This window comes from Akebia trifoliata, chromosome 12, assembly GCF_017979445.1.
Source record: "Akebia trifoliata isolate Shusen 1 chromosome 12, ASM1797944v1, whole genome shotgun sequence".
Classification (NCBI taxonomy): domain Eukaryota; kingdom Viridiplantae; phylum Streptophyta; class Magnoliopsida; order Ranunculales; family Lardizabalaceae; genus Akebia; species Akebia trifoliata.
This window is the reverse complement of record NC_141386.1, coordinates 32,875,767-32,996,566: the sequence shown is the minus strand read 5'-3', so window position 1 is coordinate 32,996,566 and position 120,800 is coordinate 32,875,767. Positions and strand designations below refer to the sequence as shown.

Below are 120,800 nucleotides of genomic sequence, written 5' to 3'. Positions count from 1 at the left end.
CCCCCCACGGATGCCACTTTGTATCGACAGGTTATTGGAAGTCTTCAGTACCTCCTTGTCACGCGCCCAGACATTGCCTTCGCAGTTAATAAACTCTCACAATTTATGCATGCACCGTCTGAACGTCATTGGGGTGCTGCCAAGCGTCTGCTCCGCTATTTAAATGGTACTCGTGATCTTGGACTTCGACTTCGTGCAAGCTCTTCTCTGTCTCTTCACTGCTTCACCGATGCTGACTGGGCCGGAAACTCTGATGATCGCACCTCTACAGGGGCCTATGTTCTTTTTCTTGGTCATAATCCCATCTCTTGGAGCTCGAAGAAACAACGCTCTGTGGCCCGTTCCTCTACTGAAGCTGAGTACAGAGCGATTGCCTCTGCTGCATCAGAAGTTCAGTGGGTTAGGTCTCTACTTACTGAACTTGGGGTCTCACTCCCCTCACCACCAGTTATTTACAGTGATAACATTGGCGCAACGTATCTTTGTGCTAATCCCGTTTTTCACTCTCGCATGAAGCACATCTCCATTGATTATCATTTTGTCCGGGATCTTGTTCAACGCTCTATGCTTCGCGTGTCCCACGTTTCTTCCACTGATCAGCTTGCCGACGTTCTTACAAAGCCTCTTTCTCGGACTCGACTGCGTGACTTAGTTTTCAAGATTGGTGTCTCCTCTGGATCACCATCTTGAGGGGGCCTAATAGGATATCTCCGGATTATTCTTGATTATTCTTTATTATTCTTGTAATATTCTAGATTATGATAGTTGGGACTTTCTAGATTATTCTTACAAACTTTTAGATTAGGATAGTTAAGACTTTCTAGATTATTCTTACAATCTTCTAGAATATGATAACTAAGACTTTCTAGATTATTCTTGTAATGCCTATAAATACCCTATTTGGGCATTTGTAACAACAATCTAAGAATTCTAAATCAAATAAGATCTTTACAAAGTAAAGATACATATAACTGCAATTAATTTCAATATGTTTGGTACGAGCACAATATATGAGGTTTTCTATTAGATAGGTAGGAATGATGCATGTCAGGGCCAAAGCAGTAAAAACACCAATGTCAGCTAAACAAAAATTGAATCAAAGTGGCATCCACGGTAGTTAGAGATAAAGATAGGTTCTCTTCCTCAACACCAAGAGGGGGAAACTTTTGTTTGCTTCTTGGATGACTCAGAAATCGAATTTGTGCCCAAAAAGGTGCAACCGAGAGACGTTCATTTGGGTATCCATCCCAATCAGAGTCAAAAGATACACAAGCAAGAAATCTCTACTATGCCAAAAAAACAAGACCGATAATTCATAGTGATTCATAGTAAGATATAATGCTTCAACAAGATGCTTATAATCAAAATGCAAACAAACGATTACTGAGTGCAAACATGTCAAGGAAAATGTTAACCAAGAAAGCCCAATAGTTGCTAAGTACAACAGTTTTGACGTCAACAGTTTCCTAACAGAGCCATCTTCTATTGAAAGCAGCAACAAACTTATAAAAGCATTGGAGAAATCCAAATAAAGATATATGCCCATTGATGATTCAAACATTAAAGCTTAAAAACTATCCTCACCAACCTTTCTAGATTCTTCTCATAGTTTGAGAATTACATAGGTTGTACCAAGAAACAACAAGTTGTAAGTAACACCCACCTTATAATTTATCCCCTGTCCAAGGTCATTTGTAAGTGTTTCTCCAAGTGATTGGAGCTTGACAACCCTGTTATAATAGTGCATCAAAATATATCATACCACGCACCAATAATAATAGGAAGCAATTATCAATCAAAAAAGAAAAATAATAGGAAGCAATTGTCTTACCTCTGTAGCCTTTTCATAGTGGATAGAAGCAACATTTAAAATCTTGTCTCGGGGTAATGTTTAGTTTAGGAGAAAACCCGAAATATTTCGAGACAATTTGAAATTAGGCTCCTATCAGACATCAGTCATCATCACTAAAATCGCAAATAAAATGCTCAAGCTCGTTATCTCACTCGAATAAGGAAATTAAAGACTTGACCTGATTGGTTTAGTACAAAAAAAAAAAAAAGGGAACAAATTTTAAAATCAATTACGATGATTGAAAAGTAGAACTAGGGATACAAGACTCTTCTAAGATAAAAACACAGAAATTAATTCAAAAACACCCATGTGCAGTTAGCAAGAATTTTTAGTTTCAGAATCTAGATTGACGATGCAAGTGCAAAGAAAAGGATCATCACTTCTGACTACTTTGCTTCATAAAGACAATGAAACAAATGTCACACAAGAACAAACATTCCACTAAAGAAAGAGGAAACTTGTGAATCTCCTCCCTCCACTACTTTCTGCTGAACAAACTTCTCAATTTCCCTCTCTCCAATCGCTCAAGAAGCTTCTTCGCAGATGGGATTTCAATCTCCGACAACTTCTTGAGATACCCAATCGCTCCATACGAGATCATAAGTTTCTTGCATTTTTTGCTGTAAGACAAAGACCAAAGGCAGGACACAGCATACTTTCTCGCAGTGTTTTGAGGGCTCAAATCAAGCAATTGGACGAGATTCGGCACACTCTTCTCATCCCTCTTAACTTCTCTTCGGTTCTGTGAAACAGTCACCAAGCTTGACAGTGCTTGGGCCGCAACTTCTCTTGCACCATTGGTTTTAGCGTCTAACATCTTTATAAGCAGAGGAATACAACCGGCTTCACCAACCAATTTCTTCGTGTCTGTTGAATTGCAAACCTTACAAATTACTGATGTGGCGGCTTGTTGTGCACCCAAGGATCCATGTTTGAGCACATGGACTAAGCGGGGAAGGAAACCAAGCGAAACCAAAACTTCCATAGAAACCAAACCGACTAGATTCCGTAATGCACCGACTGCAGATTCTTGTGGCAATGGGCTGTCGAGGTAAGACAAAAGGCAATGAATTCCACCTTCGGAGATAACAGATCTTCGAAGATTGTCATTGCTAGAAGTGAGATTCTTCAAGCACTCAGCAGCGTACTCTTTAGAACCAAGCAATATCCCACAGTCAAGGATATCGATCATTACTTTGATGATCCCTTCTTCAGCAAGATTCTGCCTCATCTCTGGCATAGCCGACAAATTTTTCAACGTTCCTGCTGCTGCAGCCTGTGAAACCGATTCCCCGGTTTTACAGATCTCAATCAATGAACCAATGCCACCATGCCCAACAACCAAATGGGCCATTTCCATCAACATTGACAACTTTTGGAGTGAAATTGCTGCCTTCTGTTTAGAAACTGGGCTCCCGGATGCAATGAGCTTGATCAAAGGTGGAAGCACACCTTCAGAAATAAGCCAATTCTCACAACTCCCCGACTCCGCAATCAAGAGGATTACAGTGATGGTCTTCTCCTGAATCCTAGGAGATGTTGAAGTAAGCAATTGGACTAAAGATGATATATTGCTGCGTTGCAACACAGCTAACACATTCTTCTCATCGTCTTCCATGGCTTCAACAAGGCTGTCTAGTGTTCGATGCTTCGCTTCCAACTGCCCAATCTGAAGCCGAGCCAGCAATTCTCGTATATTCCAATGAGAATGTGAGACGACCAAAGGCATGGCGGACTCACCGAGCACACCGGTCTTGATCAAGAGACCGCAGTCCCTTAAATTCAAATCCAACTTGGCAGACAATGCATCAAGATCACTTTGCATCCTAAGCTTCCCCCTGTATTTCTCTTCCATGCATAGCTCTGCCAATTCGATCGACTCATTCAATGTCTTCAACACAACCTCCAATTGTTCCTTGCAGAGAGCATTGTTTGAGAAGAAAGGATGGGTGGATAAATCCGATAGGCGGGATGGGATCTGCTCTAATTTGGAAATTATCATCCTCCATCGACCCGGGAACCCCTTTGCTTCACTCGCTCTTTTTAGTGCGATCGGAACAAGGGCTTGAGCATGCGATAGCCAGTCTTCGGCCAATTGGGCATCGACCAAACCCTCTTCCCCTCCACATTCAACCATAATTTTAATTTGGGTATTGATCTACAAATTAAGAGAACCCAAGGTATGAACAATGAGACCCAAATTGAAAAGAAAGGCTATTTTTTTTTTCTCATAAATAAATAAAAGAGATTTGTATTATACAAAATTAGGAGCAGAAGTTGCAATCATCAAAACTAAATTAAATTAAAAAATAATAATAATAATAATTGAAAGAAGAGACAGAGAGCAACAAACTGAAAGTACCTATAAAAAATGTAAATAAATAAAAGACCCCACAAGGAACATTGAAATGACTAAGGAGTAGAGAGAGAGAGGTTAAAGTAACGGTTTTCAACTGCTTCCACTTCAAATGCTCAGCTAAAACCCTTTGTTTTCAGAGAAAAGTAGAAGTGGACTTATGGATGAAATTACTGAAACCCCCAAGTAGAGATCTAACCCAAAGGCCTAGTTTTTCTATAATAGATCGGCTGAAGCTAAATTCTACCTGAAGTAAATTATATAATCTGCAACATTTGAACAAATTCTTACTGAGAGAGAGAGAGAGACTTGGCTTTGAAGGCTAGAGACAACAGTGGTCTTTCCTTACAGCTGTATAGTGTATTAAAAATTATACCAACCCCACAAGGAAATTAGTGAAAATATACCTTTAAAAAACTTTATCTTCGCAAACAATCCAAACAGTTATTGTTTTCTCTCTCTCTCTAATATCCAAAGAGATCTACTTTTAACAAGCAAAATAGCATTAAAGACCAACCTTGAGAGATACCCAGATTACAGAAACTCGATATCTTCCCAGAAAAGTATCTTAATAGCTTAATCTTCAACCCTATTGATCATAAAATAGATAACTTTGGTTTCTGTTCAACCTGAGAATAAAAAACCCACAAGAGAGTTCTTTCGTCACCTTAAAGAGAAAAAAGCTTGGCTGGACCACAAAGAGAGAAAGTGCTTCAACTTTATCGGAAGAATACAGATTCAAAATTAAGATACCCCACATTCAAAAATCTCAACTTCAAATATCTTCTCTGATGAAAGAAGTTTTCAAATCCCATCACCCATGGATGGTTAGACCACTCTCTGCCACGGATTCTGTAGCTAAGCTGTATTATTTACTTATGAAAAACACTTTTCCTTACTAACTTAGTAAGTTTTCAATTCTTACTAAAGGTCCACATTTCCAACCCAACACCACAGCCACTGGATCTTGGAAAAACTCAGATTCAGCAAATTAAAAAATATATATATGTTTTGAGCTTCATCCCAGGGTTTGAAACTGAACTTCTAAATTTAAAGTTAAAATTCAACCATGAAATTTTTTTTTAAATTATTTTTCAAAGTTCTTGAAATTTTGTCCTTTATGTCCCTGTGGCATCGGATCTTATTTTTAAATGTCACATTGTGATCTTATGACCCTGAGTAAGATTTGAAATGTTACTGAGTTAGTCAGGCTAGCCTGACTCTTTACTTATTATGACAGAGAACTCTAGTTTCAGAGTGAGGAATTATGATTTTAGATCCTGCGGCTGAAATAAAGCGCGTACGGACGAGATCGAAATTTGAAGTTGGTTTTTTGAAAAAATTTACGCTAGTGACGGGCGGATTTACAGTGGGGGCAATTGCCCCACAAGAATTTCTAAAATCAATAGGGAGGTACTAATAATTTTTAATTTTTCTTTAACATTCTACTGTTTTACCCGTGCAGAAATTTTGAAAATTTTTCTATTTGTAATTTGACCCACAAAAATTTTTAACATTCAACTACTTTGCCCTCATAGAAAATCAGAAAATTTTTCTATTTGTAATTTGCCCCCACGAATACAAATTCCTGGCTCCGCCCCTGGTTAGTGATGTGCCATGGGGGACATGGAGAGAGGTGAATGATTTTTGGAAAGTCGCCTTGTTGAGTTGCACGTGTTTGATCATCAGCTCTAGGGGCAAAATTGAAGACTTTTGGCATAGATCACCTATAGCCACATCAATCTTCTTTTATAAAACACCAATTGAATATTTGTATCACATGCAACATGGAGAAATCTCACTCTCCAAGATACGAGTAAAATGCACCTAAGAACATGGAGAAATCTCACTCTCCAAAATACGAGTAAAACGCATCTATGAACATGCACGGCACCTCGTCAAGGTGTCCCCATGTGTTTTCGCTGAGGTCACTCCAACATGACGCTTCTCAAGCCATGTTCTTTTGAATTTTTTTTTTTTTAGCCGTGATGCGCGCATGTCCATAAATGCATTTTACTCGTATCTCAGAGAAAATGCATCTACGGGCATACACGCACCTCTCCCTATGTGTCCCCCACTGATGTCACTCCAGCATTAATGTAACTATGAGTGTATTTTCAATAACATAAGATGTGGATATAAACAAAATAAAATGTATATACAAGACTCATGTAGCCTTCAACTTATGGAATGTTGATGATTATGGTGGACTGAAGCCTTAGGACACAACAATAATGGTAGTGGAAATTGATATTTATGGCAACAAGAACACCAAACCAACCACAGTCGACATTCATGATGATGGTTTTTTTTTACGACAACATCACTTTCTATCCCATTGTCCCTTTCACAACAACTTTATGACAGGTGATAACAAAGGAAAAAACTTACCAGCTTTAATCCTTATGGTACACTTACCAACTTTCTCTTCATTTTTGTTACAATACTCCCCAAAGGCTATGTTTGTTAACACTTCAGAATTCTAAAGTCTGGAAACTAGAAATCAGACTTCAAAGTTTCATTCCCCCCTCCCCATATCAATTCTGAAATCTGAAACCTGAAATGAAACAAACAGAAATAAAACTTCTTAAGTCTGAATTTGAAAGGTGGTGGACCACCTCCATTCAGACTTCAGAAGTGTTACCAAACAGACTCTTACATTATCCTAATTTTTTTTTTCTCTAAAAAGTTTGTATTGCAACACTAGAACCAATTTACCACACCTTGAAAATTGTTTAATTCTGAGATTGATGAGTTATGAGAAAATTCTCTTTCACTTGAGGTAAATGAATCAAGAAAAGAAAGAGAGGGGAGAGAGTATTTAGGGGATATTTCCTCTACTAGGATACAGAGAATGGGTCGGTTTTGACCCTGAGCCCAATTCCAACCCTTATAAGCATTTAGTGACCCAAGTTGAATGTGGGCCCTCGCAACAGAACTATTACAAAATAGGATCAACCACCAATTTATTCATTCAAAAAATCCAGGTAATCCTACCTTGTATGCTATTTATTTGGCAGTCCTTGTTGAGAATTTTCCAATTATAACGCTTGATGATATAATTATAAGCGTTCCCATAAACCAATAGAAAGAATCTCTACGAGACGTCAACAATTCAAGAATTGAAATCCCTCGAATACAGCCAAACAGGCCCCATCACAAGTATAACTCAATTGAAATAGAATCGATCGTAGTTGCCAATAAACATATTAAACATAGGCCAATTACAGTCTCCTAAGCCGAAATATTCAATTTGAAAGTCATAAAATAATAGGAAAAATCAAAAAGAACTTTGACAGGGACAAACGGAAGGCACATGTGAACTCAATCTCAACAAGGTAAGATGCTTTGGGACAATGCTCTGTTGTTGTTTTAATAATAAACATACACCCAAAAATATAGAATTAGATGTTTGGATGCAGTTGCTCCAAGGCTAGGGGTTTTTATGAGGCGAGGTCCACAAAATTACCAACCACCATTTGTCATTATCTAAATATCAAAATAGAAAATTACACCACCCCCCTCCCATTCTTTTAAATTCTGTCCAAAGTAACAAATTCAGTCGCAGTTCTAACAGTTTAATTCCACAACAGTTATAATAATAAAGAAAACACAAATACAAAGTTGATTAATTGAGCTCCACGAGCGAGAGAATACTAAAGATAAAAATCTTTAAGAATTCCTCTAATAATCTGTTTAGTGCTTACTTCTCAATATCAAGATCTTTCCTCCGGACTGCATCATCAATGATATCGAATGCAAAAAATTCAAAATTCCATGTAGAGAATGATAAATAAATAAATGATGTTGACTGAGATAACACAGAAGAATAACTTACCTGCGACTTCTATGCTTCTTGTAGACTGGACTTTCAGCTCTGTCATAATTGGGACTGTCCTTTGATTCAGGCCTGGTGTTTGGGCTTGGTCCACGGCCGTAATCAGGGCTACCCCTGTCTTGTTGGTAAGGACTAGGTGATCGCCCACGATCACGGCTTCTCCTCTCAGGGCTTGGGCGACGGCCATAATCAGGACTACCCCTCTCTCGTCGATAAGGACTGGGTGATCCCCCACGATCACGGCTTCTCTTATTAGGGCTTGGGCCATGACCATAATCAGGGCTATCCCTATCCCGTCGATGAGGACTAGGTGATCCCCCACGATCACGGTTTCTATCGGGGGATCTGCCACGACCCCTCCGGTCAGGGTTGGGCCCACTTCTTTCGTCATCATCTCGTACGGCGTATTCCACCGAAAGAACTCGATCCATCAACTTACTGAACATTCAAATTATAAAATTAAAAATAAAAACACATCAGTGATTCAAACAAACAATATTTTTTAAACAAGGTTAGTCATAAATAAAAATCAAACAAACAATTGACCTCATGTTTGTAGCGTCCAATGCTTTGGTGGCATCCTCCTGTAATTCATACTGAATGAACGCAAAATTCCTTCGAATTCTTATATTCGATATTTTCCCATATTGATCAAAGTGCCTCTCCAAATCCCTCGTCCTAGTATGAATTGGATCAAAATTTATAACAAACAAGGTCTTTGTGGGCCTCAAATTAGCTGAAGATCTTTTTGAACCCTCAGATCTCCTGGTACCACGCTCTTGCTGTGAGAAAGAATTTGGAGGGATTATAAGAAATGCATCATCAATAACAGGTGAGACCATCAAAATGCGAAATCTCCAACACCATTAAAACACTTGTGCACAATACCTTTGTCCACTCAACACGAAGTCGGCGTCCCTGTCTACCAAATTCCCTTCGATCAAGTTCTCGAATTGCATCTTCAGCATCTCTCTCATCATCCATATAGACAAAAGCAAATCCTATATAAGCCAGATTGGTAAAGGAATCAGAACCAAGGGAAACCATTCTTCAAAAAAATCAAACAGGGTATGAAGTCCACTCCAGAATCTTCCCTTAAAAGGATTCTACGATAACAGATGCCACACGCCTTAGACAACACTGTTAAAGCTAGAAACTATGTGACCATAAAAAAATCAGAAACAGACCTTGGTTGACGAACTAAATGAAGTCAAGGAACAAGAATCCAAAAGTGGGTGTGTCTCATGTTGGGTCACCGAACAGTGTGCCTTCCCAATCTATTCTGCTGCCTCTCTGGATGTGTGATCGGCATGGGTTTTACCCTGAAACATGTCTGAAATTGAAGACTTGGGCGAAGGTCATGAGGATTGAAAGGCAATGGTGCCTTGGGAAAGAGTAAGATGGTATTCCATTGCAGATCAGATCAGATCGGCCCTTGTGAAAAAACACAAGAGGATGAAGCTCGGGCACGGGCAGGAAATGAAATGCAGAAGAGCCATCCATGGATATGCCAAGGTATTCCTGCGCCAAAGAAACTGTTGAGTATTGGGGGGCTTGCACTTCAAAAAACAGACTTGCTTTTCTTAAAAATATCTGAGCCCCCACTAAAACTCAACAAGAGAGGATTGCCGTCGTCATTTCATGTGGTCTTGGATGATGTTGCAGCCATGCAACCAAAGAATTAATGCCCCCTTACAAGGTATCATTGAGCTGATTTGCCTTGTTGTGGAACCACAACATGTTGAAAGGTTGGAAATAATTATTGTGAATGAATTCTCATCGATCAAGGACCATTGCAAATTAGTTGTATTTATAATAAGAAATTTTCGTTTCAGTCTTGCAACGTAGTTATTTATTTTATTTTAAAAAAATAACAGCCTACAATTAGCAAATATTTCCAATAGCGTGGCTTCTGTGAGAAAAATAGATTCAACTTCCAAGCCACAATGAGAAGACAAAAATGAAGCTAAAAGCAGGGTAACAGAAAGAAACCAATTCAAATGACAAATAAAATGATAGATATACCAAAATAAAAATAAAAAAATATCAAGGAAAAATCAACTGACCAGACTTCATATCTACCCTGTCAACCTTCCCATATTTGCCAAAAAGTCGCTCAAGATCAGATTGGCGTGCATCATACTCGAAGTTGCCACAGAAAATAGGCTTCATTTTCCCAATGTACAAGATGAGAGCAGTCTTACTTGAACCTTCAACGTAGAAGGACCCAAAAAAAAAAAAAAAAATTTTGAATCAGTCAACTAAAGTTCAATAAATTAAGGAAACAAACATAGAGGACTAAAAGAACAGTCTGTACATTTCAAATTTCAGTTAATAATCAGATTGATCCAGTCATCAAAAAGATTGCTTATGAAGGTGGTTATTAGTGTCAAGGGGTATCGATACAATACAACCATATAATTTTTGTATCATTTTGGTATCACCAAAATAAATCATAAACCGTTTGAAATGTTTTGTTATATTATTATGCATCCCCCACCCCCTCTTTTTTTTTTTTTGCATAAATAAATATTCTTTGTAAGAACCAAACAAATTCTTACAAATAAACTGAATCAACAGATAAGAAGCTCTTCTCTTAGTTCATTTATCTTTGGGATAATTACTGAAAGAGTGTTAATTTTTTAAGTAATTATAAACAAAAAAGTAATAATTTTATTGAAATTACCAAAACCAATTTAATACACTGGACTGTCCAGCGTTTTACATTTTCCAAACATTTTACATAACAACGTGAGGGGTACGAGCATTGTAGAAAAATATTTCCTTTATTAATTTAGTAAGATTTGAAATCTTACTAAGGGTAGTTGAGCTCAAAAGAAATATCAAATTGGCAATCCAACACGACAAATTTCTAGATTTCATAGAAAATCTCAGATTCAGGGGGAAAAAAAATAATTTGGATTGGATCCAAGGTTTTGAAAATGGATGGATGCCGGACTCCCAAATTTAAAATTATAGTTTACTGATAAAAAATAACCATTTTTAATTTCAATTTTCTTTTAAGTTCGTATAATTTTGTCCTCTACATTCCTATGGAATCTGATCGTGTTTTTGGACGACACAAGGTGAGCTTCAACGTAAGATTTGAAATCAAGTTAGTAAAGCTAGCCTTACTATTTTAGTATTTAAATATGAAAAGAATCCTCAAATGCTGGACAGTCCAGCGATTTGACAAAACGCGGAACAGTTCCACGTCTGTCATCATTTTTGCTAATTTTTTAAAAAAATACTATTTTTTCATAATGAATTAAAAAATTAACTCTCTTTTAGTAATTTTCCCTTTATCTTGCTAATCTGTTTTATTCACAACTGTCAGCTAGTATTCACATCACGCCAATCAGGGGTGGAGACAGGATTTTATCCACATAGGGGCGACGTAAAAGGGGAAAAAATATGGGAGCAACTAATGAGTGTAAAAAAAAATTGTGGGGGCAATAGCAGCAGATTTTTTTATCCGCCGCTATTGTCTGATGCAATAACTCATTAATCCTTAGTAGATTTGAAAATTCTTATGGGGGAAAGTGCCCCCATTGCCCCCACTCTAAATCCACCCTGACGCCAATCACATACAAACTGCTAGGCTTTTTACAGTAAATTGACATTGTAGTTTGAACTTCCATTCTCATATCTTATAAAATTAACTCCAACTACCCGACCTTCCAAACACCCCCTTTTCCAAAATTTTGTTTAAAAAATAAAAGAAAAGAATAGAAAAAACAATGGATCACAATTACAGTCTAATATCTAATACTTGTAACAAAACAATAGAACGATAATCATCCCCACATACACATGTTATTTAAAAATTGACCGAGACCAAGATGACTCTCTCAAGACACCTCAATATTTGGGCCTTTAGACCTGATCAGTTCGTTTGACACATTGCAAAGCAATTTTGAGGTCATGGGTTCAGGTCCAGCACTCCAGCTTACTTGTCAAAAAAAAAAAGACACCTCAATATCTTTCCCAAACGAGAAGAGATGTCAAAATCGAGATTTTAACTTTTTTCTACATCTGGTTCATAGATCTGAAATTTGTTTTAAAAATCGTCCAACATGAAACCCCCTCAAGTCATCTCAGTATCATTTGTGAATGACATGAGATTGATACCCGCGATACTATCGACATATGCAAACTTACAGACTACACACAACGTAATAAGGACGCTTAAATCATAATTTCAATGAAGAACAAGATATTAGAAGTTCATGTGAGCTGTAAAAAAAATAATTCAAGTAAAATCAGCTTATGTGTTGTGGATGAAATCTAAATCTAAACATCTAATACAGCCGTTTCAAGCCACGATACTCACCAGAAAACACTTCAATTTCGCCCTAAATAAATAAAAAAACATTTCTAAAACAAATCAAATCTCAGACCAAAAATGAAGCTGCAGATCTATAAACTAGAAGGGGAAAAAAACCATCCACATGTAAGGATCTGAGAATAAAAACTTGATGTGTTATACAGAGAACAATAACCATTAGATTGGGAAATGGAACAGATCTGCAGTTGAAATGAACTAAAGTCCTCGAATTGAAGATCAAATACTTAAGATGGCTTCGGAGTTCTTACCTTTGAAACCTTCGATCAAAGAAACGAAGGGTCTGAAAACCCTAATTCCAGATATCCAAAGGATAAAGATCTGACTAAATACGGAGCTCGTGACCGTGTTATAATATTACTAAACGAATGAGAAAATGACGCGTGGCATTTTTAACTCGTTTGTTCTGATTAGAATGCATTTGTTCTCACCAAAAAGCCGGCATTAGAGATCTTCCATTGCCAGACCAACTTTTACTAACGCCACCCCTAGATGTGTGCTAACTATTTAGTATTTACATATGAAATGGGATGGTGTCATTGTAGCAATAAAATCTCTCTAATAAATATACATTTTTTATCCATCAACATGAGGATTAGGATTTGAGGAAAAACATAAATTTCCTGAATGACAGTTTTGATTTTTTAAGAGCAACTCTAATGCATTAGATTTGGATTTTGTATTTTCTCCCAACTATCATTTTACAGAGTCAAAACCCTCCGAAATCACTTCAACGCGTTCAAACTTTGACTTTCTAAATTAAAATATTTTGGACAGAGAGAGAAAGTGGGAGAGGCAAAAGAAAAGAGTAAATTTCTCTTACTAAACAATGGCAGTTGTGAAACATTTTACGATCGTTAAATTTGTGGAAAATCATTTTGACTAATACGATTGGAGTGAAGAGCCCTTGAATAGCCAAAAACACTTTTCACAATAAAATGCCTAGCAGATATGCCTATTAGCGTTGGAGTTACTCTAAGAATTAATGCATTTTTATCATACGTAGACCATTTTTCTTGGGAATCCCTAACATCCCAACAATCATATTGATGGTGATTGAGAATAGAATTTCCCTTTGAGAATCATTAACTTGTATAATATTTCTAATGGACAATGTCATCATTACTCATTGTTGTCAACAACGAATTTTACATCCTTCCTTACGAGTTCTAGAGTTTGATTTATTTTTATTTTTTTTTCACATGCATATATAAGATTAAATAGGGATGCATTTCTCAATTACACTCACTCTTCGAAATATTATTTTCTAATTAAACATTGAACTTTGATGAGAGAGAGAAAAAAAGAGTGTTGATTAGTTTGTTTCTTTGTCTTTGAGAGATTATACACGTGGCTTCTTCTCTGCGTGCTTTACTCTTGATCAGCTAAGAAGAATGTTTTATCTCCCGAAAAAAAGATTTACGTCCTCGATCTTCTCTAGAGGCTTGGTTTACATCTTCTTTTCTCTAAACTTTATATTTGTTTAACTGAGAATGACAATCACTAAAGAAGAGTATGCGTTTGATCTTCTCTGTATGCTACATTTGGTCACATACTTTTGGTGCCAAAATGGATTCAAAATGGACACCAAGGATACCATCATCATCAAAAGTATTACCCAAGTATATCATCAATAAAGCACAATTCCTAGACATGGGCCCATAAGACTCTCACTCTATTAGGTGGTTAACCATGGCCCACTTAGAACCAGGCCCAGACCTGACCGCGCCCATCTTGTATCAGACTATCAGGTTTGGGTAGTGTTACTATTCCTCATTAGTCATTTGGCTGGGTCAAGTAGGCGTGATTCATATTTATGCCGGATTTGGGCTTGGGAGCTAGGAAAATTTGACAATGGACCTGAATACTTGTACGATGGGCTTGGACATTTGTGCATTTATTTGGTCCAGTACGACCATTAGAGGGACCGAGCTTGAACTACAACTTTGAGGATTCATTAGCACTGGACCATTTAGGCCCACTTGTAACTAATCAAATCTTATTTGCCAAGGTCTATTCTAGTATTTCTTCCTCCCCAAAAGACTGAGTTATTTAAAAATATTTGAGTTTTTATTTTTATTTTTTATGATGGGGGTTTCCAGATCTGTAGGCCCAACCAAGAGGGACAAGGCAACTGACCTCTTAAATCACCATATCTCGTCACCCAAATCTTCGGAGTACGTACAATACCCCACAAACCACACATATCGAGTAAGTCGGGGAAAAAATCTGCAAGTGACTAAGGAGGAGGCATTTTTTTTTTTCTCAACAAATCAAGGATCTTTATTGATAGCATAGCTGAGAAGACCATGAAGCTGAGAACAAGCAAGGAAAAGAAAGAAAAGACACAAAAATAACAAAGAGACCAAGTCACACCAAGAATAATAACCCGCTAAACAACAATGCTACACACCCAATCCTACTTGATTATGAAGTCTTCAAAATAAACCCCCTTGGACTCGTCAAAAATCTTGCTCCACAAAAAAAATCACACCATCGAGGGAGCTTAAACTCAAGACAACTCCCTTTTTGGAGGGAGGCATTGGCCACTGAGCCCAACGCTGGTTGGTTAAATATTTGAGATATAATGAGTGTGTTCTAGAAAATTTAGAACATTAAAGGAAATAGAAAAAGTTTTTTCTACATTCATACTTCTTCGGTATGGTCATTAACATGTAAATATTTGCATAAATATGTGGGTCATGTCTCACCATATACAAAGTTGGTCTGTCTTCAAAATGACATAAATTCTTGGGAGTGCCCTTTTCATGGGTCGATGGATGCTTCAATTTTCTTCTTTTATATAAGAACAAAATAAACAGTAACAAATACGAGATGGGAAATTAGGCATTTTTTGGTTCCAATTCTGATATCACATGTTTTATGGCAAAATTGACATCGCTAGGACTTAGAACTAAGTATAATAATTTACAATTCAGAATACAACTAATCTAAGCCAGAATTAACTAATTGACACCACTATAAGATATAACATTACATACATGTTTTTAATAGAGATATAAAAGAGATTCAACTACAGAAGAAAGAATCTACAAACATTTTTGAGGTCAAGACCGGGAGACGGATCCTCTGTAGTGCCCTATATATCACTTGATGATTAAGAGAATATCACATCAACCATAAACTTAAACTACACCGTTAAAAAGTGTTTGAAAATTAGAGGTTCAGTGACCGTCTATTTTCATTGTCTTGGATGTTTTAATTTTCTTATTTTTTTAAAAAGCGATGTTTTGTGGATTGTAGAAGAAGAGCTACAGGGCACTACAGAGGATCCATTCCCATCAAGACCTACCAAAGCAACAGAAGGATGAACCACACAACAATTTCTGCTCCAAACTTACAAGTTCTCTTTGAAAATATGATTCAAGTGGGTAACCAATGAAACAAGATATACCATAATATCATGGAAGCCATCTTTAAGGTCTTAAAATTTCTCTCTTTCCATATACCCCAATAATGAAGAAATAGACCATTCTACATAATACATAATCTCTCAAAAAATAGATAGAAATTTACGAAACAATCATCTATAATACAATCTAATATTGTCTTATAAGGCACATTAAATTTAGAAAACATTGAGCACTAGATCTTGTGAGACAAAGAAAAAAAAACTTATAATTCATTGATTTTACATTATTTTTACCAAGGAAATAATTGTCTAACATAACGAGCTTTATACATACAAAGGAAACATGGTAGTAACTACTAACTAGTATGACAAGTTCTCTATCTCTCAGTCATTAAATTTTCTTCTAAAATCAAAATTCCACTATAGATCATCACCATTTCACATAGTAATATTGTGAGAGAGAAGAACCTTCTTATCCAAATAGAGCAACACAACTAAGGAAGAACATCTCTAAGGGATCTTTGTCACATAAAGCACAAACTTATAGTGGACTATACATCTATTAGCCTACAAATTGACTTAGAGGAGACTTCCAGGATTAGAGATGGGATCTTCTATTGCCACACCAACCCCAACCCCAACCCCAAGATGTGTGCCAATTCTTCGGTGATTTACATATGAATTGGGGTGGCGTTAGCAAAAGTTGGTGTGTCAATATAATCTCTTTTTTAAAAATTAACTCCAAAATCTTTGAAAATCTCCTCTCTCTCTCTCTCTTTTTCTTTTTTTTCTGAGATTCCTAAACGAAAGAGAAGAATCATTGAAGATCATAGATATTCGGGTCGGCAGAGTAGGAACCCAAGATCCTAACAAACACAGGAAACTCAGATAACTCACTTATAGCATCCCTTACCTTCACATCATCCATTGAACCTTCAAAATCCACGAACAAAACACTTGGAAATTCCTTGACTACGCCTTCACGAGCATCCAATATCATGACAAGCCCATCATCCTTCAAAACTGGGTTCACTTCAAGCTTAGTAAGACTAATATCTCTGGACGAGAAAGCCGAGAGAATCTTAAAAAGTACATCTAGACCTCCGCTATGGTGCGCCACAACCATACTAGTCTTAACCCCGAACCGGCTCGTACGACGGACACGTGGATCCTTCGATAGAATCAAGAACCGGGTCACGTTCCACGACTCGTCCTGCAACCCATGAGCCAGAACATCTAGACCGTACAACATAGCAGCTCGAGAACTAGCAATCGCAGCCGTATCCAGCATTCTATGAGACAGAAGAAGCTCAACCGCCCCAGCTGTGTCTTCAACAGGCTCATGATCGAGCCCAAGCTGTGCCAAGGTTCGACCGCAGTGAGCCAAAGCCATTGGATGGCTAATCACCCTCTTAAGCTCCCCTTTTCTTACACCTGGCATGGCTAAGAGACAATATTGAACGAAAATGTTGATTTCTTGTACAATTTGTAGATCACGTTGTAATAAGATGTCGTAGTTTCTTAGGGTAGTCCCTTCCATGGTACTCTCGACGGGGAGGACGGCTAGATCTGCTCGGCCAACCTCAATTGCTGAGAGGGCTTCTGCAAAGGCCCTACAGGGAAGTGTGGCGCAGTCGGGGAAAGCTGTTTTGGCTGCAAATTCGCTGTATGCGCCCGGTACACCTTGGTACGCCACCCTAAGTTTCTTGGAAAGTTTGGGAGTTGGGACAGATCCGTTAAGAGAGTTTAAAATTAGAGTCCTCTGTTGATGATGGTTTCTTAGAGAGATGGGGATTGATGGCAATTTTGAAGAAATTGATCCAATTGATGATGAAAAGGCCGCCATGATTGATCTTTAGGAGAAGAAGCAGAGAAACAAGGTTCGAAGTTTGGGGAGAGATGGTGGTGGTGGTTTTCTAGGGTTTGCGGGTTTTGAGGAGCATGGGTTGAGTTTTTATCGGATGAGATTGGGAGTAGCGTTTATTTCAGTAGGTTAGCTGTTTGCCTACGGGTGCACATGGTTCGGATTGGTTCGGATTTTGGTAAAATTGGAATCGAACCAAACATGATCGGTTTTACAAATTTGGAATCGATCCAATCCAATTATCCTATGGAACCAAACCAATCCAATCCAATCTTGGTTCGGATCGATTCTCGATTCTCATACTTATTATTTTCAATAGTAATAAAAATCATGAAAAAATAATGAACCAATCTAATAGTAATAAAAATCATAAAAAAATCATGAGATCGCTAATTCTTAATTTCAATGCTCACAACCTTCTCACCTAATATATTTTTCCTAAAAATAAAATTCAATGAAAAATGTTAACAATAAAAGGAAATTATTTAGATATATCTAAGTTAAAAATGGGCCAAATAACCATCAATCAACATGATTTTCTAGATGAGAAATTACAATAGGATTATAAAAAATAAAAAAATTCGTAAAAGAGGGAACCTAATCGACTAATCTTATTGAATATAAATTATGAAAAAAGAACAAACAAGTATATTCAAGATCCATCCTTTTCAAAGTCTACAATAGAATTCGAGAAGGAAGATCTTCGTTAATTACTTTACTAGACCTAAAATTGCACAAGATTTTCGTTAAAATTGTTAATTTTTATAATTGAGGGACAAAAGAAGAGCAAGAATTCAGATGCAACTGTAACCCTAATATCAGTAAGATAATAAGAAAGAAAGAAAGAAAAACTTTAATTGTAGGAGATTTGAAATCCTAGAAAATCAAAAGATTTAAAGAGAGAGAGAGAGAGAGATGGATTTGGTACCTTTGCGATTGGAGAATGAAGATCAATGACGTCGCTCCATCCAAACAAGAATACTTCTTCGTTTTCCGATGAGCTGCCGAGGTGGCGAGGCGACGAGGCGAGGTGAGTAAAGGAGACGAATGAGAAAAACGACTAGGTTTTCTATTTTCAGTTCTTCTAACAGAAAGAAGAAGAGAGAAAATGAGAAATAAAACGAAAATTTATTTTTAAATAATTCAATATATATATATATATTATATATATATATATATATATATATATATATATATATATATATATATATATATATATACTTGATTCGATTTTCGGATTGGTTCGATTCTATATATCTCTAATTCGGAATCGAACCAAATTAATCGGATTTGTTTATTTATGATCCATACCCGAACCGTGAGTGTGTTCAATCCGAACCAATCCAATCCAAAAACTTTGGATTGGTTCGATTCTCGGATTTACCCGATCCAATGTGCACCCCAATGTTTGCCCATGCAGGCATTGTGATGTTGAGTTGTTGAGACATGAAAGGGACACGGTTTTATCGATAAATAGTTCTTGTGACGTTAAATAGATCAATTAGTGTGGGCCCCACATATTTTAGCCAATCGATGCACGCCACCGTGATTTGCGTGATACGAAATGGTTCATATTTGGTAAGACGATTTATAGCTTTGTCCGAAGGATATTTTGGGAACTTTTCTAATCTCAAATGACGTTGGACATAATCCGTTAAACAAACGGTTGATAGATGAGTAAAAAACATGGATTTCCTAGAGATTTGAATTTATGTTATAGTGATACAGTAATCTTGGGAAATTATAGAGTGATCTCTTATCTCGACCGTTTGTTTAACGGAGATAATTTGAGGTTGGTTATTTTCCATTCTTGTACGGGTTCAATGGTCCAGATTTCTAATGGTTACGAAAGCTTTACACGTCATCATCTAATATAAAATATAAATGTTCCAATCTGAATTATTGGGGGGTGGTGACTCAGGCCCCAATGATTTTTTTTTTTATAAAGTTGATAAGTTATAATATTAGGTCGATAGCTTGATATTTGGGGAGATCCATTGTCTTGTCCGACAAAACAAATAAAAAATAAAGTTACTATTGCTACACCAACTTTTCCTAATGCCATGCCAATTCCAATATAAATCATGCAAAGAATTGCACACAATTTGGTGGCGGTAGTAAAACTTGTTGTGGCAATAGCAACTCTCGTAAATAAATAAAAAATGATATGTTTTATGTTTGATTGCACATGAAAAATAAGGTAAAAAATGATATTTTTCAAGTGTTTGATTGCAAATATCCATGAAAAGTCATTTTCCACCCCAATTAAAAAGTCTACAAAGACATGAATTTCATGGAAAGTCATTCTCCACCCCAATCAAAAAGTCTACTAAAACATGGATTTCATTTTCCCACCCATATGGGTGGGAAAGTGAAATCCACTCATATTTTTCATCCTCAATTATATTCCATTCATATCTTCTTTTTCACTACCACTACCATCACATTAACTTCGTCGTCGTCGTCATCACTGTCACTGTCATCACCATCTCCGGTCACGTTCTCTCTATCTCTCTTCTTATTTATCTCCTTCTCCATCCCTCACCTCCACTGCCATTACCACCATATTCTCCCCTCTTCTTCCTCACTTACCTCCATCACCGCCACCACCACATCTTCCCCCCTCCCTCTTCCTCCTCATCTTATTCTTCCTCTCCCCTTCCTCTTATCTTCGTTCTCTTCCTCCTCCTCTCCTTCTTCTTCTTTTTTCTCGTATATTTTTCTCATGATTTTATCTAAATAAAATCAAACAATGAAATTTGATTTTCCAACCCTACTTATTTTTCATCACTATTTTTTCTTGAATTTCAAATTCTATGAAAAGTCAATTTCCATGCAATCAAACATAGAAAATGATAGGAAATTGACATTAGGGTCTGTTTGATTGTAAGGAATTTGTGTTTTTACGAATCCAAATTCTTTGAAATAATTAGTATTGAAGAATTTATTGTGGTAATTAGATTTTGTCATTTTATTGCAAGTGAGAGAATGTAAAAGAAGAATTGATTTTAGCAAGTTTAAAAACTTGACAAGTCAACTTCAAATTCGATCTACACAACTCTTATCGATTTGATAAAACTAACTCTCAAGACAACTTGATATCAGCTCAACTCGATCAAATCAACTAAAAAATGCACCTAATCATGTCAAGAACTAATTGACCAAAAAAAAAAAATTTCTCTCAAGATGGAAAATCATGTTGATTGGGAATTTGAATTTCAAGAAAAAATATGTAATCAAACACCTAAAAATTACATTTTCCAAGGACAATCATTTTCTCTCACGTTTTCATATGCAATCAAACACATATTAAATTTAATTTATTAAAGGAATGTAGGTCTACTTTATTATATGACAAAGACAAGACTTTAGGTTAAGAAAATAGTTTACCCACTATTTGAAGACTTATCATCTTATAGGGATGATTGTTAGAGACAAAATACTTTTTAAAAGAAAGTAAAGTTTACTTTATTATTTATACAACAAAAAACGACACTTTAGAGTGATGAAATAGTTTATCCACTAATCGAACACGTATCATCTCCCTATTAGGATGATTGTTAAAGACAAAACAAGTTTTCTATTATTATTATTTTTTACTTTAAAATAAAATCGTGATAATCTAATGCCCCCCTCTGACATACACCCCCATCTACGGTTCTGTGATGGGGGCGTATGGGGGGACGTCAGAAAATCATTATTATTTTAAATAATGTCTATTTTATTATATAGCAAAGATCAAGACTTTAGGGTAAGAAAAATAATTTTCCACTAAATGAACATTATGATCTCACTATTAGGGTGATTATTAACAAGAAAATAGTTTAATTAAATCAATATTAGAAATCATAAACTTCAAAGTGGCTGAATTGGATGACATGGGCCAATTTAAGCACTAGAGCTTCTTTCACAAGCACCACACCGATGCTCGAAAACAACGATTGGGTCAATCACATAAGAAATCTTGAAGTATCAGATTGATTGAAAAATAACCCATTTTAAGATTAATAGTCTAAAAAAATGATGACAAGTATATATTTCCTATTAATTATGTATAAATTCAAAATATCTTCAATATTTGTAAACCTAATTAATTATTATACCAAAAAAATGTCAAACAAGTTTGACCACGATTTAATTGTTGTTCATTTGTTAAATGGGTTAAAATGTTTAATTTATTTTGTTTGTTAATTATCTTTATTTGTCATTCCATAAAGGGATAATACTTCAAAATTTCAATGCTAAGAAAAGTCATTGGAGACAACACTGCCATCAACGTGTTTAGAAATCATGATCATGACAGTTTCAAAAAATACTAATGGAAGTCTAATTCTTCCATCCCTTGGTGACTATTTTTTTAGCATAATTTTCTCTCTATTTTCGTAATTTTATTACTTTCATAATAATCAATCGATGTTGAATTTTCTTAGGATGAGACTTTGAAGATGGTAAGGACAGTATCACTTTCATCATTACATCAACAAAAGTGATAAGACAAGGCTCGTTCAAATGGTAATAATAAGAATAATAATATGGGTGACTTAAACGTACCCCGCCACGTTTTAGGGTATATTTGAGATACCCCCAATGGAGTTTTCAAAAGTTTCGTGATAACCTAACACCCCCCTCTAACACATGCTCCCATCACAAATTCGTAGATCATTTGTCTTGATATACATAAGAAAAAAAATTTGTGATTCTATGTATCCCGAGACAAATGATCTAGGATTTTGTAATGGGGGCCATATGTCAAAGGGGGCATCCAAAAATCATTAATCTTTTCCAAATGATGACGTAAATCCTTTGACCTGATTTTTTTTACTTCTAAAAAATGAGTAGAAAAATACCTAAATGCTCTCATCTACGATCTTGATAAAGATTCGTAAACTTCAATCTCAAGGATGATATTTTCTTGGAACTTTAAGAACTGCTATTAGCACCCTAACTTCTACTTATTACACCCTAATATTTTTAATTATTTATCACATTCCAATTAAAGATTAAAAGGTACTCTTAAACATTGTCAAGGTTTTGTTCAAATTATAATCCCAACTTAAGGTAACATTGTAACACTCTTCAAACAATTTCAGTAATTGTTTACAAGTATGATTAGGCTCAAATAAAATCATATATATATATATATATATATATATATTGGCATCTCAATTCATCCTCAATCGTTCATTTATGTTCTGTATTTTTTATTGGAGTGTAATAAGTAAAAGTTGGAGTGCCAAAGACAGCTCTCTAAATTTTGAAGAAGTAGAAGATGAAGAATTTTCAGTAAAAAAAATTAATAATTCGGTTTAAGATGAAGTTAAATGGGTTAAAATGTTTCACCTGAATATATCATATTTCTAAAAGAAAAACACAAAAGAAGTTTTTGGCATATGAAGGCAGGGTGGACCATGGAGCGAGGGAGCGACTAATAGGGGCAGTTGCCCCCCATTCAATGCTTTGAGTTATGCGGATACCCCTGTGTTTTGGAGATTATTGGAGGAGACCCTTATGATTTAGACCGTGTTTCTCCCACCCCACATCTTCCTCCAATTTTTTCCCAACCCCTAAATATAAAGGTAAATATTTGAAATACCCCACCTGTGTTTTCAATCTGATGGAATGCCCCCTTGACCTCCTCCCTTAATTTCTAGGGTGATTTATCACTTGCTCTTTTGATCTTGATCGTTTCTTTTATGTCAACAATATAATTACCTAAGTACCATTTTTTTCAATCGTCTTTTACCTTTATAACATATTAATTCTAATCTTCAATCCATTGTTTTGAACATTGTCCTAATCTATTGCAGAAAATCCTTGAATTTTTTTTTAGATTTGAAAATTAAAGTAAATTAATGTTAATGTTGAAAAATAAGGTAAAATTTTTACCCAAACATAGACGTTGAAGATAAATGACTTTCAGAAAAGAAACTAAGGGTGTGTTTGGAAATAAGAGTTGGAGTTACAACTCCCACCTATGTGGTTGAGATTTACAACTTCAGGCAAAAATCATTAATCCCAATAATCGAATTGACTCATTTGAGTCATCTAGTATATAAATTAGGGTTGTCAATGGATCGGGTTTTAATGGGCCGGGCTTTTTAGGCTAAAAGATCAAGCCTTAACCCAAACCATCTAAATATCGGCCCGAGCCCGGCTTAATAAATAAAACCTTAGTCAAGCCCGGTTTACTAAGACTGTCAATGGATCGGGTCCAAATCTGATTAGGGTTGATTTGGTTCCGATCAAATAAGGATCAGATCGGACCAAATCCAATTTTATATACAAAATATAAATCAACTTCACACATCTCAATAAATATAAAATATAATTTATATACTTTCTAACTTGTTATCAGATCGGATCCTTACTGGATCGAAACATGGTTGATCTAGATCCTATCCAATAAGATATAAGATCCTTATCGAAATTCAAAACATTGATCTAGACCCAAAGTTATTGGATTGGATTTCGGGTCTGATTGGATCCATTGATAGCACTACGGTCCACTTCCATTAACATTCAGGTCATTTGCAAGTCGGGCTAGGCCAAACCTATTTTCGAAGATATCATGAAGGTAAGGGGATCATTATTAATTTATAATATGATTATTATTTATTTTATTTAATATAGTGTAGTAGGCCGGGCCACCCACCGGGCCTACATTCAAAACTCAATTTTGGCACGATCATAAAATGGGCTTAGATTGACCCAATCCGATAGCTAGATGGATTTGATAACTAAATTCAATGACTGTCAATAGCGGGTCGAACTGGATCGGTCCAAAACCCGACTTATTGACTACTTTAATATAAATCATTCAACTCACTTTACATTATTCATGATATAGATTCCTATTTAAATGATAATTATTTTTAATAAAATAAGATGATTAGAATAGGTCATAAAATAGGTCGAATTTTATCTGAAATTTGAGTGATCCAAATTTAGAGGGTTTGTACCCTTGAAGTAGATCCGAAGAAACATATGGGTTGGATATGGGCTGATGTCCCTTAACTTGAGTCGAATCTGGATCAGATATGGATTTGTACCTATTATCCACTTAGATCCGAATGATATATTATTTTGAAAAATGACAGCTACTAAACTCCTAAATTTAAAATTAAAATTTAATGGTGCAAAATAACTTTGTATAAGTTTGTTTCTTCAAAATTTATTAAATTCCGTCTTCTAATCCATGTGGCACCAGATCATGTTTTTCGATGCTGTAAAGTGATCTCAACAATCTTTAATAAGATTGGAAATCTTGCTAAGTTAGTAAGGCTAGACTTACTCTAAATCTTAGTATACTGTTTTATCCCAGACAACGAATTGACTCGCTCAATCATTCTGTATATTAATCATTTAACTTACTTTCATTGCTTATTAAATAAATTTTATATTTAAATAATTATAATTTATAATGAAATAAAGTGACAAGAAAATATTTAATCACAAAATGACATTTATTTAATATAATAAATACTTAAATTAATAATTGTAATTATATATAATTGTAAAAAAATACATAAAACCAAATTGACTCAATTGAGTCATGGTCGATCTTGGCAAAATACAAGGGTTGAAGTTTTTTTTTACAACTCTTAGACTAAATTCCTAGATAAACCAAACATTAGAATTTATTTGAGAACTTAAAACTAACTCCATCAATTCCAACTCCAACTAACTCTCGCTTCCAACACACCCTAAAGGGATTTTGGTTTCAAGTCAAAGACCATGGTAACAAGATTATTTTGCATTAATCTATTAGGGAAAACTAAGGTCATTGGGGGCATGTAGGTATTTTGATGAATATATAAAGTACCCTAAATTTTAAAATGAACGATGTGGTCCCTTGACTTAGGCAGTGTTTATTTGCGCTACTTTTCAGCGCTTATTGCTGAAAAAAAAATTAAATTCAGTACTTTTTGTCAAAATAGCGTGTTTGTTTACTCTATATTTTCAGCGCTTATTGTTGAAAATAAGTGAAAAAAATTCAGTACTATTTTGATGTTGAAAAAAAGTGTTGAAGCGGTAAGCACTTCGCTTTTTTTGACACGAACAAGTATGCCCTTCGTTTTTTTGAGCATGGACAAGTATGCCCTTATTCTTAAAAGGATATGACCTCTTATATCCCATAGATAAGTATATAAGCACCCCACAAATTAATAAACCCACACCATGGCTAAATTATTTTGTCTTATATGGGTTAAAAAATTTTGAATGAGTTGATTTTTGGTGAGGATGACCTTCTCATTAGTATATAAACACCCCACAAATTAATAAACCTACACCATGGCTAAATTATTTTGTCTTATATGGGTTAAAAGTTTTGTAATAAGTTGATTGTTGATGAGGATGATCTTTACATTGAGGAGATCATCACAAAAAATCAGCACATCCTGAAACTTCTAACCCTATCAAAACAAGTTCAAGAGCCGTAAATCGTCCCAATTTTTTTTTTTTTTGAAAACTATTTTTGACGAGTTAGAATTTTCAAAATGGACTGATTTTTGTTGAGGATGATCTCTAGACCATCCTCACTAAAAATTTGCTCATTCCAAAAACTTTAACCCACATAAAAACAAAAAAAATTGGTTATGGTGTGGGTTGCCCTTATTAATTCATAGGGTGCTTTTATAATTACACATCCTTCATTTCTATCGAAAATTATTCATCCAAAATTAAGTTCTTTTAATGTTGATTTCAAATTTTGGTGACTTGTATGACATTATTATTTTTAATTTGAAATTTGCGGGCTTTTATAAATAGAAATTATTATTTATAAATTGAATATTTGAGTATTATTTATTATTTAAAAATGAATTATATTTTAATTTTATTAGAAATAATATATTTTATTATGTTTGATAAGAAATAGGCATTTGAAACATGCAAATAATGTATAATATGATTGTAAGGGTAATAAAGATAATTTACCAGCTTCAGCAATGTGTAATAAACATGATTCCACATCTAAACAAATAACTTTTTCAACACTTAAATTCAACGCTTAATGCTATTCAACACTTATTTTTTTCAATTTAACAAACAACACCTTAGCTTTTATTTTGTAGACAAATGAGAAATGACCTAAATACCTTTTCTTTAATAAAAAAATCCTTCAATTTTCTCCCCAAACCCAGTTATCTTCCAGTTATTCACGATGAATACGTGGGAGGTATGTTAAGTCAGTCTAATGAAATTGGAGAGGAAACCTTGAAAAACACTTGAAAGTTCTTTTTGGGATTCAATGGGGCTAAGTTTGTGTGGATTTAAAAGCCCTTCAAGACGCAATATCGTGCTTTACGTGATCCAAGCTGGACAAATCCTTAGGATTGGTCTTCGTTGGGCATTAAATGGCTCAATCTGTTTAATTGCTTATTAGTGTTCAAGTTATTATAGTTGATAACTTGATATGACCCTACAGATGGGGATGGTTGCTTATGTTGCACAACATTTAAGGAAATGAATGGAATATTTGCACTTATCTTCAACGTCTCCTTTGCCATTTTTTTATACGTCGCACCAATTTTAAGGAATGAAGAAGGGGAAATTACTTAAAGGACCATCGCGAAGGAACTTCTTTCTAAATAGTCCCTAAGTTTTAGGCGGTTTCTTAATATTTCATTTAGTAAACTTTTCTTTTCTTAACAAGCCCTAGACTTCATTTCTCACGAATGAATGTCCTAATCGTTTTCATAAAAAAAAAAAATAGAATTTTGACATTTCAATCAAGTTTCAAAGACCCTATTCCATCAAAAAATATTTCAAGAGGAAGAAGACGTCATTTTCAAGGGTTTTTTTTTCACTTTTTTTCCCCATTAGTTTTTGGGTTGAAATCATCTAAACAAGCCGTTATCTCAAGTTTTTAGTTGATATTTCTATGTATTTTAGTTGAAAAAACTAAAAAATTGAAAATGGTGGGTGGTGAACTCGACAATAAATAGAAAGCGTCGAGTTCGATAGTAAATGAAAGTGGTGAACTTGACGATAAATAAAAAAGAGGTGAGTTTACCAATATCGAGGAACCATTTAGAAAAGAAAAGTTTACTAAATGTCCTACCAAGTTATCGTCGAAGATTTACCCTTTTGTTAAATTGACGATATTAGGTTTACTCCCTTCCAAAATGCAAGGTTATATTTACCCCTTTGGCCATAAGTCAACATTGCATTTTCTTAATGATTTAATAGTGAAATTTTGATTATTTTTTTTTTCTTTCAAAATGCTCTTCAAATACTTAAATTACAAAATAAAAAATTGGATAAAAAAAAAAAATCAAAATTTCATCGTTAAAACATCAAGTGAAAAAAAAATAAAAAACAACATTGACTTACGATCAATGGGGGTAAACCTAATCTTGCATTTTCTAATGAAGTAAACCTAATATCACCAATTTAATGGGGGGAGGGGGGGGGGGTGATTTTTAAAATCTCCATATAATTTTGAGCTTCTTAAAGGATGTAACGGTGGAGATCCTAAGAGCAAAAGGAAAAGAGACATGGAGACCATGGTTTTAAAACTTGTTTTAAGTCTCGTCCATGAACAAGACCAAGTTGTCTTTGACGAGTCATCTGATTTATTCGAATAGTCTCGTTCAACAATCAACACCCTTTGCCTTATTTGAGAAACACATTAGGTTTGAGATGATTTGTCAACCCGTCTCATTGGTGGACGATACCGAGGTGAATTGGATGAGTTGTCTCGAATAAGATTTAAAACCATGACAAAGACTTTAAGTCAGAGGACAATGGAATGCCAAACCCCAACTGCTCGAGAATCAAGCTCGCTACATACATATAAATGTGGAGCTCTAAATTGTTGCCTATTTTCATAATGCGTGTTCAAACATCAAGTCCATTACGAGTCAAGGACATATAAACAAAAAGCCCATAGAATGCCACTAGGTTGCAGGTTAGGTTTGAAAATCCGAATACATATGCGAGGTTTGGACCGCATGTTTGGGTATGAATTCGACCCAAAGAGGGCCAATAGCTGGGCACCCATCCCGAATCTGCCTTCCTCCAATCGTCGGACCCGAACCATTACACTCGTTTATGATATATTTTACCATCAAAAGTGACAAAACTACCCTTAATTTTTCTGTGTATTTCCTTAATCCGTGCACGTTAGGTCTTCTCGTTAGACGTTTTTAAGCGCCAAATCTCTACTGCGTCTCCTTTTATCATTTTTCAGTAGGGTTTGCTCTGCTCGTCTCTAATTAACCAGAAACACGAATTTTCTGCTTTAATCATTCATGGAGAAATCGATTCTCATAGAATTTAGCTCCACTATTAGGTTTCTTTCTCTTGATCTCTTCAGTAACAGAAGCGATGTCTACCCTAGAAATTGAAGCTCGAGAGTAAGTTTCTACCCTACTTTATTTTTTTCGTTGAATTTATACTATTTTTTTTATTATTATCTTTTAAATGTTTGATAAAAGGAGGCAAAACTGTTAGATTTCGTATGGATTTGTGTGTGTGTGGAAGTGTGGAAGATTAAATAAATTAAAGAATAACTACAACTTGGATTAACTCGATTTAAGCTCCTCCAATCCACTTAGTACTGATGTACGAGTAAAACTCCTAAGAACCCTAACATTCCATTAAAAGATTCTTATAGTAAACTTTTGGGTGGTTTCCACTCATCTCTTGGCCCGCCTTAGATTCACGGTACATACGACAATCAGTTGTTCTTTGAGAGTCTAATAAATTCATTTTCCTCATAGTTCACTAACCCCCCAAAAATTCAAATATCTTGCATTTGCTGTATAGATTGATTCTTGATTTATTTGCATTTTCATGGAAAAAGTATATAATGTTCACATGGAAAGAAAAGCTGGACTTATATGTAATCTTTTCGTACAGTGTCATTAAGATTGTGCTTCAGTTTTGCAAAGAAAACTCTTTGCACCAGACTTTTCAGATTCTACAAAGCGAGTGCCAAGTCTCTTTGAATACCGTGGACAGCCTTGAAACATTTGTTGCTGATATAAATAGTGGAAGGTGGGATGCAATATTGCCTCAAGTTGCACAGCTTAAGCTTCCTAGGAAGAAACTCGAGGACTTGTATGAGCAGGTATGTAGCATGGTGCCTATTTACATATAATATTCTAAGTTATTGTTTCTATATTTCTGAAACCATCTTATTTGTAAGTAACAACCAGAAGCCTTGTACAAATGAAATCTAATGTATCTAGTACTTATAAAATAGATCATAAAGTTCGATCTTCATATGGTGGCTTAATTTCCATTCATTATGCCATGTCAGCAACCATAGATTGTACCACCTCTCATTTTTAAAGTGAGATTCTATTGCCACACCAACTTTTGCTAACGCCACCCCAATTTATATGTAAATTACCAATGAATAAGCACACATCTTGGGGTGACATTAGTAAAAGTTGGTGTGGCAATAGAAGGACTATTTTTAATCTCTCACATTCCATAATCTGTCCTTGTATGCTTGTTCTATGAAAAAGAACTGTTCGATATAACAGTGTCTGACTCGCAACGGAATCACTACTTCTTAGGATCTAGGGTCCAGGAGGAATTTTAATGATTATGAGTTAACTGAGGTAACATCTTTCCTAGGTATCCTTAATTTTGACCGTGGACAACTTGATCGTTTGTGGTTGGATTACATCAAATTTTTGCCCTTTATGCATGAGTGATGGGGAATCTGTTGATCACATTTTAATGCATTACTCCTTTTGTTGGTAAATTTGATTACTCTTTCTTTCTCAGTCTTAGATTAGTTGGGTATTACCTCAAAAGTTCTCGCTTTTAGAAGCATAGGCTGATAACATATTTTCCTTCTGAAAAAGGCACCTATAAGCTATTCTTCCCTCAGCTATCGCTTGGGGTCTTTGGAAAGAAAGAAATAATTGGGTGTTCCAAGGTAAGGGAAGGAGTTCTCATGGTGAATTTATAGAGATTATGGGCCTGCTATACCTTTGGTCGAAATTGAGCAAGGGCCTATTGGGTGTTTCTTTTGATGATTTTGTGTTTAGATGGTATTCTATGTGTAATACATAGCGTTGTAGCTTGCTTCTTTTTGTTTGTTATTTTTTTTTTGGTCCTTTTTGTCTTGTTCGGTTGGGTGCTACCTCGGTTTCCTCCTTTTGTTTTCTCTTTTGTAACCTCCTTTTATTAATACAATTTTAGACTTGTAAAAAAAATGTAATCGCTCCCTTTTTCCATCTAAATCTGACTCTCAATTAATCCACCTGAAATCTGTATCCCCCTTCTTCACTTAAATCTCACGCTCAAGTCTTAATGTCTCCATTTAACATCTTTATCTAACCTACAACTGGACAATATTTCCTACTTATCAAAAAAAATATTTCCTATGTATCTTATTTTATTTTCTTCAGTCTGTTAGTAAAATTTGCCATAAATCATACTGTTCTGGTTTGTGTGCCAGCCCATCTTAGAGTACTCCTGCCCCAATCATTTGAAGTGGCATATTTGATAAATACATTTACATCGGATCCGTTTATTCTGCAGATTGTCCTAGAAATGATTGAGCTTAGAGAGTTAGATACTGCACGTGCTATTTTAAGACAAACACAAGCAATGGGTGTCATGAAACAAGAGCAGCCTGAAAGATATTTGCGACTTGAGCATCTCCTAGTTCGAACTTACTTTGATCCTCATGAGGTCAGTATACTGGTTTTAAGTATAAACTGTTCCTGTATAATTATCTATATCCGTCTTTCATGCCTGTCTATGGTTTTCTTCAACACTTCGTTTTGCATTTTATACAATTGTTTTATTGAATGGTTGCTCAAATATGTAAATACGGCAACTGACTGTTGGTTTGAATCTATATGCTTGATCAATTTTTGTATATAAAAACTCTTATTTTTCTTACAAGAGAATCATCTGTTTGTGATTTTATGCACTCTTCAAATGGTATGCGTCCATGATACTCTCTCTCACCCCCCAAGTCTTGTTCTCTCATCTTCAAGACTTGGACAATCTTGGCCGAGGCATTCCAAAATAAATTTTTTAACGATGTATTTACCAATATTCATTTTTCAAAATGAAGTGCGAACTTAGCTAAGTTGGTGAGATGAGTGGAGATTTATTTCCACGTCCTAAGTTCAAATACATTGAACCCAACTTCACTTGCGAACCACTAACCTTTAACGTATAAAAAAATATTCATTTTTCAAATTCACCCGTGCTAATACATGTATAACATACATATGCGTGCACACATACATTTTTCTGCAGGTCAACCAAAACACAGGTCACAGTAATAATAATAATGGTACTTGAAAAAATGGGTTGTGCAATGTAGTTTTTTTATATCATACTATTGTATATATATATATTTTTTTGTATGGTGATTGAAAAATTCATGGCCGACCACAAATCTTTAGAATAAGGCTTCAATGATAATGGTGACTGAACTATCCTTGATTATACTTTTATTGCCTAGAGGCCATAACGTTTTCATCGTTAACTTCTCTCTATGTTTTACATCCCCATCCCCATCCCCCCTTTCCTTCCTTTATGGATTTAATTATGACCAAAAATACATTGTCAGACTGATTATTATTTAGAAATGTTCCAGGTTTTGTATGGATAGAACATATCCTTTGAATTGTTGAATATCTTAGATCTCCCTTGTGAATGCAAACTTCTACATTACTTTGGGCGATTTCTTAAGAATTAGGTTTTTGTTTGCCTTTGAGGGTTTCATTCTGCAAAATTTGATTCATAAATCTGAAGGTCCAGTTTTTTCCCGATGTTGTTTGAACATGCTGATGGTAAGCTTTAAAACTTGACTATATCTCATTTCAAATTCTTATCATGATGCATTCTTTATGAAAATTGACCTTGGTTTCCCCATGTTCTTGTCAGTACTTTAACCTCTGGCCTCTATTCCTATTCGTGGTTCCTTGTCCTTGTTAGTTGCACTAGCATCTATAGTTTCTCTCCAGGACCCCTTTTGGATAGCAAGAACAGTATTGACCCTAGAATTGCAAAAAATGATTGCTATTGATGCAATCATTTTTATATTACCCCTGACTTCAGAATATGATGTAGCTTTTGCTTCAAGGAGTATTTGTATCTTGTTAAAACATTTACATTATTTGACAGGCTTATCAAGATGCAACTAAGGAGAAACGCCGTGCACAAATTGCTCAAGGTTTGCTTCCCCCCTCCTACCGTGACGTTCCATTTTTTTCCACTGTATCGATCAATTTTTTTTTTCCACTGTGCATGATCATTGTTATACTGCAATCGCATAGCATAACATATTATTCGACAATAACTGAAAAAAGAGAGGAAAAGTTCGCAATTTTCACATTAAATACAGAAAAAATATTTTTGTAATATTTCTTTACCAATTATGTTGTAATTTATTGTATTTACATTTACATGTTTAAGAAGCTTTTTAAGAACATGCATAAACTAAAAAATCTGAAAAAATGGATTTTTAATTATTAATTAATTGTAATTTATGAACACATGAAATTATGCAATGAATCATATAATAAGACAAGCATATAAACAATTTACAAATCCAAAATTCAATTCTTAGAAAATTACGAGTTATTGGTAATGTGAACCACTACTATGTACTCTATACATCCATCCCTAATCCACTCTGTCTGCACAATTTCTGCCACCATTATCATCATTTGTATTGCCATCATCATCCAAAAATAGTAGTCTTCTTCTTCTCTTTTTTCATTATTGAACTCACCAGTACCTCATCCACATCCAATGGTTCATCATCTTCTTTTTTTGTTTATCTTATCCTCATCTTCTAGCTCTAGGCCTTGGTTGCTACTTGGCCTCAATCTATCTCCTCTTCTCCTTTAACTTGAACTTTCTTATGGTGCTGGTCCAACTGTGACTTGTTCAACTTTTGCCCATGTTAATTCTCCCATCCAATCACTGGCTCATTTGTTGTGTTAATAAACCACGGATTATAAATGTTCAATTCGTTGAGTGAAATGGGATAAAAAAATCTTGACTTTTTTCGCCTCTATAATAATCTTTCATGCAACCTTTAGAGTTATTGGACAAACACCAAGTAATTGAGCTTCTTGTGCTCAAATCAATTTTTCTTGATATGAATTTATTTAACATTTAAAAATTCAACATATGTTAGTGTATTTATTTTTTCTCAAAATATGTTAGATTTTTGTGAAAGAATCTATTTATCATCTCGAATGTACTTCAATTGCGCACACACTTTGATACAAAACACGTGAGACCATGGATTCTTATGTCCAATCTTTTTAGACAAGGATCCTTCTTATGCGGATTCACTCCATAGCCATCCACCAATCAACTGTATTATATTGCATAATATTTAAGACTCTTTAATAGAATAATTATTCTAACTTTTAAGTTCTAAATGAATAAATTATATTTATACTTGGCAATTTCGTAGCTTTAGGCAGATGTTGATCTCTCTTCCTAAAATCCCCTTGCACTTGTTGTAGTGGTCTAGTTGTGATGTTAGGAAGGATTGGGATTGCGGAGTAATCTCTCTCTAATTCAATAACTACATCTATGACTTTGTATCACCTTTCCTCGCTTACCCTAATAAGTCACTATCAAACAGCTTGCCTTATTGAAGTACTAAAGGTGCAGACTGCTTGTCAACTAAGAAATGTGTTAGCAACTGAAGTGGGGCTCCTATGGAAGCGTTTTCCATCCCTCACAGTCGAATAGAGGCAGAACTAGTAAGGAGCCTGTGAGGGCAATTGCCCCCACAGAACTTTTTTGGATGGTTTAATATATCCTTTAATTTGAGATACCCCCTGTATTTTCAGCTAATTGCATGCCCCATTTGCCCCCACTCCTTCACCTCCCTCCCCATTTGCCCCCTCACACTCAGCCCCCTATGATTTTTGCCCCCCGCCCCCCCTTCATTTTTTTGAAGATGACATTGCCTCTTGACTTGGGCCTTCTCTCATAGACTAATTGGAAATGACCTAAATATCATTTTCTTCTACTTGAAACAAAAAATCTTTGAATTTCTCCCCAAAACCATTAATCTTCAAGCTCTTCAATTGTACCATTAACTACAGTTTGCCCCCACTACAAGACAATCCTAGCTCTGCCCCTGCAGTCGTACCTCAAGTTGTTGTGTTATAACTAGGTGTATGTAATTAGACTAAATGGTTACATTTCATACAAATGTTTTTCATTTATGGTGTTTGTCTAATTATTTACATCTCTCTCTCTTTCCTTAAAAAAAATTTCTCATGAGTTTTTCAGCTCTTGCTGCTGAAGTTACTGTGGTGCCACCTTCACGATTAATGGCTCTGATTGGCCAGGCTTTGAAATGGCAGCAGCACCAAGGTTGTAATCTCTATGAGTTTTCCGGGTCTTGTGGGTTCAAAAATTGCATTTTCATTCATCTTGATGAACCATGGTGCTATGGCTATTTCAGGTTTGCTGCCCCCAGGAACACAGTTTGATTTGTTTCGAGGGACAGCTGCAATGAAACAAGATGAAGATGATATGTATCCAACTACTCTTGGGCACACAATCAAGGTAAAGTATAGCCGCATATATCTTCTTGTTAACACATTCAATGCCATCTATTCTAAAAGTGCAAAATTTTTGCACCTGTTATGTGTATGGGGAGTTATTTAATTTACAAAATGGTGCTTGGCTGCGTGTTACTGTGGTTCACTGTTGCCTCTAATCAAAGGATAACTTTGTGTTTTTGTTTTTTGAGTTGTATACAAAAATATAGAAGTGTAAAGAAGGCACACAAGCTGGTTGGTCGGTTTCTACATTTGACACTTCTCAATTTAACCATTTTGTTTCAGTCTTCAGTTTTTTCTCCACTACGACATGACCCTAATTATATAAGCTTAAACATATTTCAACCATTTATGTTTCCGCCTTAATGTGTTTGGGGGTGCCTTCGTGCAGTTTGGGAAGAAGAGTCATCCAGAATGTGCTCGCTTCTCGCCTGATGGGCAGTTCCTTGTTTCTTGCTCTGTTGATGGATTTATTGAGGTATATTTTACAAGAAAATATTCTTATTATGGATGTATTTTTGTTTTGGTTCATCATATTCTCTCTGATTTGTGGAGTCATTCTAGGTTTGGGACCATATAAGTGGGAAGCTCAAGAAGGATCTTCAATACCAGGCTGATGTGAGTTCTTTTAAACTTGTTATATCCACGATGGAGATGCCTCTCAAATCTACATATTTTATTCGTTGACTTTCCTGCACTAATAACAATTAACCATGATAGCACATTACTGTTTTTACTACTACAAACATTTGCTAGTGTTTTATCCAGGCACGATTTTCTTAATTTTTGTTTGTAGCAATTTACATGCAACTCTGTCATTTGTTTTGTGGGATTACCGATGAAATTCCTAGTTAGAGATACTCATTTCAAAATTTTAAATTCTCTTTACCAATTTTTCTGTTCATTTCACTCACATAATAGGATTCGAAACCCCATGAAGCAATGAATTCCTTGGGGCCACCCTCTAGGGCTCAATTGACCCTCGACTCAACCAGTTGCATGTAGGACTTTCCAAAGGGGCAGTGCATGTGACCGTGGGATTAATCTCACCAAAGGGTGCGGATACCCATGATAAGCCAAAAAAGAAGAAAAAGATTTGAGTGTAGCAGAGATGAGGATGTGGAATGGAAAACCTAAGATATATAAAAGTAGAAATGAATGCATTTGCAAAGATGTACCAGTACACTTGGTACGTGTGGAATGAGTGACATGCGTTCCCCTTGGGATTAGTGGGGTTCTCTAAGAGGCCCGGATACCCAAGGTATCACAAAAAAGAAGAAATAAATGCATTTGCAAGAATATATGATTGACTCTACTATATGATAAACCAGAGCAAAGTTGACTGTGAGATTGTTTGATCTTGTGCAACAAAGGCCGATTACTTCTTCTGTTAGAAGGAATGTGTAATTTGAAGGCGAGAGGAAAATAAAAAGAAAACCTGGATTGAGATAATGAGAGCAGATATGAACAAGAGTCATGGCTTTAGACAAAATTGAATGGAGGAACAAGATTTGTTCAGTTGACCCCAAATTTTTAGGATAAGGATTTGGTGACAACGTTGATGACATGTGCTGAGACAAAGTAATCAACGACACTTTTGTTCTGTTTTTTAATGTTTTTAGGTAAGTGAGATCAAAACTTAGTTGACATCAATGAAATGTATGGAGAAGCCTTATTTGACCCCAAAGCCATCTGAATGTTACATTTTCAATCGAATATCTGTTTTTTGGTATGGATTGAATACTCCAAAGTGGACAGTAGAGTATATGATATATTGTTTTACCATGTGCTTGTTCTATTTAAGTTGACAGACTTTTAGTTGTACGGTTATTTGACGTGCTATAAACTATTGCAGGATGCTTTTATGATGCATGATGATGCTGTGCTTTGTGTCGATTTTAGTAGAGATTCAGAGATGCTTGCATCTGGATCACAAGATGGAAAGATTAAGGTTACTCTAATTATGTACTTTTGGCTTTTACTGAATTTTCCTCGATCTATTTGTGCATGTGGTAATTCTTAGGTCATTTTCTTCCTTTTGTTTCTATTGCTATGTTTTTCGTGATAGTTTGCACCATTAACAATTCCATTTCAGTATCTTTTATATGCCCTATTTTTGAAGGTTCGGCTATGCATAAAGTGTTTTTTTACTTTTAGCTGGTTACTTACCCCTACCCTTTGACACTAAATTTGCTTTCATTTCAATTTATTCAAACAAACAAAAAGTAGAATAAGATTGTCTTCATTGGGTTGCAACAACAGCATGAGCAATGAAATGGACAACAATGTTCAAAATCTTCACTGATCTTGATGTCTAAAGGAAAACCATTTTGGGTTCGTCCCCTTAAAACTCATGTGGGGTTGGTCATGCAGGGCCCCCAAGGGAGATTAGTCTTTCATGCTTACTTAAGATTGTTGATGGGATACTCCCTCAGTTACAAAAAAGAAAAAAAAAAAAGGGGGTGATTAGGCCAAAGTTAATAAAACCTTGAGAAAGTGGTGGTTGAAGCTTAATTTTGATGTGATTCTCGCCCTAATATGGATATAAATATGGGTATGGGTGCAAACACAGTTTGGGGACACCCTTATTTGGTAGTTTTTTTAAAAGTATAATATTTAATCATAAAGGAAAACTGAGAAAACAAACAGAAAGAAATGAGACAAGGAGATTGTCTTGAGAACAAAGAGCAAGCAAAACCAGATGACCCCCTACATCTTGGCATTCAATTCTGTATCGAGCTTTATCTTCTATCACTGTGCTGTGTCTTCAAATTTTTTTTTTAACCATCTTAATCCATGCCATCTTTGTCCTTTTTGCCTTTGTAGAGTCTTCAAATTCACTAAAGTAGTCCTCATTGGTGGCACCATTGATCTTCCATGCCAAAACCATCTCTTTTGACTTTCATTTCAATCATTTGTCCTAGCTTGCATGAGGTGTTCTCTTAGTGCAAGGATAAAGGTTCCCAAGTCCTCAGTTAGTCTTTTTTCTATTGGTCCGTCTTAATTTACTTTACTTATACATTTTACCAAGGTTTAGGTGCTTCATTCTTCAGTGTTTCCGAAGGAACAATGTGAATATATCTCACAAAAAGGTTGGAGGCCTCTTTGTTGGGTTGGCTCTTTTGTTTATCTGTTGCTGAATGCCTCGTCGGATGTGGGTTTCTCAGGGTGACTCATACTTCCCTCCTCCCTGGGTTGAAAAAGCAGCTGCTGGATCCCAGTGCTGTATAGTTGGTTCCTTGGGGTTTAGATTCTTTTGTCTTTTATAGTTTTGTGTCTGAAAGTCTCTTGGCATATCTACTATATTTTTCATCTTCTAAGGGCCTGTTTGAATTAGCTTTGGGCTTCTGCTCTGGCGGGGAGCGAGTAGAAGCTCAAAGCAGCCTTTAAGTGCTTTGTAAAATGAGCTTCCAGATCTGTTATTTACACTTTCTTCTTTCCGACTGGTGAAGAAATTCCAATTTGAAGATTTTTTCACCATTCCCGTTGTTTCATTCTGTCTTGTTTTGCTAGCTTAATGAGACAGAGAGATGGTAGTTTCTATCTTGACTCCAACATTTTGTTCGATTGTAATAATGGATGATCCACTAAACTACCATTTTATGAATACATGTGCTACTATTTGGTTTTTTCTTGATATTCATCCATGGACTCAATTTTCTTCAATTTCTTTCGTTAGCACCCTGATCCTTAGTATTACCATGACAAAATTTCTTTTTGACCAATTCCTGTGAGTTTTTCCTAATTCATGTTAGTATATTGGTTTAAACTTGATTTATGGTATTCAGACTTGACGATCAGCTTCATGTTGAATTCATCATGCCTCAGGTTTGGCGCATAAGGACAGGTCAATGCTTGCGTCGTCTTGAACGTGCACATTCACAGGGTGTCACGAGTCTTGTCTTCTCTCGAGATGGAAGTCAGCTACTAAGTGCATCCTTTGACAGTACTGCAAGGTTATCTTTAATTCATGGGCATTATCTGACCTACATTTTCCATAATGTTGCACACGAATAAAATGTTAAATCAAGTGATTCAGCCATGAAATAATTTTTGATCATTAGCAGCTTTCCATCTCTTCTCTTTGTTTTTGCCATTTCTATTTTCTAATATGTTGTTGTATTCTTATCACTTATTACCACACCCTCAAGAATCTGTAATAGTTGCTCTAACAACTAACCATTCGCTACCACACCCACAAAGACGCGAACACGTGTTGGTGTCCATTGCTGGTACAAAGTATTGCACATACCGACTCCCACGAGCACAGCATATTATTTCATGTTGAGTGATGTTTTCATTGAATACTTTGGTTTGTATGAAGTGTTCTACATAGAAAGAATGCATTTAGATAACCTGATATACATTTAAAATCATAAAAAAAAATAGTATATAAAAATTATAGCTGAAAACAAAATACTTGAATAGATTCAACTTTTGGTGTCTTCATTCACCTAACACATGGATCGCACGGTGTATAACACAGAAAGTTCTTTGAAAGCTGAATCCTTTCATAGTTTGCCACTCTAATGTTAAATTCCATTGGCAACAAAACTAAGCACATAGTTTTACTGATGGCTAGACCTCAATATTATTATTTGTGGTACTTTATGCAGAATCCATGGCCTCAAGTCTGGGAAGTTGTTGAAAGAATTTCGAGGGCACACATCTTATGTGAATGATGCTATCTTTACACATGATGGATCTCGTGTTATTACTGCTTCCAGTGATTGCACAGTCAAGGTAGGTTATCTTGTAGATCCATCAAGCTTTATGATTTTCTTCCCAAACCCCTTTCATTACTTGCCTTGCTTTCTGCGGCCTTTTGGAACTATCACTGTTCTTCTTGCAGGTTTGGGATATGAAGACTACAGACTGTTTACATACCTTCAAGCCTCCACCTCCTTTAAGGGTATTGTAACAAATACATCTCCCTTGAAATCAGAATGCTTTTATTTTTTGCACATGGTTTGCATTTTGATTTTTCTTGGATCTGATCCTTGAATCTAATTGTTTAATTTCTGTTTGAACTATTAGGGAGGTGATGCATCTGTAAATTCTGTTCATCTTTCCCCCAAAAATACAGATCACATTATAGTGTGCAACAAGACATCATCGATATACCTCATGACTCTTCAAGGCCAGGTACTTATTCTACACAAACTGGCACATGAGAACTAAGATTTAAATTTCATTCTTCTACCTGTTTACATGGTAATTTGTGAACTTCGGCTCAGTTTTGTTCAGTCATTTGACATCTTTGGATCATCAGTTTTACATCGGGAATGATTGTTTCGTTTTCTTCCTAGAATATGAACTATTGTGGCACATCTATGAGAGGTTTAAATTGGTCAAACAATATGATTTTTTTAATGCTAATTCCATATGCATTGTTTTGGCTAATGGTTGAGTGGTTCAAAATGTATATGACCCTTGTGATGCTTATGTTCGATATGCTTTTTTTTTTTTAATAAGAAAAAAGAAGCATATCAAACGTAAGCATCACAAGGGTCATATACATTTTAAACTACACAATCATCAATCATGTTTGATATGCTTATGATACAATCATGTTTGCTTCAGAATTTCTTACCGTTTTGGATCTTCAGTTTAGATGTTTTCCTTGTCTCGTTTCTGTTGTGTTGCATATTATCATGAAAATGTAATTTATGGTATGTCTCTGATCTGAGATGCGATTGATATCTAGTATTATATAAATTTCTGAGATAACGGCATTTCCAGAAGACTCTCTGTGAAGAATATCTTTTTACCTCTTTTAAAAACCGGACCAAACCAGTGTCCTGCCCAGGTTTAATCGGATGTCATAATAAAATTGGGTTGATAAATAAACCGTCGGTTTGTTTTGAATCTTGCTCTTTTATGAATATAAATTAAAGTAATTTAGGACAAAGCTATGCATACTTTCAAGTTATTTAATAAACGTAATCCGTCCAATCAAATTGAACCAAGGTTCAACAGTGGTCTGATCAATTTGGCATATTCTTGGTCCAAGCATTGGTTCGTTTTTTAAAGCATTGCTTTTTAGAACTAATATCCTTTTCAAAAGAATAGGACCCATATTGCCAAACCCAGTAACATTTTATGTTTACATAAAGAAAAATATTTTTAATCATAACAGTATTTACGGATACTTACATGATTTTCTGTACTACGATGAATCACCAAATAGAAACATCACCAAATAGAAACAATGGAACTAATTTGTTTGCTATGCTTTCCCATGTTAAATAGTTTAGTAAGAACCATGTACTTATAAGGTATGCATGTTGTTAGCAGTATTGGGCCGTATTGAGGCCTGAATTTTACATTATGAAGTAGGAGACATAGTTAGCCTGCTAGGCAATGTAGTCAAAGCGTTAGGTGTCTAGGTACATAGGTGATAATGGATTTATTTGTAAGTCAAGGGATTTATATTTGAAAATATTATTTTAATTTTATAAATGCTTTTGGTGCAGGTTGTGAAGAGCTTCTCATCTGGTAAGAGAGAAGGTGGAGATTTTGTAGCAGCTTGTGTATCACCGAAAGGGGAATGGATTTATTGTGTTGGTGAAGATAGGTATGGTTTTGTCAGATGTTTTAAAAATTTGCAACGAACGGGACAATTCCACCCCGGATTTTGAATCATTAATTTGCTATATTAACCCAAATATTGTAGCTTAGGGTTATCCTTTAATTTGAGATCATAGTAGTATTATCTTATTCAGTGATATCGCCTTCCATATGGCGTTCATAGGCTAATATAAAATAGTCTTTTACCAGGCAGATCTCAAACCCAAATACTATTTACATGTTCTATCTTAAAGTTGAAATAATTCTTTCCAAACCTTGGAATCTTGGATTCCTTCCAATTTGGTTAAGTGTATCTTTTTATGTGCGTGAATTCTCCTACGGAATGTGATACATACCTATCCATCAGCATTCTCCTGTGGAAAAGTGTATCTTGTAATGTGTCTGAATTCTATTATAAAGTTGAAAATCTCAATTATATTTATTATGTTTAGTTTGACTATGGAAAGTGATAAAATTTTTGTTGAAGTATTTAGCCCTTTCTCCACCTGTTTTCACCTGTAAATAACCACAATTTTTTATTATCTTGCAAGAATCACAACCTTCACTGATTTGTAATATTTATTACTATTGTACAACTATACATATTCTTTGCAGTGTATTACATAGAAGACATTGATAAAATATTGGTATTACATGGAAATTTTCATCTTGTCCTTTTTTTTTCAAGCAATGTTGTTAGAGTTGAATTAGACTGTAAAAGATTATTAACAGATTTTATCAATTGGTATTTTTTCTTATCCTTGCATCTTTCAAAGATGGAACTTAGGTAAACATTTTAACAAACACTTGCTATTCATGTCAATAACATATCTCATTTAGGTTCCTCATGGTGTTTTACAAACATTTGTGATGCGTAGAAGAAGCTATGCGTGTCCAACACTTTCCGTATTTTTCCCCAGAAAAGTAGAAACAAAAAAATAGAGAGGTTCAATAATGTCAAGAATCTTTTCACGAGGTTAAGAATGTTGAAATGGACCGATTTTGGAGATTGGTTTTCGTGTTATTGAAGTACTTAGATTGCTCACTCCAGACATCAATGCTCGATGAAGGCTCCTCACTCGAGGGATTTAGTATCTTTACTTGCTCAATCCACTAATGTGGTAGTTCCTCATATGCTTGATAGCATATACATCCCATGTGGTTAGATTTGTGTTTTGCACGTGAAGGACATCCCTTGATGGTACCCTTATTCGACTTTACGTAAAGGCCCACTTCCATCCTGCAAGGGAGCCGTGAAATCTTATCTTTCTTGATTTCCACTCGTGTGAGAAAGAACGATCAATTAGGTGAGTGTTCCGCGATAAGGATTGCTCCGAGATGGTTTACAAAAGCTGTCCATTCCTAATGTTGCCTACCTTAAAGTGGTTAAAACACCTAGGACTGCTGCTTAACTGTTAAGCCTTCTAAGTTTTACCTGGGCTCACCTGAAAGATATGGAAAGTATTTTAAAATTTAGGACTTGTAAGGTAGACCTTCTTGCTCACTACCATTCTTCAATTGCACCTAATTTTGATGTGTTTACAAGCATATGTGCCCGAGACAGGAAGCACATGACAACACACAAGGCATCACACCTTGCACTTTTCTTGCACCTAGCTCCATCCTTTTAAACACAGAATTGGCATACCTATCATTGGAAGGGAGACCTTTCCTTGTACATATTTGATATATGTTGAGGCTTGCGGAAGGAACTATTTGTGTTTTTAACAGGAAGGAGCTCGAGTATCACGAGGTCATTATCAACATTCTAGTTAGACAGTTTGAGGATTTCAAGAATGTATTTATTGAAAATTTTCTTTTCGATGGGGAGTGTTTTTTGTGAGAGGAATTTGGAAGTGGGGACTGGGAGGAATATTTGTGGTGTGGCTTGCCTATTCTTTTTGTTCTTTTTTCTTTTTTTTTCCCCCCTCTATAGGAGATAGGTATCTTCTCTCTCTGTATGAGGTAGGTCTGCTGGACCTTCTTTTGATTTTTATAATGCATCTTATATTCATAAAAAAAGGATTCTTTTTTGGTTGAAACTAGTGAAAGCTGTTGCTATATATTGTGTGATTTTTCCTTATATACACCATGTTCTTTTCTATAGGCCTACTGTTTTGTTCTTATTCATTCTGGCCTAAGCACATGATTGCGCTTTAACCAGATTGTTTGTTAATGATCTGCAGGAATATGTATTGCTTCAGCCACCAGTCTGGTAAACTTGAGCATCTCATGAAGGTAAGTATCGTCCGCTACTTAGTGGTAGTTAATCCATATACGGTATATGGATGTTAAAATATTCATGTAGTTGGGTGATATTCCTACCTAGTATCTTTTATAATATACTTGTGTTTTGAACAAATGAATTTTTTTTTTGCTCTACCCAATAATTTTTTTTTTCTTTTCTACAAGTTGAAGTTCCCCTTTCACCAAATAACTATTATTTGCTTATTGTATATACATCAAGTCCTTTATTTTAAATCACATTTGCGAACAATTATGTTAGCAAACTTTTCTTCTGCATTATCTGTTTGTAATCTGATTTAAATCTGCTGCATTCAAGGCATGCCTTCTAATTTACTTGAGGTTTTAATGGGAAAAACTGGAATTATAGTCTCCAGTGCCATGTTTGTGGGTCAATTTAAGCCATGTGATTGCATCTGTCAATGATGAATTAAAAACAAGTTGCATTGCCCTTGGGCTTCTTTTGTATCAAAAGGATACAAATACTGAACTAGTAACTTGATTGGCATGTTGACAAAGTTGTCTTAAAAATTATAAATTTAGGTTTACATTTTATTGATCATAAATGCAATTGAAAACCAAAGCCTGTCCCAGTAATCCTTACTTAACAATTATCACTTGTGGATATTTATGATGCTTGTGTTTGTGCACGTACACATGACGTCAGGCATGCATGTGTTTTGTGTGAAAATGTTAGATTTGCATCCCAATTTTCTGTTAATTGAGCATAAATCCCATACTTCCATTTTCTTATGGCTTTGGTTTTCCTTAATATCTGATAGGTACATGAAAAGGATGTAATCGGTGTCAGTCACCATCCTCACAGGAATGTGGTCATCACATATGGTGAAGATTGCATGATGAAAATATGGAAACCTTGATTTCCTTCGACTCAAGAGTGATTCCATGCATTGTAAAGAAAGAAGAGCGAGACCCAACTTATTTGTACCCTTTTATTGTTAAATTTTCGCATAATTATCCTTGAATGGAGATGCGGCTATCATTTGTTAGAGAAACTGAAACAGAGTTCAGAGGAATATATTTTATCAGAAAGTCTGAGAACATGAGCAATAATTAGAATTGGAGTATTAGGAGAAAGACATGCAACTAGTTTATTAAAGATGGTAAGGGCATGTAAAACAAATATGTAATGTGGAAGCACTGCTTCGAGTGGATCCCAAGGAAACTGTTCATTAAAGTGAAAGCAATGGCTAACTTTTCTGTTTAATTACAGTGAATGTCTTGTTCTTTGATACGCGCGTATTTAGATTAAATCATAAAAAATAATAAAAAAAGGGGAAAGATCTCTTTGGAGGTAGATCGGACTTTCAAAACAACTAATTTGAGATGGTTTGTTTCCAAATTCAATTAGGACTCTTTACAATTATTCTCTGCTTAATTCTATTTGATAGAATTACAATAGTTTAAAGACAAGACTTTTTAATACAAGACTTTTATATGCATTTTGTCATCAAATCCATTCTATCTCATGCAACCTTATGCACTATAATTACTCAACTCTCTTTTTTTTTTTCTCTCTCATATAGGCACATAAGTCTTCCTTGATGCATTACAACCAGGCGACTAGGACCATTGTTATGTCTCTTCCGCCATCAACTCCCTTTGTTTTCATTTTGGTTGTCATCATTATCTTTAAAGCATGGCTCTCTACCAGTTGGCTTCAAGCTTTTAGATTCAAAAACAGGAAGCACCGCCCAAAAGAATTAGGTTTTAACGCATTTCGGTTGTCATCATATGCATGTTAAGTTTTGTTTTCTTGTAGTGTAAATTAGACTTTGCCGTGCCTCCTGGGATAAAAGAGTAAAGATAGTAAAGTATAGGAGTATTATTGGAAAAGGAGGAGAGGGGAGGGGGGAGTTGTAATTAAGCAGGGTCCACGTTTTATCATATAGACTAGAGTTTTGGCACAAGCATCATCTTTAGAGTTAATTGGGTAAAAGAGGAAATATGATAAAGTTAGAAGATTATTATTGAAAAGGGGGTAAAAAATAAAAGATGGTAAAATGAGAGGGATATTATTGAATAGGAAAAAAGAGAAGAAAAGTAATAAAATTGAAGTGGGTGAAAAGGAAAGGTAATAAAGTAGGGTAAGGTGGACTCCACTCCATTGTAATATGACTTATACCCCAAAACTGTAATTGGAGCGGGATCTACTATTATACTTTATCATATAGATATTTCATAATTTATTGATTTGTTTTCTTTAAGGACTCTCTTTTTAGATGGAATTTGATTTGTCAAGGGAGTAGATTTATCTTGAATCTTGATTGTTTTGTGGGAGGCAACATCGTCCTCTTTTATTAATAAAATATTTTAATTTATCCCCTGATGTTACTTACCCTAGAATAATGATCTTCCATTGATTAGATTCCAAGAACCCTATTAGCACAAAATCTTAAGTAAATCTAATCTAATCTTATCACATCAATTCTTATCTTAATAGACTATTATCCTAGTCCACATGGATAATGATTTGGTGTATCACATTACCCCTTATGATAGTGTATCATGTCTATAACATTTACCATCGTGATGTCTTCAAGCCATATGAGACTTTTCTACTGAGTATTCAAGAAAAGATTGTTTGTTCATGGGGCACTGTGGTGCAAATGACATCAGCAGTAGAGAGAGAATTTCTCTCTCTTGGCCGCACATCGTCTGCCCATAGATTTCAATTTTAACATTTAAAATCTTAAAATGGGTCATAGAGACCACATGAATTATCACATCGTCAATTTAAAATCACAGCCTTCTAGATTTTATGAAAAAACTCATAATAATAATATAAAAAAAAATTCGAGTTTGATCCATGGAATTGAAAATGTATGGCTATCGAGGACCCAAAATTAAAATTAAAATTCAACGGTAAATTATTTTTTTTCTTTTTAAAAGTTCGTAGAATTTCATCCTCTACATCACTTGTGGCATCGGATTATGTTTTTGAATGCCACAAGGTGATCCGAGTTGGCCCTCTATATATCAAATGGCTGTTGAACTTAAAAAAGCACTCCTCATTTGAGAGACCTCTTGCATAAATCATAACCCTGTGATTTTTTGCTCACAGCCCAATAATCGATTGACACATGGAGTAGATGATATAAGCAATAGAGATCAACTTTCTCCCTCCTACCGGCACATCCTCTACTCACAGATTTTAATTTTAAGATTTCAAATTTTAAAAAAGATCGTTTGGCTCACATGGATAATCATATTGGTAATCGAACACCACAGCCTTCTAGATTTCATTAAAAACCTTATGATAAAAAAATAATAAAAAAATCAAATAAAGTTTTTAGAGCCTGATCCATGGTGTTGAAAATGGATAGTTATCGAACACCCAAATTTAAAATTAAAATTCAATGGTGAAAAATATCTATATTTTTTTAATAAAAAAATTCATGCAATTTCGGCTTCTACGGTACTGTGGTATTGGATCATGTTTTTGAATGCAATAAGGTGATCCAATCAAGGAATTTCATTTTTTCACTGTTGGTAGGAGATAAATTTTTCTCTCATTGCTTTCGTCACCTGCACCATATGTCAAACAAGTGTTGGGCTGTAAGAATGTTTGCTCACAGCATTGTGAGCAAAAAATCACTTGTCATAACCCTTGTCCCTTGACCTCAGTCTTCTCTTATAGACTAATGAAGAATGACTTCAATTTGTCATCTTCAGACTGCACGAAAAGCCCTTGATTTTTCTTCCTAGCTAGAATCTATTAAACCTCATCTTCTGATCCATGGTCAAAAAAGGTTGATTCTTCTATAGAAAATTCCATCATCTGCTGTAAAAATAAATAAATAAATTGAATACTAAGTGGATTGAGTAGTTATGAACATCTAATCAAGTGGATTTCATTGAAGAAGATTTCCGAGGTCTTTATAACCTGACTAAGATTTCAGCCCAATAACTTGAACTATCCATAGATAAATGGATTTTTTTCTTCTCCACTTTTGATTGGATTTTCCAACACATGGCTGACTAATTAAGATCACTAGTTAGGTATGAAATTTCATAAATCATGAGTGTTGTGTAAATGACTTGAAGTTTGTTGCACTATGCAGAGTTGTGGTATGAAAAAAGCATTCGTGTAGTATTTTCTTAAGGGATTTTCTATTTTTAGGGGTTTCTATTTTGTAGAGTTTTACATGTTTTGGTAACTCTGGGTTATATAAGTAGAGATATGTTGGGCTGTAAAAATTTATGAGAAAACAATGATTGTTCTTGTTTTTGTTCCGTGGATGTAGGCATAGTGTCGAATCATGTAAATTTTTGTGTTTGTGTGATTGTGTTATCTTTGCTATTTTGATTTTTTCACAATAAGGTTTATCATCAAGTATTGAAGAAATAATTTAAAAAAGAAAAAAGAAAAAAAATACAAAATATGATATTGCAATCTCTCAAAATCACTATTTGTCTTTAATAATAGGTGCCAATGTTTCCTAAAAAAAACAATCAATTTATCCATAAAAAATGTGTATAATTTATTAAATAGATTAATAAAATTTATTTATAATTTTATTAATACAAGGACTCGATTCTCGGTTTGGTTCGGTTCTATATAGGGCATGAATCAAGAATCGAACCAAATTGATCGGTTCTCTAATTTATTAACCCGAAACCAAAATCGAACCAAATCAATCCAAAGCTCTTGGTTTGGTTCGGTTCTTGTTTGAACAGGACTAAGTTGCACACCTAATTGGTGTGTGTAGCCTGCCAAAGCCAAAAAATATATTTTTAAAGGAGAAACAAAATTTATCATGACAATTTGAAAATTTTGTCCCATTCGATTTTTGAGAACCAGAACCGATAGTTAGCCGTTTTTCTTTGCGGTTAGAAAAAAAATTATAATGTTTATGGTTCTAAGTTTGTTAAGAACTGAACAAAAACAGACCCATTGACACCCCTACTCTATCCATAATTTATCATAAAGGATGAAAAGCCAAAAGACGACTGGCCTGAGAATAAAAAAATCGTGGTTGTTTTTTTTGTTAACGGCTGAAGATGAGAGTACTTAGGGTGAGTTTGAAAAGGATGAGTTGAAGATGAGTTTGAATGTATAAAAAATAATTTAACAAGGAGGTGGAAGAGCTTGAAAGATGACTAATTTTTTGAGAAGCTAAATCAAGAGTTTTTTTTTTTTTTTTTTCTGGCAAAGGTCGAAGATTAGGGCATTTTTGTTCTTTTTCAGAAGTTTAGAAGAGAAGACTAGGTTCTAATACTTATAATATTAATGGGTCAGGCATCTAATACTTATAAGCCCAGATTGTGGTTTGGCATTTTGTGATGAAAGCGCTTTTTTTAAAACTCGAAGTCGTTTGATAACCCTCGCTTCGAATTCTAGCTTTGGCGGGAGATTTTTGTGCTTTGAAAGTCGTTGTCCTAGTTCTTGATCTGGAAGAAAGGTATTCTATTAATGGTGTTTGCAATTTCAATCCAAATTGTCAAATTGACATCTACCCATTAAAGCTTCACTCCTAAAAGAAACTCCAATTACATCAAAACCAAACCTCTTCTCTAAAAGAAGAAAAACTGAATACTCTTTCTCATTTTTTTTTTTGAAAATCTCCCCATCACAATCTTTCCTATAAAAATTATTTACAGAATGAGTGATTCTTATTGTTGTTGGTTATTGATTAAGTAAGATTCAAGAACTCTAAGTGTGGAAAATCAACAAAAGATACAGAGGAAGCCCAGCTTGTCTTGGATCCATCCAACAAGAAGTTAAAGCCCAGTGAGTTTGTTCTTTACAAGAGAAATCCATCAATCTTGGACTTTAATTGTTTAAAAACCTTTCTAGATTTTGATATTTGTTGGCATCTTTTAATTTTATTTTCATAACTTCTATATATGAGAAAATTAATTTGAGACCCAACTAGATTCGAAAATGATTATTCCAGTCCCAAGTTGAAGTTAGTTTTAGGCTTTAATGATTGTTTTTGTAAGTGGGTCAAGAATCAAGATTGAATGTCTCTATTGGGTTCTATATTTTTCAGTTTTCCAGATTTGAATTTAAGTTCTTGTTTGGGACTCATGAATGTTTCTGTTAGTGGGCTTAAACTCAAGTATTTTCTAATTTCTCTTAGTGGATTTTTTTATGAGTGGTGTGAAGGTGGGACTTGGATTGGAGTGATAGAAACCAAAGCAAAAATTATTTGATCATGTTATTGTCTCTGTTTTGATAACCTCTAGTTGCACCACACTTGCCACAGAAATATCAGACACATACAAAGTATTTATTGGAATTATCGGGAGATTTGTTTTTTTCATGCATGAGTGAATCTAGTGGTTATAGACATTTGATCAAGTGGATTTCATTGAAGGAGAATTCGGAGGGATCTATATTTAACCTAGTTTATCTCCAATAACTTGAACTAGAAACTATGTGACCATAAAAATTAGAAACAGGCCTTGTTTGATGAAAAGTGAAACAACAATCCAAAAGTAGGTGTTTCATGTTGGATCACCAAACAGAGTGCCTTTTTCGGTCTACTAGCTAATATTTCTAATAGCTTGGCTTCTTTGATAAAAATAGATTCAATTCCCAAGTCACGATGAGACGAAATTATTTTAAAAAACCAAATGAATGCAATCCCTCAAAAAACCATTATTTGTACCTTTTAATAGGTGCCAATGTTTCCCTACTTGCACTATTTAGCATATATCTACCCAGTATGTTTTTTGTTTTTTAAATTATAAACTTACATAAATCATAAAAGAGAATCCAAGTCTCTGTATAGAAACTTCACCAAGATGGAATTCAAAGCACTGGAGTGAAATTTCCCCTTGATTCATGCTGATATCAAATCGAGGTTTTCGACATCTGTGGACATATCCACCCATATAAAAGCTTCACCAATGTCTTAAAAAAATCACTCATCTAGTTTTTTAGAAATACTAAAATTAGGTCTACCTTCATGCTGATTGAATTTGGGCTCTACCACCTTTTGCCTTCTTGTTGCTGCACACACAAATATAACATTTTTTAAGGAGTGACCTAGATAATGAAATATTTTGTAAAAGAAGTAATAAACTATATTTGAAGAGAATAAGCATAAAAATGAGCTAAAGGACATACCTGATTTGTGCCCTGGTCAATTTGATTGAAAATTAAATTGTTCTCATTTTCGCCTTCAATGAGAGGTTGGGAAAAATAGTTTTCTTCATCAATATAGGTGCAATGGTCCCTGAGCATGGAAAGAAAACTATCGATATCATCTCCTCCATTTTGTTGTTCTTGTTGTTGTTGATCCAATGGTGGTACTTGAAGCTGTTGTGGTTGTTCTTGTTGTGCAACCACATTAGTTAACACAGTTGAGAATCGGTTTCCATTCGGAAACCCACTAGAAGAAGCCAAGCTGTGGGTACCATAACATGAATTCACCTCATTGAAATTCGAATTGACTCTGTTTGATGATTCACCACCTATGACATTCAACCCAACCTGGCTTACTGGACTAGTCATCTGAGTTCCAATATGGTTGTTATAGGAATAATTGGAACCTTGGCCTTGGTAGAATTTTCCAAATGATCCAATGTTCTCAACTCCCTTGGTTCCTCCGATTGAAAGATTGTTTTGACCTTGAAGATTCAAGGTGCTAAAGTTATGATCGAGGGGTCCATTTCCCAAATTTCTCGGTCTCTCTTGAGTTTGTTGATAGTCCATCTGCATTGTATCATTGCCTCTTTCATAGCTAGTCAAATTATTGCCATAAAACGGTGCACTTATTGTACTTCTATATGGTTCCACACCAAGTGCTGAGTGGTTGGAAACATTTTGTTGATTAAGAGAGGGAAAATTGCCAATCAGTGGTTGATGAAGGTTTCTCTGATTGTTCATCGAAAATGATTGCTCATGTCTTGATGGGGCCAAAGAATTTCTACTTGATACTTCTTGATTAAGAAAATATGTGGGGCCAATTGGACGCATGTGACAAGCAGTAATACCCTGAATGTTACTTCTGATTATTCCTTGTTGGAGCGGCATCCATGAGCGTTGCTGATTCAGGAATTGGGCATATCCTTGCCGTGAGTTGAACATTAATGAAGGATGACTCGGTGGACTGCTTGAATTAAAAGGCCCATTGGTTAAGCTCCAAGGAGGTGTACGTTCCATAGTTTGGCTTACTTTTTCCTCGTTTCTTTTGATAAACAGACGGTATTTCTGCAAAATTTAGAACAAAATGAAGCATTGGACATTTGCTTCAATCAATTTAGAGACTAATTCGGCGAGGCACATTAAGAATGGTAATCATGAAAATGCATTATTACAGTAATAATCATGGATTATCAAGTCTACCGATACAATAAGTAACTTTTAATTCACATTTTTTTAGCAATAGAATGAACCAAAGCATATCACTGAATGTTTATATTCAATTATTTTTTCAAGAGTTTTTTTTTTCCAGCCTCATGAAAAAGAAATAATTGCATAATATTTAGGCTTTGCTTGATCTCATGCCTTATATGCTTCTCAGGGAGTAATTCCAATATGGAAAGTGGAAGAATAGAAATAAAGTAGAGGTTATATATAATTTGCAACCCAATATTTACAATTATGTTTTCTAAATTATGTTGACTTGTTGTTCTATTGGATATAGTCTACATTCTATAATTTCTTAAATAATACGAGATTTATATACAGGGAAAAATAAAAAAAACCTCATAAGTTTAGATCAGGGCTAGTTTGACATACTTAAAATTCATCTTCTTGAAGATATACGGCATGGGTGAACTCTAGTATCTACATAAAACACAACTCTTGTCCCACCCCTTTGTTTCAATCTTTATCCCCCTATAAAGAAAGTATCTTGAGGATAATTTTAGACATCACGGGGAGCAATTAGTAAAAGTTGGTGTACTCTCTTATTTTATTGCCTTTTCTCTTGTCACACTTTTTGGGAATACCCCTAATTTTATTATTTTTTCCCTTCAACACCTTTAAAAAGAATGCCATTGAACTTTATATATTACTTTTCATCTTCTTCCCATTTTTAATAATGCCTCTTCAACTTCATTGTCTTGCCTCTTTTACCGCTTTAACCTCAAACGGCATAGGCAAACTCTAATCTATATAATAAAAAACATTGTAATGTTTATGTCCCAGATAAGTAGGGGTAGTGATTTAATCCCGCCAAGAATCTTGAGGAATAATTTCAACTTTATTCCATCTCTCCTTCATTTTCAAGAATACCCTTCAATTTTATGTTCTCTTCCACCATTTTTCAATTATACATTTTTTAACTTTATTCTCTTTCTTCTTTTCCCCATTTCCAATAGTACCCTCCAACTTTATTACCTTTACCCTTCTACTCCTTTTCAATAATACTCTTACAACTTTATTGTCTTTCTTCTTTATCCCCTTAACTCTAAAGAGGATGACAATGCCGTAGGTACATGTAAACTTTAGTAGTTATATGCCACACATTGAAAACTATACTTAGCGACGCGATGATGCACATGGTTCAAGTAAGACATTATTTATTTGGAGGTGGATAATAATTGAGTTTCTATCTAATGTGTAAATGAATTGTTGTAGCATGTGTTTCATATTGAATGGATCACGTATATAGAGAAAATTGACTGATGCCAAGAGTGAAGTGGAGTGGAATGACGGCATCTGCCTTTTGGGATGTAATTTACTGTTTTATTGTTAGGGATGATGAATAGGTTGGGGGTGCGGGGGGCGTTGCCCCCTCAGTACGGTACAAGAGTGTTATTGAAAATTTTTAATTCCTATTGTACGGTTAGGGTTAATTATAAATTCATACGATGTAACCCTAATTTGACATATAGTGAAAATTCAGCCCCTCGCTCTTATGGAGGTAGGCATATCGTCGAACCACATTAAATCTGTGTTTTTTTTTTGTTTTCTCTTTTCGTACTATTCATCATAATTGCCGCACGTAACATAAGATGAACAATTTAAGTGACAATTATATTATTAATTTTAACACCTAAAGTCATTAAAAAGTGAGTAAAGTATACCAAAGTCATGAGCATTTGATCCTATAATAGTTGGGGTTACTATATAATTGATATGATCACATTTGTGGGCATAAAAGAAAATTTTAATTATATAAATAATTTGTTATTTATTTATAATTAAATGAAAGTACTTGCAAGAAAAGGTTTTATGAACGAAAGGATGACCAGGTAGAACCTAGACCCATGTCCTCATTTGGGCCACATTAGTCCAAATGGTACCTCAACCCTCTTGATTTTGTGGTTTAGATTGTGTTTGAAAAAAAATTTAAATATTAATTAATTATTTTTGATTAGATCTTGACTTTGAAAATGGATGGCTAATGGATTCCCAAATTTAAAATTTAATTACAATGGTTAAAATATTTTCTTTTTTTATAGATTTCATAGAATTTTATGACTTATTACCGTGTGGTACCCAATTATGTTTGGGTGATGCATGTCTCGATCATGTTTTTGGATGCCACATGGACAAGCGCTCCACACAGATAGGCAGTGCCTCGATGTTTATATATATATATATCCTAGAGTTTTGTCTGTGTTTATGACGCGAACACCCTCTCTCAGATTAAGGGGATAAAAACATAAAAAATAAAGTTAGAGGGGGTATTATTTCAATTTTTAAGGTTAAATGGGTAAAACACAGAAAATAATAAAGTGAATTAAAAGGGTAAAAAAGAAAATATTAAAAAAATTATACGAGGTGAAGCTTAAAGGAAATAAAGTGAATCCTTACAAAACTATAACCTGATAAAAGGGTTAAAGAGGTATAAGTGAAAAAATAAAGTTGGAAGGATATTATTAAAGAATTTTGATGTTAAATGGGTAAAGATGAAAAACGATAAAGTAAGTTAAAAGGGGTAAAAGAGGAAATATAGTAAAGTTAGAATGAGTGAAGAGCAAAGAAAATAAATTGTACCATAACTTGATAGGAGATTTATTCCCACACACACGTACAAAAATCTAGCACTAGGCCTTAAAGTCGGGTTAATGGGTACAAATGAAAAAATAAAGTTGGAAGGGTATTATTAGAAAAAGTTGATATTAAAATGATAAAAGATGAAAATAATAAAATAAATTAAAGGGGTAAAAGAGGAAATATAATAAAGTTAGAATAAATGATATAAAGTTGTTCTTATAAAACTATAGCTTAATGAGAGTTTATCTCATAAAATTGTAGGTGATGGGAGGTTTATCCTAGTTGGATTTATCTCCCATAAAAGTAAGCTCAACTGTTGTTATTAAATTTTTTTGAGATTAAGAGGTAAAAGAATAAAAAAACAATAAAATAGGTAAAAGAGGAGATATATTAAAATTATAGTAAATGACGAGGAAAGATAAAAAAATATGGTGTAAGTCGATGGTACATTTATTCAATTATAAAATTGTAGTTGAGAGGACATTTATCCCAACCCCAAAAATACAAAATTGTAGTAACTCAGTTGTGTTTTATTATATGGGTTCCGTTCAGCACCCTAAGCTTTACCACACACTTTAACAAACGTGTTTTGTCTTACATGGGTTAGAAGTTTTGGAATAAGTTGATTTTTGGTGAGGATGATCTCTATGGTGAGGAGATCATCCTCACCAAAAATCAGCTCATTCCAAAACTTCTAACCCCATAAAAAATGGTTTACAAAAAATGGACGGTCTACGATTTTTCAACGTGTAAACATGGGGCTAAACATTTCAGAATGGGCTGATTTTTGGGGAGGATGATCTTCTAATCATAGAGATCATCCTCACCAAAAATCAGCCCATTCCAAAACTTATAACCCATGTAGGACAAAAAACGTTTGTTAAAGTGTGTGGTAAAACTTAGGGTGCTGAACATTTCCCTTATTATATATATAATTGAAATTATAGATGACCATACAAATGATTTTCCTAGAAGAGTGTGTGTGTATTCCTTCATTTTACTTTCAACAGAAATAAGATAACACATGCTAATTATGGAATTCAACTCAACAAGATACAAGCAAAATCAAATCAGTATAAGTGCTTCACATTAGTAATCCTAATACTTCATGTTTTACTCAAGTAAGAATATTCCAATATAAATTAGTAGAAAGATCCTCAGAATTTATAATTTCTATTTTAAAAAGAAGGTTGAATCCCCTATTGAAATTATCTAATTCAGCAAATTGATATAGTTGAAATGCGATAATGAAGAGTGCCAATGTTAATTTATGTTTGATAATTCTTTGGAACACAATTTGTATGCTACTAGAAAAGACTTTTGATATCACTTTTTAAATGATGTGTATAAGAAAAAATGGGTGTAAAGGGCAGTTTTTAGACATCAATTTTTCCAAAGCTGATGTTTAAAGATTAAACATAAACTAATGTCTAAAGTCCCATATTTTTTTTTTGGGGCTATACCTCCAACTGCAAAAAATACACTTGAGATATAAAAATTGATATTTATTTAAAATAATGTAATATCTAAAGTCTTTTAGTAGTTGTCCATATTAACTAGGACTTGATCCCACAACCATAGAGTTGCTTTGCAATGTGTGAAACCAAATGAGCTATGGGTCCAATCCCCTACTTTTGTTATAATTTTATTTTAGTTTTTTTTACATTTCTTGTACGCGAGAGATGTTTCATATAAACATGCTATTTAATCTAAAAACAAACCTGCAAGTGACTTGCAACATTTTCTCTAGTTATTCTTGGGTCGTCCATCAACTCAAGTATTTTCTTTGGAACAGCTTCTGATTCAAGACAAAACAGAAAAATACCCACCATAATTAATTAATAATTAGACAAGCAAAGGCATAATAGAAAGAAATAATGAAGAACAAAATCATCTTTGAACGACAATAGATCCCTTACTATCAAGGCCTAATTGATTAATGGCTTCCAAGAATTTGTTGTGAAGTTCAGAATTCCAAATCACTCTTGCCTTCTTTCCTGACATTGAATCATTGTTTCCATCCTCCTCTTCTTTGTCAGATTCTTTGGGCATCTTTCTCTTGCCCTCTTGATGTGTCTGATTGTCGTCTTTCTTAATAGAAGAAGCACACTCGTCATCGTCTCCCATTACCTTCTCAAGCGGTGAAGCCTCTCGAACACTTCCTGCTTGTTCGATATTCTGCCCATTCACTCTTCTTCGAAACACATGCTGCCAAATGTTTCGCATATCATTGAGAGTTATGGGCTTTGAGATGTAAAAACAAGCTCCACTTTCTAATCCCCTGGTTATAACTTTCAATTTATCGTCAACCGACATCACTGAACTCAAAGAGAGATCCAAGTTAAAAACAAATTGGTCGGTATGTAATAAAAATGAGTAAACCCATCAAGAACAATTTTATAAAAGGAGAATAAAGTAGAGGGTGATAACTCACTAATGACGGGAATATTGAATTCTCTCCCAATGTGGTCAAGAAGCTCAAATCCGTCCATGCCAGGCATGTGTACATCAGTTAAAACTAGATCAAAACGGCCTTCCCTTTCCCTGAGTAGGTTTAAAGCATCCATTGGTTGGCTAGTAGCCACAACTGGAAGTAGAAATAAGGTATGCCATGTTATGAAAAAAAATCTATGATTGAAGCAAAGCAAAGCACAAAAATTGCTACTCGAAGTTTAAAAAACGGTCAAATGGGACTTCTAGATGTGTCGTTTGCCGTATTTCTCAAAATAAAAAATATTTGAAGAACAAATTTGTAGTTATCATGAATGAAGGGTCCTAGGGTGTCATTTAACAGGACTAGAAGGCTTAAGTAGTAGAAGATCGGCTCGCAATAGAAGTAAATCAGTCCCTATATACATAATAGATGGCATAGATGCACAAACTTTGTGCATATATATGGATCTTCTTTGAGTTTCTCTTCCCAACATTCTCTTTCTACATGAGATCATAGAAGAATCAGTGAATGTATAGAGTGGAAATAGAAAATATTAAAAATATAAATTCTTCATGGAGGATTGAAGAACTTTAAAAAAAAAAAAAAAGCTCTCATAAAGAGAATATTCTCTAAAACCCTAGTTTAAGGAATCAATGAAAAAAAACCCAAACTTATTATTTTTTTGCTTAATCAGCTCACTAGACCATTTAGGCAATTGCCTAAGGCCCCGCAATGAAATAAAGCCCCAAAAATCCCCCAACACACAAAAAAAAAAAAAAAAAATTATAATAAAAGAAAAGAAAAATCCTACATATTCTAAGCAGTGGAGATTCCTTTACATTTTTTTTTTCATAATAAGAGTTGCGATCTTAAAGGTGTCTGGTTTCTACAACAATTAATTACAGTGTCTATTTGGCACATTTTAATTGGGGATTAAATAAATTAATTTGTGTGCTATTTAGAAAACGGTTGATTAGGAGTCCTATATATTTTAAAATCTAATCAAAACCACCCAAGCATGTACTGATCCTCTTCTATAGGAATGGGACACCTTACATAATCCTTATCAATTTATCATTATAATAAACCCTCAACCGTTGAAGACTTCAAAGAATGAAAATTTCTTCTTCTTCTTCTTCAAAAAATCTTTCTTAGAAACTCTTACACATTATAATTGGGGATAAATGTTGCAATCTCTCATGGATTTTCAAATGTTAGTTTCCCAAAAAGCAACAAACTTTTTAAGTCCTCATACACTCCCACATGTTGAAATTTCAAGATTAAAAAAAAAAAAAAAAACTTGACAGACCCATTTATGTCAAAACTAAAAAACTAAAATAAAATAAAAACAACTCAAATCCCACCTAAGGTTCCCCAAGAAAAATTGTTAGTTTCTATTTTTTATTTTTATTTTTTAAATATCCTCTTCTTGAAACTTTAAAGGTTAAAAGAAAAACATTGAAGCCCTTGAATGTTAAAAGTTCAAAAAAAAAAAAAAAAATACAATTCTTACTAACTTTACATTACCTCTTTTCTCTCAAGTTTTTAACTACCATCTCTCAAATTTCAAACGCAAAATTCCATTTTCTCTCTCAAATCTCTCTTAGTCTTTCTTTCGTTCTCACATACTATATCTCTTTTTATAAACAACGAAAAGAGCTAGCTAGAGGTTATTTTTTATTTGGAGCATTGAGGCATAAACATGGAATTTTATACAAATAAATTTAATATTTAAATTAATTAAAAATAATTTTAATTGATATTTATTTCTTCATTGTTAGTTTTTTTTTTTAATTCCCAAGATTGATGTGTGGTAATACTATTTATATGACATACTCTAATTAGGTTTTTATAAGATAATTGGCCATAAACAATTTTTAGTGGACTCATTTACCTATGAGAATAAAATAATAATATTAGCAAAAAAAGAAAAAAAGAAAAAAAGAAAAAAAAAGAAAATACACAGTATTATCATTCATAGGAAAACATGAAAAAAATTGTTTTATTTTTGAAATTGAAAAATAGACTTTTTATTAATTAGTTACAATTTTTTTTGGAAGTTGAATATAAAAGCTTAAATAGATTTTTTGTATATCAAAAACTAGAAAAATAAATTTAAAATAATTTTTATTATCTAAATATATAATTAAATTATTTATATTTATATATTATATATTAAGTATAAAAGAATTGTGATAACCTGACTTGAATAAAAGCCTCTCAAAATTCATTCGTTCACGTGGTTTGTGCATAAAACCATAGATCTTTCTCTTCAGGATGCACAAAGAAAAAGATCTATGGTTCCATACACACATCCACGTCATCAAGTGAATTGTGAGTGACTTTTTATTATTATTCAATATAAAAAGGCCTCCGTTAGATGTTTCTCCTTAGGCTTACTTTGATGCCTCAAGGCCGTCAAATTTCATAAAATTCGACGGACCAAGGCGTCAACTTTTTCCCTCATCAATTTTTTTTTTCCTACAAATCAAAATTGTCAAATTAATGGAGGATGAGAGAAATTTGATGACTCTAAGATGTCAAATTGGGGAGCATAAAAATTTCAAGTCCAAATTTGATTTATAAAATTTGTGGACTTTGGCCCATCAAATTTTCTTGTGAAAATTTTCAGTTTTCACATAGTGCTTGACTAATCCCTTTGTTTACAAGGCGTGATTGGGGGATTGCAAGACAATCTTTAATTTAATAATACTTTAAACATGAAGAATAGATTCTAGTGTAAAAAAAATGGAGAAAATTATATTAGGCCTTGGATCATGAAGTAAAAAAGATCTTCAATTCCTAGCTTAAACAATGCGAAAAAAGCCCAAATTTGACGGACAAAGTGGTCGAATTGGCGTCAAATTTTTCGTTGTGAAATTTTTTTTTTCGACGGGCCAAAACTGTCACATTAATGAAGGATGGGAGAAATTTGACAGCTCTAAGCTATCAAATCTGGGAATATCTAGAGTTTCGATGGTCCTAAACTGTCAAAATTCAGTTTCTAAAATTTGTGGGCTTTGGCCCGTCAATTTTTTCTGTCGAATTTTCCAGTTTTCATGTAGTGTTCGTAGCTTGAGTAAGAAAAAAATAAAACCAGAAACGTACATTAAAATTGAAAATGAAAAAAATACAAATCAAAAGTTTGTTTTTCAACAGTAAAATATAGGCATGAATTCTCCTACCTAATCTTAAGGATAACCTATCACTATTGCTTTCAATTGTAAAGATGGCAAACGCGGAAAGAAATATGTATTTCCAAGAGAATTAATAGTAGGCATGCAAAGACTTCAATCAAATAGCTAACAAGGTCTACCAAATATATTTTAGCATCACGAATCATCAATCTCCACTAGTTACCTTCATTTTGGCTTGTTCTAAGCATTGTTTCAACGATTATAAGACATACAGGATCATCGTCCACAACCAAAACACGAAAACCTGCTGGATAGGCCTTAGTACCCATACTGCTACTTGATCCGATTTCTAGATTTCTCCCACCTTCCATGATCAAGAAACCAATGATACTGTGTTAAAGAAGATATCTCTAGAAGCAACAGAAGGACACAAAAAACTTCACAAATGACGCTCAAAGAAAACACAAATTCTACACAGAAAGAAAGAGAGCTAGAGAGTGAAGGGTAGTTATAAATAAGATCTCACCTAAAATCTAGTTTCTTTGGTTTTCGAGAAAAAAATATTTTACAAATCTTTGAGGAAAGAAAAATATAGAAAGACATTAAAAGTTTGATGAGAAATTTGGACATGGGCGTGCCCTTGCATCCTTATTTTTCGGATTAATTACTATGGGCTTAGGTGGTAGCCGGAAACTAACAAAATCACCTTCACATTTAAACAGGCAAACAAAAACCAAAGAGATACATGAACTAGGCATTATTTTGAGAAGATCTTACCACCTGTCATATCTACTGTTTTAATGACTTTCTTGCCCTTTGTTCTATAATAGGGGGTGATTTAGGAAAAGGTCCATTTAACAAAATATAAAACATATTTCTTTTTTTGCTTATCTAATATTAGGGTGAATTACCAATTTGTGAGCTGAAAATGAGTTATTTACGATTCCAGTTAACTGTTCATTTTAATTACTGTGGAGGTCATTTTTGTGGTTGACCTCAAGATTTAATTTTTAGCAAGATCATTCACTAATGAATCATAGAAATAATAGAAAAAATAACGAAAAAGAGAAAGAACACAAAAATATTTTTTATGTGATTTGACAAATGTGCCTACGTCCATGGGCTCGAGGAGCCGTTTCACTATAGATCTTACAATTACATACTCTTATCTTCCTCCTCCTTTTTCCCTTCTTCTCTTACAATGGTCTCAAGGCTTTTAAATAGAAAAATCTTAAGAAGAGTCCTAACCCTAATTAGGTTACAATTGACCATGTTGCCCTTATCCAAATTAACAATTACATAAAAAGGGGAAGAATTCTTTTAAATTAGGATTCTTCCTTAATAAGATAAAATACTCTTCAAATAATACCACTCGTTTGCCTCGGGATACATGATGATAGTGCAGATGAACGATTCGGATGAGAGACGATTTTATTCCTCCACAATTACCAAAACATGAATGATCATGTTTTCGTTAAAAAAAATTTAGAACGGTAATGAATTCGGCTAGTTTAAAGTGACTATTTCAAATTAGTCACTTTAAACCTGCGAAATAGTCACTCTGAAAACCCCCAAATTCGTTATCGTTCACGTTTTGGTAATTAAAATGAACTTTAAGCCGTAATTGTAAATTCGTCAAAAGTTGATCACTTTTTTTCATAAATATCTATATTAACTAATCACATTTTTCGAATTGTGATTTTGAAAGTAGTTATACATAATAGTGATTTTGCTGGTATGTAGTGAACTAAGTTGACCATTGCTGCCTTGTTAGTATTACTTAAGTAAGTGGAACCTCTACAGCATTTTGAGGTCAATCATGTAAGCAGATGCACACTTGAATTTCTTACGTAGATCTTTCTAAACCCATTTTATTTGAGCTTTTGATGTTTGTTAATCGATCACTTGCTAGCATATCAATTGAAAATTACGAGCTTGAATTGTGGGGCGATTTTGGATTAGTACACATTATTAACGAAAGAGAAAGAAAATGATTATTTTCAGGGAGATTAGAACGAAGTGTATGCCAAGCCAAGGCTCAGAAAACTTTAAAGGCACATGTCTCATTCACTACGTGAAAACTGGAAATTTTGACATGAAAATTCGATGGCCCAAGGCCTGCCAATTTTAGAAATTCGAATTTTGACAGCTTGGGGTTGTTGACATTTTTGATGTTCTCCAGATTCGACGGATTAGAGCCATCTAATTTATCCCATCCTCCATTAATTTGAAAATTTTGGCCCATCAAAAGAAAAAAATTGACTGAAAAATTTGACGTCTTGGTCTGTCGAATTCTATGAAATTCAATGGCCTTGGACCATCGAATATGGGCTTTTTGACGTTGTGATTCATTGGTCAAGTCCATGCACAAATAAAAAGGATAATTTGCCGAAATGTTTGATTAGTTGTAATTTAGTGTATGTGTGCTCCAATCTCCTTATACCAGGGGATTAGTTTTCTTTAATATCAAAATTAACTTAAAAATTATTTCAAGTTAAAATATCTCTATCTAATTAATAATGTAAAAGTATTATTTCAATCAATTTCCATTAGCGTTTGGTGGTAAAATTGGGGAAGAGAAACATAAGAATGCTAAATTTGTCCTCACCACACTAATAAAAAGGGAATAGTTACTGGGAAAAACCCTGATTAGCATCTAACATTTAGACAATATATTCATTTTAAATATGGGCAAGTAGAAAGGCAGACTATAAAGAAAAGTATTGGATTTTTTTTTATTTATAGCGAAAGAATATTGACTATATGCAATAATAAAGCTAAGAAACACTGGATGACCCCGACCCCCCCCCCCCCCCCCCCCTCTTCTTTTTCTATTTTGCAAAGATTCCAGTTCACTGTTCATTTTAATTACAAAAACGTGAAAGATAACAAATTCGGAGGTTTTAAAGTGACATTTCACAGGTTTAAAGAAATCTTAGAACGTAGACAATATAAATAATTTTAACAATTGTAAGTATTTCTTTAAATAAAAATATGATCTTGTGATTGGATTTTTTTTAATCCAACATATTTTATAATATAATTTATAATTTTATGAATGTAAATTACAATTTAGTCCATGAAGTTTAAATTTATTAATGAGGTTATATCTAGTTCAATGATTTATCTCATTTGACATGCGATGACAAGGAGTCAACTTGGTATTGTGGGGGGCATAAGTTGTATTTCATGGTAGAAAGTAGAAAGGGAGAAATTGATATGGATTTGGTGAAAGTTTGATCAGAATCCTCATTTTCACTCAATACAACGCGTCATGTTGTGAGAGCAAGCTACCGCCTCATTGGCATCGGTTTCCAACTCTCTCTTTTTCTTATGTCCCAAGTCCCAACTCATCTTTGAATCAGGAAAGAAAGAATTTTTTTTTTTTTTTTTTGAAGAATAAGTAGAAAGTAAATCCCTTATGTAGGAATTTCATCCCATTCATGAACAATAGTAGATGACTCGGGCATCTCAATCTTGACTAAATGATGACCTTAATTTTAAACAGGCATAACTTTGAGATTGTGAATTAAACTGACTTCTACAATATTAATTTGAAAAAGGAAAATGTCGAATTGATTTCCATCAACATTGGCTCAACACTATGCTGAAGTGGCAATACAATGTAGAGAACCATTGATTTTAAACCATGAACAGTCATCTCAAAATACAAGGATACCTCAGAACTGCATTAAAAGGATCTCATGCCAGCAATGTGATTTAAACCATCTTACAATTCATAAAAACAAGCCATAGTTTGTAAAAAAGTAAATAAGAAATTCATTGATCACAGGGGAACTTGATGGAACTTATGAAAGCCACACAATTTAAGCCATCTAATGTGATTGGTTTCTATTTCCATTCCTTTCCTTCAACTCCAGTTTAAAGTTTACAAAGGAACCTTAACCATGTTTCTGCAGGAAATACAAAAGTATTCAGTTTAAAGTTTACAAAATAACCTTAACCATTTCCGAAGGAAATACAAAAGTAGATACCACATGAAAAGGGGAGAATCACATGCTGCAACTTTAACGATGTGCTTCACTTCAAATCCAAGATGATTCCCTGTTTTGTGTATCCAAAAGAAGAGAACATAGGAGACAATAAGTACCCAAACAACAATTTTACATCTGATGGTAACAAGATTTCAGCAAATTCCCAAACAAATCTGGAACTAAACTATGTGACAAAATCAAAAGGCTTGCTCATGCATTATGCTTTCCAATTTCTTAAGTGCCCATAAAAAGGGTAGCTTCTAGAGCTCCCAACGAAAGGCTGCTATCTCGTGCACTTGGCTTGGTGCTTGTTTGAATGATTCTATCGTAAGTTCTGCTGGAAGTCCTTTATACTGATTGTAGTGGGGGAAGTAAACCTATACTGAGAAAGCTGGGTTTCTGGTAGAATTCTTGAAGGAAATTCACATAGTTTCCTTCAATTCTCTACCTCCTTTCCTCCTCTCACCACTCCAGAATGGCAGCCTTCTGGCATTCTGCAAGGACCAGCCTTCGTATTTGGCTATAGGCCAAAAGAAGGATCCCCAGTGACAATCTTTAGCTTGTGTCCACCTATGGCCAGAAGCCAATGTGAGGTCTTTCAAAAAACATGCATATACAATCACTCAACCAAAAGAGTGCAACTACGATTTACTGGGCAAGGCCACTAGTATTTTTTTTTTCAACCACTATCAACAAAATTACAGTTACACCCAGCCAAGTCAAAGCCTAATATCTCAATAGACCATGCATGAACATTTTCGACTTTAGGGGATAAGGAATAGCAATTGAAGATGATACGTGATTCATATGATAATGAATACTTAAAAAAAATGAGAATAACTCAATAAGTTCATAAATGACAAATGATTAATTCCAGAATTACTGTTTGCATGAAATAACTGGAGGATAAAATGTGCAACCAAAAAAGAGAAATTGAATGAAAGGAATAGAACCTTCGATTAGCTAGTAAGTTGGGATCGGACCATTGACCTCATGGTTCCAATGCATATTACCCAATTAAGCTCTACCATCTTCAAAGCTTTTATCCAAAAAATTTGGGGCATCCTTCAATTGAGCTACATGCAAAAAAATTTAATAAAGATCATACATTCAACAGTGAAAAGTAAATTATTAGTACAAATAAGACTTTTAGACATTGATTTTTAAGTGATGTTTAAAATCTGGCAAAAAAAAAAAAAACAAAACAAAAAGGGCATGAAATTTAAAGGTTTTAGACATCGATTCTTAAATGATGTCTAAAGTAAACATAAGACATCAATTTTTTTTAAAAAAAAACAATGTCTAAAACTTAACTTTAGATGGTAACTTAACTTTACACAGCGGTTTTCACATGCTTTTGTGATCACTTGGAAAGCGATGTCTAAAGTTGATTTTGCTTTTTAAATTTTCCTTTCTATGCCCTGATCATTGGCGATAAGTTGACATATATTTGATAAGTCGAGTATAATTAACTAATTGTAGAATAATAGTGCCCAATTAAAGTTCACAAAAAAAGCATTAGTATCATAATTTTCCTTTTTATGCCCTGATCATTGGCAGCCAGTTTTCTTTCAAGAACACAACACGTTTTTTTGATAGGCAACACAACACATTTTTTTTATAGAGCATTAGCATCATAATTACAGTTTATTTTAGTAAGATGTGAGTATACTTTATTTCAAGTTTTCAAACAACTAAAATTATTCTTCTTTACAAATAATATAAACTTCTAGACGATTATTTTAAACTAAAATACATAGATTAAATTGAATCTTGGTAAATTTATGGAAATATTTTTTAATTTTAAAAGATAGGGAAGCCTTCAACTATTTATATTATAAAAACGGAAAAACTAATAAGTTATGCTTGGTTTCAATTCCTATCGATTACGTTACTTTAAGACCCAAGTACGATCAGGTATTATTAGAAAAAGGGATGTGAGACAAATGCTTCGGGTTATGGCTAAAGCTAAATGGGTACCCAATTGACACCCCCAGTCGGCTGTAATGGTGATGGTCCATGTCTAGGCTCCTGGATGAGGTGGTTGAATTACAAGTTTCAATGGGTCTAGTGATTACCTTCCAACTTGTTCTTTGGGCATACTACAAATAATTAGGGATGTGCATACATACAGGTCCACCCAAACCTAATAATTCAAGCTCAGGTCTTTTAGAAAACATAAAAACCAGAACCAAACCTGAATTTTTTGAGTTTTGATCGGGTTAGTTTTTTTTTTTTTTTTTAAATGATTAAAACTTTAAAAAAAAAACTTTTAAATGAAATATTACAAACCTATGCTTTAAAAATTAGTTTAAAAAATCATTTAAACTAAAATTATAAGAAAATGATAGAAAATAACAACAAACAAAGAAATGAATAAAGTACTCATAATGCAAATAAAACATAAGGTAATAACTCACTTGTTAGACTTTAGGCTTCAAAGATGGTTTGAAGCAGGTCCAGTCCAGCACTGTGATGCCTGGACATGATTGTTTATATGTGACATAATGCTGTCGACAAGAGAGTGCTATAAATCCACTATTCTTAAAATAACATCCTTTGTGACTTATGATCCTCACAAAATGTACCAAATATATATTTGCAGTTTTCACCAAAACAACTGTCTTTGTCTTGAATTTTACACACATCCATGAACAGTTAGTCTTGTTGTATGATTGAATCTGAATGTTTAAAAACTCAAAAATAAAATGTAAATCAAACCAATATCTTAGTATCATCAATTGATCTGCACACCGAAAAGTCGACACCTCTTTTTCTCCTCCATTGGTGGTGGTGGTGCAAGACCCATCACCACCTCCTCTTCCTCCATTCTTCTCATTCCCTTTCTATCTAAAACTGATTTAAAACTCCCTCCAGAACCACTGCAACTTTTGCTTCCATTACACCCAAGAATAAAATCGATCATGTAGAATGCAGATTCTTCCCCTTCTCTATTCTCACATCTGTAGAAGATGACAACATCCTTTATCTTCAGTTTCTCCCTTCCTTAACAAAATTTTTCTAACCTCCTAGTAAGCACAAAGCTAAGGCTACTGTCCCAATAAATGTATCTGAATTCCATGATCTCATCTCCCTATCAAAAAACATTAGTACCACGTCATCTACTACACCACCATTCTCACCTTTTCCGGAACTTTTTGGAATCGGAGGGAAGTATTTGATGGCATGTTTCTTGGGAATGACAAGAACCTAGTGAAGCAAAAGCAAAACATATTTTATAAAATTCGAAAACAAGAAAAGCATAATTCTTAGAAAGATTTGATCCCTGTTTTCAAAACGAGATAATAAAATCGTCCAACCAAATAAAGAGAAATTGAACAAAAGAATGATACCTCTTGACCTTGCGTTTGCTAATAAATTGGGATCGGACCAATGACCTCATGGTTGTAGTGCATGTCAACCAATTAATCTCTATCATCTTGAAGGCCTTTATGATATATCCTTCAATTGACCTACATACACAAAATTTAATAAAGATCACACTTTCAACAATGAAAAAGTAAATAAGAAAGGAAAGAAATTTAAAACTGGTGTCAGGCCATGACCCAAAAAAACTAGAGAGCCTAAGCATTATTAAAAGACATTTTTGCTAGATAGAATATAATTTTTTTTTCTTTAAAATAAAATAAAATTAACAGCATTGTACAGCATCTAAAAACCATTTAACACTATTGTTTGCTTCCAATCAATCCGAAGAAAATGAGATTTTTTTTTGAATAAAGATAACAGAAAAAAAATTATTAAAAACCAAATCGGCTGATAAATTATATTTTAACGATCAAAGTTCTACTTTTTCTCAACCTAACTAGAACACTTGATCTGCTCAATCGGGTTAGGGATTGAATGGAAGAACAGGAATTAAGAAATGGTTCGATAAAACAAACCCATCAAACCCATCTAGAATAAAAACAGTGGAAGAACCTTTCGATCAAACAAAACAACAACCAGAGTGTTAATCACATTAAAAGGTTACAGAACAGAGCGAAACAACGACTCACCAAGGAAAAAGAACTCGATCCTCTCCCGAGCCATTAATGGAGACTGAAAATTTTGACTTTTCTTGGTTACTTGGATAACATAACCGATCGAGACAACAAGATATGGGTTAGGGTTTGTCAGTGAGAAGCGACCCTTGAAGAAGAGATTGTTTTGAAAAATTTAGGATAGACTCTAGGTGGTAAATGTAGGCTAGGGTTTCCTTGGATGATGGATCCCATAAATCGGATCATTATATAGTTGTAAATTCCCATTTTGAGTCTCGGCTCTTCCCGGTAACGGATATGACTCGGGTGGGTCATCTCAGTTTCCATCGAGTTTTATCGATTTTAAAGTCCAACTCAGGTATTTGATTTATAAACTAAAATAGGAAATAAGAAAATTGAAAAATAACAAGAAAATAAATCCCATCTCATCTGACTAGAATAAACCCCCAAGGCATATTCATAGGTCAAACCCATGACAAAATAGAAAAAGACAAACTCATCCTTAACTTGATTAGCGATAACTTAGTATAGTTGTGTTCTAACATCTTCAAAACAAGGAATCGAGCATGTTTAACTATAATTATAAAATAGTCTAAACATTTCTTTTAAACAAAAACTAAAATATCTCTAATTCAAATACTATAAATTTAACTTTCAAAAGCATTACTCTCCAAAAAAAAAAAAATTCATAATCATTAATTAAGTGCTAAAAATGTAAAAGAGAATAAGAATAAATTTGTCCTTGCCACACTAATCAAAAGAGATTGAGAGGTTAAATAATTCTTGCAAAAAATCTTTCAACACATACACAATACCCCTAAGTAAGAAAATCCTAGATTCAAAATCCAATGCAATAACAATTGTATCAAATTCAATCTATTGTTATATACCTAATATATAAAAACTTCACATATTCAAGGATTTGTACATACAGAGATTTGCACTTGGGATCAACGAAATTATCAAGGAATGGGAAAAATAATGCAGTTGTGCCACCGGAATGGAACTAGTAACAGCCAAATGGCATCTAACTGTCGCTATAAATGGCTACAAAACTAATAACAACCAAACAAAAGCTATCACTAGTTCTTAAATTGCCCTTTTTGTCTGTTAAAACTAATATTGATTTAAGAGTAAGTTTTATCATGCATAATTTCCAACCAATTTAAGTGAGTTTGAATAAAAAGAATATTAACAGTTGATCTTCAGTTTGCTAATAAGGAGGGATCCGAAGGGATCCGACCAGTGATTCCATGGTTGTAGTGCATATTTTCCAATTAATCTCTATATTATCTTCAAAACTTTTATCCCAAACATTTTGGGAGATCCTTCAATTGACCGACAACCATGAAATTTAATAAAATTTGTACTTTCAACAATGAAAAAGTAAATAAGATAGAAAAAATATTTGACACTGATGTAAGGCCATGATGCAAAAAATTGAGAGAGACTGAATACTACTAAAAGACATATGCTAGATATCGTCATATATACTTTTTTTTCTTTTGAACAATTCTGTGGAGTGTGGAGAGTCGACCAACAAAATACCATTTAACCCTCTTGGTGCTTGCAGCTATGTTTGTTGCCGACATAGATTTCTTAAGTAATAATATTTTTAATTTTTTTTAATGACACATAGGAATTATTTGAATAAAAAGAGATTTTTGTTTCCGTAAAGATAATAGAGACGTTAGTGAAAAAACATCCATAGTTAAAATATTTTTTAACTATTGAAAATTTCTACTTTTCTAACCTAATTTCGACACCTGATAAGTTAAATTGGGTTCAAGAGTCATGGGGTACTACATGAATTAAATTAACTAACAATGAAGAGAAACAAGTGGACATCTTTAAGAAGCTCTCGATTACACAAATCAACAGCCAACAACATTTCAATCACATTAAACGACTAAAGAAGGGTGAAAAAATGCTTCACCATAGAAAAATACTATGACCTCAACCAAGCCTTTAATGGAGACTGCAAAAATTCTTGTATTTACTCGATAACCAAAGCGATTAAGACATGATAAGAAATGGGTTAGGGTTTGGGGTGATATGTGAACCTTGAAGAAAAGAGATTAATGATTTTGAAGATGGTTAGGTTTGAGGTGTAGGGTTAGGGTTTGATGGATCAACAAAGCTCCTTATATAAAAGAAATGGCAACTTGCTCCTCGGGGTGGCAATGGGTCGGGTTGTGTTGTGTTGAGGTAAGGGTATTGTGAAAATTTATTGAACCAAAACCCTGCCCATTTAATAATTGTGTCAAAACTTAAACCCAAACCCAACCACCCAACCCATATATTACCTGTTTAATAGAATTCTAATCTTTATTGGAAAAAAAAAAAAAAAACAAGTTTCATTTCCTCCACCAAAAATAAAATAACATTTCTAAAAATAAAGCGACACCATAAACTAAGTTCAATGGTGAAACATAACTTTCTTTTGAATTTTGTTTTCCATGTTAATAGAATTTTTCCCTTTACAACCAGGTCCATGTGGCATCTGATCATGTTTTTAGATGCCATAAGGTGATGTGGTTAGAAAACTTTACAAACTTAGTAAGGAAAGTGTTTTTCATTATTATCATTATTATTGGTTAAGCAAATTATATTTCATTATCGCATGAGATATATTAGCCTTACTTAGTAGGATTCACAATCTTACTCAATTTGCCTACATGGATCATCATATTAGGAATCAAATATTACATGCCTCAAGATTTCAATGAAAAAATAGATTAAAAAAATATAGATATAAATAAATAAATATATTAGTAAGGAAAGTATTCTTTATTTTCAAACTAAAAGTTTAACGATTAATTATTTGAAAAAATATCTTAAAATACACTCTATATTTTATAAAATGTGAAAAACATACTATATTATGAAAAAAATAATAGGAAATTCTAGAAAACAAATGGATAAGGTAACAAATTATGAAATAAGGGTTGTTATATTTAAAACTACACATTAATGACAAGTAATACTAAATATGTTAAAACGGGATAACCGGGTTGATGCCCCTGACCTAGGCCCAACCCAATTAGGCTTGACCCAAACCCACTAATTTCGTGCTGTTTTTGAGTTGTGTTTGCAGGTTGTGTTAAGCTTGCCACCCCTTGCTCCCATAAATGTGAGATTTTGTTCCCATAAAAATATAAAACCAATTGACTTGGCTGAATTTTACTGTCTCAGTTGATATTTTACAAAATTTCAAATGAGTCATATTAAATCTAAGACGTGTCATGTGAAAGAAAATATAAATAATTTTAACAATTTAAGTATTTCTTTTAAATAGAAATATGATCTTGGGATTGGATTTTTTTAAAATTTTCAAACAGGCATAACGTTGACATTGTGAATTAAAATGACTACTACAATATTAATTTAAGGGAAAATGCTTAAGTAACATTGAAATTGACATTGTTTCAGATATTGCTGACGTGAATATGTCTATAGAACCATAGATACTTTTCATCGAGATACACAAATGATGTCAGTTTCAATGTTACTCCAGCACTACTCTAATTTAAATATGGAAAATGCCAAACTGAATTCCTTCAACACTGGTTCAACACTATGCTGAAGTGACAATACTGTGTAGACAACCATAGTTTTATGGATGAATTACCATTTCATGAGCTAAAACTGAGTTATTTACTATTTCGGCTAATTGTTATTCTAATTATCAAAAACATGAATGATCATGTTTTCGTTAAAAAAATTCAGAAGTCATTTTAAACCTGTGAAATAGTCACTTTAAAGCCTCCGAATTTGTGGTTGTTCATGTTTTGATAATTAAAATGAACAATGAACCAGAATCGTAAATTCGTTGAAAGCTGATCACCTTTTCGTAAATATCCCACACTACCATGTCAGCATAATGTCAAAAGCAGTGTCAAAGGAAGTTAATTTAGAACGATACTTTAAAAAATTTATGACAAGTACTACGACAAAGACAACAATTAAAAGTTGTTCGGCATGTTAATGAACATTCAAAATAGCCGTTTTGAATATCAAAATATATTTTCCAAGTTTAATGTGAGAGATGGGTTTTAACCCTACTCCTAAGAGAGTGATTGTTTGCTCACAGACCAACATCGTTTTGGCGTGTGGTGCTGATGAGGTAAGTAATAAGAATGAAATTTCTCTCTCCTGCCCGCATATCCACTGCCTAGAAATATATATTTTTAGATTTCAAACATTAAAAAGTGATGTGGGATCCACATAAATTTTCATATTGGAAATTAAACACGACAACCTTCTAGGTTTCATGAAAAACTTCATGGTAAAAAAAAAATTAATATTTTTCGAGCTTGATCAATGGTGTTACAAATGGACGGCAACCGAGTACCCAAATTTAAAATTAAAACACAACGGTGAAAAGAACATTTAAAATTTTTTTTTTTTTTTTTTGAAATTCATAGAATTTCATCCTCTACAAAACTGTTGTATTGGATCATATGTTTTAATATGACAAAATGATCTTCTTAGAAAATTTCGATTTTTTACCATGGGTAGGAGAGAAAAATTCTTTTATTATTAAGGATGTCATCAATGCCACATGTCTAAACGGTGTTGGAATGTGAGCAAATTCGCTCACAGCGCAATCACTCCTCCTATGGTGTAAATAATCCAACTTCTTTGGTAAATTCTATTTTAACACTTTTGATTTATAAAGCTATTAAATATTCTAAGAGAAGTCTTAGAAATATTAAAATATTTACCATTTTTAGAAAGTTTCTTTATTTTAAATAAGTTTTACGATTTTCAATAGAATAAAGATTTTCTAGCTAGAAAGTCTTCACTTGGTCAATACTCAGCTGATGTGGCATGGAGGTAGAATCATAGATTTTTTTCCTTGGGATACACAACTGCTCAGCATGTTAGGGGATTTAAGACATGTATCTCGAGGAAAAAGATCAATGGTTCCTTGTCCATGCTGCGTCGACCGAGTGAAGACTTTCTAGTTAGAAAATCAGCACTCTTTTCAATAATCATAAATTTAATCTTTACAATGAGTTTATAGTATAATTGGAGTAATTATAAGTTTGAAAATCTGAGTGAAATAATTTTTTTTTTTTTGATGACGGGGTGTTCGAACTTACGTCTGACTAGGGAAACCAAAAGGGCCCAGGCCGTAGCCAAGGCATATGGATCTCTAATGTTTTTTTTCTTTCCAGAGCATGTCCAACCCGACCATCGAGTTAGAATTCAGGGTGAGCTTGGGTTAACCTAAATTAGGTAATCTTGGGCAGATTGGGCTCATTGTGCAAGTGTAATTTCATTTTCAAGTTAGGCAATTTTGGATGGATTGAACTCATTTTTTTCTCTCCTCAAAATTTATATAAAAACTACTCCTTGTTTTCAAAGCAATACATTTAAATTTAAATATAGAAAAGAAAAAATCAATGAAAAGATTTTTTTTTCCTAAATTTTACAAAAATATTTAGAAAGAGAAAACTAAATTGAGTACGGATTAGCCTGCCAAGTTGCAGCCCTAATATAAACAGTCAAGGAACTCATGCAAGCCGCACGATTTAAACCATCTAAAGATTCATAAATACAAGCCATAGTTCTTGGAAAAATAAATAAGAAATTCACTAATCACTAATCACAGGAGAGTCTGATGGAAGTCATGACAGCCACACAATTTAAACCATTCCTTTAAAAATAACCTGGTTCCGAAGGAAATACACAAGTAGATACGGAGAATCACGTGCTGCAACTTCAACAATGTGCTTCACTTCAAGATGATTCCCTCTTGAGTATCCAAAAGAAGAGAAAATCAGAAGGTTATCTCATGCATTATGCTTTCTAAGTTCATAAATGAGAATGACTCAATAAGTTCATAAATGACAAATGATGAATTCCAGAATTACTGTCTGGATGAGATAACTTGAGGATAAAGTGCCCAACAAAAAAAAAGGAGGAGAAAATTGAATGAAAGGAATAGTAACTGCTAACCTTCGATTTGCTAATAAGTTGGGATCAGACCATAGACCTCATGGTTCCCGTGCAGATTATCCAATTAAACTCTCTATTGGTTCGTCCTCTAATTCAGATATCACAAGAAGCACTGTACAATATTTTTCTACTATTACACCATTTGCTTACTTAGCATTACAAAAAGTTTAAAATACATATCTGTGTCCGTACTTTGTTAATTGCTTAGATTTGGGGTGGAAATTAGGGCATTTGAGCTCATATATTTTTCATAGATTCTTGACTTCCAAACATGATGGCTAGCAACACTTTATCTAGTCAATCCCTGGAAGTACATCAGCTCAATAATTTCCATCGGAACTGCCTGTGATGCAAAAAAAAAAGAAATATATAATAATTATTATAAGGATTTGTCAGCTAGAATGATAATAGAAAAACAAAATAAAGAATGAAGATCATCTTAAAAAAATAGATGGGTTACAAGAAGCAAGGAGAAAAACTCACTTAGAACAAGAATTTTCAAGAAGTTGAAATCGTTTAGTTCAAACGGGTGGGCATCTATTAGGACCAGAGAAAATCCACTTGGCTTATCCTCGATAAATTTTCAAGCATTTGTTGTTGTTCTAGATAACACAACTGAAACAAGAAACAACGTAGGCCATATATTAAGAAAGAAAAAAGTCATGACTGAATCAAAACAAAGCACAATTAGATTGGAGTATCATCTAACAGATGATCAACATGCAATAGAATAAAATTTGTCCACCAAAAAGTTCATAGATGGACTAACAGCGACAGGGGTAACTCGGTATAATTTTGTGCTAATGTCTTCAAAACAAGGTTAAGTTTTTAAGAATAAAAATATCTAAAATAGTAATACTAATTAATAGCATTAGTAAATTAAGTACTATAAGTGGAGAAAGAATGAGGTTAAATTTTTTCTTATTACACAAGTCAAAAAAGATTATGTAGTCAAAGTAATCCAACAAAATCCTTCCTATGCACACCTGATGCCCCCAAGAATAAATAAATCCTAGACTCCAATCAAATCAAATTTCATAGTAAAAATAAAACCTATCCAAGCAATAGCAAAAAATAAATAAATTAGGGAAATCCTTTCTTCACACCAAACAAGACCCAAGCTATTTGGATGTTATGCACATGAACCATGAAGTTAGCAATCAAGACTATTCGGATGTTGAACAAAGCAACGATTCGATTTGAGTGATGATTAAGATTATGAAAACAGTATGCATTATAGGCCTTTCCAATCCAAATAGGTAGCTTGGTATTTGAAGGACCCCGGCCAATTACATTGTTGTCATGTTAAATGACGTTTATGAATGGATCCATTAATTTTAAGTGCCAAAAGAAGAGATTGGTTCATTGGAATCTAATTTAAAAAAAAGAATCTGGCCAAACATATTTTCTAAAATTCAAAAACTAGGTAGTAAGATATGATTCCTGATTTATACTTTACTTCTTTGCATTTTCCTTTTCCTACCTTTAAAATAATAAATAAATTATCATTATTATTGATAGAAAAAGGAGTTTTGTCTGCATGATATAACATTAGGTAATAAAATGGCTAACAAATAAGAGAAATTGACTGAAATGAATAGTAACTGCAGACCTTTGGGATCGGACCATTGACCTCATGGTTGTAGTGCAAATTATCCAATTAAGCTCTTATCCCAAAAAATTTGGGACCTCCATCAATTGAGCTACAAGCACAAAATTAATAAAGATCATGCTTTCAGCAGTGAAAAAGTAAATCACTAGTACAAAAAAGACTTTAGACATTGATTTTTAAGTGATGTTTAAAATCTGGAAAAAAAAAAAAAAACAAAAAAGGCATGAAATTTAAAGGTTTTAGACATCAATTCTTAAATGATGTCTAAAGTAAAGATAAGACATCACTTTTTTAAAAAACAATGTCTAAACTTACCTTTAGATGGTACTTAACTTTAGACAGCGATTTTCACATGTTTTGTGTGCACGCGTTAGACATCACTTGGGTTTTCTAGAAAACATCTAAACCAGAACCAAACCTGAATTTTTTGAGTTTTGATCGGGTTAGTTTTTTTTTTTTTTTAAATGATTAAAACTTTTTAAAAACAAAACTTTTAACTGAAATATTACAAACCTATACTTTAAAAATTAGTTTAAAAAAATCATTTAAACTACAATTATAAGAAAATGATAGAAAATAACAACAAACAAAGAAATGAATAAAGTACTCATAATGCAAATAAAACATTAGGTAATAACTCACTTGTTAGACTTTAGGCTTCCAAGATGGGTTGAAGCAGTCCAGTCCAGCACTGTGATGCCTGGACATGATTGTTTATATGTGACATAATGCTGTCGACAAGAGAGTGCTATAAATCCACTATTCTTAAAATAGCATCCTCTGTGACTTATGATCCTCACAAAATGTACCAAATATAACTTAACAGTATTTGCAGTTTTGCACCAAAACAACTGTCTTTGTCTTGAATTTTACACACATCCATGAACAGTTAGTCTTGTTGTATGATTGAATCTAAATGTTTAAAAACTCAAAAATAAAATGTAAATCAAACCAATATCTTAGTATCATCAATTGATCTGCACACCGAAAAGTCGACACCTCTTTTTCTCCTCCATTGGTGGTGGTGGTGCAAGACCCATCACCACCTCCTCTTCCTCCATTCTTCTCATTCCCTTTCTATCTAAAACTGATTTAAAACTCCCTCCAGAACCACTGCAACTTTTGCTTCCATTACACCCAAGAATGTAATCGATCATGTAGAATGCAGATTCTTCCCCTTCTCTATTCTCACATCTGTAGAAGATGACAACATCCTTTATCTTCAGTTTCTTTCCCTTAACTAAAATTTTCTAACCTCCAGTAAGCACAAAGCTAAGGCTACTGTCCCAATAAATGTATCTGAATTCCATGATCTCATCTCCCTATCAAAAAACATCAGTACCACGTCATCTACTACACCACCATTCTCACCTTTTCCGGAACTTTTTGGAATCGGAGGGAAGTATTTGATGGCATGTTTCTTGGGAATGACAAGAACCTAGTGAAGCAAAAGCAAAACATATTTTATAAAATTCGAAAACAAGAAAAGCATAATTCTTAGAAAGATTTGATCCCTGTTTTCAAAACGAGATAATAAAATCGTCCAACCAAATAAAGAGAAATTGAACAAAATAATGATACCTCTTGACCTTGTGTTTGCTTATAAATTGGGATCGGACCAATGACCTCATGGTTGTAGTGCATGTCAACCAATTAATCTCTATCATCTTGAAGGCCTTTATGAAGATATCCTTCAATTGACCTACATACACAAAATTTAATAAAGATCACACTTTCAACAATGAAAAAGTAAATAAGAAAGGAAAGAAACTTAAAACTGGTGTAAGGCCATGGCCCAAAAAAACTAGAGAGCCTAAGCATTATTAAAAGACATTTTTGCTAGATAGAATATAATTTTTTTTTTCTTTAAAATAAAATAAAATTAACAGCATTGTACACCATCTAAAAACCATTTAACACTATTGTTTGTTTCCAATCAATCCGAAGAAAATGAGATTTTTTTTTTTTTGAATAAAGATAACAGAAATTTTGTTTTCTATTAAAAACCAAATCGACAGATAAATTATATTTTAATGATCAAAGTTCTACTTTTTCTCAACCTAACTAGAACACTTGATCTGTTCAATCGGGTTAGGGATTCAATGGAAGAACAGGAATTAAGAAATGGTTCAATAAAACAAACCCATCTAGACTGATAACAGTGGAAGAACCTTTCGATCAACCAAAACAACAACCAGAGTGTTAATCACATTAAAAGGTTACAGAACAGAGCGAAACAACGACTCACCAAGGAAAAAGAACTCTATCCTCTCCCGAGCCATTAATGGAGACTGAAAATTTTGACTTTTCTTGGTTACTTGGATAACATAACCGATCGAGACAACAAGATATGGGTTAGGGTTTGTCAGTGAGAAGCGACCCTTGAAGAAGAGATTGTTTTGAAAAATTTAGGATAGACTCTAGGTGGTAGATGTAGGCTAGGGTTTCCATGGATGATGGATCCCATAAGTTGGATCTTTATATAGTTGTAAATTACCGTTTTGAGTCTCGACTCTTCCTGGTAACGGATATGACTCGGGTGGGTCATCTCGGTTTCCATTGATTTTTAAGTCCAACTCAGGTATTTGATTTATAAACTAAAATAAGAAATAAGAAAATTAAAAAATAACAAGAAAATAAATCCCATTTTGTCGTCTCATCTAACTCAGAATAAACCCCCAAGGCATATCATGGGTCAAACACCCATGATAAAATAGAAAAAGACAAACTTGTCCTTAACTTAATTAGCGGTAACTTAGGTGGTGTTTGTTTGCGCTATATTTCAGTGTTTATTGCTGAAAAAAATTAAATTCAGCACTTTTGTCAAAATAGCGCGTTTGTTTACTCGTGCTTATTGCTGAAAATAAGTGAAAAAAATTCAGCATTATTTTGATGCTGAAAAAAAGTGCTGAAACGGTAAGCATTTCGCTTTTTTCAACACGGACAAGTATGCCCTTTGTTTTTTTGAACATGGACAAGTATGCCCTTATTCTTAAAAGGATATTACCTCTTATATCCCATGATAAGTATATAAACACGTCACAAATTAATAAACCCACACCATAACTAAATTATTTTGTCTTATATGGGTTAAAATTTTTGGAATGAGTTGATTTTTGGTGAGGATGATCTCTACAATGATGAGATCATCTTGACAAAAAATCAGCACATCTTGAAACTTCTAACCCTATCAAAACAAATTCAAGAATCGTAAATTGTCCCTTTAAAAAAAAAAAAACTATTTTTAACGAGTTAGAAGTTTCAAAATAGACTGATTTTTGGTGAGGATGATCTCTAGACCATATAGACCATCCTCACTAAAAATTTGCTCATTCCAAAATGTTTAACCCATATAAAACAAAACAAAAAATGGCTATAATGTGAGTTGTCCTTATTAATTCATAGGGTGCTTTTATAATTACACATCCTTCATTTCCATCGAAAATTATTCATCCAAAATTAAGTTATTTTAAAGTTGATTTCAAATTTTGGTGGCTTGTATGACATTATTATTTTTAATTTGAAATTTGGGGGTTTTTATAATAGAAATTATTATTTATAAATTGAATATTATTTGAGTATTATTTATTATTTAAAAATAAATTGTATTTTAATTTTATAAGAAATAATATATTTTATTGTGTTTGATAATAAATAAGCATTTGAAACATGTAAACAATGTATAATATGATTGTAAGGGTAACAAAGACAATTTATTAGTTTCAGCAATGTGTAACAAACATGATTCAGCATTAAATAAACAACTTTTTCAGCACTTAAATTTAGCGCTTATAAGTTTCAGCGCTTAATGCTATTCAGCACTTATTTTTTTCAGTTTAACAAACAGCATTCAAAACAAGGAATCGAGTATATTTTACTATAATTATAAAATAGTCTAAACATTTCTTTTAAAAAAAAACTAAAATATCTCTAATTCAGATACTATAAATTTAACTTTCATAAGTATTACTCTCCCAAAAAAAAAAAAAAAAAAACTTTCATAAGCATTAATTAAGTGCTAAAAATGTAAAAGAGAATAAGATTAAAATTTTCCTGGCTACACTAATCAAAAGAGATTACGAGGTCAAATAATTCCTGCAAAAAAACTTTCAACCCATACACAGTACCCCTAAGTAAGAAAATCCTAGATTCAAAACCTAATGTAATAACAATTGGATCAAATCCAATCTAATGTTATATACCAAATATATAAAAACTTCACATATTCAAGGATTTGTACATACAGAGATTTGCACTTGGGATCAACGAAATTATCAAGGAATGGGAAAAATAATGCAGTTGTGCCATCGGAATGGAACTACTAACAGCCAAATGGCATCTAACTGTCGCTATAAATGGCTACAAAACTAATAACAACCAAACAAAAGCTATCACTAGTTCTTACATTGCCCTTTTTGTCTGTTAAAACTAATATTGATTTAAGAGTAAGTTTTATCATGCATAATCTCCAACCAATTTAAGTGAATTTGAATAAAAAGAATATTAACAGCTGACCTTCAGTTTGCTAATGAGGAGGGATCCGACCAATGATTCCATGGTTGCGGTCCATATTATCCAATTAATCTCTATATTATCTTCAAAACTTTTATCCCAAACATTTTGGGAGATCCTTCAATTGACCGACAACCATGAAATTTAATAAAATTTGTACATTCAACAATGAAAAAGTAAATAACATAGCAAAAATACTTGAAACTGATGTAAGGCCATGATGCAAAAACTGCGATAGACTAAATACTACTAAAAGTCATATGTTAGATATCTTCATATATACTTTTTTTTTCTTTTGAAAAAGAAAATAAAATAAATAATTCTGTGGAGTGTGGAGTGTCGACCACCAAAATACCATTTAACTCTCTTGGTGCTTGCAGCTATGCTTAGTTGCCAGTTACATAGGTTTCTTAAGTAATAGTATTTATTTATTTATTTTTTAATGACACATAGGAATTATTTGAATAAAAAGAGATTTTTGTTTTCATAAAGATAATAGAGATGTTAGTGAAAAAAACATCCATAGTTAAAATATTTTTTAACTATTGAAAATTTCTACTTTTCTAACCTAATTTCGACACCTGATAAGCAAAATTGAGTTCAAGAGTCATGGGGTACTACATGAATTAAATTAAATAATACTGAAGTGAAACACGTGGACATCTATAAGAAGCTCTCGATTACACAAACCAACAGCTAACAACATTTCAATCACATTAAACAACTAAAAAAAGGGTGAAAAAATGCTTCACCATAGAAAAATACTGTGACCTCAACCAAGCCTTTAATGGAGACTGCAAAAATTCTTGTATTTACTCGATAACCAAAGCGATTGAGACAGAATAAGAAATGGGTTAGGGTTTGGGGTGATATGTGAACCTTGAAGAAAAGAGATTAATGATTTTGAAGATGGTTAGGTTTGAGGTGTAGGGTTAGGGTTTGGTGGATCAACAAAGTTCCTTATATAAAAGAAGTGGCAACTTGCTCCTCGGGGTGGCAATGGGTCGGGTTGTGTTGTGTTGAGGTAAAGGTACTATGAAAATTTACCAAACCCAAACCCGGCCAATTTAATAATTGTGTCAAAAACTTAAACCCAAACCCAACCACCCAACTCATATATAACCTGCTTAATAGAATTCTAATCTTTATTGGAAAAAAAAACAAGTTTCATTTCCTCCACCAAAAATAAAATAACATTTCTAAAAATAAAGTCACACCATAAATTAACTTCAATGGTGAAACATAACTTTCTTTTGAATTTTGTTTTCTATGTTATAGAATTTTGCCCTTTACAACCAGGTCCATGTGGCATCTGATCATGTTTGTAGATGCCATAAGGTGATGTGGTTAGAAAACTTTACAAACTTAGTAAGGAAAGTGTTTTTCATTATTATTATTATTATTAGTTAAGCAAAGTGTATTTCATTATCACATGAGATATATTAGCCTTCCTTAGTAAGATTTAAAATCTTACTCAATTTGCCCACATGGATCACCATATTAGGAATCAAATATTACATGCCTCAAGATTTCAATGAAAAAATAGATTAAAAAATATATAGATATAAATAAATAAATATCTTAGTAAGGAAAGTATTCTTTATTTTCTAATAAAAAGCTTAATGATTAATTATTTGAAAAAAAAAATCTTAAAACACACTATATTTTATAAGATTTGAAAAAAATAATATATTATGAAAAAAATAGGAGATTCTAAAAAAAAAAATGGATAAGTTAACAAAAAAATAACTTGTAAACTCCTTAAAAAAAATTTCATCAAAAAAGAGAAAATTCATAAGATTCTAATTATCCTATCGAACCACTTGCTTGCCTATGGTCAAAAATATAGACGAGATTCAAAAATAGTTTTTGATGTGCAAGCACTACCCAATTGGATTCATATATAAACTACTTAATCCACTCTTCCTCATCTATGAAATAGATAATTCTGAGCTATTCTTAGAATAGACACTAGTATCTTATGATTTTAAAAATCGTCCAAGACCAAGATGACTACCATAATAATCTCAATCGTTTTTTCTTGAAAAATCAAAATCTACAAAACCTAAATCCCATACACTAAAAAAATCCTAGAGATTTTTAAATTACAAGTATATAATCGAAATTACATATATGAAATATATGATGTTAGAAGAAAAAGAGATGCCCATTAATGGATGAAAATGGTAGATCAAGGATAGAGAGAGATCTTATTGTATTAATTTCAGGGTGAAAAATATTGGATTTTCAAATATGAAATAAGAGAAAGGGAGAGACCTTGACAACACTATTATAGAGGAATGAAAGGTAGACAAATTATAAATAAGGGTTTTAAGATTTGTATAAATAAGTGATAAGTAATAGAAATCAGTGTTTTGAAGAGAGTATTTTAGGAATAAAAAAAAATGCAGAATTCAAAAGTTTCATCCGATGTCCCCCCATCGTTAAATCAAAACTTCTGAATTTTGATTCTTAATTCTTAAGTCTGAATTTTAAATGTGCACTATCTCCATTCAGACTTCAGAAGTGTTAATAAAAACACACTTGAGAGAAGTCTTAGAAATATTAAAATATTTACCATTTTTAGAAATTTTCTTTATTTTAAATAAGTTTTACGATTTTCAATAGAATAATGCTTTTCTAACTAGAAAGTCTTCACTCGGTCAATACTCAGCTTATGTGACATGGATGCAGAATCATAGATTTTTCTACGGGATACACAACTGCTCGGCATGTTATGAGTTTGCAAATGTGTATCTCAAGGAAACAAATCAATGGTTCCATGTCCTTGCCACATTAACCAAGTATTGACTGAGTGAAGACTTTCTAGTTAGAAAATCAGCACTCTTTTCAATAGTCATAAATTTAATCTTTACAATGAGTTTATAGTATGAACTGGAGTCATTTTAAGTTTGAAAATATGAGTGAAAGATTTTTTTGTGTTTTCACGATGGGGTGTCCGAACTTACGTCTGACTAGGGAGATCGAAAGGGCCAGGGCCGTAGCCAAGGCATATGGGTGTCTAACATTTTAAAATTTTTTTTTTTTCCGAGCACATGCGACACCCACACATTAGGGCTGTCAACGGATAGATATCCGAATTCGAATCCGAATCCGAAAAATAATAATACTATCCGAATTTGAATTCAAATACGATCTGATATCCCTAACAAACATTCGAATTCGAATCCGAAAACTATATCGGATATCCGATTCGATAAAAAATCGAATAAAACTTCGTCTTCCTCGATTTGTTGGAGTTCGCACAGTTGAAACCCAAATTTCATTGGAAACTCCTACTGGTTCAGATCGGAGAGAGAGAGAGAGAGAGAGAGAGAGAGAGAGAGAGAGAGAGAGAGAGAGAGAGAGAGAATGTACTTGGATGCTCGCCGGTCGGAGAAGACGTGTCGGAGTTCGCACAGTCGAAACCCACATTTTCTTCGAAAAATCACTCCTATTGGTTCAGATCGGAGAGAGAGAGGAGAGAGAGAGAGAGAGAGAGAGAGAGAGGAGAGAGAGAGAGAGAGAGATGGTTGCCGGCGGAGAAGATGATGGTTACAGCAATCGAAACCACGATTCAGTCGTTTGGTTCTTCACTCGTCTGGTTCTTCACATTTGAAGGTTTGAAGAAGATAAAGTTTAAAAAAAAATTTGGTTGTATAACACGAATATATAAGACGATATATATACATATATAAGTTTTGTTGTAAAACATAAATACAATATATGTATATTCTTATCGGAGCGGATATTATCGAATCGGATATCGTAATATCCGAATTCGTATCCAAAACTCATTCGAATGTTAAACTGACATCCGAATCCGAAAATTTCGGATAATATCCGATTTTTCAAATTCGAATTCGAATTCGGATTTCGGCTATCCATTGACACCGCTACCACACATCACATGGGATAACTGAAGGTGCGTCCTCACGAGTGAAAGATGTATTCTATCAATAATTTTTTTTTTTCTTTAGATATTCATTTCACTTAGTTTTCTTTTGGCAGCAGAAGTTTTATTGTGGTGGTGATTTCATGCGACTATAATTGAATGTATTTTATAACATTTATTAGGCTTCCACATGCTTTTTCAGAGGAATACAATAGATTAGTTTTTATTATTATTTATTTATCAAAATCAGGTACAATCCTTAGAACGTACATTTCCTGATAATAAAAGCTGCAGATATTGGTGGCCCACTTAGTGGGACAGCACAAGTGATTTATAATGTCCAGATAAACTAGGGCTGCAACCTGGGTGGGTTGGGCAAGGTGGAGGTTCAACGCAGGCTCAACACAAGTTGTAGAACCATCAACACGTGCTCAACTCAACCCGACCATGGGATTAGAATTCAAGTTAAACTCGGGTTAACCCAAACTAAGTAATTTTGGGCAGATTGGGCTCATTGAGTAAGTCTAATTTCAATTTCAAGTTAAGCAGTTTTGGACAGAATGAACTCATTTTTCCCTCATCAAAATTTATGTAAAAACAACTCTTCGTCTTCAAAGCAATAAATTTAAATTTAAATATAGAAAAAAAAATTAATGAAAAGATTTTCCTTAATTTTACAAATATATTTAGAAAGAGAGAGCTGGAATTTTTTATATATATATATATATAGCATTGGATTCGGATTGAGTTGGGGTTGCCCTCAACTTCTCCATATAACCCAACCCAGGCTAGCCCATCAATGGAGATGAGTTCTGATTAACCTGCCCAAGTTGCAGCCCTAATATAAACAGTCAAGGAACTCATGCAAGCCACATGATTTAAACCATCTAATGATTCATAAATACAAGCCATAGTTCATGGAAAAATAAATAAGAAATTCACTAATCACAGGAGAGTCTGATGGAACTCATGACAGCCCCACAATTTAAAGCATCTAATGTGATTGGTTACTATTTCCATTCCTTTAATTTTACTTCAGTTTAAAGTATACAAAATAACCTGGTTCCGAAGGAAATACAAAAGTGGATACGGAGAATCACATCCTGCAACTTCGACAATGTGTTTCACTTCACATCCAAGATGATTCCCGGTTGAATATCCAAAAGAAGAGAAAATAAGTATCCCAAACAATAATATTACATCTGATGATAGATTTCTACAAATTCCCAAACAAATATGGACCTAAACTACTTGAGAAAATCAAAAGGTTATCTTGTGCATTATGCTTTCTAAGTTCATAAATGAGAATAACTCTATAAGTTCATAAATGACAAATGATGAATTCCGGAATTACTGTCTGCATGAGATAACTTGAGGATAAAATGTCCAACCAAAAAAAAAAAAAAAAAAGAGAGAAATTGAATGAAAGGAATAGTACTGCTAACCTTCCATTTTCAAATAAGTTGGGATCAGACCATAGAACTCATGGTTCCAGTGTAGATTATCCAATTAAGCTCTCTATTGGTTCGTCCTCTAATTCAGAAATCACAGAAGAGTTGCTCCCTTGTGATCCGAGCGACCCCTGCGGCAACAATGGCGGAAATCGACTTAAAGTTACACTATTGTCACCAAGAAAAATATTAGCTTTTTTCCTTCGGCCATTGTTGGATGCATCGTGCAAGGGCAGCATCTCTGTGAGGAGGAGTCCAATATGGCAGTATGTAAGGAAATCCACCTGATTCCCATAATCTATCCAACTCCTCCTTTGATTTCATGTCCACTCGATCTTTTTCTTCTTCTGCTACTGATACTTGCTCATCTTCCTCACTGTTTCCTTCCAAAATAACTCCATCTTTACTCTCTCTGAAGTTGCTCTGCCCTCCTTTGATCGCTTCCTCTTCGCTCCGATCCTTAATCCAGATTCCAACTCATTTTTCCACTCTTCTTTGATCTCCATTGGCATCGAATTAGAACTATTAGGAGCCATTGATGATGATGCCACGAGCTTGCACTGTTTCGGATCTACTACCCCATATTGGAATCCCAAAGAGAGTTTGAGATTTTCCTAATTATGGTTCAATTTGAGTAAAAAGTGTTTGAAACCTTTCATAAATATCAAAGCAAACAAGATAATTTTTTAACGAGTAACCAAGACCTTAGAACACTACGCAATTTAAATTTCATTCAATATTTAAAAAACGGAACAGATAATTAAATAATTTTTTTTTGTCAAATTGGCCTAATTATGGTTCAATTTTGTAGTATTTATAAAAAATATACATACTTTCTTGGAAAAAGGCTAAATTCAACCATCTATCAACATGATCGTTGGATGTTAGGGTTTTCGAGAAAAATGTATCCCTAGGAAAAAGTGAGTTAATCTCTAACAGATCGAAAACGATATCTAAGAAATATGTGTTTTCCCTTGAAGCTTACAGTCACGTTGATGGAGAGCCTTAAATGGGGTTCTAGCTGTTTGAGACTTGAAAAGTCTTACTATCTTCAATTAAATTAAATGGTGAGAGATGACACCATCAACGTTGTGTGCTAGTGGAAACCATTGAATGATAGGTTCTACAAGTGCCAATGGGTCGATTCTAGTTTGGTTCCTAAGATATCTAACATAGGAATCGTCAAAATTTCTTTGTTTTGGTTCTAAAATATATGCAATTGAAACTGGAAACGCCAAAATCTTTGTTTATCTATCAGTTCAAGTTCTTATGATAGATAAGACGAAAATCACACTTAGTGATAAAAGCATTCCATCTTCTTTACATGCAAATCTCATTTTCATTGTAAAACATGAGAAAACATCTTTTTTTTATGAATCATTGCAAAGCTTTTTTTCTTTAAAAAACAACACGTTTTTTTGATAGATAACATAACACACTTTTTATAAAAGCATTAGCATCATAATTACAATTTATTTCAGTGAGATATGAGTAAACTTTACTTCAAGTTTTCAAACAACTAAAATTAATCTTCTTCACTGATAATATAAACTTCTAGATGGTTATTTTAAACTAAAATATATAGATTAAATAGAATCTTGGTAATTTTATGGTAATATTTATTAATTTCAAAAGATAGGGAAGCCTCCAACTATTTATAATATAAAAACTGGAACAACTAATCACTTATACTCAGTTTTGATTCCCATCGATTATGTTACTTTAAGACCCAAGTCCGATCAGATATTAGAAAAAGGGATGTCAAACCAAAGTTTCTGGACCTTGCTAAAGCTAAATGGGTACCCAATTGACAGTCCTGGTTGGCTGTAATGGTTATGGTCCATGTAAAGGCTCCTGGATGAGGTGGCTGGAATACTACAAATAATAAGGGATGTACATACAGGTCCACCCAAACTGAATACTCAGGTTTGGTTCAGATTTTGAAAAAACTGGAACCAAACCTAATAATTCGAGTTTCGGGGTTTTTAATAAACATCAAAACCAGAACCAACCTCAATTTTTTTGAGTTTTGACTGGGATTGTTTTTTTCAAAAAAAAAAAAAAAGAAAAGAAAAAAAAAAAAAAGAACAAAAACTTTTAAATAAAACATTACAAATCTTTACTTTAAAAATTAGTTTAAAAAAATCCTCTATACTATAATTACGAAAAAAAAAAAAAAAGAAGATAGAAAATAACAAGAAAGAAGGAAATTAATAAAGTACTCATAATACAAATAAAACATTAGGTAATAACTCACTTGTTAGGCTTTAGGCTTCAAAACAAGGGCTGTCTCTACATTTTATATTTGAAAGATGAGCATCGTCCACTTCTTGAGCACAAGAAACTCCGCTTCATCGTCAAAGATGGATTGAAGCAAGTCCAGTCCAGCACTGCGACGCCTGGTCGACATGATTGTTAAGTGTGACATATTGCTGTGGACAAGACCAACTTCTTCCTTGTTAAGATAGAACATATTGAAGCAAAAGCAAAAAAGTACTAGGCAAAACATATTTTCTAAAACTAATCTTGAGTGCCAAAAGAAGAGAGCACCTCATTGGAATCTATTATTGAAAAGTACTATGTGAAACATATTTTCTAAAATTCAAAAATAAGAAAATCATAATTCTTTAGAAAGATTTGATCGCTATTTTCAACTTGAGATGATATAATTGTCCAACCAAATAAAGAGAAATTGAACAAAAGAACAATACCTCTCGACCTTGCGTTTGCTAATAAATTGGGATCGGGCCAGTGACCTCAAGATTGTAGTGCATATCATACAATTAATATCTATCATCTTGAAGGCTTTTAAGAAAATATCCTTTAATTGACCTACAGACACAAAATTTAATACAGATCACACTTTCAACAATGAAAAACTAAATAAGAAAGGAAAGAAATTTAAAACTGGTGTCTAAGGTCATGATCCAAAAAACTAGAGAACCTATGCATTATTAAAAGGCATTTTTTACTAGATATCTCCACATATAATTTTTTTTCTTTAAAAGAAAATAAAACTAACAGCATTGTACACCATCTAAAGACCATTTAACACTGTGTTTATTTCCAATCAATCAGAATAAAATGAGAGGTTTTTGATAAAGCTAACAGAAAAAACTTATTTAAAACCAAATCATAGAAAATTTATATTTTAAGGATCAAAGTTGTACTTTTTCAACCTAACTTGAACACTTGATCAGCTCAATCTGGATCGGTATTCATAGGTATTACGGAAATTAAGAAATGGTTCAATAAAACAAACCCATCTAGGCTGAAAACAGTGGAAGAACCTTTCGATCAAACAAAAAAAAAACAAACCAGACTTTCAATCACTATAAAAGACTGCAGATCAGAGCTAAACAACGACTCACCACGGAAAAATAACTTGATCTTCGCCCGAGCCATTAATGGCGACTGAAAATTTTGATTTTTCTCGGTAACTTGATTAACATAAACGATCTTAGACAGAACAAGACATGGGTTAGGGTTAGGATTTGTGGGTGAAAAGCGAACCTTGAAGAAGCGCTGGTTTCGAAGAAGTTAGGGTAGAATCTGAGGTGTTAGTCGTAGGCTAGGGTTTCGATGGATCCCATAAGTAGGGTTGTAAACGGATACTAATCAAATCCGATGTGGCCACATCCGAATATTTTCTACAGCATCCGAATTCGAAAAATCTATCGGATATCCGGTAATATCCGATCTTGATTCCATCTGTACCTTCGTCTTCAACCTGTACCAAGATTTTCCTTCTCTCCAAAACCAATCTCAACCCTTAGTTTTCAATTTCAATAGCAGCCATCTTCAACGTTCAAATATCAAGTAAAAACAATTGATTTTTGGGAAATACAAAAATACTGAAAATTTTGAACAAAAAATCAAGTGTTTTATGGATAACATAGAAGATGAGATTGAATCTTATGAATTTTCACGAAAAAAATGAAGGTATATTTTGTTCAAAGACGAAGCTAATGGATTTGGAAGAATTAAAAACAAGGTTTTTAGTTCGAGATTGAAGAGAGAGTACCTACCTGGACGCTCATCACCAGAGAAAATGGCCGTCAACATAAGTTAAAGTAGTTCACACTCCTAAACCCACTTGCTTGTTCCTTTAGGTTGAGAGAGAAGATGAAGACCGTTTTGGGTCGGAGACACCGATGGAAAAGCAACATTTTTGTCTTTTTTATTTAATATAATATCTTTAAAAAAGGTTTTGCTATATAACATGAATATATTATACATATGTTTAAATCGAATCGGATATTATCTGTTCGGATTTTGTAACATCTGAATTTGATTCGAATGTTAAAATAACATCATAATACAAATCTGAATTCCGAAAATATCGGATAATATCCGATATTTCAAATCGAATTAGAAGTTGGATATGGATTTTCGAATATCCATTGACAAGCCTACCCATATCGTTGTATTGACTCTTTCATGTAATGGATATGACTCAAGTGAGTTATCTCGGTTTCCAACAATTTTGAAGTCTAACTCAGGTATTTGAACTAAAAAAGCAGGGTCATATTGATGTGTGTCTTAAGGGCACACGTTAAAGTCCATTAGTTATACCTGGGAATAAGCACATGAGAGTATTTTAGTAAAAAAATAAATTTTTGAGGGCTTTTAGGTATAGAAAAAACTTTAAAACCATCCAGATAGCTAAGGAGACTAGATTACGAAAAAACTATAAAACCATGTAGCTTGAGTAGAAGAAGTTGGGTTAATAGGTTTGAATCGATGATTCATTGATTTGCCACGTATTCATAAATTTTTGGATTAAAATTTTTTGCATGTGTGTATGAATTGTTGAGTTACTAATTTGCCATGTGTTTCTAATTTTTTGATTTCAAAATTTTACATATGTATGGATTGTTGATTTGCTGATTTGTCACATGTTCATGATATTTTGATTCAAGAATTTATATGCATGACTTCTCGGTTCGTTGATTATGTGTTCATAAGGTTCCTAACTGGAAATTTGACATGTATAAATCTCCAATTTGTAAATTTTTTAACGTGTTAATAATTTTCCTGATTTGATTATTTTACTTGATTTTAATTTTTGCAAATCTCAAGGTTCATATATATTCGCAATTTCATATTTATAATTTTGTGCAATACTGAATTTTGCGATGTTGAGTTGCTATGTGCTCATAATTTGGAAGATTCGATATTCATGACTGCTTTTTTGGAAACTTCATTTTTTGAAAATTTATATTTCAGAAAATTCATAATTTTCTATCTTAGAAAATTCATATTCATAAATTTCTAATTTAGAAGTTTCATTTTTTTGATTTTCTAATTTAGAAATTTGCATTTTCCTATTTAGAAACTTCATGTTCGTGGAAATTTATGAATTTCTAATTAAAAAATTCTATATTTTGAAGCTTTCTTTTTTTGAAAAATTCATGTTTTGCAAATTTTTAATTTAGAACTTGTCCTATATTTGTAATTTTCTAGTTTAGAAAATTTATTTTTATAAATTTCTAATTTGGAAACTTATCATATTTACTAGTTCTGATTTGAAAATTTCCTAATTTGAAAACTTCATAAATTGTCAATACATTTATCTTTAAGCCTAATACATTTTTAATGTCCGACGACTGTATGTAAGTTTATCTTAAATCACCACTAATTCCCAGGGGACCTAGGTTTTGGGTCAGGTCATGGATCTTAAAAATTGGGGCGTGACATTTTTGTGTTGTACAAGTTCGACGCATTAGTGAAACAAAACACAAAAAAAACATGTAATTTCTTTTCATTCTTATGCAATTAGAAGAGTATCAACGCCAGCATGATGGATTTTAAAACTATAATAGAAAGAAACTAATCATACAAGACAATGGTTATGCACTAAGAAGCTCACTACAATTTTTTTTTCTTCTTGTAACCCCACTCTCTTACAAAAAATAAATAAATAAAACCCTTAACAAAAAAAAAAAAAAAAATTACAAATACCGGTATGCCAGCTTTGTTAATTGCTTAGATTTGGGACAGTCTATGGCAAACTCGAAGGACAGCTTTGTTGATGCCATTTTCTCTAGTTAATCCAAGGTCGTCCATCAACTTCATTGACTCCTAACTTTTCAACTCCTCCAATCTCAGCCTTTTCAGTTTCTAACTTTTCGTCTCCTTCATCCTTCACCAGGCTGGATAGTTACGTCATATCCTTCGATCCTTTTTGCTGATAAACTTGAACTCACTAGAAGAAAATATAACTGAAGAATTCAAGTTGAATGGAATTAATATTTGAAGTAAAACATACAACGCTAAGCTTAAATGTTATATAGTATAATTTTAATATACCCCACTTAGTTATGTGCTTATTTGTGATACCCCTGATTTTCAAACTAATGACGTACCCCTTCCCCAACAAAATCAATTTTCAAACTAATGAAGTACCTCCCCAATCGCAATAATATCTGACAGACTTACCTTCTTCAACCCCTTACCAAAAACCCTTGATTTTTTTACCCAAGAATCATTTGTCTTCAACTTGGAATGTGATATTTGTTTAAGAGCGATTCTATTGCTACACCAACTTTTGCTAATGCCCACCCATTTCATATGTAAATAAATCACCTCGGAATTAGCATACTTGTGGTGGCATTAGCAAATGTTGGTGTGACAATAGATTAGTTGAAGATCATCTCTATAAAGGCATTCCATCTTTGCATGCAAATTTCCTTCTTGTTGTAAAACATGAGAGAATATCTTCTTTAACGAATCATTGCAAAGCCTTTTTCTTTCAAGATCACAACACATTTTTCTATAAAAGCATTAGAATCATAATTACAATTTATTTTAGTAAGATATGTGCAAACTCTATTTCAAGTAATATAAACTTCTAGCTGAATGTTTTAAACTAGAATGCATAGATTAAATGGAAACTTGATAAGTTTATGTAATATTTGTCATTTCTAAAGTGAGAGAAGCCTGCAAACTATTTAGAATATGAAAATTGAAAAAACTAATCAATTTTGAGTACCTTGAATATTACCAACTAGGTTTCGCTTTCTATCGGTTATGTTACTTTAAGACAAAAGGGATGTCAAATCCAAGTTTTTGGTTCTGTCTCAAGTTAAATTGGTACTCAAATGACACCCTTAGTTTGTTGTTCTTGAATGTTAATGGCTCATGTCTCCTCGATGAGGTGGCTGAATCATGAGTTTCAAAGGGTTCTATACTCTATTGATTGCCTTCCAACTTGTTCTTTGCGAAAACCGGAACTGGACCTAATAATTTGGATTCGGGATTTTTTGGATAACATAAACACAAGAACCAAACCAAACCCCAAATTTTTGAGTTTTGATGGGATAAGTTTTTTTTCTTCAAATAAAAAAAAACTTTTTAAAAACAAAATATTTAAATGAAATTTTACAAGCCTATACTTTAAAAATTATTTTTAAAAAATGCTTTAAAATACAAATACAAAGAAATGATAGAAAATAACAAGAAACAAGGAAATGAATAATGTACTTATAATGCAAATAAAACATAAGGTAATAACTCACTTATTAGGCTTTGGGCTCCAAAACCAAGCCCATCTTTACATCTTTTTATTTGGAAGACTGCCTCCATAAACATTTCTTCAGCACATATATCTCCACCTCGTCATCAAAGATGGGTTGAAGAGATCGAGGTCCCCTTCTGTCATGCTGTGACATTCCACAATGAAGAACATAAAACAATGATTCAGAAAACATCCACCAAACCAGCAAAACCATACAAACAACTTAATTTGAATGAAAGCGATAGTACCTGCTTAGGTTTGACTTGCTAACAGGTAGGGATCGGACCAATGACCTCATGGTTGCAGTGCAGATCATCAAATTTAGCTCTCTCATCTTGAAGGCTTCTATTAAGTAATCCTTCAATTGCCCTGTAAATAAAAATTTAATAAGGATCACACTTTCAACAATGAAAAAGTAAATAAGGAAAGAAATTTAAAACAGGTGTCTAAGGTCATGATCCAAAAAACTAGAGAGACTAAGAATTATTAAAATGGCATCTTCTCTACATATCTCCATATATAATTTTTATCAGAATAAAAGGAGATTTTTTTGGAAATAGATAACAGAAAAATTATTAGAAAATCAAATCGATGGTTAAAACATGTTCTAATGGCCAAAGTTCTAGTTTTTCAACCTGATTTGAACACTTGATAGGCTGAATCAGGTTCAGGAATCATGGGCATTAAAGGACTTAAGAAATAGTTCAATCAAACACACCAATCTAGACTGTAAACAGTGGAGGAAGCTTTTGATTAAACAAAACAACAAATTGACAATCAATCACATTAAAAGACTACAGATCAAAGAGAAAGAACGACTCACCACAGAAAAATCACTGGATCCTCGCTCAAGCCTTTAATGGAGACTGAAAATTTTAGTTTTTCTTGATAACTTAGATAACAAAAAAAATGATCGCGAAAGAATAAGATATGGATTAGGGTTTATGGGTGAGATGAGAACCTTGAAGAAGAGATTAATGGTTTTGAAGAAAAAGTTAGGTTAGACTAGGTGTTTGGTGTTGGCTAGGGTTTCGGTGGATCCCATAAGTTCTATTTATAGTTCGTAAATTCCCATTTTGAGTCTAGAGTCTATAGTCTTTAACGTTATGGATATGACTCGGTTGAGTCATCTCGGTTTCCAACATTTTTTAAGTCAAATTGAGATATTTGAACTGAAAAAATAAGAAAATTCAAGAATAATAAGAAATAACAAATCCCCATTTTGGCATTTTTAAAACCATCCAGTAGTTTGAGAAAGGGAAGATTATATGTAACTTGAAGAAGTTTGATTAGAAGGTTCTTACAAAAAAATTGGCACACAAGGTTAAATGTGCACATTAAATTCTAAAGAGACTAAATTTTGAGAATACATATCTCCTTTCCTTTTTTTTTTTTTTTTTTTGCTTTGGCCGGCCGCACGTACAATCCACTTGCACGTGCTTGCGATAACATAACTAAATTAAAATTATGAAGAGTATTACAACAAGGTAAACAAGTAGAAGTCTGTGAGAATTTTAAATAGTATAATACTGAAATCACATTAAAATGTACATCGATTGTACATTCTGATATGGTGGTGCACACATAACCATAGATGCTTTTCAATCCTATCTCGATGAAAAGCATCTATAGTTATGTGTGCACCACCACATCAGAATGCCAAAATTGGTGTACATTTCAATGTTACTCCCGCACGACTCTTTTAAATAACATGAAATTAACTTTTCTTTGTGCATCAAAATATATATTTTGATTTTCAATTTTTTTTTAAACTTTTGATAAAAACACATATATTATATACACCTGCGTAGGAGTGTAAAAATCAGCCTCCAATACCTCAAATCTTGCCATAGGTATAAAAAATTTCTTCTTTTACCAAAGCATTTAACGTGAGATCTATGTGACAAGGTCAGCTACGTTGTTAGATTATTTTGGGTACAAATTTAATTCAGAAGACCATTGTTAACCATTATAGGATTATATATATGTATAAATATATATTTTTTGACATTGAATGAATTAGGTCCCCAGAACCAAGACATATGAGACCCTCCCACGGGCACATGCAACGCCCGTACATCACACTAAAATATTTACCATTATGGAGAATTCTAAAAGTGACTTCCTACGACACTGCACTCAACATTGTGTTGACATAGCAGTATGCACACAACCATATATTTTTTTCACAAAAATCTTGAGGAAAAAATTTATGGTTTTTGGCACACTAGCATGTGGGTGCAATGTTGACCGCAGTTTCGTAGGAAGTCACTTTCAACTGGCTCTTTTAAATTTTTACCATTTGAAATGAGTTTTACAATTTTCAATTACATACATTCATAGTATAAAGCGGAGGCAAATTATATAATCTGAAATCTATTTCAACGTGAAAGATGTAGTTTTTATTAGTAAGACTATCTATAAAATTTTAGTTTCCTTTAAAGAATTCTTTCTCTTATTTATCTTGGGGAAGTAATGATATGATTTCCATAAGAACTGGAAGTTGACAACCAGAACAAAGATTTGTTGTTTAGAAAATTATATGCTAAGCTGATGAACTAATGGCATGACCTCATGGGCATTAAATGAGCAAGAGTGATTGGTTAATCAAAAGAAATTTTTTGGACAAAATTTTCGGAGTAGTTTAAGTGCTTTATTTTTGCAATTTTTTTTCCAATACACATGGCATCATGCCATTGACTTATCAGATTAGCAATTGTTTTTCTCCGAGGTTTAATCATCCTAAAATATAACAAATGCACACCTCCTATGAGAATGTTACCTTCCTTGAAAAAAATAAAAAGAATGGATTGAGGGTTTAATAGAAACCTTGAAGAAGAGAGATTAACTGTTCTAAAGAAATTAAGTATGGGGTTTAGGGTTTAAGTGGGTCCAATAAGTTCCTTGTATGGTTTTAAATATCTATTTCACATCTTGTTTGGTTTGGGATATCAAGACTACTTGGGTGAGTAATCTTGATCATGGATGCTTTTTAAGTCCAATTCAATCTTTGAACCTGAATTCAAATATTGAAAGTATGAAGAAAAAAAAATCTTGATTTTGGCATCTCATCTCAAACCCCTACAGTACAAGATGACTCGGGCAAGTCATTTCGATCTCAAAAAATTATTAAAACCATGGTGCTAAACTCGAGATAGAGAAAGTTACATAGAATGATGTGACCAAAATATGGATCAAATGCCTAAATGCCCACCTCAATTTTTGAGGTGCACTAACTCCAAAATTGAACGTAAATCAAAATAACTATTACATTAATTTAAAAAAAAAAAATTATGATGAATGTGCAGCCAGAATCCGGTGGGTAGTGTTAATGGACTCTGCCTCACTAATCTGAAATCGCTCTTATCACTTCCCTCTTAGTGCCGGCATGGTACCTACCAAAATCACTCTGATGCTCAAGTTAGAGAAGTAGAGAAATAATCTAAAGAACTGGTTAGACCTCCAATCCGCCAAAAGATCCATTCTTCTGTGCTAACTGTGATATTTATGAATTCTTGATCGAAGAGGTGTTGGTCTATCTCATGATCATGCTTTTTTTTTTTTTTTTTTTAAAAGACAAGTTAACCATTTATCTTTAAGCCTAATACATTTTTAACGTCTGACGACTGTATGTAGGTTTATCTTAAATCACCACTAATTCCCAGGGGACCATGGTTTTGGGTCAGGTCATGGATCCTAAAAATTGGGGCGTGACATTTTTGTGTTGTACAAGTTCGACGCATTAGTGAAACAAAACAAAAAAATAGCATGTAATTTCTTTTCATTCTTATGCAATTAGAAGTGTATCAACGCCAGCATGATGGACTTAAAAACTATAATAGAAAGAAACTAATCATATAAGACAATGGTTATGCACTAAGAAGCTCACTACACTTTTTTTTCTACTTGTAACCCACTCTCTTACAAAAAATAAATAAATAAAACCCTTAACCAAAAAAAAAAAAAAAAAAAATTACAAATACCGGTATGCCAGCTTTGTTAATTGCTTAGATTTGGGACAGTCTATGGCAAACTCGAAGGACAGCTTTGCTGATGCCATTTTCTCTAGTTAATCCAAGGACTTCCATCAACTTCATCGACTCCTAACTTTTCAACTCCTCCAATCTCAGCCTTTTTAGTTTCTAACTTTTCGTCTCCTTCATCCTTCACCAGGCTGGATAGTTATGGCATCTCTGTTCTCTATTTCTTCATATCCTTCAACCATTTTTGCTGATAAACCTGAACTCACCAGAAGAAAATATAACTGAAGAATTCAAGTTGAATGGGATTAATATTTGAAGTAAAACATACAACGCTAAGCTTAAATGTTATATAGTATAATTTTAATATACCCCACTTAGTTATGTGCTTATTTGTGATACCCCTGATTTTCAAACTAATGACGTACCCCTTCCCCAACAAAATCAATTTTCAAACTAATGAAGTACCTCCCCAATCGCAATAATATCTTACAGACTTACCTTCTTCAACCCCTTACCAAAACCCCTTGATTTTTTTACCCAAGAATCATTTATCTTGAACTTGGAATTTGATATTTGTTTAAGAGCCATTCTATTGCTACACCAACTTTTGCTAATGCCCACCCATTTCATATGTAAATAAATCACCTCAGAATTAGCATACTTGTGGTGGCATTGGATAATGTTGGTGTGGCAATAGATTAGTTGAAGATTATCTCTATAAAGGCATTCCATCTTTGCATGCAAATTTCCTTCTTGTTGTAAAACATGAGAAAATATCTTCTTTAACGAATCATTGCAAAGCCTTTTTCTTTCAAGAGCACAGCACATTTTTTTTTATATAAAAGCATTAGAATCATAATTACAATTTATTTTAGTAAGATATGTGCAAACTCTATTTCAAGTAATATAAACTTCTAGCTGAATGTTTTAAACTAGAATGCATAGATTAAATGGAAACTTGATAAGTTTATGTAAATATTTGTCATTTCTAAAGTGAGAGAAGCCTGCAAACTATTTAGAATATAAAAATTGAAAAAACTAATCAGTTTTGAGTACCTTGAATATAACCAACTAGGTTTCGCTTTCTATCGGTTATGTTACTTTAAGACAAAAGGGATGTCAAATCCAAGTTTTTGGTTCTGTCTCAAGTTAAATTGGTACTCAAATGACACCCTTAGTTTGTTGTTCTTGAATGGTAATGGCTCATGTCTCCTCGATGAGGTGGCTGAATTATGAGTTTCAAAGGGTTCTATACTCTATTGATTGCCTTCCAACTTGTTCTTTGCGAAAACCGGAACTGGACCTAATAATTTGGATTCAGGATTTTTTGGATAACATAAAAACAAGAACCAAACCAAACCCCAAATTTTTGAGTTTTGATGGGATAATTTTTTTTTCTTCAAATAAAAAAAAACTTTTTAAAAACAAAATATTTAAATGAAATTTTACAAACCTATACTTTAAAAATTATTTTTAAAAGATGCTTTAAAATACAAATACAAAAAAATGATAGAAAATAACAAGAAACAAGGAAATGAATTACGTACTCATAATGCAAATAAAACATAAGGTAATAACTCACTTATTAGGCTTTGAGCTCCAAAACCAGGCCCGTCTTTACATCTTTTTATTTGAAAGACTGCCTCCATAAACAGTTCTTCAGCACATATATCTCCACTTCATCATCAAAGATGGGTTGAAGAGATCGAGGTCCCCTTCTCTCATGCTGTAACATTCCACAATGACGTACATAAAACAATGATTCAGAAAACATCCACCAAACCAGCAAAACCATACAAACAACTTAATTTGAATGAAAGCGATAGTACCTGCTAGGTTTGACTTGCTAACATGTTGGGATCGGACCAATGACCTCATGGTTGCAGTGCAGATCATCAAATTTAGCTCTCTCATCTTGAAGGCTTCTATTAAGTAATCCTTCAATTGCCCTGTAAATAAAAATTTAATAAGGATCACACTTTCAACAATGAAAAAGTAAATAAGGAAAGAAATTTAAAACTGGTGTCCAAGGTCTTGATCCAAAAAACTAGAGAGAGACTAAGAATTATTAAAATGGCATCTTCTCTACATATCTCCATATATAATTTTTATCGGAATAAAAGGAGATTTTTTTGGAAATAGATAACAGAAAAATTATTAGAAAATCAAATCGATAGTTAAAACATGTTCTAATGGCCACAGTTGTAATTTTTCAACCTGATTTGAACACTTGATAGGCTGAATCAGGTTTAGGAATCATGGGTCTCAAAGGAATTAAGAAATAGTTAAATCAAACACACCAATCTAGACTGTAAACAGCGGAGGAAGCTTTTGATTAAACAAAACAACAACTTGACAATCAATCACATTAAAAGACTACAGATCAAAGAGAAAGAACGACTCACCACAGAAAAATCACTGGATCCTCGCTCAAGCCTTTAATGGAGACTGAAAATTTTAGTTTTTCTTGATAACTTAGATAACAGAAAAAATGATCGAGAAAGAATAAGATATGGATTAGGGTTTATGGGTGAGATGAGAACCTTGAAGAAGAGATTAATGGTTTTGAAGAAAAAGTTAGGTTAGACTAGGTGTTTGGTGTTGGTTAGGGTTTCGGTGGATTCCATAAGTTCTATTTATAGTTTGTAAATTCCCATTTTGAGTCTAGAGTCTTTGACGTTATGGATATGACTCGGTTGAGTCATCTCGGTTTGCAACATTTTTTAAGTCAAATTGAGATATTTGAACTGAAAAAAATAAGAAAATTCAAGAATAATAAGAAATAACAAATCCCCATTTGGGCATTTTTACAACTATCCAGTAGTTTGAGAAAGGGAAGATTATATGTAACTTGAAGAAGTTTGATTAGAAGGTTCTTACAAAAAAAATTAGCTCACAAGGTTAAATGTGCACATTAAAGAGACAAAATTTTGAGACTACATATCTTCTTTATTTATTTATTTATTTTTTTGGCTTTGGACGGCCGCACGTACAATCCACCTGCACGTGTTTGCTATAACATATCTAAATGATTATTATAATATTATTTCAAAAGAAAAAAAGAAAAAAAAATTATGAAGAGTATTACAACAAAGTAAACAAGTAAAAGTCTGTGAGAATTTTAAATAGGATAATGCTGAAGTCACATCAAAATGTACACTCTAAGATGGTGGTGCACACATAACCATAGATGCTTTTCAATCCTATCTCGATGAAAAGCATCTATAGTTATGTATGCACCACCACATCAGAATGTCAGAATTGGTGTACATTTTCAATGTTACTCCTGCATGACTCTTTTAAATAACATGAAAATTAACTATTTTTTGTGCATCAAAATATATATTTTGATTTTCAATTTTTTTCCTTTTGATAAAAATACATTGATTATATACACCTGCGTAGGAGGGTAAAAATCTGCCTCCAATACCTCAAATCTTGCCATAGGTATAAAAAATTTCTTTTTTTACCAAAGCAGTTAACGTGAGATCTATGTGACAAGCTCTGTTAACATTGTTAGATTATTTTGGGTACAAATTTAATTCAGAAGACCATTGTTAACCATTATAGGATTATATATATATATATATATATATATATATATATATATATTTATGTTGAATGAGCTAGGTCCTCGAAACAAAGACATAAGAGACCTTCCCTGGGCACATGCAACGCCCATACATCACACTAAAATATTTACCATTATGGAAAATTCTAAAGTGACTTCCTCCGACAATGCACTCAACACTGTGTTGACGTAGCAGTATGCACATAACCATATATTTTTTCCCAAAAATCTCGAGGAAAAAATTTATGGTTATCGACACACTGCTATGTGTGTGCAATGTTGATTGCAGTATCGTAGGAAGTCACTTTCAACTGGCTCTTTTAAATTTTTACCATTTGAAATGAGTTTTACAATTTTCAATTACATACACTCATAGTATAAAGCGGGGTCAAATTATATAATCTGAAATTTATTTCAACATGAAAGATGTAGTTTTTATTAATAAGACTATCTATAAAATTTTAGTTTCCTTTAAAGAATTCTTTCTCTTATTTATCTTGTGGTATTAATGATATGATTTCCATAAGAACTGGAAGCTGACAACTAGATCAAAGATATGTTGTTTAGAAAATTATATGCTAAGCTGATGAACGAATGGCAAGACCTCATGTGCATTAAATGAGCGAGAGTGATTGGTTAATCAAAAGAAATTTTTTGGACAAAATTTTGGAGCAGTTTAAGTGCTTTATTTTAGTAATTTTTTTTCCAATACACATGGCATCATGCCATTGACTTATCAGCTTAGAAATTGTTTTTCTCAATGGTAATTCAAGGCTTTATCGAGGTTTAATCATCCTAAAATATAACAAATGCACACCTCCGATGAGAATGTTACCTTCGTTGAAAAAAATAAAAAGAATGGATTGAGGGTTTAATAGGAACCTTGTAGAAGATATATTAATTGTTCTAAAGAAATTAAGTATGGGTTTAGGGTTTAAGCAGGTCCAATAAGTTCCTTTTATGGTTTTAAATATCTATTTCACGTCTTGTCTGGTTTATGATATCAAGATGACTCGGGTGAGTAATCTTGATCATGGTTGTTTTTTAAGTGTAATTCAATCTTTGAACCTAAATTCAAGTATTGAAAGTATGAAGGAAAGCATAAATCTTGATTTTGGCATCTCATCTCAAACCCCTACAATACAAGATGACTCGGGCAAGTCATCTCAATTTCAAACATTTATTAAAACCATGGTGCTAGACTCAAGACAAAGATGTTTATATAGAATGATGTGACCAAAATATGGATCAAATGTCTAAATGCCCACCTCAAATTTTGAGATGCACTAACTCCGAAATTGTATGTAAATCCAAATAACTATTACATTAATTAAAAAAAAATTATGATGAATGTGTAGTCAGAATCCGATGGGCAGTGTTAATGGACTCTGCCTCATTGATTCGAAGTCGCTCCTGTCAGCTTCCTTTTAGTGTTGGCATGATACCTATCAAAATCACTCTGATGCTCAAGTTTGAGAAGTAGAAGAATACTCTAAAAAACTTATTAGACCTCCAATTCGTTAAAATATCATTTCTTTTATGCTAACTATGTTTTTTATGGACCCTTGCTGCAAATTAGGGTTTCCCCCTCTCGTAGGCGGTGATCCTGTGGAATCCCTTAATTTTGTGGATCCATAAATGGAATGGGGATCTTCTGGATTGGTCATATTGTGTTGGAGAGATCTTTTTCGAGATCTCTAGGCTTGATGTGTGCGTATCAAGATTATGGATATTCTCTGACCATGTCTGCCTTGTTTGACAGACCAGGTCTTATTTTAGTGTTGTGTTGCCCTTCTAGCCAGGCTAAGGAGATCTTTTGCTTTGACCTGCCCTGTTGCTAGATAGCACCAGTGTACTGATCTGCAAATGGTATTGCTTAACTAACCTAGACACGTGTATGGCTCAGATACTTGTGCAATTATTTCCCTCTTCAATTATCCCCTATCGAGGAGACACGAAGTCTCTTCGTCTTCTCGAGATATGTAACATCTTTCTCATTGGCTGCCTTGATTCTCTATAATTACGTATGTCCTTAATGAATCGATGCATTTAATGCAATGTCGTTTCAAATCATCTTTGACAGCTAAAATGAATCAATCTTAATTTGTGTCCGTCCACGTGCCCCACTATCATTTGCACTACCCCTAAACTGTGACGTTTAGGTTGGATTTAGGTTGTCTTCTCAGGCATATTTCTCCTTTACTTTTTCTTCTAAATAAGATACTTAGTTCCCATTCTCTCTCTTATTGTGCTATTGTTATCTGTGATCTCGTTTTTCTGTATTTTGCAAAAAATTATCTATTTCTTTCCCTCTAATTCATTGTTACTCTTACATTTTTCAGACTGAGGTAATCTTTTTTCCTATTCTTCTCTTTCTTGCAAACTTACTTTCTCAATGGTTGCTAACATAACTCAACTTCAGAGGAGACTCTATAATCCTGCATCTGTGTTTCTTCGGGTTAGTGATGACCCTAATAACCATGGTGAATGCCTTTAAGAAAAAATCTTGGTCTACGCCAGCCAAATTAAGGCTAGTCTTAGTTTTTCTCTCTCATTTCCTTAGAGAGATATTGAGTAAGATAAACAAAGGGTGGTAAAAGGACCACCTGTTATCTTCCAAGAATGCAGCAGTGGTATTGATTTCTTCTCTCTCCAGTACTAACAAAGGGTGATAAAGGACTACCTATTTATCTTCAAGATCTGAAAGTTCGCCCCTGGTGTTCCTCATGAGGGATTTTGAGTTCCCTCAGACCTTTCAGGATAAGAATAACAAAACAAGCATCGTGATATCTCTAGATTATTGAAGTGTGTGGTGAACCTAAGCATACGTACTTGCTAAATCAGGTGTAAGGTGTAGAGATCTTAAACGTGCGTAAATTTCTATGTCAAGTCGTAACGAGAAATGAAGATGGAAAGACTAGAAATGAGAAAAATCAAGGATAGTACTCACAAGTCTTTGAATTCTGAATTCTTTACACTCATCATTAGGAATTCATCGCAACTGAGGGACGTATTGTCGAATTATGCATATGCAAAAATGGGATGTCTATAGATATTTTGTATTACTTGAGGGAAATGACTTTTAAGTAGTTGAGATTGATATATTGAAAAATGATCAAGGTCTAGAAAGTGGTTTCTAAAGCCCTAATTACATAAATTTTACGGGTAAACTGCACACTAAATCCCCTTATTAGATATAATGTATTGTTAGTCCATAATAATTATTTATTTCAATAAAATGAGATATTTTAATAACTAATTATTGTTATTTTTGAGTAACAAGAAAAAGTTGACAATTTTCGAAAATCAATAAGAAAATCCAAAGAATTCACTATGATCTAAGATTCAAACAAAGACAACTGACCAAGACCCAAACACAAGGGGCCTACATGGATCGTGGCTTCTTGGTCAACGTGGCTGGTAAGGTGGTGTCGGTGAATTATTCCTCAAGATTTTTGTAGGAGCTTAGTGGCTACAAATACTTCGCATTAAAGTAGAGTTTGAAGATTATTTCATTTATGGAAGATTTCCACACCTTATAAATCCTAATTTGGTCTCTATAAATATGACACCAGACCAGAGTCATCTAATCTCCTCTAAGCTCAACCTTTGTTATTTATTCTTTTTAGTTTTAGGTTTTCATGTTTTCCTTCTTTCTTTCTTAGTTATAAGATTGTAAGGAGACAGTGCCAGTTTCATATCAAAATCAATAAAAGAAGATAATTTTTCTTTCTCTCATCTTTCTTATTTTTCTTTTTCTTTTTTTATTTTATTATTCTTGTAATGTTTCTGGGCTAACCCTTCATTAGAGAAGTCAATGAAGCTAAATGACTGTTTTAATTAAAACTTGCATATGAATCCATATTGATTTATGTTCTTATGTGTCTTACTTTTTATTAGTAATTATTAGAAACTATTTTAAATTATCGTAAGTTCTGATGGTTTAATTTTAGATAAGGTCAAGTTAAATCATGCTTCGTTTTTGATAGTTTGATTTAGAATTTTAATATTTATTTCTTTAAAAGGAAAGAATAATCTTTAATTATTATTTGTACTAAATCAGATTTACTTTCCTATCTACGGGCATTAGCTTTGTCTGAGTAGATTGAGTCAAAATGGATTCAATACATATTTTATTTAAGGCGGTGTTTGTTTGCGCTATTTTTCAGTGCTTATTGCTGAAAAAAAATTAAATTCAGCACTTTTGTCAAAATAGTGCGTTTGTTTACTCGTGCTTATTGCTGAAAATAAGTGAAAAAAATTCAGCACTATTTTGATGCTGAAAAAAAGTGCTGAAGCGGTAAACACTTTGCTTTTTTCAACACGAATAAGTATGCCCTTTGTTTTTTTGAGCATGGACAAGTATGCCCTTATTCTTAAAAGGATATTACCTCTTATATCCCATGGATAAGTATATAAACACCCCACAAATTAATAAACCCACACCATAGCTAAATTATTTTGTCTTATATGGGTTAAAAGTTTTGGAATGAGTTGATTTTTGGTGAGGATGATCTCCTCCTTTGTTTTTTTAAGCATGGACAAGTATACCCTTATTCTTAAAATGATATTACCTCTTATATCCCATGGATAAGTATATAAACACCCTACAAATTAATAAACCCACACCATAGCTAAATTATTTTGTCTTATATGGGTTAAAAGTTTTGGAATGAGTTGATTTTTGGTGATGATGATCTCTACAATGAGGAGATCATCCTCACAAAAAATCAGCACATCTTGAAACTTCTAACCCTATCAAAACAAGTTCAAGAACTGTAAATTGTCCCTTTTTTTTTTTTTTTGAAAACTATTTTTAACGAGTTAGAAGTTTCAAAATAGACTGATTTTTGGTGAGAATGATCTCTAGACCATATAAACCATCCTCACTAAAAATTTGCTCATTCCAAAAACTTTAACCCATATAAAACAAAACAAAAAATGGCTATAGTGTGGATTGTCCTTATTAATTCATAGGGTGTTTTTATAATTACACATCCTTCATTTCCATTGAAAATTATTCATCCAAAATTAAGTTCTTTTAAAGTTGATTTCAAATTTTGGTGACTTGTATGACATTATTATTTTTAATTTGAAATTTGTGGGTTTTTATAAATAGAAATTATTATTTATAAATTGAAGATTATTTGAGTATTATTTATTATTTAAAAATAAATTGTATTTTAATTTTATAAGAAATAATATATTTTATTGTGTTTGATAATAAATAAGCATTTGAAACATGTAAACAATGTGTAATATGATTGTAAGGGTAACAAAGACAATTTATCAGTTTCAGCAATGTGTAACAAACATGATTCAACATCTAAACAAACAACTTTTTCAGCACTTAAATTCAGCGCTTATAAGTTTCAGCGCTTAATGCTATTCAGCACTTATTTTTTTCAGTTTAACAAACAACACCTAAGACTAATGCTATGGTGAATTTAACTGATCTAACCTTTTTTTTTATTTTTATAATTTCAATATTGCATTTTAGTTTAGTTTAAATTTCTTCCTAAAAATTATTTTAATTTGTTACCGGTGAATCCCATTCGGTTTTGAGTTGAAAAGATCGCTAAATCAATGTTGTCTCTCTGGATCAATCTTTGCTTTCCAAGGTTTATTTTTTGTACATTATTTTATCATCAATCTACACCGAACAAAAAGAAGATCTAACACCTAAGCTTTGTAAGGATCATGGTGTAGATCAAATTAAAAAAAAAATACAACTACTTTTGCCTGATGAAAACTTTTAAACATGAACTCCAACTTTTTAACAAAGGGGATTAATGTTTATCTGTGATGTGACTCTCCATCAACCATCCAAGGCCATTTCAGGGAACTGCAAGGATCACGTACTACAGAGGATCTGCTCCATGAAGGAGTGAGGACTTAAATCGGTGAGATACTACAGATAACATAGACAGTTTCAATCTCAAATTTCAAAAAAGATAGGCATAACTAACTAAAGGTCCTACAGTTGCTGCAAAAGTGCAATAACGTTACTCCATACCAGGTAGAGAGCATTGGAACAAGGCTCTAGAGTATTTTAAAAATATAATAGGCAAAAACTAATCATATAAGACAGGGTTATGCCCTAACAAGTTCACTACAACTTTTTTTTTTCTAACCCAAACTCCCTTAAAAAAATTACAAATACAAATAGAGGTGTGCCTACTTCAAGGACAACAGCTACTGAAAGACATGGTGGTGGATGACATTTTGTCTAGTTAATCCAAGGACTTCCATCAACTTCATTGGATCTCCACCAACTATCACCGTCTCAGCTCCTAACTTTTCATCTTCCAGCTTTTGATCTCCTCCAACTACCTGAAATCCACCAAAAGAAAATACAAAAGAAGAATTCGAGTTGAATGGGATTAATGTTTGAAGTAAAACATTCAGCACTAATCTTAGATGTTATATAGGATAATTTATACATACCCCTCTTTCTCATTTCAGATTACTTCCTAGGGCAGCGAAGGTGTGGACCTGATGGAATCTCCATAGATGGTCTGACTGACAATGTGTCCAGCTCTCTTAGCTTAACTTCCCTGTCCAATAGATTGTCCTGAAAAGTATAAGTTCTAATGTAAATCCACAAGTTCAAGATAACAAATAGAGTGGGGTCACTTGAAAGAAGATTATAAGTGGAATTCAAGGTCAATTTCGGAAAAATCATTGAGAAGAAACATTTAATGTTTAAGAAATATTCCGGATTGTCCGAAAATGCTCTAAACAGGATTCTTTTTTTAAATCAAAATATTATGAGATTTTAAATTTAACTGCATGAAATGGAAGGTTTTGCCACCCTCTCACTTTGGGATGAGTGCATCACAATAAATAACTCTAAATAGATTCGGACTTACAATTCCAAAAAAACAAAAAAGAACAATCTTGTAAACCTTACTAAATTTATCACGGGCAGGATTTCCTTGCCTATTTCTACACCAAAACCTTGTTGTGTGACCATGGCTACCATTCATAACTATTACTCTCAAGTGAGTAAATCAAAACTATCAAGCACGGTGAACACAACTAGCATAACAGTGCAAGTGAATGGAGTTAAAAAAAAAAATTGGTTCTGTTCATCTAACTACTAGCACATAATAACCTTAATTAAATAACCTATAAAAGCTTTTACTTCATCTCATTATTCCCCATTTCAATAATTCACTTATTTTAAATTTTAGTAGATTGCCTTTTACCATGATAACCATTACTACTACCTTGGAATTGATCCACCAGCCACTACAAGAAAACAACGAATTAGGAATAGTAGTGTGAGACGGATTTTTGCCGTTTGTGATTCTAAACGGTTTTAAACCGTTTCTCTGTTGAAAGCCGTTTCCCCCATATACATTAAATCTCGAGAGAAGCCTCTTAGGTCAATTATTCCAACAGGCATGAACAGATGGAACGCACTCATATTCATTTGTAAATCGACTTCTGATGGATTTCTTCAAATCTTTGATCACAAATTAGCTAGCAAATCAGATCTGTATCGAAGCTTCATCCTCATCTCGGTTTCAATTTCTGAAACCCTAACTATATTCTCAATCTCTCAAACCCGAACGAAGCTCGATCTTCATCTCGATTTCGAGAAGGAACTTCTTTTTGGATTTTGTTGCAAAGGTTTTGAGCTTTTTTTGGATCGTAAATCATCTCTAATCTTCGATTTCCCTAAATGTTCAACTGTTAATTAATCTCTCATCTTCAATTCCTTCAATTCTTTGATTTTAAACCGATTTCTCCCATCTTCGATTTTAAAGTGCAAGGTTTTCTTTTATCATTGGAGCTTGATGAAGATGAAGAGGGGTTTTTAGATTTCTTCAACTCTTGTTCTTTTCTGGAAGGCAAACCTATTGATATTAGAACATCAAATGGTGCAATTGCATGCCTTTTCTTCTACCAATTTGATCTTCAATGACACCAATAAACCCAATAAGTTTCGTCTTTGTCTCTAGTTTCGATTCCTTAAAATATCTTTCTTTCAATTCTATTTCATTTTCTTAATTGCTAAAAACCATTTTTCTAAATGATTTGATTTTCAATTTTCCTGGATTTTTGATAAGTTCACTTGTTTACAGAGAAATAAGAACTACTAAAACAATTACCCAAGATTTCGATTGAAAAGTTATTAATTTGAAGTGAGATGTGTAATTAGGGGCATAGATCAGGAAAACAATTGGAAGAACAAAAAAGAAGGAAAAAAATTAAAAATATCATGTTTTGATGGTTTGTTATGTGCTTATGAAGTAATTTGGGATTTTTTAAATCTATTTTCATAGTCACCTCTGTATCATAATGAACAATGCTGCTCAAGAAACTTGTCCTTGAACAAAGAGGTAGCGAACCTGTTGATCTTAAAAAAGATGTCTTCAATCCGAAGAAAATCTCATCAATGATCATTAAGAACTCGCTTTTTTTATTTTTTTGTGAGTCTCAAATTAACTTTACTTGTTGTTTGCAAGTTTTCCGTGCTATTCAAAGCATTGTAAATGGGTTTGCTGCCTTTTTCACGAAATGCAATTGATGCAGTCTTAGGTATGCGTTCTTGCTTTTTTTTTTTTTTAACTTTTTGTCCTTGGTCCAATTTCTCATGAAGATACTAGTCTTGGTTCAGAATATCACCCCAAGCTTTGAGGCCACCTCTCCTTTCAGAATGTGTTTGTGTTTGTGTGTGTGTGTGTGTGTGTCTATGTGGGTTATACATGGTAGAAATAATTCAGACAATACTTCCTTTGAGGTACTTGATGTTGACTACCATCCTTAGTTTAGAGCAGCTCTTGGTTACTCATGAACAGGTTTAAGCATGATTCAAAAGCTAGTTCTATGCAAGATCGTCCTACTTATATGATCAAAACCATCCAACATCTCACATTATTTTTTATTTTTAGAATATAAATGACTAACAGTCCACCAAAAATCATCATATATGTTGAAATTGTTATTTCATGAAGTTGATATTCTCCTTACTAATGGAATTGTTGGCATCTAATCATACTTGTTAGATCACATCTAATCACTAACAAATGAATGTTAACTTTGAGTTAGATTGCAATCGTACTCCCAATGTTTTGCTGGCGAAGTTTCACCTGAGATGCTTGAAAAGAGTCATAAATGAGTATTGAGTTTAGGACTAAAATAATCAATCTTTTAATTTGGGGATTTTGAGTAAATAACTTTTGTATATTGAATGTTAACTTGGTTTAGTTCTTCCTTCACGTGCTAGTGGATGTTACATGGGAAAAGCTCGCTTATTGTGTCCTTGAAATAACTACAGTGGGTGATGAAGTCCCCCATGGCCTAATAATGACATCTGAGCACCCTCCCATCTGGGCTGGTCCATACCCCAGTTCTTTTCCAATTATGAGGTAATTTTTGTTTAATCTAATTCTCATTGATAATTTATTTCTTGAAAGGAAGAAAACACCAGCACTTGTCTGTCCTATTTTATAGAACTTTTAAACCAAGTCACACTTTTAATATCACTGATTAACTTCTCAATGGCTTAATTCTTTTTGAAATCAAAATGATGATCTATTTGTTTTATTACTATTTGTTTTTATTTTTTATCACTACATGAAAAATGGGTGACCAATATTCAATCCAAGAAAATTCGTTGGATGCCAAATTCAATGCACCTTGGCATCAAAATTACCCCATTTTCACGTAGTTTTTTGGATAATTGTTTCTCTATGTTTAATGTTTAATTTCCAAACTCAAGTAGTGTTTCATTCCATTTGTATCAGAAGTAGGACTCAACTTTGTGCCTTATCTCAGTTTTAATGTTTTCTTTCTGAATTCTTTAATGGCGTCTCTAGAAGACATAGGTATCAGCCTTCATAAACATATTTGTGTCTTTACTTTATTGTTTGCATTGAACTTACAGAGTAACATGCAAGAGAACAATATGGAACTCCAAGAAGGTGATATGTCAAAGGCTTTAGTTGCTTTAACTCCAGATGCTACTTCCATCCCGACACCAAAGCTGAAGAACGTGAGCCGGCTTCGAACGGAACACCAAGTGTAAGTAGCCCTGACTGGACACTCCACGTTCACATAATTAAATAAAATTTAGTACTAGGACCAGAACCAACTCTCTCATACTCAGATGATGCAACTGACTATGTTCAAATACCGTAACCCTGGGAGATGATTGTTTACTACGGAAATAGCATATAAAATCTTGTCCTAATAATTATATATCAGCAGTACTTATAGCATCAAAGAAGCTAGGACTCTCAGGAAATTATAATATAACTAATCAGCAATAACATATTGGATTTATACTAACTTTTCTCGCTGATTGTAGGTATGAACTTCCAGATTCACACCCTCTTTTAAAAGGGGTTAGTTATTCTCCCAGTTATTGGCCACAAGAATAGTTCTTGACTATTATTTTACAAATCTCTCCAAACTTGTTTACATTTTCGACAATTTTCAGGTGGAAAGACGAGTAACTTATGACATTCATTCATACCTTCTTGCCATATGGACACCAAGTAAGCATATATTTCACAGTAAGCCCGATTTGGCTGACACCCCCTCCTATCCAAATGAAAATGACATAGTCCATGGTATATGAAATATGGCTGACAAAAAAGCAACACAAATTCTGGTAGGTTATGAAGGCATGATTCCATCGGTGTGATTATCAGGACTATAGAATCATCAGATATTATTCCAAGATTATAGAATATATGTTTTTGCTCAGTATTTTTAGCTGATTAGTAGTTTCCAGTGCTCAATTTCAAGTGAAACTGCAGAATCTATTCAACCACCTGAAAGTTGTTGTAGTTCCCAGATTTCGGGCGACCTATGCAAGGAGAAGACATGTTTCTCATGTAATAGTATACGAGAAGCAAATTCTCAAAAAGTCAGAGGAACACTTTTGGTGAGAAATTACAACTGATAACCATCCACTAGAGAATCTAAATACAATTTGCTTGCCATTAGATGATGATTGATGCTTAAAACATCCTATGAATAGATACTATGCAAAATGGCTATGAGAGGGAGTTTGCCATTGAATGGCACATATTTTCAAGTGAATGAGGTAAAATTTTATTATTACTCTGTACTCTCATTCGTATTCTCCCCATGCTATAGAAATTGGATTATCAAGTCTGGCGGTACCAAACTGAAAAGATCATTTCTACGTAGGTGTTCGCTGACCATGATTCTAGTCTTGACCCGATAGATGTTCCAAGGGCCTAGATATGAACCTACCAAGACAAATCAGTTATTTTGGAACCTATGTAACAACAATATTTAAAGGTGAAAAGGTTTTATTCATGTTGGTTTCATAATCCACTAGGAGAAGTCAAAACAACTAACTTAAACCATTGTTTTGAGTGCTAGGTCAATCAACAGAGGAAATTCAAAGCTGCTTCTAGAAAGGTATGAAACCGCACCAATTATTAGTCATCTTAATTTCTTTGGCTAACCACTAGATCACATGGGTATGATGCAAAAAGATGCTCTGAAATGATTGGAAACAATTGAAAATGGGAAAGATAATGATGAGCATCCTTACACTTTAGAAATTTTCTGAGACTAGTCCTATTTAAAGTGGATATTTTAGCATGGATACGATCAGGTTACAACTGAGTGTTTTTGTTGTAATGGTGATTATTTATATTTCCATATCTTTATTTTGAACCCTGAGCTGGTGGTTGATCAGGAGCAATTACTTCTCAGACACTCCTTTGAAGGTGCGGAAGCTCATCGTGAGAGTATGCAATGTGGTGACACGAAAGATTGCTCGATTGGCAGTTGCGGGCATTGTGGGGATCTTAAAGAAGATAGGGAGGGATGGCATTGCTTCCTTGTAGGCATATGTGCTTGTGTAATGATTGTAAAGGATTTAGCGATGCATTGTAATTTTGGATTTGTAAATTATGACTCGTTGTAACACTTTTTGTGTATAAATTAATGTAATAGAGAACTTCAATGTTCTCTATTTGGGTCTATTTTGACCATGAGTAATGGATGCATAGAAAAAAAATAATAAATTAAATTTTTTTTAAAGTTTAGATATTGGTTTATGACAATATTGACCAAGAATAGATGTTCAGTCTTGTTCTTTACAAGGCTGCACTCATCTTTTAATTGCTGCAGCCACCTTCAACACCTAACCATTTGCATTTCTTAGTCAGAAAAAGCAGAATTTTCATGGTTTTAATATTAATACTTAAATTTATTTATAATGGGATCGAAATACAGGACAATAGAGTTAAGATCCAAACTCACTCTTCAAGGTTATTTTCTAGACAGAACTGTTGAAAGGCAATGCAAACATTTGTAAGTCTTACTGCACCTATGCTGTTAAGAAAATAAATCCAATTTACCCATCAAACAGCATAACAAGAACTAATTTATTCCCTTTTTATCTTAATTTTGATATATATTAGATATCTTAATTCTAATTTATGCTGTTAAAAAAAAAATTCTTCATCTGAATTTTAGGATATTTTATAGAAGAATGATGGTGTCCAAGGATAGCTGTGAGTGATCATAATAGACAAAACAAAAGTTCAAATAAGTATTTTTGGAATCATATACAATAAAAAAAATTGACGAAAAAAAGTTTAGGGGGAAAGGTACGAGTAGAAAACGATCTTATTTGCCAGAAAAATAAATGTTCCATACTATTTAAAAGTTAGTAAAAAAAAAAATCAAATGAACAGAATTTGAATGAAAGGAATAGTAAGTACTGACCTTCAATTGGCTAAATAGCTGGGATCAGACCAGTGACCTCATCGTTGCAGTGCAAATCATCCAATAACGCTCTATCATCTTCAAAGATTTCATCCCAAATTTCTTGGGTGATTGATCAATTAAGCTACAAACACAAAGTTCAATACAGATCATACTTTCAACAATGAAAATGAAAATAAGAAAGCAAACAAATTTGAAACAGATATCTACATGTATAATTTTTATTTTTATTTTTCTTTTGAAAAAATAAAATCAACAACCTGAACACCATCAAAAGACCATTTCTCACTGTTTGTTTTCAATCGCTAATTTATCAGAATAAAAGGGCTTTTTATATATATAGCTAACAGAAAATCATTATATAAAAAAAATTCTACTTTTTCAACCTAAATGAACACTTGATAGGCTCAATCAGGTTCAGGGTTCATTGGTAGTACAGAAATAAAGAAATAGTTTAATCAAATACACCCATCTCAACTGAAAACAGTGGAAGAAGCTTTTGATTACAAGAACCAAAAGTTTTGCTTTTTCAACCTAATTTGAACACTTGATGGATTAATTGGCTTCAGGATTCATTGGTAGTACAGAAATTAAGAAATACTTTAATCAAACAAATTGATCTAGACGGAAAACAGTGGAAGAACCTTTCAATTAAACAAAACAACAACCAAACATTCAACGATATAAAAAACTATAGATCAGAGCGCTAGAAAATCAACTCACCACGGAGACTGAATATCTTAAGAAAATCCAAATCCATTGTTAAAATATATTTTTGAAAAATCATTGAAAAGTAGACTAATTTTTACACTTGATAAGCCAAATCAGGTTCAGCATTCATAGGTATTACAGGAATTAAATAACAGTTCAACTAAACACATAACCATTATATAGATTAGAAAACAATATAAAAATCTTTTAATTAACCAACACAACAATCAGGCTTTCAATAACATTAAAAGACTATAGATCAGACCAAAACAATGACTCACCATGGACATATCACTCAAAGCGGTAAAGACAGAAGAAGAAGAAATAGGTTAGGCTTTGGGTGTGGGATGTGAATCTTGGAGAAGAGTTTAATTGTTATGTAGAGAGTTAAGTCTAAGATGTAGAGTTAGGGTTTGGGTGGATCCAAAAGTTCCTTATATAGAAGAAAAATGCAGGAGCTTGGCTGCAACTTCCTCCCATAAATGCGACAGGTCATATAGAGTAAATCGTGGTTGGTGAGATTTTGTTTCCATTTCAAGAGTGGAGGGTCTGTTAGGTAAAACGAAGGATTTCGGCGGGGGGTAATATTTTTCTCACAGAGCTGGTCAAGTTGTTTGACATAGGAACCCATAAGAATTTCGGTGGGGTGCAAGCTAGGTTTTTGTGGATCTCATAAGTTGCTGATATAGTTGTGAATCCCTAGTTTAGTCTCAACTCTCACCTTACGGATATGACTTGGGTGAGTCACCTGGGTTTCCAATGATTTCTAAGTTTCATTAAGATATTTGAACTAAGAAAAACTAAAAGCTTCCAAATAGTAAGAAAATAAATCCGGATGTTGGCATCTCATCTTGCTCATGAAATAGATTTTAAAAGCATCCAGTTTGAGAAGGAGAAGACCATATATATAGAATCATAATATAGTGATGGCATAGGACGCTACATTAGACATTGAGCTAAAATGGAGGTATCTACAGAATCGTAGATGTTTTTCACATGTATCTCGATGAAATGCATCTATGGCGTCGTGCACAGTACCACATCAGCTCAGTGCCTAATGGAGTGTTCTGCACAGTCACTTTAGCATTTTCCTTATAGATAACGATGTGATCGAAAGAAGATGGGTTAAAAGGATAAATGCGCATGTGCGGGAGTAACATTGAAATTGACATTGTTTGGAACATTGGTGTGCAGAGAACCATAGATGCTACTCACTTGTATCTTGATGAAAAACATCTATGGTTCTATAGATATATCCACATCAGCAATGTTTGAAACAATGTCATTTTCAATGTTACTTCAACATTTTCCTAATTTTAAATAGACATAAGTTTAAGATTATATATCAAAATGACTATTATTTTACTAACTAAAAAAATTTATGATGAGTATAAAAACAATTAAAAACCATTGAGCATGTTGAAACAACATGAAAAATAACTATTTTTGAGTATCAAAATAGGGGAAAATATTTTAAAAAGAATCAAATATTTTAATATTAAAAAAAAAAAACAAATCTATTTTAAAAAATTAGCAAAAACGAATTAAGTCGTTAGACAATCCAGCGTTTTAGTAACTCGTTGGACTGTCCAACGTTTTAATGTGTTAAAAGACATAGCTTTACCTCAAATTCCTTATGAATGCTTAACTTGTTGGACTTTCCAGCGTTTTAATAGCTTGTTTTAATACCCCAGAAATTTTGCCTCCATTTAAAACGCTGGACAATCAAACGAGTTGCTAGAACGCTGGACAGTCCAGAGACTTAATTCATTTTTTGTAATTTTTTAAAAAATAGATTTTTTTTTAAATATTAAAATATTTAACCCTCTTTTAATAATTTTTCCCTTCTAAAAATATATTTTGAGTTACCATTTTTATTTTTGGTAAAAAGATATATATTGTATACACCTAAGGTGGATGGTTAAAATCAGCTTCACATACCTCAAATCTTGCCACAAATATCAAAATAGGGCTTTGTTAACAAATATTGAAGGTGTGATTTAATGCATTCAATACACATAGAAATGAACCTTTCAAAGTAATTTTAGTATAATTATTATTTAGAGTGCATTTTAGGTAAGAAAATTTTTTTTTGAAGGTTTATTAAATTTTTTTAGTGCATTTGAGGTAGGAAAAAGATTTGAAGGTGTATTAAAAAAAAAAAAAAATTAGTGCATTTTAGGTAGGAAAATAAATATTGAAGGTGATTTAATGCATTGTGACATTTTCCCATCAAAAAATATTATTTTGCTCAAGCATTTAATGTGAGATCGGTGAGGTGTAGGAGGTGGATTTTAGCCCACTTCCGAGAGTGTATATGATCTGACTTCTCTGATAAATTATATTTTAACGGTGTTAGAATATTTTGAGTTCAAATTTATTTTAGAAGACCATCGTTAAGTATTGTTGGATAATAGAAATTTAGAAACATTAAAATATTTATCATTGTTTTTAAATTACTATTTTTATAAGTTTTACAATTTTCAATTAAGTTGTACAAAATGGAGTCAAATTATATAATCTAAAAATCTATTCCAACGTGAAAGATGTAATATTTATGATCAATAAGACTATCGATACAATTTTATTTTGTTTTAAAGAATTCTTTCTACTATTGATCTTGTGGTAGCAGAGATTCTATAATGCTGGTGATTGTCATGTGAGTTCCATGAAATTGGATGGTGACAATAGTATCAAAGATAACGCTAATGATGGTGGTATAAGAAGATTGATGGTGAAATAGGCCTTATATTTTTAAATTAATCAAACATTTAAAAATGAATCCCTAAAGAATATTCCTTATTAGGACAAAAGAAAACTATAGGATAATTACATATGGCGTCAGACCATTGAATTATCAGAGCTTACAAAAGATTCTTCTTAACAACAAATCAAGGCTTTTCCTAGGTTTAATCTTTTTTGAAATATAACAATTGCACGGGTCTTATGAGAATGTTGCCTTGCTTAAACAAAAAGGAATGGACTGAGGGTTAGGTGTGAATCTTGGAGAAGAGAGATTAATGGTTCTAAAGATAGTTAAGTCAAAGGTTTAGAGTTTAAGCGGGCCCAATAAGTTCCTTAAATGGTTTTAAATTCCCATTTCATGTTTTGTCTTGTTCCGGATATTGAGAACTAAAAAAGAGATTGAGATGAAGACGAAAGTAAATCTCGATTTTAGCATCTCATCTCGGTCTCCAACAATACAAGATGATTCAGGCAAGTCATCTTTATCTTGAAAAATTATTAAAACCATGATGCTTGACTTAAGCCAAAAAAAGATTATACAGAACGATGTGACCAAAAGATGGGTCAAAAGCGTAAATCCCAACTCAATTTTTAGGGGCATAACTCTGAAATATACGTAAATCAAAATATCAATTACATTAATTAAACAATATATATATATATATACATATTACAACAAATGACAACAATTATAAGTCATTGAGCATGTTTATGAGTGTGAAAAAGGGATCAAAATATACATGTAAGATTCACTATTAATTTTTTGATAAATTCTATTGTAACATTTTTTAGATTATTTTGAGTTTGATTTTTATTTAAGATTATCATTATTAAGTATTATATTTAATCCTATTTTTGGTCAAGTCTATTATTTTCTTTATAAATCCTTTTTTTCATCTAGATTGTCTATATCCATGCGTCATCCATTGATTGAGAAAATTCTTAAAAGGCTCAAAGGTTGAAAAAGTAATCTTCTTTCTTATGCTGGCAGAGTTGAGTTGATTAAATCTGTCTTATTATCATTCCAAATTTATTGGACCTCTTGTTTCCAAATTTCTAAAGGTGTATTCCAGAAAATTGAGTCTTTATTTAACTGTTTTCTTTGGGTAGGCCTTCATTGGAGTCTTCATTTCATGTGATCAATTGGGGTGGGGTGTGTTGTCCTCGTCAAGAAGGGGGGCAGGGTATCCGTAAAATCCATGATTGGAATAAAATTGGTCTTATGAAGCTGTTTTGGAGGATGGTTAAAAATGAGTCGTTATGGAGTAGATGGATGCATGCTCGATATATTGGTGACAGTGATATTTGGAGATGTCAACCCCCTAGGGATGCATCTTGGGTTTAAAAGGTATTTTGAATACTAGAGACCTTGTGGCAAAGAATATATTAGAGTTATTATCAGAAATGGTAGAAATATAACTTTTTGGAAAGATCCTTGATTAGAAGGGGGTCCTTAATTTCACAATTTGGTTGAAGACCAATATTTCAAATGGGAAGTGATCCAAATGCTAGAGTTGCTGATTTTATAAACAATAATGGTTAGAATTTACCAAATGAAGAATCAGGGAGCACTACGTGAGAATTCGACAGAAAAAATTGATGGGCCAAGGCCCACAAATTTTAGAAACTGAATTATGACGGTCTAAGACTGTCGAAATTCTTGATGTTCTCAGATTTGACAGGTTAGAGCTGTTGAATTTCTCCCATCCTTCATTAATTTGATAGTTTCGGCCCGTCGAAAAAAAAAATTGACAATGAAAAATTCGACGCCAATTCAACCTTTTGGTCCGTCGAATTTTTTGAAATTTGATGGCCCAAGGCCGTCAAATATGGACTTTTTTCACATTGTGGAGATTAGCTCAAATCTATAATCTGATAAATGAACATCATAATCCTTGGCTGAATGAAAAGGATAAGTATGTGTGCACTACTTCTCCATCTGGAGCATTCACTTATAAGACTGTGCGGGAATCAATTTGTTAGAATGTCTGGAATAAATTCAGTATTCCAAGGCAATCGTTTATTTCTTGGCTTGCAATGAGGAAAAGTCTTCAGACAATTGAGAATCTAAAAAGAAGAGGGATTATAATGCCATCTAGATGTGTTCTTTTTTTTTTTGAATGGAGAATATAATGACCACATTCTTTTTGAATGTGAATACAGCAGCAGGCTGTGGAGGACTGTGCTTACTAAATTCGGAGTGGATAGAATCCAAATTGAATCGCTGCAGACTGAAGTAGATTTTGTGAAGGATCTCTCGTTGGGCAACTCAGTAGTTACAAGCATGCTTCATGTCGCATTGTGTTCGACTATTTACAATATTTGGAAGGAGAGGAACATGAGAATTTTTTAAAACAAGAAATGACCTCATGAAGTTGTTCTTTCCTTGATTCAAGCTGATTTGCAAGGAGTCTTTACAGGAACAAAAACGAAAGCCAATGACAAAACGATTTTTGATAATTGGGAATGCTCTTTTCAATTAGAGGAAAATCAGCTACAGCTTGTGCGTTGGAAGCAGCCAAATGGAGACATAATTAAAATTAATACAGATGGGTCTATGTCTGAAGATGGTGCAGACTTCAGGTTTGTGGGCAAAGATTCGATGGGGAGATTTATTTTTGCAAGTTATGTCAAGTCAAACTTCCGAGATGTCCCTCCCATTGAGTTGCAGGTCATATATGAAAGTCTGAAAATTGCTTTCCAGATGAATTTTCAATTGAATATGATGCATCATATTATGATACATGAGATACATTGTATCAGATCAATGTATCTCATCTCAAAAGGAAGTAGTGTTGGAGATAATACATGTAGTAATATCAATAAGGATATTCTACATTAGGAAGTTTTAATAAATTAGAATATTTATGCTAGACTAGTTTCCTTATCTTATCTTGATTAACGTAATCCTTAAAAATATCCTATTATGGTTCATGTAATATTCATCCAAGAATTATCAATAAACTCAGTTCTTCTTCACAAACACGGTGGAGAGAAACTGAGTTTCTCTTCTCTCCACTTCTCTCAATCCAAACATTGTATTAAAATTACCTTTCACCAAGACCTATTTGGCAACCTAATCGCATAAAAGAAAGGGAACACACCCCCAGATCCAAAACATAGGTGTCAGCCTCTCCACCATCAGCACAAGTGAACAGGTTTGGTTTGGTTTTAGGTTTGTTTTAAAAAAAAACAAATTAATAGAAAGAAAATTTTAAAATGAAATATTATAAACCTATACTTCAAAAAATTGGTTTAAGAACATGTTTATAACTACAATAACAGAAAATAAAAAGAAACAATGAGATGGAGAAAGTATTCATAATGCAAATAAAACATAGGGTATTAGACTTTAGGGCTTCAAAACCAGTCCTCTCTCTACTTTCTCCACATCTTGGACACAAGCATCTCCGCTTCATTATCAAAGGACTAAAGCACCGGCAAGAAAAGTTTCTTCCTCACCAAGATACTCTGATTTTCTTCAAGATCCATACGTAATTCTCTCAAACTGTCACATTCCACAAGGAAGCACATAAAACAATGTTTTAGAAAACATCCACCACACCAGCAAAACCAATACAGACAGCTTAAATTGAATGAAAGAAATAGTAACTGCTTACGTTTGATAATAATTTGGGATCGGA

The 120,800-nt window shown here is 33.4% G+C and overlaps 5 protein-coding genes, 5 long non-coding RNA genes and 1 pseudogene across 26 annotated transcripts; 1 reads left to right on the top strand and 10 right to left on the bottom strand.

The window, feature by feature from the left end:
• Window positions 1–2,061: 2,061 nt before the first annotated feature.
• LOC147389643 (uncharacterized) lies at window positions 2,062–5,668 on the bottom strand. Of its 4 annotated transcripts, none has more exons than XM_086418651.1 (2): window positions 4,876–5,668; window positions 2,062–4,010 (listed from the first exon to the last, which is right to left on the bottom strand). In XM_086418651.1, exons 1-2 carry the CDS (start codon window positions 4,966–4,968, stop codon window positions 2,331–2,333), a joined length of 1,773 nt encoding a protein of 590 aa, XP_086274777.1. In that variant the 5' UTR covers window positions 4,969–5,668; the 3' UTR covers window positions 2,062–2,330. The 4 variants fall into 4 exon arrangements, with proteins under 4 accessions (XP_086274777.1, XP_086274778.1, XP_086274779.1 ...); XM_086418652.1 differs by lacking the exon at window positions 4,876–5,668 and adding an exon at window positions 4,726–4,864; XM_086418653.1 differs by lacking the exon at window positions 4,876–5,668 and adding an exon at window positions 4,456–4,707.
• Window positions 5,669–7,673: 2,005 nt separating this feature from the next.
• Window positions 7,674–12,793, bottom strand: LOC147389642 (serine/arginine-rich splicing factor RS40-like). 2 transcript variants are annotated; one of them, XM_086418655.1, is made up of 6 exons: window positions 12,643–12,793; window positions 10,113–10,256; window positions 8,935–9,047; window positions 8,593–8,828; window positions 8,047–8,484; window positions 7,674–7,943 (listed from the first exon to the last, which is right to left on the bottom strand). In XM_086418655.1, the coding sequence occupies exons 2-6, from the start codon at window positions 10,216–10,218 to the stop codon at window positions 7,925–7,927; spliced, it is 912 nt and encodes a 303-aa protein (XP_086274781.1). In that variant the 5' UTR covers window positions 10,219–10,256; window positions 12,643–12,793; the 3' UTR covers window positions 7,674–7,924. The 2 variants fall into 2 exon arrangements, with proteins under 2 accessions (XP_086274781.1, XP_086274782.1); XM_086418656.1 differs by lacking the exon at window positions 12,643–12,793 and adding an exon at window positions 9,234–9,567 and having other exon boundaries at window positions 10,113–10,251.
• A 3,747-nt stretch (window positions 12,794–16,540) lies between these two features.
• On the bottom strand, window positions 16,541–17,708 carry LOC147389641 (arogenate dehydratase 3 pseudogene; annotated as a pseudogene).
• An 11,038-nt stretch (window positions 17,709–28,746) lies between these two features.
• On the top strand, window positions 28,747–45,200 carry SMU1 (transducin family protein / WD-40 repeat family protein). The gene is made up of 16 exons (XM_086417878.1): window positions 28,747–28,988; window positions 29,494–29,704; window positions 31,135–31,287; window positions 32,740–32,788; window positions 34,879–34,962; window positions 35,054–35,157; window positions 35,545–35,631; window positions 35,718–35,771; window positions 37,009–37,104; window positions 38,982–39,109; window positions 39,770–39,896; window positions 40,006–40,065; window positions 40,191–40,298; window positions 41,630–41,730; window positions 43,910–43,961; window positions 44,750–45,200. The coding sequence occupies exons 1-16, from the start codon at window positions 28,960–28,962 to the stop codon at window positions 44,846–44,848; spliced, it is 1,542 nt and encodes a 513-aa protein (XP_086274004.1). The 5' UTR covers window positions 28,747–28,959; the 3' UTR covers window positions 44,849–45,200.
• Window positions 45,201–50,925: 5,725 nt separating this feature from the next.
• On the bottom strand, window positions 50,926–60,894 carry LOC147389639 (uncharacterized). The gene is made up of 6 exons (XM_086419782.1): window positions 60,686–60,894; window positions 57,263–57,478; window positions 56,811–57,209; window positions 56,613–56,689; window positions 51,067–52,152; window positions 50,926–50,949 (listed from the first exon to the last, which is right to left on the bottom strand). Exons 1-6 carry the CDS (start codon window positions 60,831–60,833, stop codon window positions 50,926–50,928), a joined length of 1,950 nt encoding a protein of 649 aa, XP_086275908.1. The 5' UTR covers window positions 60,834–60,894.
• A 3,213-nt stretch (window positions 60,895–64,107) lies between these two features.
• Window positions 64,108–68,698, bottom strand: LOC147389638 (uncharacterized). Of its 3 annotated transcripts, none has more exons than XR_015171011.1 (6): window positions 68,477–68,698; window positions 67,811–67,930; window positions 66,878–67,667; window positions 65,411–65,533; window positions 64,458–64,527; window positions 64,108–64,376 (listed from the first exon to the last, which is right to left on the bottom strand). It is a non-coding gene; the product is annotated as an uncharacterized LOC147389638 (long non-coding RNA). The 3 variants fall into 3 exon arrangements; XR_015171012.1 differs by having other exon boundaries at window positions 64,108–64,527; window positions 66,878–67,420; window positions 67,601–67,667; XR_015171010.1 differs by having other exon boundaries at window positions 64,108–64,527; window positions 68,477–68,697.
• A 5,172-nt stretch (window positions 68,699–73,870) lies between these two features.
• On the bottom strand, window positions 73,871–84,018 carry LOC147389637 (uncharacterized). Of its 7 annotated transcripts, XR_015171027.1 has the most exons (9): window positions 78,289–78,702; window positions 77,622–77,742; window positions 76,865–77,478; window positions 76,683–76,771; window positions 76,356–76,458; window positions 76,041–76,131; window positions 74,912–75,043; window positions 74,429–74,771; window positions 73,871–74,224 (listed from the first exon to the last, which is right to left on the bottom strand). It is a non-coding gene; the product is annotated as an uncharacterized LOC147389637 (long non-coding RNA). The 7 variants fall into 7 exon arrangements; XR_015171024.1 differs by having other exon boundaries at window positions 73,872–74,224; window positions 76,683–77,478; window positions 78,289–78,700; XR_015171025.1 differs by lacking the exon at window positions 76,356–76,458 and having other exon boundaries at window positions 73,873–74,224; window positions 74,429–74,540; window positions 74,621–74,771; window positions 76,683–77,478; window positions 78,289–78,651.
• A 1,355-nt stretch (window positions 84,019–85,373) lies between these two features.
• Window positions 85,374–90,063, bottom strand: LOC147389636 (uncharacterized). 5 transcript variants are annotated; one of them, XR_015170899.1, is made up of 5 exons: window positions 89,927–90,057; window positions 89,270–89,644; window positions 88,610–88,730; window positions 88,156–88,330; window positions 85,374–86,512 (listed from the first exon to the last, which is right to left on the bottom strand). XR_015170899.1 is itself a non-coding variant. In XM_086419416.1 (5 exons), exons 1-4 carry the CDS (start codon window positions 89,936–89,938, stop codon window positions 88,198–88,200), a joined length of 354 nt encoding a protein of 117 aa, XP_086275542.1. In that variant the 5' UTR covers window positions 89,939–90,020; the 3' UTR covers window positions 85,374–86,550; window positions 88,156–88,197. The 5 variants fall into 5 exon arrangements, 2 of the variants coding, with proteins under 2 accessions (XP_086275542.1, XP_086275540.1); XM_086419416.1 differs by having other exon boundaries at window positions 85,374–86,550; window positions 89,270–89,357; window positions 89,927–90,020; XM_086419414.1 differs by having other exon boundaries at window positions 89,270–89,357; window positions 89,927–90,016.
• Window positions 90,064–91,668: 1,605 nt separating this feature from the next.
• LOC147389635 (uncharacterized) lies at window positions 91,669–94,457 on the bottom strand. The gene is made up of 4 exons (XR_015170697.1): window positions 94,241–94,457; window positions 93,666–93,786; window positions 93,419–93,562; window positions 91,669–92,122 (listed from the first exon to the last, which is right to left on the bottom strand). It is a non-coding gene; the product is annotated as an uncharacterized LOC147389635 (long non-coding RNA).
• Window positions 94,458–97,215: 2,758 nt separating this feature from the next.
• Window positions 97,216–99,995, bottom strand: LOC147389634 (uncharacterized). The gene is made up of 3 exons (XR_015170730.1): window positions 99,806–99,995; window positions 98,983–99,349; window positions 97,216–97,656 (listed from the first exon to the last, which is right to left on the bottom strand). It is a non-coding gene; the product is annotated as an uncharacterized LOC147389634 (long non-coding RNA).
• A 10,708-nt stretch (window positions 99,996–110,703) lies between these two features.
• On the bottom strand, window positions 110,704–115,021 carry LOC147389633 (uncharacterized). Its single transcript, XR_015170795.1, has 4 exons — window positions 114,693–115,021; window positions 113,701–113,824; window positions 113,233–113,304; window positions 110,704–111,020 (listed from the first exon to the last, which is right to left on the bottom strand). It is a non-coding gene; the product is annotated as an uncharacterized LOC147389633 (long non-coding RNA).
• Between the last annotated feature and the right edge of the window lie 5,779 nt (window positions 115,022–120,800).

Bases quoted from the DNA above. Each gene is read 5' to 3' on its own strand.
- LOC147389643 (XM_086418651.1), bottom strand. From the start codon at position 4,968: ATGTGGGGTATCTTAATTTTGAATCTGTATTCTTCCGATAAAGTTGAA. The intron at 4,011-4,875 runs GTGACGAAAGAA...CTTAATTTGTAG, and splicing joins CAAGCTTTTTTCTCTTTAAG to ATCAATACCCAAATTAAAAT.
- LOC147389642 (XM_086418655.1), bottom strand. From the start codon at position 10,218: ATGAAGCCTATTTTCTGTGGCAACTTCGAGTATGATGCACGCCAATCT. The intron at 9,048-10,112 runs GTCAGTTGATTT...TGGCTTATATAG, and splicing joins CAGGGTAGATATGAAGTCTG to GATTTGCTTTTGTCTATATG. The intron at 8,829-8,934 runs GTATTGTGCACA...TCTTTCTCACAG, and splicing joins TTCGTGTTGAGTGGACAAAG to CAAGAGCGTGGTACCAGGAG.
- SMU1 (XM_086417878.1), top strand. From the start codon at position 28,960: ATGTCTACCCTAGAAATTGAAGCTCGAGA. The intron at 28,989-29,493 runs GTAAGTTTCTAC...CTTTTCGTACAG, and splicing joins CTAGAAATTGAAGCTCGAGA to TGTCATTAAGATTGTGCTTC. The intron at 40,066-40,190 runs GTATTGTAACAA...TTGAACTATTAG, and splicing joins AGCCTCCACCTCCTTTAAGG to GGAGGTGATGCATCTGTAAA.
- LOC147389639 (XM_086419782.1), bottom strand. From the start codon at position 60,833: ATGGAAGGTGGGAGAAATCTAGAAATCGGATCAAGTAGCAGTATGGGT. The intron at 57,210-57,262 runs TTTATTACATAC...CTTTGAGTTCAG, and splicing joins TCTTGATGGGTTTACTCATT to TGATGTCGGTTGACGATAAA. The intron at 50,950-51,066 runs GTATGTCCTTTA...TTGTGTGTGCAG, and splicing joins TTGACCAGGGCACAAATCAG to CAACAAGAAGGCAAAAGGTG.
- LOC147389636 (XM_086419416.1), bottom strand. The intron at 88,731-89,269 runs GTGAGTCGTTGT...TTGTGTCTGTAG, and splicing joins GATCAAGTTATTTTTCCGTG to GTCAATTAAAGGATATTTTC. The intron at 88,331-88,609 runs GTATTGTTCTTT...TCTTGTCCACAG, and splicing joins AGCAAACGCAAGGTCGAGAG to CAATATGTCACACTTAACAA.